Raw genomic sequence first — 119,105 nt, 5'->3', positions numbered from 1 at the left:
ATGTAGAAAATGTGCCACTTTATTCTGAGCTAAAAAAAAAAAATCTATCTTTGACTAGAGTTTTTCCCATATGAATATTTTAGAACCAAGTCTTATCATTTCTAACCACAATCATCTACCAAAGAGGGAAAATTATCTGCGATTTTGAAAGCATCCTTGCTGCTGCTGTGTTGAAGAAAAATGCATCTTATTAAAGCATCTTCAGCTGGCATTTTTCATGAATTGATGGACATCTGTTCAGCCTGGGTATTGTGCAGCTCAAAACACATTTATTCTCTCAGCATTCTTAAGGGGCTCTGTGCACTCTCTGAATGCCAAAGATAACATCTAGATCAGCAATTTCTCATAAATCATTGGAACATGGAACATAAAACAAGAAGAAACCAGGAATTCAATAATAAATATGGCAAGGTGCACAAACAAGAGAATTGAAACCAGATGAAAAGAAGCCTTTCAGAACAGAAGGTCAAGAAACATGTTTCCCCTGCTCCCTCAGAATAATCCCTCTGATTGTGCTTTCTATCCAGCCATCAGCTTACTGCTCTGAGTTGGTTTTGGGATATTTATGTGGTGAATTTAAGGCTTTAACATACAACTGAAAAATTAGTGTAGTTTACTTTAGTTTGCTCTAGGCTCCAGGCCATTATGCAATGAGGGGGTAAATAGTGTTTATTGTACTTTAAGGAGTACTGTGCCCATATGCCTTAATATAAATTCTGGATATGAGTACATAAATGTAGCTCAATGTATGACATATATATATACATACACACACACATACATACACACACACACACACGAAGTTACATAAAGCAATGTTCTTACCAAAAAGGGGTCCTGATCTAGACCCCAGAGGGTTCTTGGATTTCATGCAGGAAAGAATTTGGAGTGATTCCACAGAGTAAAGTAAAAGCAAGTTTATTAGGAAAGTAAAGGAATAAAAGAATGGCTATTCCGTAGGAAGAGCAGCTCTGGGGGCTGCTGGTTGCCCATTTTTATGATTATTTCTTCATTATACGCGAAACAAGGGGTGTAGTATTCATGCCTCCCCTTTTTAGACCACATAGGGTAACTTCCTGATGTTGCCATGGCATTTGTAAACTGTCATGGCACTGGTGGGAGTGTAGCAGTGAGGACAACTGGAGGTCACTCTCATTACCATCTTGGTTTTGGTGGGTTTTGGCAGGTTTTGGCCAGCTTCTTTACTGCACTCTGTTTCATCAGAAAGGTCTTTATGACCTGTATCTTGTGCTGACTGTCCATCTCATCCTGTGACTAAGTATGCCTTAACTTACTGGGAATGCAACCCAGCAGGTGTTAGCCTTATTTCACTCAGCCCCTATTCAAGATGGAGTGGCTCTGATTCAAATACCTCTGACAATGTAACTAACTTTGTTTTTAAACAAAAATGTCAGAATTTGTTGGGAGCCATGTTAGAAAGATATACATATTCCAACAATGTTGACATAACTAAATGTATTATGGAAATATTGCTTTGAATCTTGAAAACTGAAGTCCATTTATTAAAATATCCTCTGTGGTGAGAAATTATCATCATTTTCAGTGAGGTTGAACTTCTGGAAACATAATCATTTGGTGACAAGTATGGTAAATAGTGTAGGTGAAATAATCTTGTTAAAAACAACATGGAATACTTAATAATGAAAGTGATTTTGAAAGCACTTCCAAGGACAAGTTACGAAAGACGGCCAATGTCTTCCCACATAGTTATTCATTATGTAAGCTGAATAATGGGATGTTTTTGGACTTTGTTTTGTCTGTAACAGCCTCGTTTTACTCTTTTATTTTTAATATTTTAAAGTGCATGAGGAGAGCACATTTATAAAATGAATCCTAAGCAATCATTATAAACTAAAGAAATTATCATATGAATAAACAGTCGATCACTGCAAATTCAGATTTATTAACACTTGCATGTTGTTTGTCGTTTTAAAAAATCTGAATGCTTTCATGGCATATTTTGTGATTATATCATCTTTAAGATACTAAGTTGATTCATTTTGGTTCTTTCCAGGTCTCCTTAAATTTAGTTTTTTACCCTTGATTTTAGTTCTCCATATTAAGCTTACCAGAAATAAACCATTGCAACACAGGCAAAATCCCCTCACACCCACCTACTCAGTCCCATACCGAGGAAAACTTCTTCCCATGCAGAGATACATTATCCCCGCCATGGTCACTATTCAAAACTGAATTCTATTTTGTTACCTAGGTTTTTCACTACACAGGTAGGCATTATCACATGTGGACCTGGCTCTATAGCCAGAAAAGCAGGGTTGAAGGTGCAGCCCTTCCACGTGCCAACTATTACTCAAGTTGCTCAACTGCTCTGTGCATCAGTTTTCTTGTGGGCAAATTGGAAATTATCGTACCTTCCAATTTATGGATTGTAAGTTTTAATGAGTTTAAAACACCGCAAAGAGCTTCTGGTAAATGGTGAATCTCAATAAACATTTGCTATTATTAATATACTAAAATAAATATATAGACAGTGCATGGTGGCTCGTGCCTATAATCCCAGGAGGATTGCTTGAGGCTAAGAGTTCAAGATCAGCCTGGGCAACATAGAAAGACCCCCACCACTACAAAAAAAAAAAAATTAGCTGGGTACGGGCATGGTGGTGCACTCCTGTAGTCCTAGCTACTTGGGAGGCTGAGGTGGAAGGATCACTTGAGCCCAGGAGTTCCAGGTTACAGTGAGTGATAATCATGCCACTACACTCCAGCCTGGGCAACACAGTGAGACCCTGTTTGTAAAAATAAAAAAAAAAGAAATCAATAAAATAGATATACAGAGTGAGCCTTTTAGCTGTATAATTATTCTTTTAATTTAGAAATGTATGGAGAACATTCTCCCACACCTGTAAACACATAGTTTATAGCTGATAGTATTTCAGTTTATGGATACACAATAATTGTATCCATATATGTATGTATTGATACTACATTAATCTACTACATTAGATATTTAGACTGTTTCTAAATTTTTGCTGTTGTAAATGATGTGACAACTTTGTTCATTATTGTTTCCTTAAAATAATTGGAGTTTATGGGCAATTTTATACTGTGGGTATTTTTTGTGGGTTTTTTTTTTTTTTTTTTGGTAGAGATGAGGTCTCGCTATGTAGCCCAGGCTGGTCTTGAACTCCTGGCCTCAACGATCCTCCCACTTCAGCCTCCCAAAATGCTGGGATTGCAGGTGTAAGCCACTGTCTCTGGCCTCAGGGTACATTTATAATCATTTTGATTTTATTTTCCAAATCAGCCATTAGAACTGCATCAACTTACAGTCACATCTATAGAGACTATATTAATTTCTAGAGCTAACCATGTACATTTCAGTCTGCACATCAGCATAATTCCTCTCTACTGCTTTAATATATTAGCTGCCTCTATACATTTAACACAAACTTCTCACACAGAAAAACAGGTTTTGCTAGTTCAGTCACCCAAATCATCTATATTGTTGCAAATGCCTGGTTCTTTCCCATTGCCTTTGTCTTTCTTCTTGATTCCATTTTCTGTCTCGTCCCTACTCCTTTCTCCTTACATCCTGTTGCATGTCTGTTTCTTCAGAAAGGTGCAAGCTCCCAACCTCAGGAATTTTCTTCTGACCTGCTATCACTAGAGTTCTTCAAAGCTTAGGGTCCCTACTGCACAAAGATCTGGTCTTCTTCCTTTAAGCTGGATGAAATAAAGTATGAATACTAAAGAAGGATTACAATGAAAGCAGAGGCAGAAAGCAATAAAAGAAGAGAAATTGGCCGGGCGCGGTGGCTCACGCCTGTAATCCCAGCACTTTGGGAGGCCGAGGCGGGCCGATCACGAGGTCAGGAGATCGAGACCATCCTGGCTGACATGGTGAAACCCCATCTCTACTAAAAATACAAAAAAATTAGCCAGGCGTGGTAGCGGGTGCCTGTAGCCCCAGCTACTTGGGAGGCTGAGGCAGGAGAATGGTGTGAACCTGGGAGGTGGAGCTTGCAGTGAGCCGAGATCGCGCCACTGCACTCCAGCCTGGGTGAGAGCGAGACTCCGTCTCAAAAAAAAAAAAAAAAAAAAAAAAAATGAAGAGAAACCTCTACTATGGGGGATGATTCTAAGGTAGGGCTCATGTACATGAAAGTTCTTTATACATTGAAACAAAAACATTTAAGAGACATCCTCAGGTGTAGAAACAAGGCATAGAACAGAGTATAGTGAATGTTGCCATTTGCATTAAAAAACAGAGTATAAGAATATGTGTGTGTTGCTGGTTTATCCATAGTACACATCTGACAGCATAACAAACACTCTGGTAGCTCTGATGGCCTCAGGAAAACTGGGGATGGAGAACAAGGATGTGAAAGGATTCTTTTCATTCCCTATCCTTTCATACGGTTTGATTTTTTTTTTTTTTTTTTAAGTCAGAGTCTCCCTCTGTCGCCAGGCTGGAGTGCAGTGGTGCGATCTCGGCTCACTGCAACCTCCACCTCCCAGGTTCAAGTGATTCTCCTGCCCCAGCCTCCCGAGTATCTGGGATGACAGGTGTGTACCACCATGCCTGGCTATTTTTTTTTTTTCTTAAGTAGAGATGGGGTTTCATCATGTTGACCAGGTTGGTCTCAAACCCCTGACCTCAGGTGATCCACCTGCCTTGGCCTCCTAAACTGCTGGGATTACAGGCGTGAGCCAATGCACCTAGCCTGAGTTTTGAACTATATGAATGTATTGTCCATTCAAATGTAGATAAGTAAAATACGTTAAAGCTTTTCTTATTAGTGAATACGTTGTATTACTCCTTACCTTACATAATGAAGCTTTTCTTTTTAGAACCCACTCCCTGTCTTTATCCTAAATTGTCCTATTAGCATACATAATGAAGGACCCCGGGGACTGAAAGGCATTCTTCTGACAAAATTGTTAATCGTAAATTTCAATTATCCACAGCCTGAATATGACACATCTCTGTCATATAAAATCCTTCCAGGTTATCTTCATTTTCATTTTACGCTGGGTAAAAACTAAGGGTTTGGGAGGGAGGGGCAGCAATTACTTCTAGGTTTCAAACTCAGAGGCAGGGTTGGAGGGAAAAAAAACCTAGGCTTTCCTTTTTTCTTTTCTGTTTTTTTTTTTTTTTTTCAGAAGGAGGAAGTTCATTATGTTTGGATCACCCACAGCTATAGATTCTAAAAACATTTTGGCTTTTTTTGAGGTGCTTTAGTAAAATATAACCCCAAATGATTCACTTGGACAAGTGGTCTTAACAGCAAGGAAAACAAACACTTTAGGAAAACAGCTATAAGCTTTCTGTCTTTTATCTTTACTATTTTCTCTGAGTCTGGCATGAAACAGATACACAGCAGCCTCCACAGGGGGTTAAGTAGAGAGCCATCCAAACATCAGAGTGTCATCCAGAATTCTGATGACTTCCATTTGTTGACTCTGATGCACAATATGCCTGGCTTGGGATGCAGAGACCATCATGCCCCTCCCAGAACAGACACTTGCAGAGTGTTCCAGGAACAGCAGCTCCCTCCAGCCCCCAGCACAAGATGCACACATCTCAGAACAAGCCTCCATCCTTTTCCTAGAGAACTGAGCATAAATAGCTTGTTCTATATCTGGCTCCAAGTCCATTTCTGTTCTGTCTTGGAGTAGAGTCTTAGCTCCCAGTTTGTTTTAAGTCAACTTTCAGCATCTACTTCAGTTCACTTGTTTGAATTACTAAGCTCTTGCTTCTGTATATTATCAAATGTAGGGATGTAAGGAGAATCAAACGATCCAGATACCTGCTTTTAGGAGAGATTAGAACGAAGCTGAAGGTGGAGGCATTAGTTCCTAGGTCTTCAGATTTCAGAGCAAAGGACCCACTCTGGAGCCTAAATTCTGTGAGAGACCACAGAGCAGCCTGAAATCCAAAGGAGTTTTACACAGGAAAAAGAAAAATACTGTGAGGACTTACACTAAATAATAATGTTGTTTTGAATGGGGTTGTGGGTAATTCCTATATTCTTCTTTATAACTTTTGTACTTTTCAGATTCCCTAATGTGAACTCACTACTTAGTAGGTCTGTAAGCTTAAACATTACAATGGCTTGGAATCTCATTTCAAAAAATCTTTAAAATGGGGACAAGAGTAAAAAATTCTTAGCTTCTATGGAAGAATAAAATGAAATCATAATCATACAGTGCCTGGCATACTGTGGTCGCTCAATAAACACTGCTTTCCTCCCCATCGTCCTCCTCTTTATTCTCTTCTTTCATTACAAGGTCAGCAGATTGAATCAGGACCAGCTGGGAGGGCTACTTCTATGAGAGAAGATCTGTCCGCAATCATGGTTTTCAATGTTTAGTGCACCAGAATCACCCTGAGGGCTTGTTAAAACAGACTGCTGAACACAACACATCTATGAGAATGGCCAAAATCCAGAACACCAAATGCTGGTGAGGATGTGGAGCAACACAAACTGTCATTTATTGCTGATGGCAATGCAAAATGGTACAGCCATTTTGGAAGACAATTTGCCAAATTTTTACAAAATTAAGTGTACTCTTACCATACAATCCAGCAATCATGCTCCCTGGTATTTACCTAAAGGAGTTAAAAACTTACGTCTAGACAGAAACCTGCATATGAATGTTTATAGCAGTTTTATTCATAATTGCTAAAATTTGGAAGTAACCAAGATGCCCTTCAGCAGGTGAATGGACAAATAAACTGCAGTACATGCAGACAGTGGAATATGATTCCATTCAAATGAGCTATCAGGTTGGTGCAAAAGTAATCGCGATGTTTGACATTATTTATATGGTTAATGGAAAACCCACAATTACTTTTGCATCAACCTAATGTTAAGCCATAAAAAGACTTGGAGAAAACTTAAGTGCATATTACTAAGTGAAAGAAGCCAATCTGAAAAGGCTACAGTCTGTATACTTACAACTATAGGAAATTTTGGAAAAGACAAACTATGGAGACAGTAAAAGGATCAGTGGTTGCTAAGGGTTAAGGGGAGAGAGGGATAAGTAGGCAGAGCACAGAAGAATTTCAGAGTAGTGAAACTATTCTATATAACACTACAATGGTGGATACACGTCATTATACATTTGTCCAAACCAATAGAATGTACAATAGCAAGAGTGAACCCTTAATGTAATGTATGGACTTTGGGTGATAATGACGTGTTCATGTAGGTTCATCCATTATAACAAATGTACCACTCTGGTGGGGGATATTGATAATGGGAGAGGCTATGCATTTGTAGGGGCAATGGGTATATGGGAAATCTCTGTACCTTCCTCTGAATTTTGCTATGAACCTAAAACTACTCTAAAAACATAAAGTCTTTAGGAAATAAAATTATTTAGGAAAAGAAAAAAATGAAACCAGACTGCTAGGTCTCACTCCCAGAGTTTCTGATACAAAAGTCCTGGGGTGGAGCCCGAGAATCTGCATTTTAGTAAGTTCCCAGGAGATATTGATGCTGCTGGTCCAGCGAGCACACTTTATTGGTCCAGAGAGCACATGTGGATCTACAAGATCTATAATAAAAGTCCATTTCAAATTAGTCTAAATGTAAATATCTGGTTGCTTCTTTCTTATTTCTCTTTCCTCCCTCCCTTTCTTCCTTCCTCCTACCTCCCACATTTTTTATCTTCATATTTGGGGGTTATAGAAACCAACCATATTTCTCACCTCTGCATTTTTTGTCAACAGCTCAAGTCTCTTCTTATGTTAAGAAACCAGGAGGGAGCAACAATGTTGTTTTGTGTTAAGTATCTTGTTTCATTCAGATACTAAGAAAGAGAAACAAGTATTCTCTGGGTTTTTTGCTAATCTGAACTGATATTGCCTATTCAGAATAGAAAGTCTTTTTGATGACTGATGGTTTAAAAAAAATCAGAAACTCTATAGGCTCCCTGTTGCCAAAGAATATTTTTGATATTTTAGGGTTTGTTTAATCTTTTATCAATATAAATATTTGAAAAATATAATAGTCAGGAAAATGGCTAAGGAAAACATTTCAGATCAGTGCTTGACAAGACAGATCAAGTTCAGCCTGAAGCCCATTAAAGCCCTACTCGTCTTCCACTCAGCAGCACCGTGTCCTTTCTTGGGGCCCATGAGCCCACTGAAGTTGAATACAAAGTGCTGTGTTTGCTTATGTGCATTTTTCTGGGAAGGTTTATGACCTTCAGTGGATTTTCAGAGGGATTGTGACACACACAAAAAAAGATTAAGAAATACTGCCATGGGGATGTGCTTGGTCAAAAACCACATCTTAATTTCTTGATAAAGAAGGTAAATTTCTAGCATGGGAGCATGGGGTGGTGAGAGGCCTGTTGAAAGAGGAGCAAGGCATAAACTCTACCAGTGAGCTAGCAAGATACCACCGTCTCAGCATTTCTCATTGTTAGAATAGAGAAAAATGTTTTCCTAAATGAGTCGTTGTCATGTTTAATGAGAGGTTCGTAAGGCCCTTTGCATAGTATCTGGTGTATGATAGATGCTAAATAAATGGCAGCCAGTAAGAGTGAAGTCCTGCTTGCTGTGCTATTTGTCTTATGGTGATTGCTACACAAGCACTAGAAGCAAAAATCTTTGGCATATCTTTGATTCGAATGAAGGATCAGTGGTCTCTCTCTGTGAGATAGAGGTTATTACCTTCATCTTACCAATAATGAAACTCAGGTTCATTTCCAAAAGGACTTAGGGGTAGGTGTTATTTTATGTTACATTCACTTATTCGAGCCATATTTTCTGCCAGTGAAGTATCATATCATTACATGCATATACCAGCATTTTACCCATTGTGTCTTGTGGGGAGTATCGTGATTTCCAAGCACTCAGCCTCTGAAACAAGTCTGAGAAGGACTGGTCAAGATGAGATCTTGGAAAACAGCTTGGCAGAGACTGGGAAGCATTGATGGGTAAAGATTCCTCCATGCCTTTCCACGGCCTTGTCTGGTTCTCAACTCTGTGCTCTGCCTCTGAACCACTGCCATGGTGAGGAGTAATGCTTATCCCCCCCACCCAGTCATGCTCCCTAGGAAGTAGTTTTGTACTTAAGCAAAAACTTGGCTAAGAAAGTGAAAATATAACATATGCTCACGCACAAAACAATAACACACGCATACCACTTAAAATATTTTGTTTTCTGAAAAAAGTGAGAACAAACAGACTCCAAATTAAGATAATATTTTAACTTAACTTACACTGTTGAGGTTGGTGATAACACTCAGCAGAAATGCTTACTGTTACTCCCAGCTAATTAGTCTCTTGTGTTATTACAGTTCCTCCTCTTAGCCAAGGACCTCACAAATGGAGTAGTTAGGTCCTTGCTACTCAGCATGTGGTCTGTGCATCAGCAGGATCAGCATAACCTGGTCACTTGTTAGAAATGCAGAATCTCAGGCCCACCACAGACCCGCTGAGTCTAAAATGTACATTTTAATAAAAGCTTCAGGTAATTCATATGCACATTAACGTTCAAGAAGCATTGGTTTAGGTAACCAAATACTTTCTGCTGAGCACATTTCCAGGGCATGGAGATAGCTTTCTGCTTCTTGCCTTTCTTCCTTCCAGTACACGGGAGGGTCAGTACCAGAGCACCTCTCTGCTCTCTAGAATCCTCCTCCTCCTCCTCCTCCTCCTTCTTCTTCTTCTTCTCCTTCCTTTCTCTTTCTCCTTCTTTTTTCTTCTTCCTCTTTATTAGAGACAGCGTCTCACTATGTTGCCCAGGCTGGTCTTGAACTCCTGGGCTCAAGTGATCCTCCCTCCTCAGCCTCCCAAAGTGCTAGGATTAGGCTGGGTGCAGTGGCTCATGCCTGTAATCCCAGCGTTTTGGGAGGCCGAGATGGGGCAGATCACTTGAGATCAGGAGTTCGAGACCAGCCTGGCCCACATGGCAAAACCTCGTCTCTACTAAAAATACAAAAAAATTAGCAGGGTGTGGTGGTGCACACCTGTAGTCCTAGCTACTCAGGAGGCTGAGGCAGGAGAATTGCTTGAACCTAAAAGGTAGATGTTGCAGTGAGCCGAGATCGTGCCCCTGCATTCCAAGCTGGGTGACAGAGTGAGACTCTATCCCAAAAATAAATACATAAATAATGTTTTTTAAGAAGGTAGCGAGATTACAGGTGTGAGCCACCACACTCGGCAAACCACCTCCTTCTTCTCCTTTTGTGGCTTCTGGCTCATTGAAGCATCTAGGGATGTGTCCCATGTTGATCAAGATTGATTGCCACCCTCTGCTGAAAAGCCCAGAGCCGGCAAAATCAGAAGCCAGGCAGAAGCAATTCTCCACTCCACCAAAATTCTTCTGTGTGGGCACTAACGGGTAAAGTGTAAAGGCTCTACTTCCCAATCACAGCACTCCTAGAGCAAGTTTTTAATGACTTAAAATGAAAGAACTTGCTGCTCAGGATTCTAACACATAATTAATAAGAGCATGCTGGAAAAAAAAAAAAAGAGAGGTTAGGAAGTGACGTGAGTAGAGGGAGATGTATTTAAAATAGAAACATTGTGGGCCTTGCTGGGGCACTGTTCTATTTATAGGTAAGCCACTTACCTAACAATTTCTGTGTAGGGAAGTGCTTTACCTAGTTCCACAGTGATGATTTTCAGCGAGTGCGCTTGCATACCAGTAGTGAATTTGAACCCACTATTGGCCAAGAGCAAGCTGACTATGTGGATCCTGGGACTGTCAATTCAATGTGTGTGCCTGTTTCAAGGGTAGCAAGGATTTGTTGTTAACCAGGTATAGTAGGAAACGCAGACACGGACATGACTGTCCTGAAGGAAGAAGTTTTTATGCTCACAGATCCCTAGAAACAGGAGGCGCTGCAGGTTGCACAAGGCCACATAGGGAAGCATTCAGGAGGCAGAGGAAGCAGGAAAACACAGGCAAGAGCCTTGATTGTGGTTTTCACAGGAAGGACCAGGCGAGGCCGAGTAGGCAGGTTCATGGCAAATTTGAGCACTTTCAGTGAGCTCTGGGGTATGGGAGCTGTGTCAAGCTGTCTTGTAGTTGGCCCTGGGGTGATTAAGGCAGGTCCCAGAGTGTAAGAATCCTTTTTTTTTTTTTGCAACTTAACATATGCTATTTTATTTAATTTTACAGAATATAAATTTTAAAAATAGGCATTATTAAAAGAGAAAAGACATTTTTAGTTACTCAAATCAAAATAAATACACATACAAACAAAACCAAAAATCTTATTCTAAATGAAATAAAAAAAAAAACTATTGGCAGTGTATATTGCAGGTGGGAAAACTAGATTAGGGAAATAGGTGGGAATTTAGAGAAGCTAAGCTCCAAGAATTTCTACTGCAGTTACATCACAGAATCAGTCCACATGAGACATCACAGCTACTGGACACTGGATGTCACCATGATGCCATTGCCATTGTACACTGGAAGTCACCACAAATACCAAAAGTATTTGTGCCTCTTGACCCTAGACTCTTCCGATATTCAAATTCTCAAGCAAAGAGTAAATTGGCTAACTTTATGACATGTGTCCTGAGCCCTCATGTGAGAGTTCAGAAAGCATAAGCACTTGTCTTCTGGCTCCCTTTCTCCTCTGCTTTCCTTTAGGAAAAAAAAAAAAAAGTAAAATTCAAGGGTTACATTCCTATTTTAAATTATATTAGAATTACATTTGTTCAAACTCTGCTGTCGATCAACATATGGAAAGGTACAAAATACCTTCACCCCTAAAAACACTAGATAAAATTAAAACCATGTATTTTGTGATACTATCAAAGAGCAGAGGATACAAGGTGAATTCCATTGAGAAACTAGTACTTTAAAAGTGAGCTGAGAGCTATGGCAACTTCCAAACTTGGGTCATCACATAGTCGGAGTACAGATGGATGAAGGGGCAGTCCTTCCATTGGAAGAGAGAGAATTTTCAGGGACAGAAAAAAATCAGCTGACCTTTATGCAAGAGTATGAACTGATAAAATATACTAGAAGGAGAAAGAGCTCCAAATACAATAAATTTCTCAGTCCAACACTTCTTGTTCTACCCTTATGCTACTTTTGTTGGGGGGCGGGGGGTAGGGAAAGGTTTGACGAAAGAACTAGAAAACTGAGAAAATTACATACCCCTGCATACTGTTGCAGTACTTGGGTTCTGGAGCCCTGCCAGAATGGAATTCAAAAGTAAACCAAAATAATCTGAAACAGTGTGTCCAACCTATTCCCAGCTCAAACAGACAAAGTCAATTGGCCCAAGTATGGGAATTGCAGGTTGGACAAATCACAGATAAATTCAATCTAATTTAAATTTTGGCCCAGTTTTTTTTTTTATTATAAAATCTCTTTAAGAAAAATTTTTCTTTCTTAGTTCTTTTTTTTTATTATTATACTTTAAGTTTTAGGGTACATGTGCACAACGTGCAGGTTTGTTACATATGTATGCATGTGCCATGTTGGTGTGCTACACCCATTAACTCGTCATTTAACATTAGGTATATCTCCTAATGCTATCCCTCCCCCTTCCCCCCACCCCACAACAGGCCCCAGTGTGTGATGTTCCCCTTCCTGTGTCCATGTATTCTCATTGTTCAATTCCCACCTTTGAGTGAGAACATGTGGTGTTTGGTTTTTTGTCCTTGCGACAGTTTGCTGAGAATGATGGTTTCCAGCTTCATCCATGTTCCTACAAAGGACACGAACTCATCATTTTTTATGGCTGCATAGTATTCCATGGTGTATATGTGCCACATTTTCTTAATCCAGTCTATCATTGTTGGACATTTGGGTTGGTGCCAAGTCTTTGCTATTGTGAATAGTGCCGCAATAAACATACGTGTGCATGTGTCTTTATAGCAGCATGATTTATAATCCTTTGGGTATATACCCAGTAATGGGATGGCTGGGTCGCACGGTATTTCTAGTTCTAGATCCCTGAGGAATCGCCATACTATCTTCCACAATAGTTGAACTAGTTTACAGTCCCACCAACAGTGTAAAAGTGTTCCTATTTCTCCACATGCTCTCCAGCACCTGTTGTTTCCTGACTTTTTAATGATCGCCATTCTAACTGGTGTGAGATGGTAGGTATCTCATTGTGATTTTGATTTGTATTTCTATGATGAAAAAAAAAAGAATCCTGAGAGAGTTCAATAAAGGAGGTGTTTGTGGATTTGGGCTCTGGATTGGTTGGTTTGTATGTAAAAGGCGCATTCACAAGCTAATTGTCTGCTTTCTCTAGCTAACCTTGGGAGGGGTAGTCCCTCCAGGGTCAGCAAGGCCTGAAAATGTCAACACATCAGAAATATAAAAATAAAAAGGCACGATTAATACCGGCCCAATGAAATGGAATGAGCCTTTGAAGCCAAAGTCTGGAGAAGTTCAAGCTGTCTGTTCAAGCTGTATCTACACACGCACACAATCATTTTGACCATTTGGAGGGAAGAACTAAAATTAATTCTGTAAGCTGTTCATCTAATATACATTTATTAGTGGACAAACTGAGTAATTCATTCGGGGGGTGACTAGGGAAGGTGGCATTAGTGAGCCCTAACGTCAGGAATATAAACCATGCTCTTAGGGGTATCCAGTAACTATCACCAAGAGAGATGGGAACTGTTGTTGCTGTTGTTATTATTATTATTATTAAAATGGTGTCCAGACATGGGGACAGAGCAAATGATGGCAGCTTCCCAAAGACACAGGGAGAGAAAAAGCAGGTTGAGTCGCTGAGGGTAGACATCAAAAAAGAGAACCTTGTCAGGGGCTAGCCTTTGACATGAGGAGCTCTGGGATTCTGCAGTGGAAAGTCCAATGAGATCTCCTCTCAGACTAGGGAGGTTAAGTGATGTGACAGAGGTCACAGAGGAAGAAAAAGGCAGATCCCAAGCCCAAATCCAGCTCAATGGGCTTCTTAGCCTGGAGAAGTCCAGGGTAGTGTTTCTCAAACTTTAGCTGCTTCCAAATCATCCAGAGGGTTTGTTAAAACAGAGTGCTGGGCTCCAGCTCCAGTATCTGGCTCAGTAGGTCTGGAAAGGGATCTGACAGTTTGCATTTCTAAGTTCCTAGGCAATGCTGATGCTGCTGGTCCAGGGACCACACTTTGGGAACTCCTGCTCTATAAACTTCCACCACTAGATAGAGACAGCTTGGATATTACTTTCCTAACAGGCCATTACCATGCTCCTAACTCCCAAGGAGGGCTTGTCTACTGGAATATAGCAGAAAAGTACATTAATTCATAATAGGGCCAGGAATGATCAGTGTTCAAATGTCTCCTTCCTTCCTCTGTTTCTTCTCCTCTTCCCCTACCCTTACTCACTGGGGAAAGATTTTGGCTTAACAGTCAGCTCCCAGGTTATTTTCTAATATGTTGAAACCTCCAACTAGGCGAAACAGAAAATACAGGAAGCCTGAGAGGCTAAATTGCTGTAAAATAATGTTAAAAGAAAAGGAAATAGATTAAAAATCCGCTTTGGTTAGGGACTGCAAAGAGCCTTGGGGGAGAATTGAGAGTAGAGTAGAGAGTAAGAGGATCTGGAATCACTGCAGGAGGTTAGGAGGAGAAGAGAGAAGAAAGGTTCAGTGAACTATGGACTAAATGTCTTTTATAGCCTTCAACAGATACAATTAGAGATTGAAGTGATTTTTACTCCTGAACTGTCTCTTTGATTGTGGTACCATGTGAGTCTGGGTCACATGGGCTCTAGGATTGATAAGGAACACAAAATTGGTCTTAGAGTGGTGGTGATGGCTTTATTTAGACTCATTCTCTCCATTCCATTTCAACAGATGGCAAGAAAGCCAGCCAGGAAGGCATTATCAAGACACCCGAGGAAATTCAATAACACTGATGTTGCGTATTTAATTTTGAGTTATTTTAAAATTTGTAGTATGATTCTTCTTTGTTGCCTCCAAACATTCAGTAAAAGTTTATTATACGAAACAGAAATGTCCCGGAGAATGAGAAAGAAAGTAGTGTGTCTGTATTGGGCACAAAGTGGTAGTGAAGAGGATAGCAGCTGAAAAGAGCAGTGATGCAAAAAGTAGAGGGGATGGAAATGAGACCAGGAGTGGTGATTTGGAGTAAGAGGTGACAAGTGAGTGTGAAAATAATATAAAAATTGTAGAAAGCACTGGGTTCCTTACAGGGTATAATAGTTCTTTAACCATTAAACACAAAGTTGGTTCCAAAAGCTGGAGAATAGTGGTACCTCTTAATGCTGGAGAAGAGAGTTGGATCATTTAAGCAATTTTTATAAACTCTTATAACTTATTTAAATGTACATATGATCTGTCTTGAAACAAGAGAGCTATTATGCTAAGAGTCAAGTCACCAGGAGGTGACTTCAGGATATGAAGAAAAAAGATATTCAATACCAATGTCATAAGAAAGGCTGCATTTTGTAATGTCCCTAGGTGGATTCACCTTGATCAAAGAGATTTGAACAAGGAGTTAAACATCTGGATTACAGGAAATATTTAAACAGTGTTGGTATTCTCAAAGAACCACAAAGTCTGATTTAACTTAACCAGTTGGTTTTTAGACTAAAAATCACCTGCCTGCCTCTGAAATACTTAGAGAGCAATTTTAGCATTCAAATGCACAGCAACCTGACACAGGATCAATAATTTCTTTATTTTTTGAGGTTCAGTTTTAGGTATGCTGCCCTCATTGAATCCTACTTTCCAGACTATAGAATTAAAGTATGTCTCCTATTTTTATGATATATCATACTTGTCATAGTATTATTCTCTATTATATCACTATCATATATATTATTACTATATGGCATATCATGTATATATCATAAAAATAGCCTGAATCAACAGCCTGATAAGCCTGCAATGAGCAGGCCCAGAGGATAGACACCCATGTCTGGGGTGTGAATTGAAAAATATTTCTGCTAAGGTGCCCAACTTCTTCCTTAGGACAAAGGCTATTTTACTCAGGAAGGTAATACACTAGACAATTTAAGTGGGTTGCATTGTAAGAGGTCTCTGATGTCACAAAATCCCAGTTCTACCATTTACTAGGTTAATATCTGCAGCCTCACTGTTCTCATCTGTAAAATGGAGGTAAGTGTAACTATTTCACAGCACAGCGCCTGGAGTTCGGTGCAGGTTCAGTAAATGTTAATGTCCTTCTCCCTTTGGTGTCTTTTTGGGTTACTCATAAGCTCACAAAGAGGGGCAGGATAGGAACACAAGGGCTGATCTCATTTCCAGCCTGTGAGAAAGTAGGCTAGATAGAGATGAAGGTGCTACACAGGTAGAGAACTGACCTGTCTTTGAAACCTTTTAAATGCCAAGCATTGTCTATAGGCTACATGAACAAAATGCCTCACCTATTTCATTTTTCAAAAGTCTGTGGATGCTGTTATATTCCTAAAATGTAATTTTAAAAATATCCATTTTGAATATATGGTAGCTTTGGTCATTCTGTATGTTCTCAATCACTGGATGATAAAAGTATGACTATGCTAGTAGATGGCATCCTCCCTCTCCACCTCTCCCCTCTTTTTAAACTTTTCCTTTTTTAAACAAAAAAGCCACCTCTGATTGGAATAGGCTTGGACTGTCTGACCTGGAACTGGAGTCTTGTCCTAAGCTAAGGAGGCAGGCAGGATCTAGGTGGCCAGAAGACTGGGTAACCCTTGGCTTTGGGATTGGGGATGAGAAAAAGAAAGTGACGACAGGAGAATGTGCCCCCATCTCCCCTCACCCCCAATACAAATGTGTGGGGTTAGTTTGGCCTAGGCTTTCCATAGGACTGTGAAGCAAAGTGACAGCAAATGAGCAACAACCTCAAAGCACAGCTGGCTGTGTGAGGAAAAACCAGATTCTGCCATAGACTGGGAGATTTGGAATCCTTCCACAGGCAGAATTGTAATTCTATTTGCTTTACCCCCTCCCACATTCTCTACTTCCTTTTGGTTTCCCCTCTGCTCATCTTTCCTTCTTTCTCAGTTCTTCATCTTTTCACACTCGTGGAGAAACCTGATTCCATTAGTGAGAAAAACTTGTGAAACAAATATTTTGGTTGTATTACAAGTCAGTTGTCATTTGTTTTCCATTTCCGCTGACTATTTACATCTGCCTCCCTGCCTGGCTTTATTTGGAGGTGGGGGAACATGTAGTCAAGCCTTAGTGCATGAACTAAAACAGGGATGACTCCAGAGCAGTAAAACATGATCAATTAAGATGATTGCTATTTTAAAAACTTTCATTTTAGCTATATACTTTTTTTTTTTAAATTTTGAGACAGTCTTGCACTGTCGCCCAGGCTGGAGTGCTATGGTGCAATCTCAGCTCACTGCAACCTCCAATTCCTGGGTTCAAGCAATTCTCCTGCCTCAGCCTTCCAAGTAGCTGGGACTACAGGTGCACATCACCACGCCCGGCTAATTTTTTTGTATTTTTAGTAGAGATGGACTTTTGCCAAGTTGGCCAGGCTGGTCCCAAACTCCTGACCTCAGGTCATCCACCCGCCTTGGCCTCCCACAGTGCTGGGATTACAGGCGTGAGCCACCGCACCTGGCTGGCAATATACTTTTTAACCATTTGAAGGGTGTTTTCTGAAGACCATATGGATACAAATGGAGTCTTGCCAGCTGCAACCAACTTTGTAATGTAACAAGTTTTACAGATATATGCCATTCTTGGAACTTTGAATCGCACCGTAGATACTACTTTATGTCTTGCTTTATTTTACGTCATATTTTGTTATATAAATTTTCCTTGTCATAAAATGTATTCATAGAGGAAAACATCTTTCATGGTAACATTCTATACTCCAGTGTATAAGGTAATAACACGTATGTAATCACCCTTCATTTGTTGGATATTTAGATTAGTCCTGGTTCCTACTAATATAATCCATGCTGCGATGGCCGTCTTTGTGAACAAAAGCACCACCTGCATTTGTGGCCCTTTCCATAGGACAGTCACTTGAAGTGACAACTCCTTGGCCAAAGAATATGAACATTTTGTGGGCTCTTGACCCATCTTGCCAAATTGTTTTCCAGAAAAGTTGCACTGTCTCACTACTCCATACCTACTACCCCTACCCTGTCTCCAGTCTCCACGTGAGTATTGCAAGAATAAAATGTGAAATCCTTGGTATACAGTACTTGGCAACTACTAGTGACTCCGTAAATGGTAGTTGATGGTGACGTTGCTGATGAACGAGTTTATCATCACTGTTACCTCTTCCTCTTCTCACTGACTTGGTGTAGGGCCACAGTGCTTCTATAGTGCTCTAGGGTTTTCTCTGTTGTACATCATCTGCATGTCCAGAATCACCCGTTTATGTCCCCATGGTGCACTGCCAAGGAACTGACTGGCTAAACTGACAAATTTCTTGAAACAAGGGCCATTTTAAGAAAAATTACTTACAGGTTTACCTGCCGTGGATTTTCAATTAGTGTCTTAAGACCAAACTCAGTGGTTCTGAGCTCAGGCCATATAATAGGGTCACCTGGGAGATGTTTACACAATACTAAAGCATGACCTTTGTTGAAGGGAAGGCCTGGGCATTGGCATTTTAAAAATTCTTCCCAGGCAATTCTTTTGAGATAGAGTTTCTCTGTCACCCAGGTGAGTGCAGTGAAAAGTGGTCACGGCTCACTGCACCTGCAACTCCCTCTCCTCAGCCTCTCGAGTAGCCCAGACAATTCTTATGTAAGTGAGGGATGAGAACCACCCCCCTTAACCCAAAAGGCAAGTAATTTAGGAATTCCAGTTGCCATGTGGGACCTAGTGGGAGACTTATTTAGAAGCTAGGTGTCCTTCATGGGGTTTCCCAAAGATTAAACCATGAATACTGGATGAAAACTTAAGGGTCCATGATACCTCAACAGGTTGGCAAGTATTAACTAACATTCTGCCTGCTTGAGAGGCCAGATACATCAATGAACTCTTTCTAGAAAAGCTCTGATTCTCTCTGTTTATAATAACTTTCATAATACCCCGCCAGAAGAAGAAACTGAAGCTCAAAGTGGTGAATTAACTTGCTCTGAGTCTCTAGCTGCAAGAGACCAATTTGAGAATCACATCCAGGACTCCAAATTCCATGCTCTTTCTGCCACATCATGTTGCCCTTAAAAAATTACATCCATCTTTTTGTACTCATGTAACTGATTTTGATTTTATTTTTTTGCTATGCGGGGCTGACTTGGCTCCTCATTTTCAAAGAAGCTTGCCAATAAAAGTGCTCCCCGAACCAACAAACAATAGTTGTATTTTCATCAGATATTATAGGTGTGTCTGAGACATAGCCCAGGAGGCATGTGGCTGTATCTATTCATCTCTTTATAAATATTGATGAAGAATGGTAAAAATGTTTTAAAGGAAACTTTATCTGAAGGAGTGTCTTGGAACGCAGCTGTTTCTTTCCATGTCTTTCATATTTCTTACCCCTGGCACTGAAATCCAAACACCCAAGGGTGGGCCACATCCTAGGGTTTATTTATGACTGTGGCATCAGCAATTCTGTATTGGGTTGGCTTTGGGGGAGGGTGGCCCCAGGAATTACCATTGGCATACCTGGTCATTGTCCCTGAGCTATGACAAAAAATAACACAGTAGCTCCACAGAGGGAGTTCTGAGTTGCAGATAATTTTATGAACTCCCTTTATTTCAAGGATATGAGAAAAGAAAAAAGCCTATTTTGTAGCAAAGAAGACTGAGGTGAAGAAACATTGCTTAGCTTGCCTGAGGACATAGTAACACTGGCACGTGTTGGAAGGGAAGTCAGGCCTTCAGGGGTGTGTTACACTGGGGCCTGCTCCACTACTCATCATTTTCCTTTATTAGTTTATCATTTAAAAGTTGAGGACAAAGAAGTATATACAAAGAGGTTTCTCCTTCCTTAGTTACAAGAGCAAGATTGAAAACAATTTAAATGGCCAACATTAGGAAATGTTTAAGAGAAAAAATACGGTCTATTTATTCTATAAAATATCTAAATATTAAAAGTAATAGTTAAAAAATAGTTTGTAATGACTTGGAAAATGCTTTAGTAGAAATTATCTTTCTGCTGCTTTTTCATCTTCTGGACCTCTAAGCCCATGGTACTCAAAATGCGGTCCTCCCACTGGCCAGCAACATCAACTTCAAGCTTGTGAGAAATGTGGAATCTCAGACCCTAGCCCTGCTGAATCAGCATTGGCATTTTAGCACCATCCCCAGGTGATTCACATCACATTAATATTTGTACCTATCTGAGTAAAGAGTCTCAAAGATTCAGTCCTCAGACAACTTCTCAACTCTGAATACATCTGTGCCTTAAGTTAGTGATTCTGGTGGCATATTAAGTTTCTTATTCTATTGCTCTGGGATGTGGCCATGGGGCATAGCACTTGTGTAAGTAACTCAGATGTTTCAAAAATACAGATGAGGTCAAGATCTACCATCTATGTCAGTGGTGCCCAAACTTTTTGGCACCAGGGACTGGTTTCATGGAAGATAATTTTTCCACGGATGGAGAGGCAGATGGGGGATTGTTTCAGGATGAAACTGTCCCACCTCAGATCATGAGGCATTAGATTCTCATAAGGAGCACACAACAGATCCCTCCCATGCACAGTTCACAGTAGAGTTCCGGCTCTATGAAAATCTAATGCTTCTGATCTGACAGGAGGCAGAGCTCAGGTGGTAATATGAGCCATGGGAGTGGCTGGAAACACAGATGAAGCTTTCCTGCCGCTCACCTCATGCTGTGCGGTGCGGTTCCTAACAGGCCACAGAGTGGTAAAAGTCCTCGGCCTGGGGGTTGGTGACCCCTGGTCTGCATGATTTCCCCTGTGATACAGTTTTAAGCAGAAAATTCATGATACCAAGTTGTAGGTTCTATGTGTTATTAATTATGGAAAAATGCATACAGAAAAAGACTGGAAGAGAATATACCAAAATATTAATCATTATAAAAATTGAGCTGGGCCCAATGGCTCAGGCCTGTAATCCCAGCACTTTGGAAGGCAAAGCAGGTAGATGGCTTGAGTCCACGAATTCAAGACCAGGGCAACATGGCAAAACCCCATCTCTACAAAAAAAGTTAGCCAGATGTGGTGCTATGTCTGTAGTCCCAGCTACTTGGGAGGCTGGGAGTTGGGAGGATTGCTTGAACCCAGGAGGTTGAAGCTGCAGTGAGCTGTGATCACGCCACTGCACTCCAGCCTGGGCAAGAGAGTGAGGCCATCCAGAGAGAGAGAGAGAGAGAGAGATGCATTCTTTTGAGAAGGAGTCGGTTTCTTCATATTTTTCTTTCTAGTGGTCATAAATCTCAGGCCACAGACTCAGATGTGCAAGAGACATTAACTTTATTCTTTCATACCCCAACTTAATTTCTACTTAGTTCCTCAATCTGCTTGTGGTGAAAACTTTTCGGTCAGTTCAGAGGGACCTCTGTCAAATCAAGTTTTGCTCAGTCAAGCTGCCACTAACCTATGGCATCATTGTGCAAATTAGAAAAAGATCCCCTTCAGGAGGGTGCAGCCCCACGCCAACAGAAACTAGATTTCTGCCTACACCTGCTTCTTAACCTGGGGGTCCCTGCGCAGTGAATAGTATGCATTTCTGTGTATAGTGGTTCTGGAGACAGCTAAGGTAAGACCCCACGTCTTTATCCAGTGTTTCAGGCAAATTCCAGGAAGCTTTCAGGTGGCACTGGACTGAATGGAGAGAGGCCACGGAGGGTGTAAAGTCCCTGTAGCCTTCATCACTGACATTGTCCTTGCTAGTGTGCTCTGATTCCCATTAAGTCACCAAGGGAATTGACTGAACAGACTAAGCTTTTTGGGGCTGGCCTCTCTCTCTAGACATCTAAGCCCCTCTGGGAAATAACTGGCTGCTCCATGAGCCTCCCAGGGAACTCCATGAGATCATCTCAGCCCTGTCTGCCCGGATAGCCTTTGCAGCCATTCCTTAAGTTACATTTGGGGAAGCTGCCTAATGGCTGCTGCCCTCCTGAACTTTAGTTACGTGCCCCAGAGCTTCTGTTCTTAGATAGCTCAAACTTTCTTATGAGTTTTTTTTGCCACCTCTCCCTTCTCTAAGAATGGCTGGGGGCTAGAGCAGGAACGGGCAGGACATAAAGCCCTTCCTCAGTGCTATTCTTTTCTACGCGGGAGATCTTCTGTTCCTCTGCGGCAGGCAAACTGCCTCTTGTATCATTTTGTGCTCTTCCAGTCTATTGCTTATCCACGGGCTTCATGTCCTGGTCTAAGATTTACAAATCAAAACTTTGACTTAAGGCATTTCCTCTACTTTTCTCTAGTTTCACTCTTACCTGGCTTAGTGAGGCATAATGTTTTTGCAGGTGGTCTGATGTCTGTTATTACAGGGAAATGCAAGGTTCACAGTGAGAACCCGACACTGGTTTTAGCTCATTCCTTGCAGGAAGCCTGATTTTTCTCATTCAATTTTGTTGGTAAAAATATAATGAAGGCTGTAAAATTCAATGCAGGATGAGAAACACAACATTCATTCCTGGGTACTCGTAGACATTCATGGAGACATTTAGGAGCAGCACTTGGGGAGACAAGAGCACGTTCTTCTGCCTGACTCCATCTTCCCTACTGAAATGCTGGTTTCGAGTTCACATACCCAGAGATCACTGAAAGCCAGCCACTGGGGAAGGGCTAGTGGGGGGAATAATACAGGGGAAAACACTTCACCCGTGGGTATTCACGAGCTTCCCCAGGAGTGCTTTTAGATCAGAAGACAACTGGTGAATTTCCAGGAACAGCTGCTTCAGTGCCGCCACATCCGTCAGCTCTCAACACTTGTTAGTGTCTGTCCTCCCTCCTTTGGAATTTAGAACTGTGGTCATGGTCTGGTTGCAAGAATCTCGTTAAAGAGCTTCCCTTTCTGTATTAGTTTGCTAGGGCTGCCATTAACAAAATACCAGAGACTGGATGGCTTAAACAACAGAAATGTGTTTTCTCACAGTTCTGGAGGTTGGAAGTCCAAGTTCATGGTGTGATCAGGTTGGTTTCTGGTAAGGCCTCTCTTCCTGCCTTTGTAGACAGCCACTTTATTCCTGTGTCCTCACATAAACCCTTCTCTGTGAGCACACAAGGAAAGAAATTTCTGGTGTCTCTTCTCCTTCCTAAAAGGACCCCAGTCTTTCAGATTAGAGCCTAACCCTCAGGACCTCACTTAATCTTAATTACCTCCCTAAAGGCTTGAACTCCAAAAACAGTCACATTGGGAATTAGGAGTTAACATCAGAATGGGCGTGGGGACTGGGAGCACAGTTCAGTCCTTTAACACTTTCCCTGACAAAAAATTTTGTGATCACCCACTATGTGCTGGGCCCTGTGCCACATGCTGGGGATAATAATTTATAAAAATGTTTCAGCCCCTGTCTCAAGGAGCTCCTCCTCTAGGGACTGAGTCTGCAGCCATCGGAGGAGTGGGGTGCACGATGAGATGTCTGGAAATGGACCTCCGTGGTAAGTGGGGATTCCTGTGTAGCTTTTGCTGTGATCGTATCTCAAGAAAGCAAATTCTACAAATATTCTGAGTGGGTGGTAGTAGAGCTATTTTCTTGATATGGCAGAGTCGCATACAAAAGCCCTTAAAGGGATCAATGAGATGAATTTCTGAGCTAGTCTGAAACAAGAACTGGGGATGAACTTTGGCAATTGGGCCAGAACTTAAACACAGGATTTTGCTGGGGTCCCGAGGTTCTGCCCATTTGGGACCGTCTCTCTCACATGCGCCACACCATTCCCCTTACCACGCCAGCAGGCTCGAAGAGGCAGCTTGTTAGGTTTTGGTAGGTTTTGAGAGTGAGAAGGCCTGGGGTGGGGGTTGCGGCAAGAGAAGACCAGCAACCCCTCTCACATTATCAGCTGTGTAGAACCAAGGGAAACCTAAGAAGATCCGCCAAACAGAAAAAGCTGAGATTATGCTTCACAGACCCAAAGACTTTTAAGCCCTTTATTAGCTGCCACAGAATCACCACATGGCAGTACAAAAATGTTCTTGAACTTGACACTTGAACTTGGCTGCAACCCTGCTGGTAAAACTTAGTAATTAGGCAAACAAAAAGCTGGGGAGTGCAATTATGGCCATTGAACCACTAGGGGGCACTCATGGTTTCTCATTCCGAAGAGGAGAGGGGAGGAGGAGGTTGTGGGGCTGTGGCATAGGGTGGGGCATTCAATGTGGTATTGGAGAGGGATGAAAGTTAAAGTTGTTTTGTGTGTTTGTTTTTTGGAGGGAGAGGTGTTAAAGATTTAGTTATTTCGCTAATAATATAGTATGCATTAACCTGGCCTTGACTTCTGTGAAGCTAGCGGGCCCAATAGACTAGCTGGTGGAGAGTTCTGGAGTGTGATATCCCAAACAAATAATTGCTCACTTTAAGATAACTTTCTTTCATGGGCATTAGAAAAAGGGCATGTTTTGCATCGTAAGGGAGAGCGTTTTATGTGCATGCACACACATACTAAACAGACACACCTACTGACTTAAATACATCATCAACACACTGTCTGAATATTGCTTCAGGCTGGAAAACAAGGTTGCATCCAAATTGTGTCATCTTTTCAAAATACAGCTGGAGAGAAAATGCTGTCTATATTTCAGGGAGCTTTTAAATTTCAGTGACATACCAGTCTAGGCTGCCAAAAGCTAGAAGAACATGAGTCATCAAGCTAGGCACACTGATCATAGGAAACACCAGGTCTCAGGCTCCAGCCTTCCCCTATCCTCTTCCCTACCCCTAAACAAATTTGTGGCTTGTGGCCAATACCAGGATTTGCTGTTAGTCCCCATGTTCCTGGGGCCTCCTTTCCTCTAAGGTCTTCCAGCCATTATAACTGGCTTTCTTCCCTTTTATACCTAATAGAGAACTGCTGAGGGCCTTCTTCTTTGTATTTGGGATTATCAGATCAAAAGATTGAAAGTATGATTGAGAACCTGGCAAGCATCCTGTACCCAGATTTGCCACCCTCATCTCATCTGCAGGAGGTGACAGTCAGAAGCAGAAGTTAGACCAAGGGCAAGGGCCCTAAAACATTCATTAGGCAAAAGCAAGAAAGCTTGCCTGCCACTGGGGCAGGTGTTGGGCTTGAAACGTTCAGTGTCATTATCTTATTTAATTTTTACAACAATCTGCCAGTTGCTATTACCACCTCCATTTTACAGATAAGGAAACCGAGGACCAGAGAAGCTAAGTACTTTCATACAGATCTGGGATTTAAATTCAGGCATTCTGAGTTAAAGTCGAATGTATTTTTTAGTCCTAGCTACAAAGCCACTGTCTACCAGAACTACTTGAAATCTCCTTCCCTTTTCTCTGGCTTCTCCTTGTAATTGAGGATCTTACATTGGCAATGGTTATATGAATGATGATGATGATGATTACAATACCAGCTAACTTTTATTGATTACTTACTATAGGCCAAGCAATGTGCTCAACACCAAACCTTTATATCTCCAATTCTCACAGAAAATTTACCATGAAGTTAGTATTTTTACTGCCATTTCATAGATGAGGCACCTGAAGCTTAGGAATGTTAAGAAATTTTCGCAAGATTACACATCCAGGTAGAGCCTGGATTGGAACCTAGGTCTAACTGCCCCTAAGCCCAAGTATTTAAACCACTATGCTATACTGTGCATAGGGAGATAATTGAATCTATGGAGAAATACTCAGGGCTGTGGTACTACTAATCAGATCTTTAAAAACTGAAAGAATAATGAAAAGGGGTATAGTCCTGTCTTTATGTGGCATGGTATAATGATGAAGCTGGAAAAGGGTGCTTACATTCTAAAACAGGAAGCTTTCTAACCTTCCGTGCTTAGAAAAATAATCAACTCTGATTATTTCCATGTATTCTGTTCTTGAATTGGAAATTCCAGGAGTCTGGTTTTAATTGCATAGGAAGTCAACCTGGACTGTTATTGTTTGTCAGGAGTCCGTTTTATCATTTTTATGGCCAACCAATGGACTTAATCACTAGGGATTTAGTTCATGGGTGTTTCTGTTTCAATGGATGCTATCAAGTAATTAAGGTTGAGGGAATGAATGGCTACTTTATCGTTAAACGCTAGCATCTGGCTATAAAATGAGGAAAGAGTGAGCGGTCAGGGGAAAGTGGAAGTATGACTAACACTGAACTTCAATTAATAGATCTGGACACATAGAACCCGAGTAAATAGGTCTGATATTCTCCTACTTGCAATGCTGGGGATGAAGTAGATGAGCTCCTTCTCACCAGCACCTTGAAAATAATCAGATATTAAACTAGAACTCAGCAACTAGTCAGTACTGTTGGAGTAACATTTTTAAACCCAAAGCTTTTGAGTAGTTCCCTAACAATATTTCAAAGAACAAACAAAAAGATGTGTTCATCAGCAAAGGTCAGATGTGTATCATCTGAATGCCTGCACTGTGAATAGCTCTGCTAATTGGTGAGCTGAGCATGAAGTGACTTGGATGATTAATTAAGGAGATAGGCCTTGAATAGGATGGAGGTGCATGACCATTGTTAAGCACCTAAGGCAACAGCCTAAGGAGGAAAACTCACTTAAATTCCCTAGGTGGCAGCAGCGAACGAGGCGTTAGAAGGCCCCGAGGATGTGACAGCTCAGAGAAGGAGTATCTTCTAGGGGTCCAGGAGAAGCTGGATTTGCCATCTGGTTTAAGATTCTGAGGTGGGAAGTGATGGGTGTGGGAATGGGAGACAGTGTAGCACAGCGAAGAGTTAGAATCAGTAAGTCTTCTTAGTCCAGCTCTGCTGATCACTGGCTGTGTGGTCTCGGGACAACTGTTCTGTCAGCAACCTCCACCCACCCCCATTTCCTCCCCCACAAATAGGGCTATGTGAGGTCACCCCTGATTACCTTTTGGCATTATATGATTCACAATTTGATGATGCCTCTGCCGTTTTCATTGCACTCTTTACAATGAAAGAACTTGATTACCTTTGTTGGGATGTGGAGGAGAGGGTTGTATGTGTGTATTCCAGAGAGATGCATTATGCTACTGTCTTTTTAACAGTGTTCTCTGTCCAGGAATATGCTGACCTTTACAAACTAGAACAATATTGTTGTCCTACCATTAGCGAAGGTAGGTTTTATATGGTTGACATAATTGGCTCACCTATCGCGCACTCTCAACCGTATGCCCTTGCAGTCCCGCAGCTGTGCTCATAAGGGACAGAGCTTTTTAGCACTCTCTTCCAGCCAGCTGAGTTTTTGGCTGTCATGGTAGTTATAATATCTTTGTTCTTTTTACTCGGTGCCAGGCACTTTGTTAAGCCCATAATATCTCACAAACATATAGCTCTTTTATTCTACCTTCAAGTAGCTTTTAATTATCTTTGTTTAAACAAACCAATCTCTGAAACCCAATTCACCCTAATGATAACTAATATGTACAAGTGTTTATTATGTGCCAGGCATATATGTGTGTCCTGAATATGTTATTCTATTTAACCCTTAAAATAAGCCTGTGGATTAATACTAGTGCTTTACATTATTTGTAGATGGAAATTGAGGCCTAGAGAGGTTAAATAACTTGCCCAAGGCCACAAGACTGACACATAGCAGAACCAGGGTTTGAACACAGGAAGTCTGTCTCTAGGATCCTCCAAGATACTGCACTTGAAAAAGGGCTGGTGATTTATGCACATGGCTTCTTTTCTTCCCCACTAGATTAAATATAGGTTTTTTTGTTTTTGTTTTTTACTTTTTCAATTTGTTAATTTGCTACAGAGACACTGTATTAGTTTGTTCTCACGCTGCTATGAAGAAATACCCAAGACTGGGTAATTTATAAAGACATGAGATTTAATTGATTCACAGTTCCATATGGCAGGGGAGGCCTCAGGAAACTTATAATCATGGTGGAGGCACCTCTTCACAGGGCAGCAAGAGAGACAATGAGTGCCAGCAGGGGAAATACCTGCCATTTGTAAAATCATCAGATCTCATGAGAACTCCCTCACTATCGTGAGAACAGCATGGAGGAAATCACCCCCATGATTCAGCTGCCTCCCACCGGGTCACTCCAGGTCACTCCCACAACATGTGGGGATTATGGGAATTACAACTCAAGATGAGAACTGGGTGGGGCCACAGCCAAACTGTATCAGACACTCTGATTTAATTTTGTTCTCTCCCTAGGATCTATAGTTTGGGAATGTCAACACAATAACAAATCCCACCACCACCTCACTAAGATAATGTGTCTCCCCACTAACATTTATTTTTAAAGTTGTTTTTTTTTTATGTTGTTGTTGAGACAGAGTCTCACTCTGTCACCCAGGCTGGAGTGCAGTGGCACGATCTCAGCTCACTGCAAGCTCCACCTCCCAGGTTCTCCCCATTCTCCTGCCTCAGCCTCCCAAGTAGCTGGGACTACAGGTGCCTGCCACCACGCTTGGCTAATTTTTTTGTATTTTTAGTAGAGATGGGGTTTCACCATGTTAGCCAGGATGGTCTCGATCTCCTGACCTCGTAATTCACCCGCCTCAGCCTCCCAAAGTTCTGGGATTACAGGCGTGAGCCACTGCGCCCAGCCAAAAGTTTTTTTTTAAACCCATAGTAGAGGTTGGAGACAGTTATTTTTTGTGTGAGTTTGTGTGTATGTGTGTGTGCATGTGATTGGAAAGGAAATAGTCACTGAAAAATGGAGAAATACCTTGATGAAAAAAAGGCAGATGCCTTTGGCAACATGTTGCAGGGTATCTGCCAGGGGAGTTATATGGATACAAGAAAAGAGATCCATGGCTTGAATGAGTCATTTGCAACAGGGCACAGAGATGAGAAACAGTAAAGAAGACACTGAAAGGCAGGAAAGTCAACTGTGGAGTCAAAGGTACCCTCTTGAAAGAATACAGGTGGAGTCCAAGGTCACACTGCAGGAGCTCCAGTGAATTTTTCATGGCTAACTAGAGGACACTGACTGTACTTCTAAAGTTTTTTTGATCTTGACTATAGGATAATTGGTCTACTTTATAGATGTCTCTTATTTAATATTCTTTGGAGAACTTCTCTGTGGAGTTAGACTGGTATCACAAATTAGTGCCTCCATTTTTGAAATGGAGTAAATGAGGTTTGAAATGATTAAGCTACTGGTCTGCAGCTTACCACAGCCTGATGTAACCAGGAAAATAGCTCTTCATTCTGGTAGAGTTTCCTCTCCTCTCTATTCTATCTTCTTCCCTGAGTTTTAGAGAAGACTCAAGTGTTTATGTGATGTCTGTCTGGGGCCAAGGTGAGCGTGGAATGTGGTTTCTGCAGATTTTGTTCATAAATATGCATCTCAGAGGTGTTCCAAATTCAGTCTCAGAGCCCAATTTGCCACTGGCCATTGGCTTTAGTTTCTCCAGAGGAGGAACTCATTGAATAGCCAAAGGTTTTTATTCCTCAGGAATTTAAATAACAATCTATCTTTGTTCATCATGGAAGAAAGAAGCAAAAACTAATCTCTCAGCTGTGGGAGTTTATTACTAATATGTCACCGTGTGGAACACACTGTCTTGAGCTCAGTGATACTTGGCAAGTCAACAAAGTTTTTCTCCAGCATTGAACTGTTTAGGTTGCACCTACTTTGACTGAAGGCTCATGCTATGTGCTTCCTCCATAGAGCCTCTCCCAGAGTTGTTCCTTGAAGGACATTGGTAAAAAATATATATTAATCACAGGAACTACTGCAGTGCCAGAAAGGACTATAATTGGGAATAAGTGCCATTTGAGGTCTGTCCTTTCCTTCCCCAGTGTCTTATCAATACCCTAAGCCTTTGCTTGGGAGAGAGAGATTGCAAGTTTTCTGTTGATTTACTCTCATCTAAGTGTTTGAAGGAAAACTCTTCAGTTCTAGGGGCAGTTGACCCAGCTAGGAGACATCACTTGACCTTCACCCTATATAAGATATCTTGATTTATTCAGGGTACTTTGAAATACTTGGCAATAGGCCGGGCACGGTGGCTCATGCCTGTAATCCCAGCACTTTGGGAGGCCCAGGTGGGTGGATCACAAGGTGAAGGGATCAAGACCATCCTGGCCAACATGGTGAAACCTTGTCTCTACTAAAAATACAAAAAGCAGTGGGCGTGGCGGCATGTGCCTGTAACCCCAGCTACTCGAGAGGCTGAGGCAGGAGAATTGCTTGAACCTAGGAGGTGGAGGCTGAGCCGAGATTGCACCACTGCACTCCAGCCTGGATGACAGAGCAAGATTCTGTTTCAAAAAAAAAAAAAAAGAAAGAAAGAAAATAAAAAGAAATACTTGGCAATAAATCTCATTATTTTACCATTCATTATTCTGAAGTCATTGGGCTATGTCTTTCAGAAATGCACATTTCCCTGGTACTATTTACACAGGTAACAGTAGGAAACACTGCTGATGTTTCTCCAGTATTTCACAGTACTGCAAAGCTCTTTTTATTTTTATTTTATTTTTCTATAAGCTCTTGGGGTAGAGGTGGTATTTGGTTACATGAGTAAGTTCTTTAGTGGTGATTTGTGAGATTTTGGTGCACCCATCACCCGAGCAGTATACACTTCATCATATTTGTAGTCTTCCTTCCCTCACCCCCTCCCACTCTTCCCCCTAAGTCCCCAAAGTTCATTGCATCACTCTTATGCCTTTGCATCCTCATAGCTTAGCTCCCACATATCAGTGAGAACCTATGATGTTTGATTTTCCATTCCTGAGTTACTCCACTTAAAATAATAGTCTCCAATCTCATCCTGGTTACTGCAAATGTTGTTAATTCATTCCTTTTTATGGCTGCATAATATTCCATCATATATATATATCACAGTTTCTTTATCCACTTGTTGATTGATGGGCATTTGGGCTGCTTCATATTTTTGCAATTGTGAATTGTGCTGCTATAAACATGCGTGTGTAAGTATCTTTTTCTTTTTTTTTTTTTTTTGAGACGGAGTCTTGCTCTGTCCCCCAGGCTGGAGTGCAGTGGCGCGATCTCGGCTCACTGCAAGCTCCGCCTCCCAGGTTCACGCCATTCTCCTGCCTCAGCCTCCCTAGTAGCTGGGACTACAGACGCCCGCCAACATGCCCGGCTAATTTTTTGTATTTTTAGTAGAGACGGGATTTCACCATGTTAGCCAAGATGGTCTCGATCTCCTGACCTCGTGATCCACCCGCCTCGGCCTCCCAAAGTGCTGGGATTACAGGCTTGAGCCACCGCGCCCGGCCGCAAGTATCTTTTTCAAATAATGACTTCTGTTCCTCTGGGTAGATACACAATAGTGGAATTGCTGGATCAAATGGTAGTTCTACTTTTAGTTCTTTAAGGAATCTCCACACTGTTTTCCATAGCAGCTCTACTAGTTTACATTCCCACCAGCGTGTAGAAGTGTTCCCTGTTCACTGCATCCACGCCAACATCTACTGCTTTTTTATTTTTTGATTTTGATCATTTTTGCAGGAGGAAGGTAGTATCGCATTGTGGTTTTGATTTGCATTTCCCTGATCATTAGTGATGTTGAACATTTTTTCATACGTTTGTTGGCCATTTGTGTATCTTCTTTTGAGAATTGTCTATTCATGTCCTCAGCCCACTTTTTGATGAGTTTTTTTTTTTCTTACTGATTTATTTGAGTTTCTCACTGATTTGTTGTAAATTCTGGATATTAGTCCTTTGTCAAAGGTATAGATTGTAAAGATTTTCTCCTACTCTGTGGGTTGTCTGTTTACTCTGCTGACTGTTCCTTTTGCCGTGTAAAAGCTCTTTAGTTTAATTAGGTCCCAGCTATTTACCTTTGTTTTTATTGCATTTGCTTTTAGATTCTTGGTCATGAAATCCTTGCCTAAGCCAATGTCTAGAAGGATTTTTTCCAATGTTATCTTTTAGAATTTTTAATAGTTTCAGGTCTTAGGTTTAAGTCCTTAATCCATCTTGAGTTGATTTTTGCATAAGGTGAGAAATGAGAATCCAGTTTCATTCTCCTACACGTAGTGAAATGATCTTGTTCTACATGCATCTCATTCTGCTTTTACTTCTTGCTTGCAGAGCAAGAGGGAGGAAAACTGCTGCTTCTACGATAGAAGCACTGCAGACTGAGCCTTCATGGAACTTTCTGTAGATTTCCTCCAGGATGAAGGGCTTAGCATATGGAATTATAGATCTTCTGGGCTGAAGGTCACCTTAGACAAGTCTGGCTCCCTCTCATGCTGAGGAGGAGGCTGGAACCCAGAGGGTCACATGGCTGATTGATGTCTGAGCTGTCTCCTGACTCCTAATCTAGTGCTCTGGCTTTGATCTGCAGACCATAAACATGGCACCCTTTTTCAGCTCAAAGGACCAAACAGCTTTCTTGTTCCTCGGTAAATCATCACATTTGCACTGCAAAGCTTGTTTAAAATAGAGTGGGTGATTGTCATAACAACATGTGGTTAAAAAAACAAAGCAGAAAGAAAAAGATGATGACTTTTGGGGAAGCTAGTTAGATTTTTGATAAAGAGGCCATTTTAGTTACTTTTAAAAGAAGTAGGGAAAATATTCTGTGCATTAAGCCTTTAAAGCAGAAAAGGAAAATTTAAATGTGATTTATTTATTTATTTATGTACCTACCTTCAAGATGATCAAAGGTTGAACTAATTTACATTTAGCTAAAGCTAAATGTAAAGAAAAAAAGTCATCTGAGATTGAATTGGAATTGAAATGGACTTTTCTGGTCACTGGGCAAGATCTTCAAGGAAGGAAGAAAATTGTTCCCCATTCCCATTCTCTAACAGAAATGTTAGCAAGCTTTGGGTTATTCATTTGAGAAATTCTTCTTAGCACCATTAAAACACCAAAATCAGTGAGTAGACTTTAAATCTCTACTGTAATGTAAGGGAGATGAAAGGAATCATGTTTGGCATACAGCTTTTTATCAAAAATAGGGAACACGTAGTTCGTTTGTGAACAAAAGACTTTAGTTTTCACAAATTGGGATGGGAGATTTAAAGGGCAGAGGCATAGCTGACTCCCAAGAAGACCTTGCAAACCTGCAAACCTTCAAAAAATGACAGGTCCCTCGGTATAAATGTGAGGGCATTTGTCCATATAATGTAGAAAAGAGTTTTCCTTTAGGGAACAGAATTTAAACTACAGATAGGCCATAGAGAGTGAGGGCAGTGATTATTTCCCTGAGTCTTGTGATCTGCCTTTTTCTTTAAGTTGCACTCAGACTAGCAAACTGGTGGGTGAGCAGTCCCACCTTTTTTTTTTTTGAGACGGAGTCTTGCTCTGTCGCCCAGGATGGAGTGCAGTGGTGCGATCTCAGCTCACTGCAACATCCACCTCCCGGATTCAAGCAATTCGTTACCTCAGCCTCCCGAGTAGCTGGGATTATAGGCGCCTATCATCATTCCCAGCAAATTTTTGTATTTTTAGTAGAGATGAGGTTTCACCATCTTGGCCAGGCTGGTCTTGAACTCCTGACCTCATGATCCACCTGCCTCGACCTCCCAAAGTGCTGGGATTACAGGCGTGAGCCACCACGCTGGGCCTCCCCAATATTTCCTGATAGGAATAGCTCATGGTGCCTAAACTATTTATGCAAACAATGTGGTTTACACTGAAAACCTGCTTTCCTTCTGGGAGTCTGGAATTTTGGTATGTGAAAACCCTGGGTGCTAAGTCTCAATAAACTTTTCTGGAAGACAACATTTTATGCATGGTGTCACAAGTCATTGCTGGAGGAATTAAGCATGTGCTGTGCAATTCCACTGGGAGAAGCTTGTGCCTGGCTTCCCCCAACATCACCCCATGTGTCTTTTATCTTTGCTGATTTTACTGTGTATCTTTTCGCTGTAATCAATTTTAGCCATGAGTACAACAATATGTTAAGTCATATGAGTCCTCTTAGCCAATCATCTAAGCTGGGGGTGATCTTTGGGACACCACCCCCATAAACAGCAGGATTAAGGGAAATAATAAAGGATGGTAAGGCCTCCGGTGATTAGCAAGAGAAGAATGCCAGGCAGGGGCAGGAGAAGGAAGCTATTGCTAGACCTTTGTGAGAGCTGGAGCTGCAGAAAGCGGGGGACAGTTTACAAGAACTGAAGCCCTATGGAGAAACATAGCCACTGACCAAACACGTCCCTCCCTGTCTCTTCTGGACCTCCAATATCCTGCTGGTGCCTCCCAGTAGCCACTCTACTGGAAGGCAGAGGCCAAGGGATCCTGGGTGAAGTAAGCCTCCTATGGCACAGAGTAGGAGAGAGAAGGTGAAGAATGGATCTGAGGGGGAAAATGGAGAATAACTAGGACAAGTCTGGAAACAAATTACTTAAAAATATTGCTAAGCCAAGTTGATAAGTCAGCTTATTAATAAAAGGCAATATTTCATAACATTGCATTATTCAACAACCCTGGATAGATCCTCATTGCACATACAGAATAAAGTCCAAATTATGTTGCATGGCATTCCAAAGCCCTTCTTAATCTGGCCCAAGATGCCAGCTTTAGCTTCCTCTCCACTGTCTCCTCACCCCACAGTCATGTGCATTTTACACTCCTCGTCAACCAACACCAGCATTTCTTTAATACAGCAGCATCCTCCCACCTTCATATTTTGTTACCTCCTCTTTGTACTTTGTATGTTACCTCTAGTAACCTCAGATTAATGAAGTCTCACCAGTCCTTAGAACCCAGCTCAACTGCCATACTGCTTACAAAGCGTTTTTAAACTCCACCCTCTCCCCCAGAAAATAAACCTGCCCCATTGTACCGATCAGCCTACCTCAGGTCAGGTTTTGGTTAATGTCCGCCTTTACGAGCCCTCTTCAGCGTCCAGGGCAGAGACCATAGGCACCACCTAGGAATGCCCAACTGAGCCCCAACCTATGAATTCTCTCACACATTGTCTTCCTTCATGTGGTAACCACTTCCGGTGCTAATTTTGTACCCTACTGGATGCTGCATATTGTTCACACCCAACCAATGCAGGCTCTAGACCTGTGTTTCTGCAGACCCCAGAGTAAGTGCTGGAACTCTACCCACTGGGCCTGGAGTAACTTAGTTCCCTGCTCCGTGGGAGACTGGTAATGGGTATTGTCCCCTTCCTCAGTAGGTTAGGACCATCTTGAAGACAGTGACTGTCACACATTCATCTTAACACTCTCAACATTGATTAGTACAGTGAATTGTGCATAGAGGGTGTTTAACACACATTACTGAATTAAATTAATTGGAATAAAAATAAGCAGAATAATATCAACTTTTTTTACACTCTAATCTCTGTAACTTTTAGAAGTCAGGAAAATAGACTGTTCCAGTTTCTAGTTTTAAACTTGACAGCCCTGAGAAATAAGGGCAATGAAGATGAATCCTCTCTGAAGGAAGACCTTTTCTGTACCCTGGAGGCTTTGTCTTTGACAGGCAAAATGAATCAGCCATTTTAGAAGGAAGGAAAGGTTTCTGTGATATGACCTCCCCTTCCACTTAGACAAATGAATACACAAAGTGAAAATTTGCAATTGTAATTATAAAGTCAGCTTTTTCAATTCCTAAATTAAAAAAAGAAGACTTTAGAATTACTACCAAAGATTCGAAGTCATTCTGGAAACTGTTTTATGTGTGCATGGACCTTGCTTTTTTTCTTTTCCTAAGGCCATGTAGAATAAAAACTTGATTAAAAATAAATTTTTAATATTCCAGTAAGTGGTATCCTAGCAACAAGAAGTGAGAGAGTGGAGTGAATAGATTCAAACTGTGGATAGACATTCCATCTGAAATTGTTTTTAAAGGCAGTTGATAAAGAATGACCATAATCAAAACTGCTGGTGGGAATGTAAACCAGTACAACCACTATGGAAAACAATGTGGAGATTCCTTAAAGAACTAAAAGTAGAACTACCATTTGATCCGGCAATCCCACTACTGGGTAACTACCCAGAGGAAAACAAGTCATTATACAAAAAACATACTTGCACATTCATGTTTATAGCAGCACAATTCACAATTGCAAAAATATGGAACCAGCCCAAAGCCCGTCAATCAACGAGTGAATAAAGAAATTGTGGTATATCATGGAATACTACTCAGCCATAAAAAGGAATGAAATAACGGCATTTGCAGCAACCTTGATGGAAATGGAGACCCTTATTCTAAGTAAAGTAACTCAGGAATGGAAAACTAAACATCATACGTTCTCATTCATAAGTGGGAGCTAAGCTGTGAGGATGCAAAAGCATAGGAATGATACAATGGACTTTGGGGACTCTGGGGAAAAGGTAGGAAGGGGCTGATGAGTAAAAGACTACACATTGGGTACAGTGTGCACTGCTCAGGTAATGGGTGCACCAAAATCTCAGAAATCACCACTAAAGAACTTAGTGATGTAACCAAACACCACCTGTTATCCAAAAACCTATTGAATAAAATAAATAAAAATAAAGGCAGTTGATAATGTGATCAGATCATAAATATGGCTTATCAGGCAATAAATTATGTTCCTGAATAAAAAATACAGTAGAGAGGAAATTTTCACCTAATTTGCCTGTGTTTTATGGCTTTATGCTCAGTACAGATTAAGAAGTTTTTGAATTAGCTATTCTGCAAGCTGGTCATTTAAATTTCCCATAGAATTTTAGGAAATAAACCAGAATTTAATTCTTCTGCACATTTAGCTCTAGAGTGTCTATCTAAAGAATCTCTTCTATAAGGAAAATGTATGTAAGCTTTGCCAGACAACAGACCTAATAATCTTTGTGAAGTTGTTGGGGAACAGGGCTGTTGACTCTCAATTTGTTCGCCTCAAAACACAAATCAAGCATTTATCTGATTTACTTATCTTCAATATACATATTCCTAGAAATGGAAAGTGAGTTTATAATCCTGTTGAACCCCTGGAATAGTTTACTAAGCTATCATCACACTCTAGCTATTGAATTTTTGTGAACCCAATGATATCATTTTCATAATGACCTTATTGACACAAAATTCATGTATCACAAGATTCACCCTTTTATGATGTAAAAGTCAGAGGTTTTTAGTATGCATACAGAGTTGTGCAACCTTCAACATTATCTAATTTCAGAACGCTTTGATCTCCCTTCAAAGAAACTGCACATTAGCTGTCATTCCCTATTCTCCCCTCCATCTAACTCCTCACAACCACTAATCTGTTTTCTGTTTCTTTGGATTTTCCTATTCTGGACATTTCATATCAATGGAATTAAACAATGTGTGGTCTTTGTGTCTGACATCTTTCAATCAGCATAACGTTTTCAAGGTTTATCCATATTGTAGCATGTGTCAGTATTTTGTCTCTTTTTATTGCTGAATAATGTTTTATTGTATGGATATACCATGCTTTTTAAATTTTTATTATTATTATACTTTAAGTTTTAGGGTACATGTGCACAATGTGCAGGTTTGTTACATATGTATACATGTGCCATGTTGGTGTACTGCACCCATTAACTCATCATTTAGCATTAGGTATATCTCCTAATGCTGTCCCTCCCTCCCCTCCTCCCACCCCACAACAGTCCCCGGAGTGTGATATTCCCCTTCCTGTGTCCATGTGTTTTCATTGTTCAATTCCCACCTATGAGTGAGAACATGCGGTGTTTGGTTTTTTGTCCTTGTGATAGTTTGCTGAGAATGATGGTTTCCATCTTCATCCATGTCCCTACAAAGGACATGAACTCATCATTTTTTATGGCTGCATAGTATTCCATGGTGTATATGTGCCACATTTTCTTAATCCAGTCTATCGTTGTTGGACATTTGGGTTGGTTCCAAGTCTTTGCTATTGTAAAAAGTGCCGCAATAAACATACGTGTGCATGTGTCTATAGTAGCATGATTTATAATCCTTTGGGTATATATCCAGTAATTGGATGGCTGGGTCAAACGGTATTTCTAGTTCTAGATCCCTGAGGAATCGCCACACTGACTTCTACAATGGTTGAACTAGTTTACAGTCCCACCAACAGTGTAAAAGTGTTCCTATTTCTCCACATCCTCTACAGCACCTGTTGTTTCCTGACTTTTGAATGATTGCCATTCTAACTGGTGTGAGATGATATCTCATTGTGGTTTTGATTTGCATTTCTCTGATGGCCAGTGATGATGAGCATTTCTTCATGTGTTTTTTGGCTGCATAAATGTCTTCTTTTGAGAAGTGTCTGTTCATATCCTTCGCCCACTTTTTGATGGGGTTGTTTTTTTCTTGTAAATTTGTTTGACCTCATTGTAGATTCTGGATATTAGCTCTTTGTCAGATGAGTAGGTTGCAAAAATTTTCTCCCATTCTGTAGGTTGCCTGTTCACTTTGATGGTAGTTTCTTTTGCTGTGCAGAGGCTCTTTAGTTTAATTAGATCCCATTTGTCAATTTTGGTTTTTGTTGCCATTGCTTTTGGTGTTTTAGACATGAAGTCCTTGCCCATGCCTATGTCCTGAATGGTATTGCCTAGGTTTTCTTCTAGGGTTTTTATGGTTTTAGGTCTCACATTTAAGTCTTTAATCCATCTTGAATTAATTTTTGTATAAGGTGTAAGGAAGAGATCCAGTTTCAGCTTTCTACATATGGCTAGCCAGTTTTCCCAGCACCATTTATTAAATAGGGAATCCTTTCCCCATTGCTTGTTTTCGTCAGGTTTGTCAAAGATCAGATGGTTGTAGATATGTGGCATCATTTCTGAGGGCTATGTTCTGTTCCATCGATCTATATCTCTGTTTTTGTACCAGTACCATGCTCTTTTGGTTACTGTAGCCTTGTAGTATAGTTTGAAGTCAGGTAGCGTGATACCTCCGGCTTTGTTCTTTTGGCTTAGGATTGACTTGGCGATGTGGGCTCTTTTTTGGTTCCATATGAACTTTTAAGTAGTTTTTTCCAATTCTGTGAAGAAAGTCATCTGTAGCTTGATGGGGATGGCATTGAATCTATAAATTACCTTGGGCAGTATGGCCATTTTCGCAATATTGATTCTTCCTACCCATGAGCATGGAATGTTCTTCCATTTGTTTGTATCCTCTTTTATTTCATTGAGCAGTGGTTTGTAGTTCTCCTTGAGGAGGTCCTTCACATCCCTTGTAAATTGGATTCCTAGGTATTTTATTCTCTTTGAAGCAATTGTGAATGGGAGTTCACTCATGATTTGGCTCTCTGTTTGTCTGTTATTGGTGTAAGAATGCTTGTGATTTTTGTACATTGATTTTATATCCTGAGACTTTGCTGAAGTTGCTTATCAGCTTAAGGAGATTTTGGGCTGAGACGATGGGGTTTTCTAGATATACAATCATGTCATCTGCAAACAGGGACAATTTGACTTCCTCTTTTCCTAATTGAATACCCTTTATTTCCTTCTCCTGCCTAATTGCCCTGGCCAGAACTTCCAACACTATGTTGAATAGCAGTGGTGAGAGAGAGCATCCCTGTCTTGTGCCAGTTTTCAAGGGAATGCTTCCAGTTTTTGCCCATTCAGTATGATGTTGGCTGTGGGTTTGTCATAGATAGCTCTTATCATTTTGAGATACGTCCCATCAATACCTAATTTATTGAGAGTTTTTTAGCATGAAGCGTTGTTGAATTTTGTCAAAGGCCTTTTCTGCATCTATTGAGATAATCATGTGGTTTTTGTCTTTGGTTCTGTTTATATGCTGGATTACATTTATTGATTTGCGTATGTTGAACCAGCCTTGCATCCCAGGGATGAAGCCCACATGATCATGGTGGATAAGCTTTTTGATGTGCTGCTGGATTCGGTTTGCCAGTATTTTATTGAGGATTTTTGCATCGATGTTCATCAAGGACATTGGTCTAAAATTATCTTTTTTGGTTGCATCTCTGCCAGTCTTTGGTATCAGGATGATGCTGGCCTCTTAAAATGAGTTACGGAGGATTCCCTCTTTTTGTATTGATTGGAATAGTTTCAGAAGGAATGATACCAGTTCCTCCTTGTACCTCTGATAGAATTCGGCTGTGAATCCATCTGGTCCTGGACTTTCTTTGGTTGGTAAGCTATTGATTATTGCCACAATTTCAGAGCCTGTTATTGGTCTATTCAGAGATTCAACTTCTTCCTGGTTTAGTCTTGGGAGGGTGTATGTGTTGAGGAATTTATCCATTTCTTCTAGATTTTCTAGTTTATTTGCATAGAGGTGTTTGTAGTATTCTCTGATGGTAGTTTGCATTTCCATGGGATTGGTGGTAATATCCTCTTTATCATTTTTTATTGCATCTATTTGATTCTTCTCTGTTTTCTTCTTTATTGGTCTTGCTAGCGGTCTATCAATTTTGTTGATCTTTTCAAAAAACCAGCTCCTGGATTCATTAATTTTTTGAAGGGTTTTTTGTGTCTCTATTTCCTTCAGTTCTGCTCTGATTTTAGTTATTTCTTGCCTTCTGCTGGCTTTTGAATGTGTTTGCTCTTGCTTCTCTAGTTCTTTTAATAGTGATGTTAGGGTGTCAATTTTGGATCTTTTCTGCTTTCTCTTGTGAGCATTTAGTGCTATAAATTTCCTTCTACACACTGCTTTGAATGTGTCCCAGAGATTCTGGTATGTTGTGTCTTTGTTCTCATTGGTTTCAAAGAACATCTTTATTTCTGCCTTCATTTCCTTATGTACCCAGTAGTCGCTCAGGAGCAGGTTGTTCAGTTTCCATGTAGTTGAGTGGTTTTGAGTGAGTTTCTTAATCCTGAGTTCTAGTTTGATTGCACTGTGGTCTGAGAGACAGTTTGTTATAATTTCTGTTCTTTTACCTTTGCTAAGGAGAGCTTTACTTCCAACTATGTGGTCAATTTTGGAATAGGTGTGGTGTGGTGCTGAAAAAATGTATATTCTCTTGATTTGGGGTGGAGAGTTCTGTAGATGTCTATTAGGTCCACTTGGTGCAGAACTGAGTTCAATTCCTGGGTATCCTTGTTAACTTTCTGTCTCGTTGATCTGTCTGATGTTGACAGTGGGGTGTTAAAATCTCCTATTATTATTGTGTAGGAGTCTAAATCTCTTTGTAGGTCACTAAGGACTTGCTTTATGAATCTGGGTCCTCCTGTATTGGGTGCATATATATTTAGAATAATTAGCTCTTCTTGTTGAATTGATCCCTTTACCATTATATAATGGCCTTCTTTGTCTCTTTTGATCTTTGTTAGTTTAAAGTCTGTTTTATCAGAGACTAGGACTGCAACCCCTGCCTTTTTTTGTTTTCCATTTGCTTGGTAGATCTTCCTCCATCCTTTTATTTTGAGCCTATGTGTGTCTCTGCATGTGAGATGGGTTTCCTTAATACAGCACACTGATGGGTCTTGACTCTTTATCCAATTTGCCAGTCTGTGTCTTTTAATTGGAGCATTTAGCCCATTTGCATTTAAAGTTAGTATTGTTATATGTGAATTTGGTCCTGTCATTATGATGTTAGCTGGTTATTTTGCACGTTACTTGATGCAGTTTCTTCCTAGCCTCGATGGTCTTTACATTTTGGCATGTTTTTGCAGTGGCTGGTACCAGATGTTCCTTTCCATGTTTACTGCTTCCTTCAGGAGCTCTTTTAGGGCAGGCCTGGTGGTGACAAAATCTCTCAGCATTTGCTTGTCTGTAAAGTATTTTATTTCTCCTTCACTTATGAAGCTTAGTTTGGCTGGATATGATATTCTGGGTTGAAAAGTCTTTTCTTTAAGAATGTTGAATATTGGCCCCCACTCTCTTCTGGCTTGTAGAGTTTCTGCTGAGAGGTCCACTGTTAGTCTGATGGGCTTCCCTTTGTTGGTAACCCGACCTTTCTCTCTGGCTGCCTTAACATTTTTTCCTTCATTTCAACTTTGGTGAGTCTGACAATTTTGTGTCTTGGTGTTGCTCTTCTCGAAGAGTATCTTTGTAGCATTCTCTGTATTTCCTGAATGTGAATGTTGGCCTGCCTTGCTATATTGGGGAAGTTGTCCTGGATAATATCCTGAAGAGTGTTTTCCAACTTGGTTCCATTCTCCCCATCACTTTCAGGTACATCAATCACACGTAGATTTGGTCTTTTCACATAGTCCCATATTTCTTGGAGGCTTTGTTCGTTTCTTCTTATTCTTTTTTCTCTAAACTTCCCTTCTCGCTTCATTTCATTCATTTCGTCTTCCATCACTGATACCCTTTCTTCCAGTTGATCGCATCGGCTCCTGAGGCTTCTGCAATCTTCATGTAGTTCTCGAGCCTTGGCTTTCAGCTCCATCAGCTCCTTTAAGGACTTCTCTGCATTGGTTATTCTAGCTATCCATTCATCTAATTTTTTTTCACAGTTTTTAACTTCTTTGCCATTGGTTTGAATTTCCTCCTGTAGCTCGGAGTAGTTCGATCATCTGAATCTTTCTTCTCTCAACTCGTCAAAGTCATTCTCTGTCCAGCTTTGTTCCGTTGCTGGTGAGGAGCTGCATTCCTTTGGAGGAGGACAGGCGCTCTGCTTTTTAGAGTTTCCAGTTTTTCTGCTCTGCTTTTTCCCCATCTTTGTGGTTTTATCTACTTTTGGTCTTTGATGATGGTGACGTACAGATGGATTTTTGGTGTGGATGTCCTTTCTGTTTGTTAGTTTTCCTTCTACCAGACAGGACTCTCAGCTGCAGGTCTGTTGGAGTTTGCTAGAGGTCCACTCCAGACCCTGTTTGCCTGGGTATCAGCAGCACTGGCTGCAGAAGAGCGGTGGCTGTAGAACAGCAGATATTGGTGAACCGCAAATGCTGCTGCCTGATCGTTCCTCTGGAAGTTTTGTCTCAGAGGAGTACCTGGCCATGTGAGGTGTCAGTCTGCCCCTACTAGGGGGTGCCTCCCAGTTAGGCTGCTCAGGGGTCAGGGACCCACTTGAGGAGGCAGTCTGACCGTTCTCAGATCTCCAGCTGCGTGCTGGGAGAACCACTACTCTCTTCAAAGCTGTCAGACAGGGACATTTAAGTCTGCAGAGGTTACTGCTGTCTTTTTGTTTGTCTGTGCCCTGCCCCCAGAGGTGGAGCCTACAGAGGCAGGCAGGCCTCCTTGAGCTGTGGTGGGCTCCACCCAGTTGGAGATTTCAGGCTGCTTTGTTTACCTAATCAAGCCTGGGCAATGGCAGGCGCCCCTCCCCCAGCCTCACTGCCACCTTGCAGTTTGATCTCAGATTGCTGTGCTAGCAATCAGCGAGACTCCATGGGCGTAGGACCCTCCGAGCCAGGTGCGGGATATAATCTCCTGGTGTGCCGTTTGTTAAGCCCATTGGAAAAGCGCAGTATTAGGGTGGGAGTGACCCGATTTTCCAGGTGCCATCTGTCACCCCTTTCTTTGACTAGGAAAGGGAACTCCCTGACCCTTGCACTTTCTGAGTGAGGCAATGCCTCACCCTGCTTTGGCTCACGCATGGTGTGCTGCACCCACTGTCTGGCACTCCCTAGTGAGATGAACCTGGTACCTCAGATGGAAATGAAGAAATAACCCATCTTCTGTGTCTCTCACACTGGGAGCTGTACACCGGAGCTGGTCCTATTTGGCCATCTTGGCTCCACCCCCCCATGTTTTGTTTTAACATTCATCAGTTGATGGACACTTGGGTTGTTTTTACCTTTTGCTGTTGTGAATAGTGTTTCTGTGAACATTAGTGCATACTTTTTTGTTTGAACACCTATTTTTAATTATATTGGGTATATACCCAGGTGTGGAATTTCTAGGTCATATGATAATTTTCTGTTTAACATTTGAGGAATTGCCAAACTATTGTCCAAAACTGCTGTACCAATTTACAGCAAGGTATGAGGGTTTCAGTTTTTCCACATTCTCATCAACACTTGTTATTGTCTGTCCTTTTTAGTGTAGCCATATTAGTGGATGTGAAGTGGTGTCTTATTGTGGTTTAGATTTGTATTTACCTAATGACTAATGATGATAAGCATCTTTGCATATACATAGTGGCCACTTGTGGGTCTTCTTTGGAAAGATATCTATTCAAATTACTTGTCTACTTTTAAATAGGCCATTTGTCTCCATTATTTAGTTGTAAGAGTTCTTTATATATTTTAGAAATAAGTTTCTTATCAGATATATGATTTTCAAATATTTCCTCCCATTCTTGGGTTGATCTTCATTAAAAAATAGACTACTGCTTATAGCTTTCTTAGGTTCAGAGGAAAATTGTGCAGAAATTAGGGATGTCCCATATAACCCCTGTGCCCACACATCCACAGCTTTCCTTACTATCAACATCCCATACCAAGTGGTACATTTGTTGCAATTTATAAATCTACATAGACACATCATTATCACCCAAAGTCTATAGTTTACATTAGGGTTCACTCTTGGTGTTGTGCATTTGATGGGTTTGGACAAATGTATAATGACATGTACCCCCCAATATAGAATATTTTCACTGACTTGAAAATCCTCTGAGCTTCACTTATTCATCCCTTCTCCCTCTCAACCCCTAGCAACCACTGATTTTTTTTTACTGCCATCATAGTTTTCCTTTTTCAGAATGCAATACAGCTGGAATCATACAGTCTGTAGCCTTTTAAGTTTTGTTTCTTTTGCCTAATGACATACATTTAAGTTTCCCCTATGTCTTTTAACGGCTAATAGCTCATTTCTTTTTAGCACTGAGTAATATTTCATTGTCTGTACCAGTTTATTTGTCCATTTACATACTGAAAATCATCTTGGTTTCTTCCAAGTTTTGACGATTATGAATAAAGATGCTATAAACATCCATGTGGGTTTGTCTTTTGGTGTGTGTGTATGGACATACATTTTCAATCCTGATGTAGTCTGGCTGTGTCCCTACCCAAATCTTATCTTGAATTGTAGTTCCTATAATCCCCACGTGTTGAGGGAGGGACCCAGGGGGAGGTAATTTAATCATTGTGGGAGTTACCCTCACACTGTTCTCATGATAGAGAGTGAGTTCTCATGAGATATGACAGTTTTATAAGGAGCTTTCCCCTATTTTGCTCAGCACTTCTTCCTGCCACCATGCAAAGAAGGACACGTTTGCTTCCCCTTCAGCCATGATTGTAAGTTTCTTGAGGCATCCCCAGCCATGCTGAACTATAAGTCAATTAAACCTCCTTCCTTTATAAAATTCTCAGTCTTGGGTATTTCTTCTTAGCAGCATGAGAATGGACCAATACAATCCCTTTCGGATAAACACCAAGAGCACAATTGCTGGTAAAATTATGTCTCATTATGTAAAAAACTAGAAAACTGTCTTTCAAGCTGACTGTACTATTTTGCATTCCAATAAGCAATGAATGAGAATTCCTGTTGCTTCACATCCTTGCCAACATTTAATGTTGTCCCTGTTTGCCTGAATTGACTTTTCACTTTCTTGACATTGTCCATTGAAACACAAACATTTTTAACTTTGATGAAGTACAATGTAACTATTTTGCTGTTACTTGTGCTTTTCGTCTCATATTTAATAAACCATTGCCTAACCTAAGATCAGAAAACATAAATTTACTTCTACATTTTCCTCTAAGGCTTTTTTTGTTTTAGTGGTTACATTTATGTCTATTATCCATTTTGAGTTATTTTGTATATGTTGTGAGGTAGGGGACTGACATTACTGTTTTGTGTGTAGATATCCAGTTTTCCCAGTATCATTTATTGAAAAGACTAGTTTTTTTATTGAATGGTCTTGGCATCCTTATTTAAAATCAATTGATCATAAATGCAAAGATTATTTCCGAACTCTCAATTTCATCCTTATTCCAACACTGTCTTCATTATTGTAACTTTGTATTAAGTTTTACAATGATGAAGTGTGAATACTTCAACTTTGTTCTTCTTTTTCAAGATTGTTTTGGATATCTTAGGTTCTTGACATTTCCATATAAATTTTAGACTAAGGTGGTCACTTTCAACACAAAAGTACACTGGTATTTTGATTAGGTATGCATTGAATCTTTACATCAATTTAGAAAAATTTGACATAATAACAATAATTGTGTTATCTAATCCATGAACATGTTATATGTCTCTACCGATTTAGGTCTTGTCCAGAATATTCAGGCAGGTGTAGGGTGCGGGGTGTTGAGGTTTAAGTAAGCAAAGTACAAGTAATTTATTAGGGTGGCAAAATTATTCTGTATGATATTGCAATGGTGAATACAAATTGTCAAAACTCATAGAACTTTATAACACAAAATGTAAAGGTTGTGGACATATTTTGCTACATTTATTTTGCTTTTTTGGCACAGTATTAGCAAAAGAATAGACCCATGGATCAGTCAAACAGACTACAGGGCCCAGAAATAGACCCACATAAATATAGTCAACTGATTTTTGACAAAGAAGCAAAGGCAATACAATGGAAAAAGAACAGTCTTTCCAACAAATGGTGCTGGGACAATTGAGTGTCCATATGCAAGCAAGGAACTCAGACACAATTTTCACAAACATTAACTCAAAATTCATCATAAACATAAATGCAAAATGCATAGGTATAAAACTCCTTGAAAAAAATAGGAGACAATTTATGAAGCCTTGGGTTTGGTGGTGAATTTTTAGATACAACACCAATAGTAATGTAAAAAAAGAAGATGAACTTTCTTAAAAACAAAAATTTCTGCTCTGCAAAATACCCATTAAGAAAATAAAAAGACAAGTCTCAGACTCATCTGATATGTAAAGCACATATCAGATAAAAGATCTGCATCCAAAATACATAATAAGAAAATAGCAATCCAAGTTAAAGACAGACAAAAGCCTCATCAGACACCTCACCAGAGAAGATACATAGGTGGCAAATATGTATGTATAAAGATGCTTTACATTGTTTGTTATTAAGGAATTTCAAATTAAACAACGAGAAGTCACTGCATACCAATCAGAATAGCTAAAACAAAACAAAACAAACCAAAACAAAAAAACTACTAACTACTGGTGATGGTGCAGAGTAACAGGAGCTCTCACTCATTGCTGGTTGGAATGCAAATTGATACAGCAGCCTTAGAAGGCAGGGTGGCTGTTGCCTACAAACTGAAAATTGTCCTACCATATGATCCAGTAACCATGCTATTAGGTATTTACTCAATGATTTGAAAACGTATGTCCATACAAAAACCTTCATGAGAATGTTTATAACAGTTTACTTATAATTCCCCCCAAACTGGAAGCAATAATGATGTATTTCAGTAGGTGAATGAACAAACTGTAGTACATCTATTCAATGGAATATCATTTAGTGATAAAAAGGAACAAGCTAACAAGCTATGAAAAACCATAGATAATTCTTCGATGAATATTGCTAAGTGAAAAAAGCCAGTCTGAAAAGGCTGTATATTATTTCAATTTTATGACATTATGGAAAAGGGAAAAGCTATAGCAATGATAAAAGGTCAGTGGTTTCCAGGTGTTCAGCAGACAGTGGGTGGGTAGGGCCAAGAGGTTTGAACAGGTAAAGTATAGGTAAATTTTGGGGAAGGCAAAACTATTCTATATAATGGTGAATGAAGGTTATAAAGCATTTATCATTCCAATTTTAGTATGTGTGCTGCCAAGGCGAGCATGAGCATTTATCAAAACTCATAGAAATTTATAACACAAAAAGTAAACCTTGATGTATGCAAGTTTTTAAAAACTTTAGAAAGTTAGAGGATCCCAGAATGGAATATAGAGTATATATTTATATACTAACTATATATAAATATATATATATATATACATTAACTATAGAGTATATATATATATATACTAACTATAGAGTAAATCTAACTCTATTTAAGTGTAGGAAGCCACTTCATTTAAGGAGGTTACTTAGCGTGCTGATCTAAGTAACTCTGGAAATGAGTAGAGTCTGTAAAACTAAGGGTAAAATTAACTATACATAAGGACAGTATGCTAGTTGATAACCTTCTTCCCCCTACAGAGTTAGAGGTTAACAATTATGAAACCAGTATACATGTATACTGAAATTGAATAATTAAGCAAATGAATGGAAGATGATGGGATCCAGGTTTCTCATTGCTGCAATGAGAGGTTAAAAGGGAAGGAAGTGATAATAGATTAAGTTGGAGATATCAGTATGAACTTATGTTTAGCTTAACATAGATACCCATGGTTACATGTAGGAATATGTGTAGATGTGTACATATACACAAGGAAGTATATACACAAGAAAATATATACACACATATATGTCTTTGCTCTGGCAGCTGAGAAGGCCTAAAAGCAATGACACCCCAATAGCAATGAACATACCTTGCACCCAGATATTGGTTTCCAATAGCATTCTCCCATAAAAGGAACTAGTTCTCCTTGGAGAAAAGGCTGCTTCTAGGACTAGAGCCAGAAATACACAATATGTGCCTGGAGCATCTTGAAATGCCAGAAAGTCAAAAAATGCTCAAATATAAAAACCCACAGTGATGACAATATGTTAAAGGGACACAGAAGTCAACTAAAAGAGCTCCCAGTGGCCAAAGTTGGAAAAATCTGAGCAACATAAATAAAGTAGTATTGAATTATAACCCAAAGTATAAATAAATATCCATGAGTGCATACTGACATAAATAAATGATTGAACAAATAGTCTGGGAGCAGTGGCTCACACCTGTAATCCCAGCATTTTGGGAGGCCGAGGTGGGCAGATCACTTGGGGTCAGGAGTTCGAGACCAGCCTGGCCAATATGATGAAACCCCATCTCTATTAAAAATACAAAAATTAGCTGGGCATGGTGGCGCACGCCTGTAGTTCCAGCTACTTATGAGACTGAGGCAGGAGAATCACTTGAACCCGGGAGGTGGAGGTTGCAGTGAGCCGAGGTTGTGCCACTGCACTCCAGCCTGGGTGACAGAGCAAGACTCAATCTCCAAAAAATAAAAAAATAAAATAAATGATTGAACAAATAATTAATTAGGGGAAAATAGATAAATCACATCTGCGGAAGAATTCCAAATAATTCATGTACATTTTTAGTACCTAAGGAGATACAGTAAAACTCCTTACTCCTTAAGTGCAGGTTATGTATACACACGATCTTCCAAAGGGTACAGTATGGACAGGAGCTGCGGCAGTGTGGCAAGTAACTTTACAGTGGTGAAACCAGACTAATACTGCTGCAAGCCAAGTGATCAAAGTTAACATCAACAGCAATAAGTTTTATTGATATTATGTACTCTGGATATGATATAGTGAAAATGGCACTTCATCTCCATGGTCTTCCCCCACTCATAATCCCAGCTTAATCATAAGAAAAACATTAGGCAAATTCTAATTGAGGGACATCTACAAAATGCCTGACCAGTATTCCTCAGAGCTATAAAAGTCATCAAAAACAAGAAGTGTTTGAGAAACCGTCATAATTGAGGTGTCTATGGAGACATGACTACTAAATGCAATGTATCCTGGATAGGATCCTGGAAGAGGAAAGAGGATATTAGAGAAAAATTGGGAAAATCTGAATAAAGCACGGGCGTTAGTAATGTATCAATACTGGGGCATTAATTGTGATACATGTCCCATACTAACGGAAGTTGTCTATAACAGGAGAAATTGGATTTGGTGTATGTGGAGAATCTCTACTATCCTTGCAATAATTCTGTAACTCCACAACTGTTCTAAAATGAAAAGTTTATGTCAAAATACTCCAGAGATTAGTATATATAGGTACTGAAGAAATAATATTAAGATAAAATTGCTAGATTGATTATAAAGCTGGTTAATATTCTACAAAGAAATAAAATGAATTCTAGGGTTATCTTTTTTACTAGACAGAAATCATCTGCAACATATTAATCTTCTGCATATTAACACATAGCTTCACAGAATCTGCCCTCTAATCAACAGCAAATACTAAGTCAAGCAAAAGTGCATTCCCCTAGAGCAGAGGTTGGCAAGTTTTTCTTAAGGAGCAGGACAGTAAATATCTTAGGACTGCAGGCCATTCAGTCTGTGTTGCATCTACTCAACTCTCTTGTAATAGCCCCAAAGCAGCTATAGATAATATACAAAGAAATGAATGTGGCTGTGTTCCAATAAAGCTTTACTTACAAAAACATGTGGCCAGAGTTTCCTGACCTCTGCCTTAGAGTATTAAATAAGCCTCAATGAGGCTGTTAGACAATACTCCAATATGACATTGAAAAGACTTGGAGTCGCCCGTTTGCCTTTCCTTTAGGCTTGGATCCATTTTCCTACCAGTCCCCAGTTGATGGTCTTCTGTAGCTTGCTACTGCTGAAACAACCTACTTTGCTCCAGGATGTTTTATAAACATTGGTCAGACCTTTATAAGTGATGTTTTATAAATTTAGTGAGACTCTATTTCTGGCCACTGTCATCCGTTCGAGACTATGTCTGCGGCCAATGCTGTGTGCCTTTCCTGGGCTTCAGAGAATCCGCCCCATACAGACAGTGATTGGGCTGTCCTTGCTTGGCCTCCCCTGCTTGGGCCTCCCCTTTACTGTATTGTCCTGTTACTAAGGTCAACTGGGACTTCACTTTTGTTCCCATCTGTCTTCCACCAGGGATGTATTAGAAATCTGTCAACAATGGTTCTGATTTTTCACCTTTGGGAAGAGCATACTCCTGCACACATTCTTCAGCCTGTCCTTCTGGAGGGAGAAGTGGCTGCACTAAGTCTTTAAAATTTAATAGGAGTTAGACTTTTAGTTATGTGACATTCTTTATCCCTAACCCACCCTAACCTCTCCTTCTCAAGACAGACTGTCCAAAGTTCTCAATATATGTCTTTATAAGGTTTTAAGTAGTTCTTGGTCCTAGAGGTAAAAATACAAGCATTGTTTCCCTAGTCCGTATTGGTTTTAAGAAACAGTTTTTGACTCCTGAACCCTCACTCAGCATCATTATTAGAAGACAAATCCCCCTCTTGTCTTTCAGTACCCAAGAGTTTCCTGGTCTTGGTTCCTGGCAATTCTTTGAGGTAGTTATCCTCTCTCTCCAAGACTTGAACTTTCCCCCTTTCTGTTCTCTGATCCACAGGGTGGTGCTGCATTCTAATTCTGCCCGGTCTTTGCCACCACCCCTTCTTGCTAATGTTTCTATTTGCTTATTCTGTATCGTGCTACTTTCAGAGTATAACAAAATAGCTGAACAACTTAGGTTGAGTAATGATTTGTCAAGTCTTCAAACTGATAGTCTTTAAACATTTTTCCAATATTTGAAAGAGGGACCAAGTGTTTGATGGAAGAAAGGAAAGTAGAGATGGACAGCCTGAGAGATAGACAGCACATGGTTGAGAATCTATTGTCTGGAGCAATTCATCTCTGGCCCCGAGCTTGCAAACTCCATTCAGCAAAATAAAATCTCCACAATTAGACAGAACCACCATCTTTAAAAGGCAATCAGAAACACATCCTGCCTATCCAGATCCTTTTCCCCTAAATAAGTTCTGTATATTCTTTAAGACTTGATTCAGATGTTGTATGCCCCAGCTTGGCCTGACACCTGTACACCTCTAGAACCCTGCGTATATATACCTGACTCTTAAAATGAACTATTTATGTGTCTGTTCTCCTACACCGTAAATTCCTCAAGGACTAGGCCCAGTCTTCATTATTATTGTATCTCCTGCACTTATAGTATTGTGCCTGACATGTAGTTGAAGTTCAATAAGTTTTGGTTGAACTCAGTTGAACACTCATTACATTATTGAGAACTTACACATAACATTATAGTGGATCAAAACAGTTATTTCTAACTTAATTGGTGTCTTTAAGACTCACTTATGCTATTATTAAATATGAATGATGACAGTAACTATGAATTCACATACTTTATGGACTGAATTAATCTCTAGCTGCAGTGTTTACAGCTAAACTTTTTTTTATTATACTTTAAGTTTTAGGGTACATGTGTACAACATGCAGGTTAGTTACATATGTATACATGTGCCATGTTAGTGTGCTGTACCCAGTAACTCGTCATTTATTTTATTGAGGAGCTAGCTTACTTTGGCTATGCCTTAAAAAAATGACAAAGGAAGGACATCTGTTTATAGTTTTACTGATTCTTCTAAGTTTCCATTTACTGTCCTGATGCAGAAAATTACTAAATGCTACCCTGGGATTTTGAAGGCGTAAATAGAGCTTACAAAGAGCCCTGTGAATTTCCCTGGAAGAAACTCATTGTTTTAGGAAAATGTGCTTCATTAACTTTGATAATAGGTCAAAGAGAGATGCATATGGAAGCATTTTCATAGCAAGAGCCCTGAATTTGTGCAAATGATGCATGGATTAGGTGTGGGTATAAAACTGTTGGTGGAGGGGAAAAGGCGAGATGTTGGAAAACCTGTGAGACTAAGGTAGATCTTCTCAAATAGTTTTGACTTGATCCTCAGTAAAAAAAATTTTATGTCATGATCCAGTACATACATACATGCATATGTATTATGTATAATTAAAATTTAACTTTCATTCCACAACACTTTTATTTTATGTGTTCTGTTTTAATCTATTCTATCCCATTTTTTTAAAAAAATGCCTATTTACTCCCTAAATTTATTTTACCTCCCATTAGGTTGTCAAGGTTTACAATTATTTCCCCAATATTTTATTATGAAAATATTCAAATATATAGAAAAGCTAAAAGAATTACATATTAAACACTCATATACCCACCATTTAGTTTCAACAATTCAAACTAAGTTTCAGACACTTAACTACTAAATGCTTCACATACATATTTAAACTAGAGCTCAATTTTTATGGTTCTTTTCTTTTTAGATAAAATGTGTAGGTAGTGAAATGCACAAGTTTAAGTGTGTATTATAATAATTTCCTAGGACTGCCAAAACTAATTACCACAAACTCGGTGGCTTTAAACAACAGAAATTTGGCCTGGCATGGTGGCTCACACCTGTAATACTAGCACTTTGGGAGGCTGAGGCAGGTGCATCACCTGAGGTCAGGAGTTTGAGACCAGCCTGGCCAACATGGTGAAACCCTGTCTCTACTAAAAGTACAAAAATTAGCTGGGTGTGGTGGTGTGCACCTGTAATCCCAGCTACTCGGGAGGCTGAGCCAGGAGAATTGCTTGAACCTGGGAGGTGGAGGTTGCGGTGAGCCGAGATCGCGCCATTGCACTCCAGCCTGGGTGACAAGAACGAAACTCTGTCTCAAAAAAACCAAACCAAAAACAAACAAAAAAAGAAATTTATTCTCTCCCAGTTGTGCAGGCCAGAAGTCTGAAACCAAGGTGTTGGCAAGGCTGGTTTCTCCTGGAGGCTCTGAGGGATAATCTGTTCTATGCCTGTTCTCTCTCCTGGCTTCTGGTGGTTGCCCATAATTCTCAGTGTTCCTTGGCTTGCAGCTGAATCACTCCAATATCTGTCTCTGTCATCACATGGTATTCCCATGTGTCTCTGTATCCCTGAGGCTTTACGTGGCCTCCTTGTAATGTCACCAGTCATTGGAGCTAGGGCTCACCCTAGTCCAGTATGTCCTTATCTGAATTTGATTACATCTGCAAAGACTGTATTTCTAAATAAGATCATAGTTACAGGTACCAGAAGTTAGGACTTTAAATAACTTTTGGGAGAACATAATTCAATCCACAACAAAGTGCAAAACTCATTCCACGAGATTTCACAAGTACATACACCTATGTACCTGAAGTTTTAATTAAGATATAGAATATTACCTTCATCCCAGAAAGTTCCCTAGGCTACTTTCCAGTTAATGCCCTCATTCACTCCCTCCCAGAGACAACCGCTATCTTTATTTTTTTCACCCTAGAGTGGCTTTGCCTGTTCTAGAACTCCATATAAAAAGAATCATACAATATGTATTCAGCGTTTTTATTCAGAATGTTTGTGAGTTCATCCATGTTGTTGCATGTATAGTTTATTCCTTCTTATTGGGGAGCAATGTTTCATTATACGAACATACCATAGTTTGTTTATCCATTATCCTAATAATGGGGATCTAGACTATTTCCAGGTTTGGGCTGTAAGAATAAAACTGCTAAGAGCACTTTTGAACAATTTTTTGGGAGGATGTGTGTTTCCATTTCTCTTTGGTTTTGGTTTGTTGTTTGTTTTTGTTTGGTTGGTTTTGTTTTGTTTTGAGACACGGTCTGTGTTGCCCAGGCTAGAGTGCACTGATGTGATCTAGGTACACTGCAACCTCTGCCTCCCAGCCTCAAGCTTTCCTCCTGCCTCAGCCTCCTGAATAGCTGGGACTACAGGCGTGCGCCACCATGCCTGGCTAATTTTTATATTTTTTATAGAAAGGGGGTTTTGCCATGTTGGCCAGGCTGGTCTCAAACCCGCCTGTCTCAGCCTCCCAACGTGCTGCAGTTACACGTGTGAGCTACCGTGCCAGGCCTTCTCTTTGTTACTGTGTGAGCTTAGCTTTCTATTGCTGGTGCAACAAATTACCACAAACTTGGCAGTTTAAATCATACAAACGTATTAACTTACAATTCTGCAGGTTAGAAATTCAACAGGGCTCTCACTGGGCTAAGACCAAGGTGTTGGCAGGGCTGTGCTCCTTTCTGGAGGCCCTGGGGGAGAATCCATTCCCTTGTCTTTCCCAGTTTCCAGAGGCTGCCCACATCCTTGGCTAGTGGCCCCCTTTCTCCATATTCAAAGCCAGCAACATTACATCTCTTTGATGTTTCTTCTGTAATTACATTTCCCTCATACCCTAATACTTTTGCCTCCCTCTTCCACTTTTAAGGACCTTGTGATTACACTGGGCCCACCCGGATAATCCAGGATAATCTCCCTAATTTAAGGTCAGCTGATTAGCAACCTTAACTCCCCTTTGCTGTGCAACAGAGGTCTTAGGGATTAGTACACAGACATCTTGGGATGGAGTGGGGGTGAAAGGGGCACATGATGGCATTATGCTGCCCACCACAGGTAAATAGTCAAGAGTGGAATTAATTGCTAATCATAGGGAAGATGTATGTTTAACTTTTTGAAAAATTTCCCAAACTTCCCCCAAAGTGATTGTAAACTTTTATATTCTCATCAACAATATGTGAGAGTTCTGGTTATGTTATGCCACATCCTTGTCAACATTTGCAATTGTCTGTTTTAGACATTCTACTGAATATTAGTGATGTTTTATTATGGCTTTAATCTGCATTTCCATGATGACTGGTGACTTTCGGCCCTATTGATTTGCATATTTTTCTTCTGCAATTTTTTTTTTTCAAATGTTTTGCCCATTGACAAACAACCCAGTAAAAAATTAGGGATTAGTACATAATGGCATCATGTTCCCCCTCCCCCAACCCCCCACTCCATCCCAAAATGCCTATGTACTAATCCCTAATTTTTTACTGGGTTGTCATTTTATTCCTGAATTGTATGACTTCTTTTTATATTCCGGATAATAGTCTTCTTTTTTTATATGTTTTGCTAATGTTCTCTTTCAGTCTATGATTTGTCTATTCATTTTATTAATATCTTTTGATAAGAAGCAGTTTAAACTTTTTGTTTTATGATTTTTGCTTCCTGTGTCATTTTAGAAGTTTTATAGTTTTAACTTTGATGTTTAGGGGAATGATCCACCTTGAATTATTTTTCTATGAATAGTGTGAGCTAGAAGTTGAACTTTCTTTCTTTCCATATTGCATATTCAGTTATTCAATAATCATTTGTTGAAAAGATTTTCCTTTTCCCATTGGATTGCTTTGGTGGCTTTGTTGAAAATCCAATGACTATATACGTGTGGGTTTATTTTTGAATTCTTTACTGTGTTCCATTTATCTAGTTATCTTTCCTTACGTATATGAGTAACAAACTTTTGATTACTGTGGTATATAGTAAGTCCTGAAGTCAAGTAGTGTGAGTCCTCCAACCTCATTCTTCTTATTCCATTTGGCTTTGGTCTTCTTTGCACTTCCATACAAACTTAAATACAGTTTATTCATTTCTACCTAAAATCTGGTGGAATTCTCATTCAATATGCATGAGTCCATAAATCAATTTAGGAATGATTAACATCTCAAAATATTGAGTCTTATAACCCATGAACCTGGCATTTTCCCATTTATTTAAATCTTTAACTTCTCACATCAATGGCTTGAGTTTTTAGTGTAAAGATTATGTCCATGTTTTGTTACATTTATTTCCAAATATTACATGTATGTTTCTGTATTATTGTAAATAGCATTGTTTGGAATTTTATTTTCAAATTGTTTGCCATTGTTTTGTAAAAATATGATTTATTTTTGTATATTGATTTTGTGTCCTGTGATATGGCTAAATTAACTTGTTAGTTCTATTAATGTTTCTGTAGATCCTGAGTATTTTCTACATGGCAGTCATGTTATCGGTGAATAAAGATAACTCTCTTCATTCTGTTATAATTTCTATGCCTTTTAATTCTTTTGCTTATTTTATTGCATTGCCCAGGATTGCCAGGACAGTATGGAACAGAAGTGGATGAATATACATGCTTATTCCTGATTTTAAAGGGAAAAGATACACTATCTCAACATTAGTATATTAGTCGTAGGTTTTTCTTAGATGTTCTTTATTAGATTGAAAGGTGTCTACTCCTTATTTTCTAGGTTTAAAAAAAATTATGAATGAGTGGTGAATTCTGTCAAATGTTTTCTCTGTCTATTTAGATGACAATGTTCTTCTCCTTTCTCCTGTTGATATACTGAATTTTTGATCGACTTTTGAGTGTTTAACCAAACCTGATTTCCTATAAAGCCAACTTTGTCATAATGTGTCATCCTTTTTATATATCACTAGATTCTATTTGCTACATTTTGTTAAGGATTTTTGTGCTGTGAACAAATGATTTTGGCTTGTATTTTTGTGTGTGTGTGATTTCTTTTTCAGGTGTTAATTAACATTATGCTGAACTCATAAAATCAGTTTGAAAGTGTTCTCCTTCCTGAATATCTGAGGTTCTATACAGCATGATTTTCTTTTAATCTAAAGAATATCCTGCTTAAACTACTGGGTGGGAAAACAAAGAATTTCCTTTAGAATTTTTTTGTGGTACAGGTATGCTGACAACTAATTCTCTTTGTACTCATTTATCTTTAACAATTCTACCTTCCTCATTCCTGAAGGATCCTTCCTTCCTTTCTCTCTTTCTTTGTTTCTTTTTCCTTCCTCCCTCCTTCCCTCTCTCTTTTTTCTTTCTTTCTTTTTCTTTCTTTCTTTCTTTCTTTCTTTCTTTCTTTCTTTCTTTCTTTCTTTCTTCTTTTCCTTCTTTATTTCCTTTCTCTCTTTCTTCTTTCTTTTCTTTCTCTGTCTCTTTCTCTCTTCTTTTCTTCTCCTTATTTCTTTTCTCAAGGTCTCACTCTGTCACCCAGCCTGGAATGGTATCTTGATCATGGCTCACTGCGACCTCAACCTTTCAGGCTCAAACGATTTTTCCACTTCAGCCTCCCGAATAGCTAGGGCTACAGCACTCCTGGCTAATTATTTTTTTGTAGAGACAGGGTCTTCCTATGTTGTCCAGGCCGGTCTGGAGCTCTTGGGCTCGAGCAACCCTCCCACCTTGGTCTCCTAAACTGCTGGGATTACAGGTGTGAACCACCATGCCCGGTTCTATTTTTTTAAATATAAAATTCTAGGTTTATAGTTCCATTCTGTCACACTTTTAAAGACATTCTATTGTCTTCTGGCCTCCACTGTTTCCAGTGAGAAGTCAATGGTAATTCATGTCTTTGTTTCTCTGTGCATAATGAGTTGCTTTCTCTGGCTGCTTTCAAGATAATTCTCCTTACCTTCACTTTCTACATTTTGACTTTGATGCGCTTAAATGTAGTATATTTTGCAACAGTCGTGCTTGGATTCATTGAGCTTCTTAAATCTGTAAATTTATGCCTTTTGCCAAATTTAGAAAAAAAAATAGGCCATTGTTTCTACTAATACTTTTTTGTTCCTTTCTTTTGTTTTGGGATTCCACATGCACATACGTCAAATCAGTAATGTCATCAGGGACCTAGCTTCCTTACACTTTTCTGTTCTGCTGTTCTGGCATATTCTTCACACTTACTTTCTTCATGTTTCTAAGATGTCCACCATAGGACCAGACCACATGAAGATGCAACACTCCATAAAATAAGAAGGTGTATTTCTTTTTGTAAGCATGTTTTTAAGAGCTAAAAGAAAAACTTTCCCAGATGCTCTTTAGTAACATTCCACACACAAGCATCTCATTGGCCAAGGCAAGCACAACAGTAAGTTAATCAGTGACAAGGGAAATGGGACCACTCTGATTAGCTTAGTTTAATCAATATCTATCTCTGGGAGGTCATGGAACAGAATATGATTCTCCCAGTATGGGAAAAGGATATTGGGTGGGAGTTGCCAGGAGACAACGAACATTGCCACCTACACTGGAGAACTCCTCAGGTGTTTCTATTACCAAGTCCTAGAGTCATGTCTCAGGAACAGGCTGTCTGTATCTCTTCTCTTTAGTTTTGAAGCTGCCACCCTCCACTCTTCCCTGTGATATTCCTGGCTTTGGGTTTCCCAAACCCTTCAGGATGCTTGGCTTTGTATCCCTTCTGCAAATGCATGTTTGTTTCATTATAACATCCTTGTCTTTAGGAGATTGTAAGAAACAAAGGGGGTTAAAAATGAACTATGAAGAGGCTATGAAACTTTAAAAAAACATTCACAGTGTTTACTCTCATGGTCTCTGAGCCACAGTTCCCAAGTTCCTTCTGAGATAATAGCTAAATATCTGCTAGATTATTGTTTTCAGCTCTCCATCTATTCCAGAATGTCCCCTGGCTGAATCCACAGAACCTTGTTCTTTAGATTCAAAGCAATGTTAAACCCTTTATTCATGAAGGCATTATATTTGGCTAATACTTGCAGAGATCCCTCAGTTGGAAAATAGCATTGGGAAGATCCCTTGACTGATGATAGTGATATGTCCCCCGACAGAGCAGCCACTTTGGGCACCTCTGCCAGTCCATGCTGGGCTTCTCCTGATTCTCTAATGCTGTAAAGAGAAAGGCTGCTGTATTCAGACTGCCATTTAGGAATTTTCTAGAGTCTTTCTTTGCCATTGAACAGTATCTCTGAAACTTTGTGCCATTTCTTGATATTCCATCCCTAAAAAGCCTCATCTCGAAATCTTCAAAGTAGGTTCCTCAAGCTCAGATAGATATTGCATCCCAAACACACACATAACAAGGAGTACATGCTTGTAAGTGCGTGTCATTATTTCTGGGTTCTGTATTCTGTTTCATTTGTCTATGTGTTTGTTTTTGTACCAGTATCATGGTGTTTTGGTTACTGTAGCCTTGTAGTATAGTTTGAAGTTGCGTAATGTGATGCTTCCAGCTCTGTTGCTTTTATTTAGGATTGTCTTGGCTATTTGGGCTCTTTTTCGGTTCCATATGAATTTTAAAATAGTTTTTTTCTAGTTCTTTGAAGATTGTTATTAGGAATTTGATAGGAATAGCACTGAATCTGTAAATTACTTTGGAAAGTATGTCCAAAATATTCATTCTTTCTATCCATGAGCATAGAATAGTTTTCCATTTGTTTGTGTTGCCTCCGATTTCCTTGAACAGTGTTTTGTAATTCTCATTATAGTAAACTTTCACCTTCCTGGTTAGTTGTATTCCTAGGTATTTTATTCTTTTGGTGGCTATTGTAAATGGGATTGCATTCGTGATTTGGTTCTCAGCTTGGATGTTGTTGATATATAGAAATGCTACTGATTTTTATACATCGATTTTGCATCCTGAAACTTTGCTGAAGTTATTTATCAGATCAAGGAGCTTTTGGGCTGAGACTGTGGGAGTTTCTAGATATAGAATCATATTGTCTGAAAACAGGGATAGTTTGACTTCCTCTCTTCCAATTTAGATGCTTTTATTTCTTTCTCTTGCCTGATTTCTTTGTCCAGGACTTCAAATACTATGTGGAATAGGAGTGGTGAGAGAGGGCATCCTTTTCCTGTGCCAGTTTTCAATGGTGTTGCTTCCAACTTTTGCCCATTTAGTATGATGTTGGCTGTGAGTTTGTCATATGTGGGTGGCTCTTATTATTTTGAAGTATGTTCCTTCATTGCGTAGTTTGTTGAGGGTTTTTAACATAAAGGTATGCTGAATTTTATTGAAAGCCCCTATTGAGATAATCATATGGTTTTTGTCTTTAGTTCTGTTTATGTGATGAATCACATTTATTGACTTGTGTATGTTAAACCAATCTTGATCCCAAGGATAAAGCCTACTTAATCATGGAGGATTAGTTTTTTGATATCCCCCTGGATTTGGTTTGCTAGTATTTTGTTGAGGATTTTTGCATCTAAGTTCATCAAGGATATTGGCCTGAAGTTTTTTTGTGTGTGTGTCTCTGCCACATTTTGGTGTCAAGATGATGCTGGACTCATAAAATGAGTTGGGGAGGAGTCCTTCCTCCTCAATTTTTGGGAACAGTTTCAGTAAGAATAGTACCAGCATTTTTTATACATCTGGTAGAATTTGGCTGTGGGCCTGTTCGGTCCTGGGGTTTTTTAGGTTGGCAGCCTATTTATTACGAATTCAATTTTGGAACTCGTTATTGGTCTGTTCAGGACACACAACAGTGTGAACAGGCATAATGGTGGCTGTCTGGCCAATTCTTTCTCTCTACTCTAGAAATAAACAATACAGGGCAGAATAGATAAGAAAAGAATAGATGCAGAGTATGAGCACAATAATGACAAGGACTGAAGTCGTAGGAGTCAGATTCAAGAACCCATGTTATATGGTAGACAGGGGAGTGTTCAGAAATAAGGGAGTAGAAATCATGCCTGAAAATCCTGGTGGTTAAACATTTAATAGGGGTTTGACATTGAGCTGTTGAGGCAAACACTATTGAGTTGTGGTTCTTAGAAGTTAGGATGTGAGAAAGGTTTTGGGAGTTTGGAGTCCAGGCAAGGGAGTAAGAGAAGATAGCAGTAGAGTTCTAGAGATGGATAACCCAGAAAGTTAGGTGAAGAAGCCAAAAGAAGAAGTGGCCATTGGCCAGGAGTGTATCTGGCCCAAAAGTGTGTGTCTTCTGGCCTGAATTATACCTTCTAGTGGGCATGGAAGGTCTTAGGTCTGCAGGTGTGTTCAGAGAGGTATGGCATGTCACAGAAAGGATACTGGATTAGGAAGCACTAGGCATAAACTTTAATCCTAGCTCTGTCCCATGCAAGCTATATAGACTTAGGGAATTCACTTAATCTCTCTTAACCTTAGCTTCTTCATTTGAAAAACTTTGATGAAAGCATTTGTCTTCTGTGAGGATAAGACAATACATGTAAAATTACTTTGAAACTTTAAATTACTGTGCAAGTGTAAGCCATTACTATCTTATTACTGAGAGTACAGTGCCCTCTGATTAAAATAAGCAAAGAAAGGAGATAACAGAGGTATAGGGGATATTCAAGTTCCAGACATTCAATAAAGAAGCTATCCACATGAACCCAAATTATTTTTTTCTCAGCAATATGAAGTTATCTAAGACTTAGAGTAGTAAGACAATGCAAATAGCTATCATTTTGTATAGTTGTTAGGACTTTTGGCTTCAAATGACTGAAATTGGCTTCAAATGACAGAAAAAAAGAAAGTTTGTTGACGCACAGAGCAGGAGAAGGCAGAGAGGCAGCTTCATTTAAGCATGGATCAGTTCAAGGGCTTAAATGGTGTTGTAATCTGTCTCTCTCCCTTCTTAGTTGTTTACCCCTGTGTGGCCTTGTTTGCCCTCACATTGCTGACTCATCATATCATTCCAGCTTAGCAACCTTAGCAGAAGGAAAAATTGACTCTCCCACCTTCCATAGATTAATCCCCAAAAAGGACTTGGATGCCTCCTGCCCCAGCACCACCCTGTTCTCAATCTTTGGGTAACATGCTCACCTCTGTACAAATCGGAGCCTATTTACTTTTTCCAAGTATCAGATGTGTAAAATTGTAAGTAAAGGAATCTATTTTCATTAACATGTGGTCAAACCAGAAGCTCTCTTCTATCAGGAATATATTTGATAATACAATATGTACAATTATAAATGTGCCATATACTTTTTTCTTATGATAGAAATTCCATGAAATTGAATTTATTAGAATTCTTGAGTTTATAGCCTATGCTTGTGATATTTGACAGCTTTCTGAAATTTGTCACTTGTTTCAATTTTTCTTCTCTTCATTTGGCACCTACTGTGTGTCAAATGCTTCACTGGTCTCTGGGGATATGCAAGTGAACACAGCAGGCCCTTATGGCACTTGCCTAGGAAATTGTCAGATCACCACCAGTAAAATGAGAGGGGCTCCAAAGGACTTCTCTGTGAACCTTTGGTCACCCAAAAACTGTAATGCCACTTCACTATACACTTAGGTTGATTTTTAAAAATCTGTAAGTCTCCCTGTAGCCTAGCACTGGAAGATAGACAAAAACAAAAGAGAACTAGTTGACATCTATTAATAAAACAGAACAAAACAAGACAACAAAGGCAAGACTGCAATAGTGGCAGAGACCAACTTTCTGTATTTGAGGTTGGATCTTGACTTTTTTGGAATTTTATTTTAGCTATTTTTATCTTAATGAAAACTATATAATAATGATGGCGAAATGTATAAGCTGTGAAATCCTGTGTTTCTGGATGCAGTAGGGATATTCAATGGGGTGAAACAGGAAATATCATAAAACCCAGGCACTATTATGCTGGAGAGACATTTTAAAGGTGCAGATTAGCCTGGAATTTGTCTATTAGCTCAAAAGCCATAAGTTTATAAAACTCTCCCTACCACCACCGACAGCAACCCAGAACATATCAGAATTAAAAGTTCAAAAAGATAGTGCAGAGAAATGCTCTGCCATTTAAATAGAGACAACACACTTCCAAGTAGTAAGCAACTTCGGCTGGCATTTTGCAGAGTGTATTAAAAAATAAATCTTCTTAAATTGCAGCATGCAATGAAGACTTAAAGAATGAACTTTAAAAATCATTGACGCCAAGAGATTTGTGAATTCTCTAAAATGGTATTGAAATATCTGCTATAAGAAAGAAGCCATTTCAAATACAGATGGTGAAGGTGGTAAATATCTTCAGAAAGGGAAATAATCTATAAATTTACAGTAAAGGAAAAAGAGACATTCCCTTGGCATCCTTAGCTAAGGGTTTCAACAATTCCTAGTTAAGGATTGAAGGGTTGAAAGTTATTATCAGACTGTATGCTCTTTATTATTTTTTAATGTACATACACCTAATAGGTATGCATATGGGTATGGGTATGGGTGTGGATATAGACATAGATATATAGATACATGGATATAAACACACCCATTCTGGAAGGGCTATTATTGCATACTTGATCTTTTATCTTTATGCATCAAACTTCTATACACATCCACACATGGTTAAGTAATATAATAGTAAAGTATATTTAGTTTTCACTCTATTGAGTGAGTTTAGTCAATTTTACCCTCTTTGTTGTCATTACAATGTCTCTGCTTCATTACCCTCTCTGGTGAACTGAAAAGACCTTGGCATCGGATCTTGGTATAAAATTTGATTCTTCCACCTGCCAGACATGAGACCTCAATCAAATTGTGTAGTGTCCAAGTTGGTAAAATAAGAAGAATAAGACTGATGCTCAAGGCTACTTTGCCCAAGATTAAATTATGTAATATATGTAAAGTTTCTGTAACCTACCACCCTAAGGGAAACTTCCTGCCCATATTTTCTGTTCACAGGGACTAGTGTGCCACGTATAGAACAACGTAACCTCCCCTATTAGTTTTGGCCCTGGATGGTGACCCACTCTCTGGTACCAGAGAGGAAATGACCCCAGTCCCTGGGCCTGTGTCCTCTGAGCCTATGGGGGCAGGGGCTGCCCAATTAGCCCTCTGCATCCATGGAAGTTGTTCTTCCTTCGTTTCATTTCATCACTGTCCTTTTCAGTCCAGGCTGGCAGTATTTCTACTGGTATAAAATTCTCAGAAACCTTACTGGCCTTCTGTGCAACTCATGGAAATCCAAGCCATCAGACAAGAGGTCTTCCAGACTTTTAGATAACTATATCTCTATTCCTGGCTTCTGCTGAGATGGCTAATGGGATCCATGAGTTAAAAGCCTACTCTCTTTAGCAAAGGCTTCTCCAGACACACCCTTTGCCCTCTTTCCAGAGAACACTATCTGGTGAGGCTGAGACTCAGCCAAAGCATCAAGTGCTGGTTTCTTTTTACTTAGCAGTTTATTCTTCAATTTATTTCTTTCTTCTCATGTTTTGTTAAAAGCAATGAGGAGAAACCAGGTAGTACCTTCGATACTTTTGTTAGAAATTCCCTCAGCTAAATATCCAAGTTCATTGCTTACAAGTTCTACTTTCTAACACAGCACAATTCAACCAAGTTATCAGCCACTGTATAACAAGGATCACCATTCCTCCAGTTTTCAACATTTCCTCATTTCTGTCTGAGACTTCACCAAGCACCTTTAATGTTCATGTTTCCAGCAACATTCTGTTCATGTGAAAAATGTATTTTCTAAGACAATAGTAGCTTTCTCCAAAGCTCTCCTCTTTTCTTTCTGAGCCCTCACCAGAATCTCCTTTAATGTCTATATTTCTATAAAAAGTCTTTTCAAGGAAATCCATGCCTTTTCTTTCATGCACCACGAAACTCTTACAACCTCTATCCACTACCCAATTTCAAAGCCATTTCTAGCTTTTTAGATATTTATTACAGCAGCTCCCCAATTCCTGATACCAAAATCTGTATTAGTTTTCTAGGGTTTCCATAATAAAGTAATACAAACTGGGTGGCTTAGACAACGGAAATTCATTGTTTACTGTTCTGGAGGATAGAAGTCGGAAGTCAAAGCATTTACAGGGTTGCTTCCTTCTGAGGGCTGTGAGGAAAGGAGCTGTTCCAGGCCTCTCTCCTTGGCTTGTAGAGGGCTGTCCTCACTGTTTGTCTTTACATAGCTTTCTCTTTGTGTGCCTGCCAGTGTCCCGATTTCTTCTTCTTATAAGAACACCAATCATATTGGACTTGGTGCCCACACTACTCTAGTATGGGCTCATCTTAATTATTTATAACTGCAATGCCCCTATTTCCAAATAAGGCCACATTCGGTGGTACTGGGGATTAGGATTTCAATATATGATTTTTTTTGGTTGGGGGGAGGACACATTTTAACCCACAATATCTCCCTTACATGGTACCAGTTGATTAGGCCAGGGTTGGGCAGTTGATCTATATATTACTAATTTATAGTTGGCCTATGACATTATCTAGAATGAACAAGTAACTCTTGGGCATTTAACTTGAAAAGTCTAGCATCATCCAGAAAGTTTGCAGGAAGAGCTAACACTGAGAGAAACACAGAGAAGAGTCCCTGAGGTAAACGAGGGTTCCTGAGCAAGCCAGTTATGTGGGGGCAGCAGCTCTGAGTCTTGAATAAGCTGAGATATGTGATCAGGGTAAGGATATAGGGCAGGGAGAAGTAGCAAAAGGAGACTCAATAAGCTACACATGGAGAAGGGCAGACAGTGAGCAGTGGAGTTAAGTGAAGGCAGAGCATTAGAGGATAAATAGGTTCAGTATCACAGCCGAGGCCCCCGGAAATGACCAGGATATGGTTCCAGGCCCCATGAGGCCAGGTCCTGCTGTGGCCCCTGCTCCTGGAGTCATGATCTCTGTCTCCTTCCTAACTCCTTTCTTACTGTCCCCTCCCCTAAAAAACCCCCAACACCTCCTTGAGCTAAGCCAGGTACAATACCAGGAGCCCAATTAAATTAGCACCTAATTCAAGAATGGAACAAAGTTGGTCCTCAGCAGTGTTAGTTTCCATCCCTCTTCACCAGCTGTTAACTAGATCAAGATTCTGGTGAACAAAGATACCAGACTAAGCAATGGCCCTTCCATGGTGGTTGGCTCATTAACTCCTCTTACTCTTATATGGGTTTTAATGAGTTAAGGCACTGTCAGATGCAGCTTCTTTCAGGAACACATCCTTTAGACTTTACAAACCTTGGTACAAACATTAGGAATTGTTACGCTTAGAAACTCTCATTTTTATGCTTATAAACTGAGAAGAGGAGGTCATCACAGAGCAGTGGCTTTCCTTCTCTTTAGTATGCAATAGCAAAGGTGGGAGAGGAAAAAAGAGAAAACTGATGAGAGAAAAAGAGATGGCTGACTGTTGCTAAGCAACCTTTGTTGGCAAAAACTCTAAAAACAAGAATCATGAGCTTGTAATTGGGCCAATATCTTAGAGGATATTTATAATTCCTGAGAGATTTGTTTTCAGACCATTCCTTTTTGTAATTGAAGCACTTAATCACTTATTTTAGAGATGGTTGTCATAATTACATAAAATTTTATCACTTAAAGCTAATTTTGGAATGTCACTGATTGAGTTCCAAGTATTTGCAGAAGATATCTTAAGTTGTTTTTTTTAATGAAATATGCATCAGAATATATATGGTTTACACATGAGTACCATGGCTCTCCATATCTATAGGCAAGTATGCATCTCTCTGTTGCTGTTACAGCACTGGGAATGGAAGGGCAGCACCAAAGCTTACCGTTTACATAATTACACTCTTGGATAGGGAGATTAATTCATCCTGATTTGCCCAGAACTTTCCCAAGTTTAGTACTGAAAGTCATGCATCCCAGGAACCCCCTCAGTCCTGGGCATACCAGAACAGTTGCACACCTTATCTCTGATCTTATTGTTGTACCTAAGAGGGTTAGATTGGATTTGCAGTGGGCCCTGGGGCTAGAGTGTTCTTGAAAGATCTTTTCTGAACACCACTGTACTTCATATGTTCATATGAACTTTATGTCTGGGGATTCCTCTGGGCAACTAGCTAGTTTGAACTTGATGGGCTTTAATTCATTTGGTGGAGCCTCAAGAAAGAGTAGTTCAGTGGAATCCACTGGAACTCCTTGGGACTGAGAGTGAAACCAACCTGTTTCCTTAATCTGTATTCTGGGCCCATATCTTCAGCTCAAGACTTCCAACCTCTTGTCGAACCCTAGATGCTTTATATATGTAACAAATTCCTGTCTATAACATCAGTCATTATACAAAGCAATTCCAAATGGGTATGGATGTAGTGGGGGTCTGCCATGGCAGATGTGTACTAGTAAATGGATGTGCAATTTGAAAGAGAAAGCCATCCTACAGTTCTTACATGTATCCCCGCTATGGGAGCAGTCACATCCTTTCACACCAATACAAAAGCGTTCTTTCGAACCACTTTGGCAATCAGAGGTTTGGGTTAGGCACAATAAATTGACCAACTACATATCTACTTGCCTCTGAGGTTCTTGGCACATGGTACTGTTGACTATGTGATCAAGTGACCTGCATCCTGTGATCAGTTGACTATGTGATCAACTGACTTGCATCCTGTTATCTAGGGCACATAATCATAAGGTAGGCTATGCATCACAGCAAACTGAATTCAATGTGGAGGGCCCAGGAAGGAGGTATTCAAGGTGAATAAATAGTTAGAAAATAAGGTGGCTAGAACAGTGGTAATTTAACTTAGTAGAGATAAGACTGGGCATCGCGCAGTGGCTCACGCCTGTAATCCCAGCATTTTGGGAAGCCGAGGCAGGCAGATCACCTGAGGTCAGGAGTTCAAGACCAGCCTGGCCAACATGGTGAAACCCTGTCCCTACTAAAAATACAAAAATTAGCCAGGCATGGTGGCTCATGCTTGTAGTCCCAGCTACTCAGGAAGCTGAACCTGGAGAATTGCTTGAACCCGGGAGGTGGAGGTTGCAGTGAGTTGAGATCATGCCAGTGCACTCCAGACTGGGTGACAGGGCGAGACTGTCTCTTAAAAAAAAAAAAAAAGATAAGACTGAAAGGTAATAATCAATGCTCATGTAGATAAGGATTATTTCAGCTAAGGGATAGGTCTTGTACTGAAATAGAGCAAATAAGGGAAATTGTGAGCAATCCAAATATGCCAGAGTTAGGTGGAACATCCTGACATTCAACATGTAATAATTATATCTCATCTGGCAATACAGGGATGCCCTATATCCAGGGTTAACAAAGGATTTCCCAAGGCTTGACCTGATAATTCTCTGTGTTAATCAGTTTATACACTGCAGGAAAGATCCTAGATGAATGTACCACCACAGGTGTCCCTAATAATAATCCATGGTATCTCTCAATGCCTTGAATGAATACCAAAAAATTCTACAGTGATTTTTGTGTGTGTGTGAGCTGATGGCTAAGAGGCTGAGAGGTGAAATAGGACTAGGCAGTTACGTTGTAAAGATGTAGAATAAAACTCAGTTGATGCCCTTAAACTCAGCATGATGCCATTCTTTCAAATGAATAGAATTATGTTTTAGGCTGGCATTAAGGAGGGACAACGATGTTGCATATTTAACTAACAAATGCTAAGGGAGTTATAAGTGGATTTAAATGAAAAACTTTGCAGGTGAAGAAAGATAGAAAAAAGCTGAGAGTAGAAAAATAACAAAAAGCTCTCATCATACTTTATTCTGGGAAAACAAGGGTACCAGTTTCTGGGTTGACTTGCTTATGTAAACTAAAGCATTTTTAAAGTGTGCAACCCATACACTATCTTCCTTAACACTGAATGAAAGGGTGGTACTATAAGTCACAAGAAAGGTTATAGTGGGGTGAGTCAAGCGAATACTCAGAGTTCCAAAATTCTGAATTCAATTCTTTGGGCTCAAGGGATATATTCCTACTTATATATTACTGAAGTCAACAAGGAATTGGTATGGGGCTTGGTGTAAAGTAGGAGAGGGTTGTGGAGGTTCAGAGATGGCTTTTTTATTCCATCTATCTTGTTCTCAGATCCATTCACAGACACAGGAACTTAACCCTAGACTCTTAGGGGCACCCTGTGGCTAAGCCCTCAGTCAGCAGAGCTCATTTTACCTGCACTATCTTCCTTGCTCCAACCTCATTCCTCCACTACATACACACACACACACACACACACACGCACATGCACACACACATACACACAGTCCCTAAGCCCTTTTAGGTCATTTCATGACCAGCTTTCCACTTAGTATAGCACATCAGCCATCTTCTGCTCCACAAGGACTAGAAAGTGGGGACATGCTTCTTCAGATCCTGACCTAGGAGAGAATCTCTACAAACACATTTCCTACTAGAACAGCTACAAATCTTATTGTGATCAATTAATGTCATTTTCTCTCTCGACCTTAAAGCCTTCCTCCTAATTCTTATCCTCAGTAGTCACCAGAAAAGGGAAACTTGTCCTGACACAAAAGCATTTGAGGTTTATCATCTTTAATGCTCGTATCCCAGAGCAAAATGGTTGGAGAGGCTGATTCAGGAAACAAAGATTTGGACCAGGGAGAAAGGAAGGAAGAAATGGGGGAGAGAAGATGTGAAAATAAACAAGGAAAATGAAGGAAGAGAAAAGAAAGAAAAAAGGTAATACCATTTTCTAATTTGCCAGTGGAAGGAGTCTATGTCCCACAGACTGTATAATAGGATGACAGGAGTCACATTCTCTGTTCTCTTAGGACTTTCGTCCTTGCCATTCCTTATCCCCAGAATGCTCTTCCAGCAGACTCTTGCTCCCCTTTTCCTCTGCTCAAGGTCAGCTTCCCAGGGAGGCCTTTCCTGACTACCTCTGACCCCTTCTCTTTATTCTTGCCCTTTATTCTTCTTGTCTAGCTCTTATCACTGCATAATAACTAGTACTACTTATTATGTTGTTACTTGTTTATTGTCTGTTTTCCCCATGCTAAAAGGCAAACTCTGTGTGAACAGGGACTTGCAGGTCCCCAGAACAGCCATCCTCTGCAACATAGCAGAAGGTCCTTAAGTATTTATTGAATGAAAATTAGGGTAGGGCTTCCTCTAGGAGCTTTACTGATGTTTTCAGGATTCACTCTATTGGTTTCAAGCAAACAAGATGGGTGCTGGGGTATTAGGCCTATGATCAGTGTTCTTCAGCTAAAAGAATAAACATCAGAACCAACCTGGGTACTCCTTGATTTGTAGACCACCAGATGCTTCCTGGCAGACTAATTTCTTTCCTCTCGTGCTAAGTGAGGAAGAACTCTTAATACCTGGGTGTGAATGACCAAGGGCAATGGCCTTTCAGACACTGTGAGCCTTTAGAAGGGTAGGAATTCTTGAAGGATACTAGCCAGTTACATACAGGTCAAAGCATCTGGGAGCTCTATTCTATGTGCTACAACCCTCGCCACTCACTCCCAACAGGCAAGTGGATGTTTTAATTTGACTAGCTGCAACTCATTTTATCTCTGCAATAATTTGAGCAGAAAAACATCTGCTTGAAAAGAGCTTTGAGACCCTAAAATAAAAAAAACAGTGACCCAAGATTAAGCAAGGGGGAGTGTGGATGTGGGAGAGTCAATTAACTGAACACTGAAACATCCCACTTGGGCTTTGGGCTCATCTTCAAAATTCTTTTCTTGTTTCATCTATTGTAATTCCCCCAGACTGCTACAGAGAACTTGCATTTTATCCAAAGTAAATATTCCAGTAGATGAAATCTAAGCAGACCACTCTAGCACTATAAAGTGGAATTCTAATGGGTTTCTCCCACGCTGAGATTTGAGACTTTAGTGGAGGTGGGGTTGGGAGAACTATAGTTTTGAAATGAACAGTATTTTCTCTCTCTAAATCAATTTTACTTTAATGGATCTACACCTCCAGACCAATCTGTTGTAGCAGGCTGAAAAACAAAAAGTTTCTTTGGAAATATTCCCCTCTCCACCACCAGATATAGAAAATCTTACCTTATTCTAGATGTCTGCATCATTTTCTGCTTTATTTGCACATTGTGTATGCCTCTTTCACTTCTCATTAGCCTGCAGTATTTTTATGCTGTTCCTTAAACTTGATGGACGTCTGAGGATGACTTGGAAGCTCTCTCTCAGGAATGTCGTGCCTGAGACACACATGGCTTTCCCTCAAATCAAAGATGAGTTGAACAGCTGGCAAAGAAGGTCATTAGCTTTAGAATGGCTACATTTTAAAAACTATTTTTTAAAATTTACCCCTCCGATAGCATCAAGAAGAAAATGTAACATTTCTATGCAAGTCCTGAGCATCCTCTTTGTGCAAAGACAGATGATCACTGGACTGAGACGTTTCTGCCATCGTTTCTGCCTGAGGTCTGAGTCAGAACCCTTCCTCGAGCACCTGCTCTGTGTCCAGGATTCTGCTATACGCTTGGTGTAGGGGCTCACAGGAAGAAAAGATGCGGCACAATCCTTCAGCATTCCTGAATGGCCTCTGTACTGGGGGGCTGCTCATGAATGTCCTAAAATATCTGCTCCCAAGTCAATCTTGCCTCGTTCAATCCATTCTCCACACAGCAGCCTGAGTAGCCTTCCAATACCAAGCAGATGAGAGTCATTATCCCAGCTGAAACCCTTCAGTGTCTTGCTCTGAGTAACTTGGGATAAAGTCCAACTTTTTTTTCTTTTTTTGAGATGGAGTTTCACTCTGTCGCCCAGACTGGAGTGCAGTGGTATGATCTCTGCTCACTGCAACCTCCGCATCCCAGGTTCAAGCAATTCTTCTGCCTCAGCCTCTTGAGTAGCTGGGACTACAGGTGTGCCCCACCATGCCTGGCTAATTTTTTGGATTTTTAGTAGAGATGGGGTTTCGCCATGTTGCCCAGTTTGGTCTCAAACTCCTGATCTCAGGTGATTTGTCCGCCTTGGCCTCTCAAAGTGCTGGGATTACAGCATGAGGCACCACACCCAGCCAAAATCCAACATTTTAAATACGATTTATTCCTTGCCTAACCTTTCCAGCTCCATCTCTTACCTCCTGCTTAGAGCTCCGGCTGTGAGCAACATTTTACCTTCCTTAAACACACCTGTCCCCTTTCGCTGAGGCTCATCCCTGAGCATTTCCATCTGCTGCTTCCGCTGCCTCACATTCCCAACCTCCTTTTCCTGCCCTTCATCGCCTGGAAATCCCCATTCATCCCTAATGTCTCCAGACTAGGTCCTCTTCTATATGGTTCTACACAAGAGTCTTCAACTCAAATATGTTCAGGTGCAAGATTGATAAATCAGACAGGTGAAACTGACTCTATATGAGACAATTCAGAGTAGTGGAGAGTAGCAAATTGTAGAGTGCATCCTTCTCTAAATAGACAGTCATTGTCTCAGCTCCAGGCAAGTGTTGCCATTTGGGACTACAAGCCTACTTTTGCCATCTTTTCTTATTTTTAAAGAGACGTTAGAAATCTAAATGCCTTGATGTTTAACATGTTATGTGGGCCCAGATGTGGCCTGTTGACCAGCCAATGAAATATTGATTTGCTTTAGTTGTCTTCCCTGTGGAGCTATAATTGTTTCTCAAACTGTAGTGAGCACATCCTCAAAATGCAGAGATTTAGGCCTCACTTTCAGAGGGAGGCAGGTTTGGGGGAGGCAGGAAGACAGAGGTGACAGTCTGTGTTGTTCATTGTTTTACGGTACTTATAATGCCTAGCATGGGATCTAGGGCATAGCGGGTGCCCCACAAAATACTGGTTGAATAACAAATCCTAAACTGAAGTATCAAACCTGGCCTAGTTTACAAGCTGCTGCCTCTCAAATCACCAAGACTAGTTGGGAATGAGTTGAGAGGAACTGACGCCGGCTACCACAAGCCCTCCCAAATTCCCTTCTATTTTTAGTTTCTGGAATTGAGGTTTATCCAGATATGGTACTGGATTAGGTAAAACCATGAGCATTTAGGGGATTGTATCTTTTTCCCTGACCAACTTAGATTTTTCTAGAATCAGTTGCTGAGGAAAGAGATGAGTAGTTTCACAGACAGGACAGTGAAAATCAGAAGGTGGTCTGCTTCGCAGCCCAGGGAGGGAATTCTAACCTCCTCCTAAGCTTTTCTCTGATGGGTCTGGATTTCGAGGTGTCTCCATATACATGAGGGCATGTCCACCTGGGTGGTAAAAAAATGTCATCTTGCATGGACAGGCTGGAGTCCGTCTGGGAAGACTCCCTGCAGTGCACTCCTCACCAAAGGTGGGAAAACTATCTCTTGTAAACCACATTATTTAGTTGTAAGCTATTCTGTGCTTATTTACTTTTAATTTTCATTACAAGGCCTTTACCACAGTCTTGTTTAAATGTTCCAGCCTTGTCTGGAAGGGGAGACACCTCAATATAAGCAGCACCCTTTAGGTGCCACCTGGTGGCAGCAGTAGAGACGGAGCAGTATGGTCCTGGAGTGCTTGTTAGAAATGCACACGCCCAGGCCTCCCGCCCTCCCCTAGACCTGTCTCCTTCTGGGAGTGAGGGCTAAATCTCTGCATTTTGAAGACCTGCTCACTACAGTTTAAAAAGCACTGCCTGGACCAGCGCAGTGGCTCACACCTGTAATCCTAACACTTTGGGAGGCTGAGGCGGGTGGATCACTTGAGGTCAGGAGTTCGAGACAAGCCTGGCCAACATGGCAAAACCCCGTCTCTACTAAAAATACAAAAATTAGCAGGGTGTAGTGGCACATACCTGTAATCCCAGCTACTCAGGAGGCTGAGGCAGGAGAATCGCTTGAACTCGGGAGGTGGAGGTCACAGTGAGCCAAGACTGCGCCCCTGCACTCCAGCCTGGGCAACAGAGCGAGACTCCATCACAGGAAATAAGTAAATAAATAAATAGCACTGCCTAAGGAGAAGAGTAAGGGGAGGTGAATTTTTCCCTCCTTCATGTCTACCTTGTAATCTTGAGGTTTCATTTTGTCCAGGAAGACAGCAGGTATTTTTTCTGGGGCAGAGGTAATGCTTATTTCCTGAATGTGTCACGTGGCATGATCTAATAAAGGCACACTTGGCTAAATGGTCCTAATGATTTGGACCTTTGCCCAAGGCCTCCATTTCAGCTCTGTTGCTCACTTATGTTCTCACCTGAGACTTTGGTGGCTTGTCTTGTCGATAAATATGTGGACCAAGACCCTGTAAGTAGGCCATTTCACAGTCATCCTCTTGTCTGTCTTCCTAGTAGTCAACCGCAGGAACAGACTGTTCAAGTGCATAAAAAGAGACATGTAGTGACACTCAGCAGGGAAGCAGGTCTTTTCTAAATAAGCAGCTTCATTGTTTTCCTGCTCTGTGTGGTGTTTACGGCGTGGGAGGCTGACCAGCTCAGTTGACTCAGAAACAGAAAGAAAAATCAGGGAGCTGGGAGCTGGGGAGTTGGCTCAGTCCCTGACTCACTGCGTGGTCTGTGGTGAAGTCCTCCACCACCCCCCGCTCCACCCTGACACCCTGTAACGAGAAGGAAACCACACTACTGTGCTCTGTAAGCCAAGGATGATAGGATCATGCATTCTGGTTACTCAAAAGCAGTTTGCAAATTCCAGCATGAGATGAGTCTGCTATCTGGGTGTAGAGGTGAGGAAGGGGACTCTGGACTGTTGCTGAGCCACATGTGCTGTTGTTGGGAAAATGTTATTCCAGAGTCAGACCAGGTTTTAAGTCTTGGCTTTGACATTAGCCTAACTGTATGATCATGAGCAAGTCAGCTGACGTTACCAACCATAAGTAAGGAAACTTAAAGCAAAATGTGAGATGGGTTAGGTGATGTCTAAGGTCCTCTTGATGACTTAGCCCTGTCTAGTTCCTTCTGAGTTCATTCAGAAGGAAATCACTGTTTCTCGGGAGCACTATTTGTTGCTCTGACTTCCTTCAAGTCCTAGGTAGTTTGGTCTTGGAATAGGTACCAGAAAGCAGAATAGGCTCTATAATACCTCTTGTGTCCCTTCATATGTAGTTTAAAATTAAAGCAGTATGAAGCTATAAGGCAAGTGTTAGGAAGTACAATTCAATTCTCATTTTTTCCTACAATGAAATCTTTTTTGAAATGTTTTCTTGGAAATAGCAACAAAATTCTTTAAAAACAATTGTTTTGGTGCCTCTGATTTGCAGAAGACAAGAATGTGTGTTTATTCAGCCTCCTGGTTAACTCAACACTGGAAAGACCATCTTGCTGTCTCTGCAGGGATTCTGCCGGTAATTGAGCCTCCACCACAAAGAGGAGATAATTCTGCTCAGAGGAGAGGAATTGGGGTATGAGGTGTGAAGGAGAAAGGAATCCAGGAAAGTAAACACTCAGTGATAAACTGAACCCCATGGTCCCAGCTCAGGTTCAGATCTCAAGTCCTTGTTTTGATTCAGATAGCTGGGAAGGGAGTGGTGTTTGTCTCATGGGCTCCCTGATCCCTACTGTAAACCCAAGCTGGCTGTTTAAAAAGATTCTATGCATTATTAAGAGAAAATATCAGATCAGTAATATTCTTGCCCTCATCAGGAGCCCTTTGATCAGGTCCTTCAGGTTATGGGGCTGTCAGGTGGTACAAAGAAGAGAGTGAGAAGGCCCTGTTGATTCACCTGAGGCCTGCACCTCCAGCATGGGGCCTCTGAGTTCCCTTTCTTTTCCCATTGTCTTGCCTTTTTCTTTCCTTGAAAGTTATGTCACCACCTGAACACAGCTCTTCTGCCTTCTGGGCTGAGACTTATCCTTTCCTCTGAAGCAGAAAGCAAACAGGAGGTCAGCCACCTGCCAAGATCTAGCCTGTGGGACATGGCCAAGAACCTCCCTCTTCATTATATTCCTAGTTTCTGCTGTTTAGGACCCAGTGGACAGAGGGTCAGATGATCTCACCCAAGTGGCTGACTTACAAAGATATTGATCTTCTGTAAAGTTTGAGGTGGTGGGCTGGGGCCAGGGAATGTGATAGGAGCCCAGGCATGGAAGGCCTTTCTTGCCGAGGAGCTTGGCGGAGGACATACTAAATAATTTTAAACAGGAAGTGAAAGATCAGATGTGTGCCTTCGCAAATCACTCGGTGTTGAAAGTAGATTATGGCGAAGTAGTCAATGGGAGATACAATGGTGGCTAGAGTGGGGGTAGTGTGAGTGGAAATGGGGAGAAGCATATCGATTCCTGAGATTTTGGAGGGAGCACTGACTAGTCTAGGTGATTTACTGACTATAGGGGATTGGGAGTAAGGGAAAGAGAGAAATCTAGGTTTTTAGTTTGGACAAATGAGATGATACTGAGACCATTCACTAAACTTGGAAACACAGGTGGAGGAACTATAATTTTGTCTGGATGGCGAATATTGAAATGATGAGTTTGATTTGACTATATGATTCTGAGTTATTTTTGACATGTTCAAATACAGATTCTATTAGACAGTATTATACACTTGCCTGGAATTCAGGAAAGATGTCAGAGCTGGAGAAAACCACATGGATAGTTGAGGTTGTCCGGGGAGGAGCTGCAGAGTGAGCACAGCAGAAGTCCTAGACTACCGTCCAAGGAGCATTCATGATAAAGGAAAGGAAACTTGCAAGAGGGGCTGAGAAGGAGATGCCAGAGAGAGAGGAAGAGAGTCAGGAGACTTAAAGGAGGAGTGCTCAATGGTGACAAGTGTGACCAAAGCGGTAAGAAAAGGAAAAGGTGAAGTGCCCACTGAATACAGCAAAAAGGGAGTTGTTTGTGATCTTGTTAAGGTAGTTTTAGAGGTGTGGCGGGGACTGCTAACAAAATGCAGTGGTTGAAGAAAGAGGGGAGGAGAGAGTGAAGGGATGACTATTTCAAAAAGTTTGCCTATGAAGGGGAGACAGGAGTGGCTGGGCTGGAGGGAGGCTGTGTAGAACCAAAGGAAGTTTGTTTGTTGTTTTATTGTATTTTGTATTTAAGATGAGAGATTAGTATAGTGATGTAAAAGAAAAGAAAGAAAAATAGCTGTCAAATATGTCCAAAATGAATGAATCTGAAGAGTGTCATGCTAAATGAAAGAAGCCAGACTCAAAAGACATCATACTGTTTGATTCTATGTGTAAGGGATTCTAGAAAAGGCAAAACTATAGTAACGGAATGCAGATCAGTGTTTGCCAGGGCCTGAGGGTGAGGGAAGGGACTAACTGCAAATGGGCAGCAGGGAGCTATTTGGGGCATTGGAAAAGTTCAATACAGGCAGTTTTTGCTTTGCATGTTTTCTATATGCCCAAATTTCAGTTTATCATAGTTTGGTTGAAAAACACCAGTTCCCCAACAACATAGTTCCAAATTTCAGTTGCCACAGTTCTCTTAACTGTAATTGCATAAAGTACAAATTCTGCTGTTAGCTCTTCAGTCTGCAAATTGTTGTGTAAATAACAGATGTGCACATGATCAGTGACTGGCCACATCCCATCTGTGACTGACCAAAGTCTGTTGGTCACTGCACACCTGTTATCCATGTCACTTGCAGACAACAAAGCATATCTCTCTGTTGACTGCTTGTGTCCCAGTGACAAAATCCATATGACATTTTACAAAAATGAGCTAATCGAAAGAGGGAATTGGCCAACAGCGATGAAATTACAGCAAAGAAATGAAAAGTGATAATGCTGGACACAAACTTAGAATTGAATGTAAATGATGTTCTAGAAGAAATAGCTGGCTGTTTGAGAGACTCTAGATCTGCAGCCAGAGGAATTTAGAAAAGGTGAGCTTATTGACATCCATGAGGAAAGTAGTTGTGATGAAAAAGATGACGATGTCCCGGAAAAAGTGAAGCTGGTATTTGTGAAAAACAAACTTCACATAAAGGGCATTCTCAGAGAGCTATTTCATGACCTTGAAAATACAAAAGAGACAATGTTTGGAAGCAGATCCAGAGCTAGAAAGGAGTCCGGCAATTCACCAAGGCATGGGAAAGATGCTCACTTTGTATAATAGGTTACAGGACAGTCCAGGTGTGGTGGCTCATGCATGTAATCCCAGCACTTTGGAATGCCGAGGCCGATGGATCACCTGAGGTCAGGAGTTCAAGACCAGCCTGACCAACATGGCGAAACCCATGTCTACTAAAAAAATAAAATAAATTAGCTGGGCGTGGTGGCAGGTGCCTGTAATGCCAGCTACTCGGGATCGGGAGGCTGAGGCAGGAGAATTGCTTGAACCCGGGAGGCAGAGGTTGTAGTGGTCTGAGATCATGCCATTGCACGCCAGCCTGGGTGACAGAGTGAGACTCTGTCTCAAAAAAAAAAAAAAAAAATAGGTTACAGGACAAGAAGGAGGCAAGCACTGCTCTTGCTGCTCTTGAAAAGCTTTTCACAAATAAATAAAATTCTTTCTCAGTGTTTCTAATGTTTTAAATTACAGTGTACTAAATAAACATTTGCTTTACTACTTTTCATTTCTCAATTCACTGACATAAGAGTGTTTTGAATATTCTGACAAAAATGTTTGTAAGTCACAGACCAGTTGAAATTTTCCTCATTATGTATTAACTTGGCTTTGCATGGTCTCAGATTGCATGGTCACTTTTACTATCCCGTGCTACCGTGCCAAGCAAGGACTGCCTATATCTCATTTGAGGGGTAATTATAAGACTATGCTTGTCAAAACTCATCAAATTGTATATTTAAAACAGGTGACTTTTTGTATGAAAACTGCATCTCAATAAAACTTTTAAAGTAGCAATTATATATTGAAACTGCTATTTGACTGACATTTTATTTTTATTTTTTTGTTTTGTTTTGTTTTGTTTTTGAGACGGAGTCTTGCTGTGTTGCCCAGGCTGGAGTGCAGTGGCGCGATCTCTGCTCACCGCAAATTCCGCCTCCCGGGTTCACGCCAGTCTCCTACCTCAGCCTCCCGAGTAGCTGGGACTACAGGCGCCCACCACCACGCCCGGCTTATTTTTTGTATTTTTAGTAGAGACGGGGTTTCATAATCTTAGCCAGGATGGTCTTGATCTCCTGACCTCGTGATCCGCCCACCTCCGCCTCCCAAAGTGCTGGGATTACAGGCGTGAGCCACCGCGCCCGGCTTGACTGACATTTTAAAACACGTATTATCTCTAATCTTGCAGCAGTGCCGCAGGGTGGTTATGACATCAATTTATAGATAAAAGAACAAAGGCTCAGAGAGGTGCTATGACTTTCCAAGGCCACACAGCTAACAAACACCAGAGTTATGCTCTGTGCCCTCCCTACATCAGAGGTCTCAAACTGGGCTGCTTATTATTAGCATCATTAGAGGAGAGAGATTTTAAAGTCCCAGTGTCTAGGCTGCATCCCTAACCAGGTTGGATCACCAGGGCCTACACCTGCTGTCTTTCATCTGGCCAGCATGAGATCACATGGGTGACATCCCACGTGAAAATCATTTTAAAATCTGGGTGGGGGAATGGAGTGTCTAATTTCTGTAAATAGGAACCAGTGAAGGTTCATTACAATTATTTTCTATACAGAGGCCCAAACTCCAAAGCAAACTTTACTTTTACAATTTATCATCTTGTCTAGACAAAAAAAAAGAAAAAAACAGGTAGAATTGAGATTTCCTTTACAATCCTTTATAATCCTTTACAATGTATGAGATTTGGGTTCTGAAAGACTTTTTAATCTCAGTTTTAACTCTGACTCTTCAATCCTTAATTTTCAAGAGTTATTGAGTAACTACTATGGCCCAGGCACTTGCTGAGGGCTTTCATACACTATGTCATTAAGTCCTTACCCACGACAACTCCATTATCCTCATTTTTCAGATGAGATTCAGATTATTTAAAGTCTAGATTTAAACCCACATCTGACTCTGAAGCCTGTACTTCTACGTGCATTATGTCATTATAATTACTAATAAATTGTTACTAAATGTTATTGCCTAAACAAAATGTCTAGTAAGGTTCCTGGTGTATGGACAACACTTAGCAAATGTGTGTTCCCTTTTCTAAGGCTCTTGTCATCAGGGTTGGAAGGGACTTCCCAAGGCCCATCAGTGGCAATGAAAAAGCAGAGGAAACCTCTGAGGAGCTTTGCAGCTCCAAGTGGGACTCCGGGCAGGAGGGGAATAAAGCAGGTGGGGTCTGGGCCTTTGATGACTAAGGGGCAAGGGCTGTGCTGGTGGGAAATTATCAAATGATGTGACTCTACATGGTGGGCTTGTGCCGGGCTTCAGGAGGCTGACACCTTGGGAAGGATACAGCAGGATGCCTGCTGAATTGTTGGAATACAAAGGACATCCGCTTGAGTCAGGTTCATTTGCCTTTGGGAAGACCTGTGTGAAGCAAGTTAATGTTATGTTTGCTACTCATGAGACAAGATATTACCAGCCACAAAACACAGGTGTTAAAAGCCTGGTGGTTAAGGGCATGGGCTTTGGAGTCAGGCATACCTGAGGTTAGATCCTGGCCTGACCACTTATTAACTGTGTAACTTTGAGCAAGTGGTTTAGCCTGATTATCTTATTCATAAAAAGGAAATAAAACTGCTTACCATCTAAGTCTATCGTAATTCATAAGTAAGTTAATATATGTAAGGCAGCTGGCACAATGCATAGCATATAATAAGTTCTTAATAAATAGTAGCTATTGTTATTACTGCTGAAACACAAAAGCAATTGAGAGGAGAATACTATCTTATTTCCTGTTTCATTAGAGTACAATGACATGAGAGCTAAATTTTACAATAAATCCAAAGATATAGGATTCTTACCTTTTTCCACATCTTCCTTAAAGCACAACTCATGTGTGAACCTGTCTTTGATGCAATTCTTTCTTCTGTTATGTTCCCTTAGCCTGCTTTTTAATTTTTATTTTACCAGTATTATGATACTTCAGAGGCTGACTGTGTTGTGTAAATGTATTAATCTTGAGATCTGTTTATGCATCAAGGGGCATGTTGAGTGTCCTTTGGAGAAAGTACTGAGTTCTAGTATCTTTTTTTAAAAACCAATAATTTAAATAACTGAATGGAAAGTTTATGTCCTGAGTGTGTCAATGCCAGTATGAATCAACCAGATACCTCACAATTTGGAAGGGGTGACCATAAAACAATTACAAAAAAAGATTGATTGAAACTGGAGTAAATGCCTGGTATTAGATCTAAGACAGCCCTCCAAGACACAATCTATGAAGTAAGAGGATAATAGAAAACAGTTGTGATTTGAACAGGGGTCAACAATGTAAAGCTGTTTTTGAAATTTGCAGGATACAGGGTCGGGCCCAAAATGAATAAAGTCGTAAATATTCTGATCCTTTGGGATATGTGTACATAGGGAAATACCAAAATATTAAGGGTGATTATTCTAAACATTGACAAATATAAAGATGTTAAATGTAGTCAAGAAAAGTAGAAAATGAAAAAGAAAACATGAAAAACAGGAGAAAGGAAAAGGAGAATGAAACAAGGTCAGAAGAGTGAGTTAGCATTTTAGAAGCTATGTAAACAAGAATTTCTCAATTTAAAAGTTACTGAAAGTTTAATAAATGTTATTAAAAGTTTCTCAGTTAAAAGTTTGTGAAATGAATGAAACTATCTCCTCGGTTACCTTGAAAGCCACATTCAAATTTAAGGATGAACACAAAGGACTTCTTTGAGTCCTAGGAGTCCATGACGCTTGGCTTTCTGGCTTGTGCCTCTGGACGCACTATGTGTTTCTAAAAATCAAAATCTTAAACCATAAAGCTTGAGTGGCTAGTGCACTTTTCTGAGGATTCAAATCAGATATTTGGATTTCTCATTCAGTGATCATCATTCAATTACATTTGCCAAACAGCCCACCAGACCCCTTTCAGACTGGAAACAAATGGGCCAAGTGAAATAGCAACAAGGGCCCATCCTACCAATACTACCATGTTTTTTCCCCAGTATGGACTTTATATCAGGTTTCAGAGTCCCCAGAGTACAATCTGTATGCCACTGGAAAAATGTCATTCCTGTTATTCTGTTGTTCCTTCATAGAAGTCCAAGGATGTACGTTTACCTGAAAGTTTTGTAATGCACTGTCTTTCATTCTGTGTCCAGTGAGTAGCCTGGCATGGACACTGTGGCAGCCTCAGTTCCCTGGGGCAGAGCATGAGAACTGGGCAATTAACCATGTGTAAAGAATGGGACCTGATTCAGTTCTGACACATTAAAGGGTCAATATTTCTTGTTAGTAATCGTTCCTGCAGGATACCTTAGAAGGAAGTCTTATAGAAAGGAAGTTATAGGATTGAATTCCAAACCTACTGCTTGCCGAGTTAGGATGGATAGAACCATAATGCGTGCCCAGGTATATGCAGTGCCAATGACCTCATGAAGAAATCTAACTTGTTATTTTCAACAACACTCCTTAGAGTGCAGTAAAACCACCAGAGGGTCTGTGATTCTGAAAGAATGTCTTTCCAGCTGTGGTTGTTGCCACATGAAACCCTACCTGATACTAACTGAATAATACTCTGCAATCCTGTTTCATAAAGTTGTATTTTTAAAAAATTTCTTCTGTTCCTAAGAGCCTTCTGTTCTCCTGCTACCAGTCTCAGGAGTCATCCCTCCCTCTTTGTTCTCTTCATCTGTTCCTCTTGCCCCCCACCACATAGCTCTACAAATATAATTTTCCTTTACCAACAGCTCCATGCTTTCACTGTGCCCCAGTTAATGGTTCTAATTTCATTTGGTGGTCTCACTACCTCCCAAATTAACCTCCTCATTGCAGCAATATTCCAGCTTAAAATAATTTGGAAATTAAGCCTGTTTTTCCACGAGGGCAAGATGCCTGTTGAAGTAACAGTGTGAGGTTGAATCTCTTTGATGAATGCCTTTTATTAACTGATTAGACTGGATTTTACTTCCTGCCTAAAGTCAGAGTCAAAGAATCTCTGAGTGTGTCTAACCACCTCTGCTCTTCTACCTGATCTGAAAATAATGGCCTAACCCTAAAGTGTTTCCCTGTCTCCCTGCTACCTGTCTTGCTTCCCAGCTCCCTGGTAACTGGTTCAGCTTTGTGTGGTGGTGGTGAAAGTTACATTTCTATGGAGAAATGCAGCAGCACATAGCAGAGTGGCAGAGAAGCTCTATTTAGACTTTGTTTATTGACCACATCACTTGATTTTTAGGGAGATCCTATGATTGGTATTCTCAGCATTTTCTGAGTTGCCTCATTGTTGGGTCAATGGCTTTATCTACTAAAAGAAACAGAAAGGGAAATTGGTTCTGTCTCACTGAGCTTACCAGAGTGGAATCTGGCCAAACTGCTAAACACCACTGAGCTTCATTCCTCACCTGTAAAATAGAGATAAATAATAAAACTTACACTGTGTGAAGATGAAATAAAACAATGTATGTAAAGTAAATAGCATGGTGACTGAGAGGTCAGCATAGTGCCGTGAATAAGAGCTGAACTGGAGCAAGACTGTCTTCTCCAACTTCTCCCTCAGTCGTTTGCTGTCTATGTAGTTTAGGGGCAAGCCAAACCACTTGTGCCTCCTCTGCCAATCTGTAGAAAGGGCGATAATAAAATTTACCTTGTAGGGTTGTTGAGAAGATGAAATGAATTAGTGAAAACTGCTGAGAACCATGCCTGGCACACAACCACAACAAACACTAAAAGTGCTTGCCAGAAACAGTGTTTGCCATTATTATCAGAAAATACTGGTATTATTACAGCTATTAAAATAAGCCGTGGCCTTGAAAAGATTGTCCTGAAACCTGATACAATCAAAATGAAGCAATAAAGGTTTAACCTTTGGTCATGCATAGACTAAGATGTTTTACTTACTTTTTCTTTTATTTGCCAAAAGGAAATAGAAAATTCAGAGGCGATGTTGACTTGGGGAGACATTCTGAGGAAGGAAGAAATCCCAGGTGACCTGGTCCTCTTCACATTCCTCAGGAAGCCCGCTGGTTTCTGGAAGACCTGCACAAAGGGGAAACCTGACCTCATAATTGAACAAAGCTGATTTTTAAACATGGGAAGACAGGGCTAATGGGGTGGTTATGAGAAGTATTAGTCCCCTTTAGGGAGAGAATTTAATATAACTGAGGTCACAGGAGACAATCTCCAATATACCCATTAGCAAATTAGTATTTTGTTTATCTTTTAAAAAGGGTGAGCCGGGCGCTGTGGTTCACACCTGTAATCCCAGCACTTTGGGAGGCCGAGGGGGGCGGATCACGAGGTCAAGAGATTGAGACTATTCTGGCCAACATGGTGATACCCTGTCTCTACTAAAAATAAAAAAATTAGCCGGGCGTGGTGGCACACATCTTTAGTCCCAGCTACTCAGGAGGCTGAGGCAGGAGAATCGCTTGAACCCAGGAGGCGGAGCTTGCGGTGAGCTGAGATCGCGCCGCTGCACTCCAGCATGGCGACAGAGCGAGACTCCATCTCAAAAAAAAAAAAAAGGTGGGGGTGGAGTCAGTTCAAAAGCATGGTGGGGAATTCTATGTTGAGGCAGTGCAGTATTTGGAGAAACTGCTGAGAAGATGTGAAATACCACACATAATTATTTTATGCCCCTGTAAGATCCTTGCCAGGCCTTGATGGTGCCCATTAGTTCATTATTCCTTATGTTTTAAACTTTTGGTAGAACCTATAAGTATTATTATGTACAAGATGTATCAACTATGTTATAAACATGAACAGTGAAAAGCTATTTTTTAAACCTATATGAATCTTGTGTAGCTTTTAAGAACATATGTCCAAAAAATAAAGAATAAAAATAAAAATGTGTCCAAAAGAACCACCATATAGAGTGGTCTGGTATAGACAGTGAATTAAAAGTCATCTGGGTTAAGTGCCTTTGGGAAAATCACTTCCCTGAATTTTAGTTTCTACTTCCCCTGCTTATTCCAGAGGGTTATTGTGGACACCAAATCAGGTGATGAATGTGAGAAAACACTTTTTAAATGCAAAACTCATGTTAGGAAAACATGTTGTAAATTTATAAAGGTGAGATTGGGAGAAGCAGGATAAAGAGAGGGAGAAAATCAGAAAGACTTCAGTGAGCAGAAAAGGAGGAGGAAACGTGAGGGAAAAAAATCAATTTTCAAGATATTCAGGCATAAAAGAAGGCAGTTTGGAAGTGAAAAGATACGTGGTAAATGAACAACAATAGAAAGAAGCTAAAAATGTCATATCTGTAAGATGGAATATTATGTGGGTATGAAAATTTATGCTTATGAAGTATTTGAATGGCATCGAAAACACTCATCATATTAACTAAAAACAGATACAATATCATATGTGTGAAGAAAATGCAGCCAATTGTATAAGAAAAGTATTAAAAGAGATTGGAAGGAAATATGGTAAAACTGGTTGCCTCTGAGTAGTAAGCAATTAAAGGAGGTTGTTTCTATTCTTTCTGAAAAATTACCATTTTCTTTAGTGAACATGAATCACTTTTCTATTTAAAAACTAAGCTGAACTAAATTAACAGTAAAAGATAGGAGAAAAGCTAGATTAAGGAGATATATGAACTAGAGTATCAGGAAACATTCTGAAGCTTCTTTAGGCCTAAATGTGGGATTTGTACCTGAAAGATCAAATATAAGTGCTTTGTTACCCCCACTTACGAGCGGTTCGTTGTATACACATTGTATACACATGTACATTGCATACGCAGTTCAATTATACACTGCTCATGTAGTACAAGGAACTGTTTATTTTGTTTTATTACTTTTCACACATTTTATTTTTTTCATGTATTTTTTAAAATTTTAATTTATTTCGATCGTTTTTGGGGAACAGGTGGTTTTTGGTTACATGGATAAGTTCTCTAGTGGTGATTTCTGTCTGAGATTTTGGTGCACTTGTCCCCGAGCAGTGTGCACTGTACCCAATGTGTAGTCTTTTGTCCGTCACCCCCTCCCATCCTTCCACTTGAGTCCCCAAAGTCCGTTCTTAATGCATCATTCTTATGCCTTTGCATCCTCATAGCTTAGCTCCCATTTATAAGTGAGAACAGACGATATTTGCTTGTCCATTCCTGAGTTACTACACTTAGAATAATGGACTCCAACTCCATCCAGGTTGCTGCGAATGCCATTATTTCATCCAGGAACTATTTAAGTGGTTTATATTGTTAAATAAAATATATGGGAGGCTATTGTTTTGGACTAAGCTCCTGTACTAAGTGCCACCAGACCAATACAGAATGGAGTCATTCCTGCTAGATAATCAAACTATACTTAGAGATGGGCCAAATTTCCAAAAGAAAAAAAAAACAGGAGATTTGCAGCAATCGATCCAAACGGCCCCAGTCAACCTGAAGTATCATGAAAGAAGTCCCCTCTACTTTAACTCTATAAGGAAAGTAACCTTTTTTTTTTTTGAGACGAGGTTTCGTTCTTGCTCAGGCTGGGGTGCAGTAGTGCGACTTTGGCTCACTGCAACCTCCACCTTCTGGGTTCAAGCAGTTCTCCCGCTTCAGCCTCCTGAGTAGCTGGGATTACCGGTGCCCGCCACCACTGCTAATTTTTGTATTTTTAGTAGAGACAAGGTTTCACCAGGCTGACCAGGCTTGACTCGAACTCCTGACCTCAGGTGATCTGCCCATCCCGGCCTCCCAAAGTGCTGAGATTACAGGTGTGAGCCACCATGCCTGGCCAGGAAAGTAACTTTGAAATGACCAATCTACTGTTGGTTCCTGATTTTTGTTTTCTTCAATCTTTTCTTCCTGGAAACTCTACCCCGCTGCTCTGATCGTCAGAGAGCCTTTCTATTTTGAAGATGGTATACTACTCGACTTATACAAGTCAATTAGATCTTTAAATTCAATTTGTTGAGGCCAGGTGCCGTGGCTTATGCCTGTAATCCCAGCACTTTGGGAGGCCAAGGGAGGGAGATCACTTGAGGTCAGGAGTTCAAGACTAGCCTGGCCAACATGGTGAAACCTCGTCTCTACTAAAAACTCCATCTCTACTAAAAATACGAAAATCAGCCAGGCATGGTGGCACATGCTTTGCCACTTATTAGCCCTCGGATCTTGGAAAGTTACTTCTCTGGATCTCACTTTCTACCTCTGTAAAATAAGGTGAGGGGATAGAATTTCTTTAAGAGTGTTATGAGTGATCCATTTATTATTTATTTATTTATTTATTTTTGAGACAGAGTCTTGCTCTGTTGCCTAGGCTGGAGTGCAGTGGTACGATATCAGCTCATTGCACGTCTCCTGGGTTCAAGCAATTCTCATGCCTCACCCTCCCAAGTAGCCATTAACCATCCAATAACCAATGTGATTATTACACATTAGATGCCTGTATCAAAATACCTCACATACCCTATAACTACATAAACCTACTATGTCCCCATAAAAATTTTAATTTCAAAAAATAAACTACCTTCTCAACTATTAATAGATAAGGTTGGATTCAATAAGCAAGTTTTGCCCCAGAAGTCTACCTATATGTGTTTCATTTTCACTCCAAGATACTTCTTACTAGACTAGTTTCATGTACTCTGTACAGGGCTAGGGTACAAAGCATATGGGGTTAGAGCTTCTGAAGCTTCAGCAAGTTGAGCCACTGGTAAACGAACGGAAGTTTCACAGGTATGCGATCCCACATCAAGGGCCCGGCATTGCAGCACAGCCAGTGGTGGTGATTTTGAGGCTTTCTCACATTTTCTGCATTTTATAATTATTCACCTGGAACTGCAGTTTGGCCGGAAGATCAGATGGGCCCTACCATTTGGCATCCTGGGCTTGCTACCTCCCTAGGAAAGATCACTGCCCCTGAACTCACACAGACCCTCCTCCAGCAAGTTGAGAAGCTGCTTACTGAGGGCTCTGTATGGTGAAGAAGGGAAAACCATCTACACTGGACAGGGCAGGGTCCCCAGCACCATGGCATCCTGTTGATCCCTCAGGCCCTGGGGCCACATCTGGGCACATGCCCATGGGCCCAAAAGAAAGACCAGAGCTCTGTGTCATGAGAATTTGCACAACCATCCCCGTGGACGTGTCTCACGCTGACTTCAGGGCATCTCTCAGTCCCTAGCAAGTCACCATTCACTATTTGATTGCTTGAATTACAAGTTTTCAATGGAATCTTAGAGTTTTAGGGCTGGGAGACGCCTCTGAGATCATCCAATCTCCAAGAAACAGTACAGGGTAGTGTGTGGCAAAATCAAGGCCAGAGGCCATGTCTCCTGATACCCCATCCAACAGGAAACCGGTGACGGAAAGATGGCTACTCTTGAAGGCTCCTCAGATGGTTTGTTCTATTTGTATGAAAACAAATTTCCCCATTGCACATTTCAGTGTCTTTCTTTTGCTTTCTCTACTTGCTTCCTCATCTGTAAAATGAGACCCTAAAGCCCATAAGTTAATATGTGTAAAGCACTTGGAATTGTTATTAACACATAGAAAACAATAAATGAGATGCTGTTGCTATTATTCATATTACTATTATAATCATTGTTAATTTCCAAGGGCTGCCATAACAAAGTAACGCAAACTAGGTGGCTTAAAACAACAGAGCTTTTTTGTCTCACAGTTCTGGAGGCAGGAATTCTGAAATCAAGCTGATAGAAGAGCTATGTCCCCTTCGAAGCTCTACAGGCAATTCTCCCTTGCCCTTGTCCAGCTTCTGGTAGCCCCAAGAGTTCCTTGGCTTGTGGCAGCATAATTTCAATCTCTGCCTCCATCCTCACATGGTCGTCTTCCCTCTGTGTCTGTGTCTCTTCTCTTCTTACAAAGACATCAGTTTTATTTAATTAAAGATCCACCCTACTCCAGTATGTTAACTAATTATATCTGCATCCACCCTATTTCCAAATACAATCACATTTATAGGAACCAGGGGTTAGGACTTTAACATATCTTTTGGGATAATCCAATTCAACCCATAGTAATCATGACCATTGTCAAATTAGCACTTGTTGGAATGGACATTTCCATGTAGGGTAAAATGTGTTCACTTCCTTCTTGTCATAGCCCTGGATAGAGCTGCCTCAGAGCTTGCCTGTGTTCATTTCAATCAAAAACTGATTTAGATGCCGGGCTTACAGAAGTTTCAGATATGCTGGATAGAAAAAAAAAGGGATTTTAATTTGCGAAGAAACTGCAAAGGCAATACATTAATGCTGCTCTGTTGTTTTTATTAAGGAAGCCATAAAGAAAGTTAAAGTTCAACAGTAGGGAAGTTTCATTAGAGCCATTTTTTTCTGACTAGCAATTTCTCAGTATTCTGTGTTTACACATCTAATTCCTCCAGAAGTTTCCCAGGAGGAGAAAAGACAACAAAACTTGAATAAAATTATGACTGTTGCACTTCATGAATACATTATTCTAGTACTGGGACTCTCCAGGACAATTTTTCCTCACAGTGTATTCAGAAGAGGGTAGGATAAGAAAATGCACACATATGTGTATATGTATATAAATGTTATGTATACATGTATCTATATATAAATAAATACATATACACATAGAAATGCAAAGGATGAGTCCTTATCATAGCTCCCCAGAACTAAATGTATCATTTGTCATTGATAATACAAGCATAGGTAGAAAATGCTTCCAGCAAATTCCAAGGGAAATGAGTAATTAAGAGAAATACTTTGATGGTGATTTGAAATCCCCATTTTTAAATGTATTTCAAGCTCTTGCCAATTGATTCAAGTATAGGTCATTTCCCCCATTTGCTCTCCATGTCACAAACATCTTTAAATATTGATTATTTCTTTGGCTACTACTAAAATCATGTCATACTACCATATTGAAAAAATTATGGAGATTTTTTTTATTACCCTAATTGGTGAGCTTTGGGCTGTTTATAATTTTTCTATGAGTCATTCTGAAATCCAGGATGCTGCTCAGGAACTCAAATAACAGTGATTTTGTATGCTATTATTCAGCTCCTTCCATACAGAGAACAGACCCTAATGTGCATCTAATGGAGTTAATATAATAAGTGCACTTTTCATGTGAGCAATTCCCCAGTGGGTTGCTGCTTTCTCTTTGAACATGAATCACAGATTACAAAATCTATAAATAACAAAGCAAAATTTCTTATGCATCTAAAGGAGGAAAGATACCTTGTCACATCTTATTTTATATTCAAAATGCCTTTTCAGTGAAGGTAAGATATTTGTTTCCTAAATTTTTGACTAGTAGAAGGTGCCTCGGTACTTTCTTGGGGTCAAAAATAAGATAAGTGAACTAAAATGGATGACAAAGTGTCCCAAACTGGTAATGATAATGTGAACCAATTTTGAGTTATCATCCAAACGATGTTTTCAAAAGAACACAGAGGAGTTCTCGTCAGAGTATTTCATGTTGATTTTTTTTTTTCTTTTGCATTAATGGTTTGCTCATCCCTGAATCTCACTTGTTTAAATTGAACAAGCCACAGTGACAGGCAAGAATGACTCTATTCTCTCTGTCTTCTAAAAATGGCCTCAGGCAAAATATCATTTTTTCCTCCTGTTTTCCTGATGAAATCAGATAGTCGGATGGCATCTGTTCAGGAAAGAGGGCAGCAGCATGAGGTCTCTGGTGGAACCTAGCCACTCTGATTTGAATCTACATTCACCAGGTATCTTGCAGGGCTCCAGGCAAATGCTACCAGGCTTTGCCCCACTCTCCTACTCATCACTTGACCACCATGCCACTTTCGCCAAGTTTGAAGTCCCTGGAACACCATTTGTTGATTCATTAACCAACATTTATTACACAACTGCTATGAGTCAGACACTGCTCTAGGTGATGGGGGCCCAAACATATTGTCCCTATCCTCAAGGACAATACTGATTATCTCTTAATCCCCGGGAGCCCCTAGAACACTCAGGCATTAGGCCCCTAACATCCCAGCAAGCCCATTCTGGATCCCATAGAATTAAAGAATCTGAAGATAATGCATATTTACTCAGATTCCTATCTCCCGATTTGGATTTGTGGGTTCAAGGGAAAGATTCCAAAGAGGGGTGGGAGTGGAAACTGACATTCCTCTGTACTTCCTGTACATAGTCTGCAGTTGGCCCTATCTGTGGGTACTATAACTTCTAGGGATGGCTGGTGCCATTTTGAGCCTGAGTTGTTTATTTTGCTCTATAAACTTAAATCTCAGCTGTGTCATCAACAACTAGAGAGAGGAGTAGGGACTCTGACTTCTATTTCTTTAGAATCTGCATATTGTATTATACACCAGTAGGTTCTATAAACATGCTCTTGAGAGGCATATGAATGCATGCTACTGATTTGTCATCAAACTTGTCCTCAGTGTGAATGCACAGATTGGTGTTAGCAGCAACAACTCAGAAGGGAGCTCTCTCTTTTCTTCCTAAATGGCTCTAATAAACACCATCCTATCAAACCCCAGACTTCTCTTTCACACACTCAGCATATCCTGCTCATGTGTGTGGGAGCTGTAATCACTTCTGGGGTAATTCAAAAATCCTGAATCAACCAAACACTAAACACAGTGATAGGTGCACAGTGCAAACTTAAAAGATATTTGGAGTTGAAATCAAATGTTCTGTGAGAAATCTCAGGGGGTCCTTCTGAAATTCAGTCCCTGTGAGCATGACTTGCATGAGGCCCCCTCTAAAACACGTTCCATCTCTGCTTTCCTTCCTCTTCCTCCCCACATTGCCCTGGAGGGTACAGGCATGCTTGGGTTGGTGCCCAATCCTGAATGACTCGGGGAGTTTACTTTCCTGGTAACATTCCCCACCTGCCATTTAGAAATAAAAGAAAACAAATACATGGGGCCAGGAGGCCAGGAGCCAGCCAAGAGGCAGTCCTGCATATTGGTTACAGGCTCAGACTCTAGGGTCAGGTAAATCTGGATTCAGATTCAGGCTCTCTCACTTGCCAGTTTTGCACTTGATGGAAATTATGGAATTTCCTTAATGCTCATTTCCTGATCCATGACTAATGATAGTGCCTCTCTTGTGGTTTACTGTGAGGATTAAATAATGGCATTAATGGGAAGTCTTTAGCAGATAGCCTAAGAGAGAGCGCAAGCTCAAAATAAATGTTGCCCAAAAGCAATTTTCTGAGATGCTCTTTTCATATGCTTCCTGGGATATATCCTGGTCTTTATGCCTCTTTGTGGCTGCTAGAATCCCACTTCTTGAGGATTTCCTCTGCTTGGCTGCCTCTGCCACTTCTCTTTCTCACCTATTGCATCACATCAAAGATGCAGACTCTGATATATACCCTAGCCTAAAGCTCTACCTCCCAGGAGTGGGGGCTCCCAACCACTAGTCTCCCTGACCCCAGATCACTCTCCATCAAGTTCCTCCTAGCTTGTTCAAGGCATCTTGTAGCCTGAAACAGTTAACACAATAAAGAATAATTTTGCTTGGTTACAATTTATAAGTGTGTCTTGATTTTACAGGTATCACATGCTATAACCATAAGCTTTATGTTTGTTCTTATTTGAATAATAGCATGATAAAAATAACTCAAGTGAATGCTGCAATAGTTTCTTTTAAAGGTTCTGTGTGTTTTGTAAGTTGAAAAAGACGGGTTTAAAGGATTAAAGTTATAGCATTTCAAACCTTTTTTATGAAATGTATAACATGCTAATGTTTACTGTGTAGTATATATGTAAATCCCTTACTTGATTGTACATGTTTTGAGCGGAAATTGAATTGTATTTATATATTTCTATAGTGCCTACCACGGAGTTTTCCTGTCACATGTTCTCAGTATATATCCTAATCATGCAACAAATGGTTACTGAGTATCTGCCATGTGGGAAGCAATCTACAAGGCTTTGTAAGGAACACAAAGATGAGAATGACACAGGTCTGTCCTGGAAGGACAAGTGAACAAGTGATAGGTAACCAGCCAGCTACCATAAGGGGAGGGTGATTGGTATGGTCAGAGATAAAAATTAAGTGCTGGAGGTTCAGAAAGGGAGTATGTGCTTCTGGTTAAAAGACCTCCCTTAAACCTCATGGAAGAGGAGGCATTTGAGCTGAGATTTGAAGGAGATGTAAGATCTGGACATGCCAAGATGGAGCAGGAAGGTTTTGTAGACAGATGTGACAACTTGATCAAAGACCAGAATGCACAGAATACAAATAGAATATGGGTAGGAATCTGATTGGTGGTAGGTATGCTAAGTAGGAGAACAAGCCAAGAAAGCAGATTGGACCAAATCCTAAGGAGCTTGGCTGCAGGCTGTGAGGAGTTGTTCATGGAACATTTTTGATTAAGTGAGCAACATAGACGAATTGTTCTGGTACTTCCCATTTTCAAAGAGTAAAGAACAAATATCCTAATGAAATGTAATCCAGAATCACAAAGTTTTGAAGGATAAAATTGAAAGAGTAGAGGATTTTCTGGAATCTACTGCAAAGGCCAGAGTGGGAATTTCTCAGGAGCTTCATGGCACTTAGAGCTGAAACCATATGTTAGACCCTTAGCTACCCTCATCAGTGTGATGTTTGCTGCTTACATCTGTCAAGTCAGGCAACTTATGAGGCACTCAGAGCCTCACGATCCACACTCACTGATGGAACAAGTAGAGATTTCTCAAAGATGAGTAAGATTCTGTTTAGTTCTTTCCTTCAAAGAGACTTCTGGATAATAGGAAGAAGAAGACAATCACTCTGATAACGTCGTTCCTTGAAAGCCTGTTCCCAAGGCAAATGACCCATGAGAATGGAGGCTGCTGAGTGAGGGGGAAGAAATTGGATATAGAGATACCATTTAGGAGGCAAATTCACCCTCTATGAGAGGCATAGCAAGCAACTTAATGTGAGGGCCACAGGGTGGGGAGAGGGGGTGGAAAGAAGGGAAGATGGGAGTTTAAAGTGTAGACTTAGAACAAACAGGGCTTGTCACATCAGTGGATATTAGATGAGTGAGAAAAAGAAGTTCAACATGACCCTCGCATCTTGTGTATTTAAAGAGATGATGATGCCATTGCTCCATCAGTCAGAGCATGTTGGGGAATGGGGGGAGTTGATGATCCTGGAATATTTTGAGTATCACTGTGACTAGATTATAGGTATCTTCATTCAGTGGTTTGCCCAAGGGAAAGGATTGTATGATGTTCACCTGAGTAGTCCCAGCACCCAGCACAAAGCCTGATAATGAGAAATTTCTCAATAGATATAAAAAAACTGAACTGTTGACTTGAACGGCCCAGCACGCAGATACGCCAGTCTGGTGCTAGGGAGAGGAGTAGATCTGCTGAGAGGTGAACGTTGAGGAGAAAGAGCATGGAGCAAAGAGGCAGAGGACAACACCTTATACTGAGGTAGCCACACTGAATATGGGGAAAGGAAGAAAAACCTATGAAGGAAACTGAGATGGACCTTGCAAAGGAGAAAAGAACTGAGAAAAATGCAGGGTCCCTGAAACAATGAGAAGAAAAAACTCCAAGAACAAGAGTGAGAGAACACTTTTTAAACAGGAGACTAAAACCACTAGCTGTTAAGGAAAATATGGAACAATTTAATTAATGTTAAAATTTTCTGTCCTTCAAAAGTAACCATTAAGATAGTGAAAAGGCAAGCCACAGATTGGAGAAGACATTGACAACACAGGTAACTGACACTGAACATAATGGAGACTATATGAACAACTACTACAAATAAATAAGAAAATGAAAGGGAGTACAAAGGATAAACAGTCAAGAGACTTGAAAAGGTGCTTTATAAATAAAGAATATCCAAATGCCCAAAATGTGTGAAAGGATATCAACTAACAATCATTGGAAAGCAAATTTAAAATATTATACATCTACCTTTACGGCTAAAATTAATAAGACTGATTATGCCAAGTTTTGGTGAGGATTTAGAACTATAGAAACTGATATACTGCTGGTGGGAGTGTAAATGAAGACAAACACAACACTCTGGAGAACTGTGTGGCACTGTTTACTAAAGTACCGGATAATGCAATCTATTCCTCAGTAATTCCACTCTTAGGCATATCTCCAGAAGAAATGTGTGCCCACACATCAAAAGACATACACAAGAATGTTCAGAGCAACACTATTCATCCTACCTCCATCTGGAAACAACACAGATGGCCATCAACAGTAGGATGGATAAATAAATTGTGGTATATTGTGTGAAACACTATAAGAGCAATAAAAATAACTAAACTGCATCTAAATGCAGGAAAACAAATAAATCTCACAAATATAATGTTGACTGAAAGAAGCCAGATCCAAAATATTATTATAACCAAACAGAATATACTGTTTGGGGCCAGGCACAGTGGCTCATACCTGTGATCCCAGCACTTTGGGAGGCCGAGGCAGGTGGATCACCTGAGCTCAGGAGTTCGAGACCCTCCTGGCCAACATGGTGAAACCGTGTCTCTACTAAAAATACAAAAAATTAGCCAGGCATGGTGGTGGGCACCTGTAATCCCAGCTACTTGGGAGGCCAAAGCAGGAGAATCACTTGAACTCGGGAGGTGGAGGTTGCAGTGAGCCGAGATCATGCCATTGCACTCCAGCCTGGGCGACAGAGTGAGACTCTGTCTCAAGAAAAAAAAAGAATATACTGTTTGGTTCCAATTGATAGACAAAACTAAGTATTTAGGGGTGCACACTAGTGGCAAAGGAGTAAGAAAAGGCAAGCAAGTAAGTGATGTAGAAACAAGGGTAGTGGTTGCCTTGAGGAGGGCAGGATGGGAACTGGAAGGGTCACAGCTGGGAGACGGGCACTGTTTAATTTCTTGTCCTGGGAAGTGATTACATGGATAACAATCCATCAAGCTGTGTATTCACACAGCTTGCACATTTGTATATATATTTTATTTTAGAGTAAAAAAAATTTTTAAAGAACATGATGGTAAAAAAAAATTACAGCTATTTCAGTGTGGGGTTTAGGTGGATAATAGCGGAGGACAGACTCTTGGCTTTATGGGTTACTTTTAATTTTCCAAAGAAGAGTTTCAGTAAGACAGGACAGAAGCTACATTTTAAGGGGTTAGGGAAGAAATTGGTTTTAAGGAAATGGAGGTCAATAGTAAAGACATGCAAAGGTTCTTTTGATAAATTGAAGGAGAAAGAAGAGGAGGCAACTTGACTGGGTAAAGTTTCCACTTTATTTTTAAGGCTATAAGTGTCTTCAATATAAAGACAATCTGGAGAGGTGAAAAATGCAAATGATAGCAAAGATAATTGATGGATAAGGTAAATGACATGTGGCAGTATTGGCTGTCATTGAGGGGTTACTTCCTAAGTGATAAACATAAAGGAAGAGCTCTCAAGGATGGAAAAAGGGGGATCAAAGAGGAAAACTGGGGTTCAGAGGTCCCCCTTCTGCTCAGTGACACAGAAGGTAAGAGGTGCTAAAGCAGCCTTGGGGACCTGAGAAAGGTATACATGCCCTACATAGACCCCAGGGTCTGTGGGTGGCAACTCAGGTCTAGCTGAAGTTGGTAGGAAGAACTTGGGTGGATTTGATCAGCAAGGATTTTGAGGTTCTCTAGCAAGTACAATAGATTGGAAATAATAACGATGAATGGGACAGTGTCATTTATCATGGTCCATACATTGATGGTAAGGGCAGGCACTGCTGTAGCTGTATTTGTAGGGAAAGTTCAGAAAGCTGAAGAGATCAGAAAAATGATATTCCCTTGTTCTTCTCAATAAAATAACAGAGAAGATTATTTGCTGAGGGTGGAGGGATTGAGAGCTTTAAAGAAACTGATAAAGTTTGAAAGAGTCATTGAAGGCAATGAAAGAAGAGCTGATCAAAGACAAGTTCAAGAATTGACTGACAAGGCAACACGGAGAGCCAGGCTGAGGTTTGGAGCCATGAGTCTGCTGTTGCATGAATCTACAGGCTGTGTTCCCAAAACACCAAAGGTTCAGTCTAGGTCCTGCTGCTCACCTCACAGAAAGCCAATCACTGAGACAAGAGTATTGCCAGAGAAGAAGGCTTTAATTAGGTACTGCAGCTGAGAAGATGGGACATCGGTCTCAAATCCATCTCCCCGACCAACTAAAACCAGGAACTTATATAGCAGGGAAGAAATGTAACATGCAGGAAAACAGGAATTAGGGAGGGGTAAGGAAGAAGAGTTGGTCAACAGAAAGCAAGTGGTCAGATAGGCAATCATGATGGGTGAGGGGTCTGGACTGTTGTCCAGATGGAGTGATCTGGTAAGTTCCAGTTCCTTGATGCTATCTGGGAGGACTGATGTTTGGTTTCCTGGGAAAGAACTCAGATACGACAAATGTATCTTCCTTAAGTTTTAAGACTGGAAGAGTCAATTTTTATGTTTATTCAAAAGAAACCATAGCATCAGTTCTATGGGTCAAGTGAAATCAGTTGAATGGGACAAATGGACTTGTTTCAGTTGTAGGATTTTCTCCTCAGCGTCTTGGAGAAGGAAAAATAAAACTGCAGTACTAATCCCATACCATGTTTTGCTAGATGAATATAGCAAGGGACAGGGTGAAGAGTTGGTGGCAAGAAATTAGAAGATACTGGCAGAAATTGGTTTAGGATCTCACCATGTGGCCCAGAATTTGAAAGAAAAGACAAAAGAAGAATTTCTGGATAAAATGAACCTCCATAGTCAAAGAACAAAGGCAAAAGAAATAGTGTCATGAGAACATTGGAAATGTTGAATATTGCAATCTGGGAGGATATTAAGATAACTGTTCCAACTAGTGACAGTTTCTAGGGTGTAAATAGATGGCTGAAGTAGAGACAAGGTCATTAAAAGAAGTGGTCTAGGAACTGAAAGGCTAGGTGATCGGATGAGCCTAATGGATGAATGTTGAAACCTTCATAGGATGATAAATAGGTTTCAGATTTTATGCCAACTCAGCCTGAACATTCTGGCTGCCTCAATGCAGTATTGAGAGGGATTCTGAGGCCATTTTAAGGGCCAGACAAAAAGAGTGCAGGAGTTGGGATGCAGAAGAAAACAGAGTAAGGTATGACTCAGGAATTCAAAGAATGAGAGGTAGTGACTAGTTCAAGAAGAATTGCAGGCATGCAATAAATATTAATCACCAAGTTGATATTCTTTTCTTTCCAGTCAGGCTATATTTCTTCTCTTATTTCTGTTCAACTAGTTACCACCATGAACCCAAATCCCCATTCATTTTAAAGATGGCTTAAAATCTTCCTTTGCCAGCACTTTTTGAGTTTTGTCCAATCAGAGGTCACTCAGTGGAAAACTGTACAGCAACATCCATACACACTTAAGGAATTCCAAGCCATTCACATAGAATCCAAACGGTCTCTTAGGAGTGCTCCCAGGGTTGTGTAGAAGAAAAAGAAAGCAAACTGGACCCTTTACAGAAAACATACTTTTATTATCTGTGAAACTCAACTGGCCATTTAGAGTATGATTGTTCTGTACTTGGAACAGTGGAAAGATGGACCAAGTTATAACACATTAAGCATGCATATTATTTCAATTGATACTCATGATGGCCCTGTTGATGAGATATTATCACTACTATTTATTTAACAAACTATTTAAAATACTTTGTTATTTTAAATTAAAATGACATCTTTCATGTAACAAAATACAGATGCATGGATAGCATAAATTAAAAGTCTCTTTCTCAACACATCTTATCTTACACCATTGTCCATTTTGTTGATAGAGACAGTCCCTGTGAGATTAAAACACTTGTCAAAAGCCACATAGGGAGTGGAAGAGATAGCAATGAAAGCCAGGTTTGTCTAACTAAAGACACTTTAATCTTTGTTTTTTTACTTAAACACCATTGCCTGGTACTAGTCTATTCAGGAAGGATATTACAATGAGCAGAAAAGATAATAAGCAGAGATCATGAAGACTACTTCTTCTTATTAACTAAACAGAAAGATGAGGCAATGTCAAGTGATATGGTTTTGCTCTGTGTCCCCACCCAAATCTCATCCTGAATTGTAATAATCCCCATGTGTCAAGAGTGGGACCAGGTGGAGATAATTGAATCATGGGGGTGATTCCCCCATGCTGTTCTCATGATAGTGAGTGAGTCCTCACAAGATCTGATGGTTTTGTAAGGGGCTTCCCCCTTCACTCAGCACTCATTCTCTCTCCTGTGGCCCTGTGAAAAGGTGCCTTCCGCCATGATTGTAAGTTTCCTGAGCCTCCCCAGCCATGTAGAACTGTGAGTCAATTAAACCTCTTCTCTTTATAAATTACCCAGACTCAGGTGTTTCTTCATAGCAGCGTGAGAACAGACTAATACATCAAGGAAAATGGAAACTGCTACAAATTTTAAAATTCTGTTGAGACAGACTGACCTAAGCTGGTTCTGTCTATGGTTCTGGACTTGCTTATAAAAGCAAGTGACAATAGCCAAAATATGGAATCAATGTAAGTGCCCAACAATGGATGAATGGATAAAGAAAATGTGGTATATATACAGAATAGAATATTATTCAACCATACAAAAATAATGAAACCCTGTCATTTGTGACAACATGGATGAATCTGGAAGACACTATATTAAGTGAAATAAGCCAGATGCAAAAAGACAAATACTATATGATATCACTCATATGCGGAATCTAAAAAAAATTGAAAGGCTAGGCATGGTGGCTCAAGCCTGTAATCCCAACACTTTGGGAGGCCTAGGAGGGAGGATCACTTGAGATCAGGAGTTCAATACCAGCCTGGCCAACATGATGAAACCCCCGTATCTACTAAAAATACAAAAATTAACTGGGCATGGTGGTGTGCACCTGTAATCCCAGGCACAAGATTCACTTGAACCTGGGAGGAAGAGGTTGCAGTAAGCCAAGATCATGCCACTGCACTCTAGCCTGGGTGACAGAGTGAGACTCTGTCTCAAAAAAATAGATATCATAGAAGCAGAGAGTAGATGGGAGGTTGAGGCAGGAGGATCACTTGACCCCAGGAGTTTGAGGCTGCAGTGAGCTATGATCATGCTGCTGCACTCCAGCCAGGGCAACGGAGTGAGACCTTACCTCTAGAAAAAGAAAGAAAGAAAGAAACAGAGAGTAAACAGTGGTTACCAGAGACTAGAGAGGGCAGTGGGGAAGAATGGAGAGAGATTGGTCCATGGTACAAAGTTATAATTAGATAGGAGGAATAAGTACCACTGTTCTATTGCACAGGAGGGTGACTGTTACAAAATAGCTAGGAGAGAAGCTTTTGAATATTCTCACCACAGAGAAATAGTGAATGCATGAGGTGATGGATATATTAACTACTCTGATTTTATTATTATGCAACATATATATGTATTGAAACACTAAATTGCACACCATAACGATGTACAATTACAATGTGTCAAATGTTTTTTAAAAAGCAATTGAACATATCGTTGACTTTCACTTCAGCCAAAGATGGAGTAATAGGGACAGGACTTACTTTCCTCCTGAAAAAAATCTGGAGAAAATATATGAAACAACCAAGACCATGGACATCAGCAATGCAGGACAGTAATTCCTATGGACAGTTGCCCCAGGTTACTGCCTGGAGAGAATGTCCAAGCTATGGCACAGGGAAGTGTAATGCAGAAGGGCCCAGTGTTCTCTCTGAGTGGAGGAGATGAAGCAGGGAGTCTGGGAAGGCCGAGTCAGCTGGAGTTCTTGGGGCAGAGTTGCAGAGAGGGAAAATCTGCATGCTCAGGGAACTCCAGAGGTCTGTGGAAGGTTCCCTTTGGGTCTTTAGCTCCATACTGATTGGCACATGTAAGATAAGAAACTATCTGAGGTCGGTACACAAACCAACCAAAAGGATTAGAGGGAACATAGCTGAGGCTCACACAGAACCAGGAATAATTTCTGATCCTACTAGCCACAGTAGAAAACCTCTTAATTCACAGGGCATCAGACGGTGTATTGAAAAGGTCTTTGCCTCAAAAGAGGGGCAAAATTAGGTCTAGAATAAATGATGCTCCGGTCTCACCTGAAAAAAACCGTTAAAATCAAGATCCAGAAAGATCAAAGTGTGTCCAGATAACTTAATTGTTAGGACAAATCTCATGCATGTTTATAGGAATATACAAATATTCAGCACTCAATAAGGTTAAGTTGCCAATGTCTAGCATCCAATCAAAAATTATCCAGCATGCCTCTTCCTCAATCCATGTTTTCAGTTCTGATCAATCTGTTCCATATTATTTCCAACTGTACCTTAGGTAGCAAATGTTAAATGTGTCTTTCCTCTCTGCCACTTTCTCTGAATTCTTAGCAGCTTTCACTAGGATTTTGAAACTGCATTCCTGTACCCAAAGACCTCTAGGCCTCACTTGGTTTCCCTCTGCTCTCCTGCTAAAGTAGCCTGAAGCCACCTTTTAGAGAGGATACAAACAAAAACCCAAAAACAAACCAAAAAAGGAATGTTGTAGGCCCCAGCAGTTTCTTGGTATAATTAATTTACTAAGAACTGCTCCTTTGGGGGTGAATAATCCAGCTTGTCTGACAATTTCTATATATTATATGCCACTCAGTACAGAGTGTAGTAGTTTAATGACAGGAAGATTTGTGTTGTGAGTAATCTGAGCAAATGTCCTCAAAGCCACAAGAAGCTTAGGGTTTAAAGGCAAGAAATTTGGGAAGGTTTTAAATGTGACTCATCCAGGTAAATAGGACCACAAACATAAAATTCAAAACACATGCTCTAAAAATATCCACATCTTCACATGAAGCATACTCTCCTTATGTAATAAGGCATGTCTTTTAGATATTTTTCAAAAAGAACCTGATTTCATTCTTGAGAAAAGCTATTAAATTCCAAGATCTGTGCTTTGTGTGATCTCAGTCTCCTGACTAAAGCCTCAGGCAGTAATAATATATCAAAAACAAAATCGGCATTGAAAAGATTTTAAAATAGAGGGAACTGCAAGAATCTCTTCCTTCCTGGAGGCAGGTCTCTCAGGCTAGGGATGGAGTCACAGGATTCACCTAGAAACGCTTGGTATCCTTGGGATGTCCTCTTAGGTAAGAAAACAAACAAACATCCAAGTATTCGTCAGATTCCTACCACGTGCCAGATTCTGTGTTGTGTGCCAAAGGCTTGGAATAAAATGAAGCCAAGCCCCAGCCTCTCAGTTAGTGATGTTCTTATTCAAGTGGTTTTGGTTTGGCTTCCTCTGACACTTTATTCCAAGTTGCCTAATAGTTTAAAAAGCCCCTATTTTATAGTCAGTGCATCTTTCTGTGGGTCCCCAGAGAAGGGAAGACTGTGAAGTAAGGGAAATACAGTTTCTTCCCTCCTCCCTCTCTCTCTTCCTTTCGTGCCCTTCCTGGGCTCTCTGACAAGGGCTGTTGTGGGTGGGGGAGCTCCCAGCGTTTGAGGCCCTAGTTTTAAGTTCTGTTCAGGTTTTCCTCTAAGTACTGCTCTTCACTCTGTCTGCTCATAACTGAGTCTCCCCACTTTCCTGGCTCTGCTTATTCTTAGAGCTCGGAGACCCCTAGGATCACTTCTTCTGCCCCAGCCAAACTCAGCTCTCCCCTCCATTTTAAGGTACCAGAAACAACCTTCGGTCCACAGGAAAAAGCGGGTTTGTTGGCAAGCCCCAGGACACTGGGGTATGGCCTGGCAATCAGACCCTGCTGGGCTGGGCTGTGAGTGGCCTGTGAATGTGAACGCTCCTACCATGAGCGGCATTGGGCTGTGTCCTGCTCCTTCCCCTTCGTATATAGTGATCCCTGTCCCTGGAACTCTTCTCTCATTCCTGCCCACTGCCTCTATTTTCACCTAGCCAACTCCTTTCTTCAAATGTTTCCTCCTATAGAAGGCTTTGGGGGTTAGGTAGTGTTATGGACTGAAATGTTTCCTCTGCTCCCAAATCCATATATTGAAATCCTAAACCCCAGTTTTCAGCATGTGGCTTTATTTAGAGATAGGTTCTTTTCAAAGGTAGTCAAGCTAAAATGAGGTCATTAAGGGGGGCTGAAATCCAACATGACTGGTGTCCTTATAAAAAGAGAAATGTGAACACAGAGCCATGCAGAGGAAAGATGATACAAAGAGACACAGGGAAAAGACAGCCATCAACAAGCCAAGGAGTGAGGCTCTCACAGCCCTCAGGAGGAGCTAGCTCTGCCAACACCTTGATCTTGGACTTCTAGCCTCTAGAACTGTAAGAAAATAAATGTCTGTTGTTTAAATCACCCCACCCATGGTATTTTATTATGGCAGCCCGAGCTGTTGCACTTAGCCTCTCTGAGCTTCAGTTTCTTCATGTATTGACTAGGGGTGATAATTTCTATTTCATGGGTGGATGTGAGGATTGAATGAGATGATATGTGAATATCCCTGGATAGATGGCCATTCTGTGCACAGGGACAGTCAGGGCATGTCTGCACAGCAAGCGGGGACTGAGCTCAATTTGGGACTTACTGATCATCAGGTGCCTGTGGGACACCCAGGAAGACACTCTAGTAGCAAAGGCACATACAGTGCTGGGTGAGTGCCAAATCCATGTCAACTGAATTCCTTTATTTTCCCTGTTCCCCGTTTATCTCTCCCTCATTTTCATATGTATAATCCAACAAAGCTGGTGTTCTCTACACTGCCTTTCCACCTCCACTCTTCTCTCTACTCTTTATAACCTGTCAGCACAAACAATAAAATGTGTATCTATCTATCTATCTATCTGCCTCTGTTACCTGGGAAGGCATTTACTTTATGAAAAAAATAAAGATTGGAAACCCAGGGGCGTGTGGAGGATGTAGAGAATGTTTGAATGGAGCAGGGCTTCCTTTGTGTCACAAAGACGAGACTGGGTAGTATGGATGATTTGTGAGGTTTTTGATGGTACTTACCATGAGGAGACTTGGGGAGGCAAACCAACTTATTTATAAATATGAGCTACTTCCTTCAAACATTTTATACTGAGACATGTAGATAAAAATGCCTCAGGCATGAATTCTTGGCAATTTAGTTGCTTCTGGGTTTTAGAGAAACAGATTTAAGTGCATTAAATGATTATATCTGGGAAAATATACCATATTGCTTTGAAATAAAAAAAGCTCTGTCATAAGCTCAACATGTGTATGTATATGTAAATGCGTGTGTTTATGTTTGTGTATGTGCGCGCACACACATACATGTGTATTTGTGTGTTTGAATAAGAAAATAAACTGAGGGAGAGGAGGATGCTTAATGTTTGTTTATATTCACTAGTCTTTTATCTCAAGCTGAAATCTTTTTTCTTTGGATACCTGTGGTTGTCTGATCACCACAGGTGTTAGTGAGAGCTAACAAAATGACCGGAAAGAAGAAATATAAAATTATACAGAGAAAAGCCCAGACTAGACTTTCAAATCTGACTCATTCCATGATGTACTGCCTTTCACACAATTATGAGCCATAGCATGTCATAACCAGGAAGGACACCACTGTCACCTGGTTCAGCTCCCTCATTCTAAGGCAAGGATGGGAGGAACAGAGAAACAGCGATCTGTCTAAATGACCTGGTGGAAAAGCAGTGGGGCAGCCCCATCCAAGCCTGGGCAGAATTTCATGCTGTGAGGCCACTGTGTAATCCACATGAGGATTTAGGTCAGAGGTGACAGGTTTATGAGAGGGCAACGCTTCAGTGTGGCATTTTAATTTATGAAATTGAAGCCTACTTTGCAGTAAGCGACTCTTCAGCTGCTGAAGCAGGGCTCCAGTAGCATAGAAGACGCCTTCATGACAAATTAGAAAAAGGCACCCCGTCCAGGCATATGACACAGGAGAGAGATATACCTTTCAGTAAAACAGGGAAATCTCCCTTCACTACCTCTGAGTAGACGTCCATGGTGCATGGCTTGGAAAGCAGAGAGCAGCCTGGATTTCAATCCCCACTGCCCCGCCGAGCCGAGTGCTCTATTGCAGGACAGCCTGCCCAACTGTACCTGGCAGATCTTTGCAGAGCTGTACCCTCACTGTGGCTGAGGGAATGGGGAAGTGTTTGCATAGCTACATGATACCTGGGGTTCCTTTTTTTAAAAAAAAATGTGTTATTGATACATTATCTTTGAACATGTTTGTGGGGTACATGTGAAATCTTGTTACATTCATAGAATGTGTAATGATCAAGTCATTGTATTTGGGCTATCCATCACCTCAAGTATTTATCATTCCCATGTGTTGGGAAGATTTCAAGTCCTCTCTTCTAGCTATTTATTTTGAGATATACAATACATTGTTGTTAACTATAGTCACCCTCCTCTGCTATTGAATATTAGAACTTATTCCTCCTCTCTGACTGTATGTTTGTTCCCATCAACCAACCTCTCTTCATCCTCCCCCTGCCCCAACACACCCTTCCCAGTTTCTGATAGCTATCATTCCATTCTCTACCTTCATGTGATCAATTTTTTTAGCTCCCACATATTAATGAGAGCACATGATATTTGTCTTTCTGTGCCTGCCTTATTTCACTTAACATAATGACCTCTGATTTCATCCATATTACTCCAAATGACAGGATTTATTCTTTTTTATGGCTAAATAGTATTCTATTATGTGTATCTATACCACATTTTCTTTATCCACTCATCTGTTGATGGACACTTAGGTTGACACCATATCTTTGCTATTGTGAATAGTGCTGCCATAAATATGGGGGCACAGTTATATTTTAGATATACTGATTTCCACACCTTTGGATAAATACCCAGTAGTGGAATTGCTGGTATTTTAGTTTTTTGAGAAATTTCCATACTGTTTTGCATAGTGGCTGTACTAACTTACATTCCCACCAACAGTGTATGAGTTCCCATTTCTCTGCATCCTCAGTAGCATCTGCTATTTTCTATCTTTTTCACAATGGCTATTCTAATTGGGGTAAGATGATATCTCATTGTGGTTTTGATTTGCATATTCCTGATGATTAGTAATGTTGACCATTTTTTTTTACCTATTGACCATTTGTATATCTCCTTTAGAAAAATGTCTATTCATGTCCTTTGCCCATTTCTTAATGAAATTATTTAATTTTTATTTTTTAACTATTGACTAGTTTGAGTTTCTTATCTGCTGGATATTAGTACTTTGTTGGATGAAAAGTTGGCAAATATTTTCTCCTTCACTCTGTTGATTGTCTCTTTCACTCTGTTGATTGTTTCCCTCACTGTGCAGAAAAGAAGCTTTTTAGTTTAATATAGTCCCATTTGTGTATTTTTTGTTTTTGTTGCCTGTGCTTTCGAGGTCTTAGCCATAAAATCTTTGCCTAGACCAGATCGAGACCATCCTGGCTAACACAGTGAAACCCTGTTACTAAAAATACAAAAAATTAGCCAGGCGTGGTGGCAGTCGCCTGTAGTCCCAGCTACTCAGGAGGCTGAGGCAGGAGAATGGTGTGAACCCAGTAGGCGGAGCTTGCAGTGAGCCGAGATCGCGCCACTGCACTCCAGCCTGGGTGACAGAGCGAGACTCTATCTCAAAAAAAAAAACAAAAAAACAAAAACAAAAACTTTGGCTAGACCAATGTCCTGAAGTGTTTCCCCTGTGTTTTCTTCCAGTAGTTTTATAGTTTCAGGTCTTATGTTTAAGTTTTTAATCCATATTGAGTTAATTTTTGCACAGGTGAGAGATGGGGTCTAGTTTTATTCTTCTGCTTATGGGTATCCAGTTTTCCCAGCACCATTTATTTAAAAGGGTGTCCTTTTCCAAGTGTATGTTCTGGATGCGTTTGTTGAAAATCAGTTGGCTGAAAATAATAGATTTATTTCTGGGTTCTCTATTCTGCTCTGTTGGTCTACATATCTGTTTTTTTTTATACCAATATCATGTTGTTTTGGTTACTATAGCCTTGTAATGTATTTTGAAGACAGGCAGTGTGATGCCTCCAGCTTTGTTCTTTTTGTTCAAAATTCCTTCCGTTATTTGGGCTCTTTTTTGGTTCCATACAAATTTTAAGATTGTTTTCCTATTTCTTTAAAACATTGTTCTTTTGATAGGGATTGCATTGAATCTGTACATCGTTTTCGGTAGTATGATCATTTTAACAATATTAAATCTTCTGATCCATGAGCATAGGGTGTCTTTCCATTTGTTGGTGTCCTCTTCAATTTCTTTCATTATGTTTTGAAGTTTTTCTTGTAAAGGTCTTTTACCTCCTTGGTTAAATTTATTCCTAGACATGTTATTGTTATTGTTATTGTTATTATTTTATAGTCAGTGTAAATATAATTGCTTTCCTGTTCTTTTTATGTATTTCATTATTGGTGTATAAAAACACTACCGGCTTTTGTATGCTGATATTTTATCCTACAGTTTTACTAAATTAGTTTACCAGTTCTAAAAGAATTTTTTTTGGTGGAGTCTTTTGTTTTTCCAGATATAAGATCATATTCTCTACAAAGAAGAACAGTTTTACTTTCTGTTTTCCAATTTGGATGCCTTTTATCTTTTTCTCTTGCCTGATTGCTCTGGCTAGGACTTCCAGTACTATGTTGAAAAGAAGAGGTGAGAATGAACATTTTTTTTCTCATTCCAGTTCTTAGAGAAAAGGCTTTCAACTTTTTCACATTCAGTATGATGTCAGCTGTGGGTTTGTCATACGTGGCATTTATTATGTTAAGGTATGTTTCTTTTATGCTCAGTTTGCTGAGAGTTTTTATCATAAAGGGATGTTAAATTTTATCAAATGCTTTCTCTGCATCTATTAAGATGATCATGTGGTTTAGTTGTTCATTCTATTGATATATCACATTTGTTGATTTGTGTGTGTTGAACCATCCATGTATCCCTGGTATAAATCTCATTTGACCACGTTGTATTATTGTTTTGGTATGCTGTTGGATTCAGTTTGCTGGTATTTTGTTAGAGGATTTTTGTGTCTATGTTCATCAGAGATTTGGGTCTGTAATTTGTTTTTTTGTTGTTGCATCCTTGTCTGGTTTTGGAATAAGGATAATGCTGGCCTCATAGAATGAGTTAGGGAGAATTCCCTTCCCTTTAATTTGTTTAAATAGTTTGAAGAAAATTAGTGTTAGTTCTTTATACATTTGGTAGAATTTGGTAGTGGAACCATCCAGTTTGGGACTTTTCTTTGTTGGGAGACTTTATTACTCATTCAATCTCACTACCTGTTACTGGATACCTGGGCTTCTTAAGCTGCTTCACCATCTCTTCCTGCCTCCTTCCTGTCTCCTCTTTTACTTCTTCTTCTTCTTTTTTTCTCACCACTTGGTAAAGTGGCTGGTACGGCACCAATAGGACACAAAGATGCTATTTTAGGATAACATACTGAGACTTATATACTTTACCTAGCCTTGCAAGATCACTGGCTCAGAAGAAGCCACACCAGGGTTCCCCACTTCTCCCCTGGCAGATTCCACCAGCAATGTCTCTCCTCATTTCTTCGTTAAGTATAAACCATGCCCACACCACACAGTTGTCAATAGCTTTCTTAGGGCTTTGTTTTTTTGCCTTATCATATGTAGCATAGCTTTGGTAAAGCCTAGGATTTGCAAATTAGGGCCACAAATATATGTTTTAGTCAATTTAATTCTTCTGTTTTTCATAGCTCTTCATCCTCTCTCTCTCTTGCTATCTAGCATTTTTGTTTGAAGTTGCCAAATGAAAACGTAGATGAAAAAAAGAGATAAATCATTTCTAGGTTCAACTAGGCAATGAGAGGTAATAGGAAAAGCATGAGCTAAACAGCCAGAAGATCTAATATGAGCCACTGTTCTGTCACTTCCTGGACAAGTGATCTTGGGCAAGTTACTTAATTCAGTTATGCTGTGGTTTTTCCACTTGTAAAATAAAGTCTAACATTTTAAAATAAGACAATGTTGGTAAAAACACCATAACTGCCAAGTGCTATGTAAAGGTTTATTATCATTAATTTTTATTGTTGTTTGTGGCTGATTAGAGATGGCCATGTGTTCTTTGCTATTCTTCCCATCAAGAAGTGATATCTACTTCTTCTTCGACATGAACTCTGGACTGGCCTTGTCACTTACTTTGACCAATAGACTAGAAGTCGGGAAACAAGGAAGACAGCAGTAATATAGGAGAGAGGACGGGACCTCAGTGGGGCAGGGCGATGTGGAGACCTTTCTATCAGTCACCAGGGATAGAGCTAACCTTTGCCTCACACAATCAATCACAAGTTGGGATTTGCAAAGCTGAGACCACAGTGGTAAAATGGCAGAAAGAGACCTAGGGAAGGAAACACAGCAGCTGGGAAGATGTGAGAAAGAAAGAAAGATTTTCACACCAACCCAGGCTCAAGTTGGGCAAAGAAAGGAGAATGGATTATATTCTATCTGCCAAAAATCCTCCCCATTCTGGAGACTGTGGTAAGATTTAAAGAGAAGGAAGATAAGAAGAAGGAAAGATCGTATGGGGAAAGCTACTACAGAAGGTTAGGAAATGTAGGGAAAGCACCTGGATTTTGTCAGACAAGCACAGGCTTGGTGCTGGCTCTATGACTCACCAGCTGCGAGACTCTGCATGTCCAACCCATGGAACAGGTGCTGGTAAAGACACTGGAGGGGAACAAGACTGGAGGCAGGAAGGTCTTGTGGTAGAGACCACCAATGGGTCACCACACTCATTCTCCCTTTCTTTAGGTACAAGCTTGGTCTACATTTCTCAGCCTCCCTTGCAGCTAGATGTGGTCATGTGACTGTGTTTATGCAGATGGGATGCGAGCCACTTGCAGACCTGGCCTATAAAAGATTCCCATACATGCTTTCCATTCTCAGCTCCCTTTCCAACTGACTGGGATCTCAATGCCCATGGAGCCCTTGGAGGCCACATGCTGAACACAGACAAGTCTCCATCAGTCAGAGTCTCTGAAAGACCGTGTCAGGGAGAGCTGCTCCACCAACCTTGTAGCAAAAAATATGTTTTTATTATGTTAAGCCACTAGAATTTTGAGGTCTATTTGTTTCTACAAGTTAATGCAATCCACTTAGCAGATGGCTGCATGGCCCATAAAAGAGATGATGAGGATTTGGTTCAGGGATGTGGCCACAGGGGATAAAAATGCAAAGATAAACTGTGGCTCAAGCCGTACAAGCTTTCCTCACATTGCTCAGAGGAATGGAGAGGAGTTAAAGGAGTCCGTTGGAGTTGAATGAAAGCTCTACTGCCTGGAAGGAACTGGAATGGAATGGAATGGAATGGAATGGAATGGAATGGAATGGAATGGAATGGAATGGAATGGAATGGAATGGAATGGAATGGAATGGAATGGAATGGAATGGAATGCAGTGGATTGGAGTGTAGTGGAGTGGAGTGGAGTGGAATGGAATGGAATGCAATGGAGTGGAATGGAACAGAATGGTATGGAATGGAATGGAATTGGCAAGCAGGTAGCCAAATAGATGATGAAGCTGATGGTGGAGGTGTCAGTCAGGAAAAGTAGTAGCCATGGCAACAGACTTGGTAGAAAGGCCACCAAGAGGCAGTACAGAGCAACTTGGCCGGGACAAAACAGCAGGAAGTCATCAATAACAGAGATGGAAACCGCTGGGACTCGGGAAGGCAGAGGTGGAGGCCCTGGGTTTAGCTCAGGGGGTTTGTGCTGTCTCTCTCCTTGCCTCGCTCTCCCTGCCGTAACACACTATAGGGAGTGTTCAGAAGTCCAGGAGAGAGAGGAGGATGAATAGGTCTGGAAGAAGGAATTTGCTTGAGTTCTTTCCTCTTCCACTTTTCCTGTCCTTTTCTTCAGAACTTATCACAGATCCTCCCTGGTTGTTTCCAAGCAGAATAGAGCCCAGGCTGCCATGCTAAACATCACTAAAACATTCCAGAGATGTCATCAAGCCCCAAACACTTGCTAGCAACCCATTTTAAGAGTGTATGTGGTGTGGGGGCGGAGTAAAAGAATTTATTAGGGGGATAACTAATGATTTGGGCGGGTCTCAAAGATAATTGTTTTGAGCTGTTATTTATCCTATTTTACCTCTGCCCGCCTTCTCCCATCCTACCCCAATTCTCAAATCCTTTACTAAGCATTTAAGAGATGCAAATGCCCTCCCCCACTTCCCTACCCTGCTTTCTTTTGCTGTCAGAGTCTCTATTTTTACTTCTATTTTTTCCTCCAGATTTCAATGCAGCAAACCCTGTGAAAACCTAATCAAACTTTTTATTAAATGTGAATATTCAGAGCAGAATGGAGCTGAATGGATGCTGGGCAGAGGGTCAGTTTTACTTTAGTAGAGCATCTTTTTGATGTGCTGGTAAAGACATGACATTTATCAAAGAATAATTTTCCCAAAAAGGGGCAAAATCATGACTCTTATAGAGATAAAATGAACATGTGCTAAAGATTTTATTCAACTCATTGATTAAGTGACTGAACCAGGTAAATATTATAACTGCTTAAAGAAGAAGTGAAAGAAGCAAAAACATATACTCCAGTTTTATGGCAGTATATATTTTTATATTATTTTATGGAATAAAGGAATATGAAAATGAATGCAAAACTGACTTTTTCTTGGAGTGAGGAAGAGGTTGTCCCTTCCTTGGACTTAATTTATTTACTTATCTATAAATAAGAATTATTTTGTGTTGCTATCAGTTATGTACAACTTATAGTCCGAAATAGTGCCCATGGAATTAGAAGCAGACAATTCCATATAAGTGTGCTTTAAAAAAGGCACAGTTTTTTACTGAAGTATACATTTTTTTCCTTATACATTTAGACTAAATGCTCCTGGTGTGGGAACTCACTCACTAACTTTTCCCATGGATGGCCTGAACTACCTCAGAGAAAGTGGATTACAATGAGCATCTTAAATATATAACAATCCAGGCTGAATTAATAATAATTTAGCTTCAGTAGTATACAAAAACTCTGCTCCTAATCGGCCCCATCCTTCTTATGTTGTTATTATCACATATTACATTTTTATACAATGTGTCAAGAAGGAAACTTGGGTCTAACTGCAATTTGCCTTCCAATTGCCACACAAATAACTCAGATTGGAACTTGATCCTATCTAATTTTCATGAAACGGCATTAAACTGTGTTTCATGATGAGTTTTAAAAAAAAGTCTGGATTTGGCAGTTGTAGAAAGATTTAGGAAGCCCATGACCTAGTTCCAGCTTTCTGGCCAAAGGGGAGTGTAATCTCTGAGCCTCACTTTTCTTATCTCCAAGATGGAGAAAGGGCAGACAGATGGCCTCAAAAGTTCCTTTTCATTCTCAGTTCCTGTGATTCTACTTCTCATATCAATAGGATGTTTTCTGTTTTATATTACTGTGCAGGTTAATTTTATTTGTCAACTTGGCTGGGCCATGGTGCCCAGGTGTTTGGTCAAATATTATTCTGGATGTTTCTGTGAATATAATTTTTGGATGATATTAACATTTAAATCAGTGGATTTTGAATAAATCAGATTACCCTCCATAATGTAAGTGGGCCTCATTCAATTAATTGAAGGCCTTAACAGAACAAAGCCTAACCTCTCCTGAGCAAGGAAGAATTCTGCCAGAAGACACCTTTGAACTTGAACTGTAACTCTCCCGAGTCTCCAGCCCACTGGCTTAGCCAATTAGATTTTGGATTTGCCAACCCTCCACAGTACATAATGTGAGCCCGTTCCTTACAATGGATTACACACACACACACACACACACACACACACACACACACATTCTGTTGGTTCTGTTTCTCTGGAGAACCCTGACGAATACAATTGTTGTTTCAACAACAGAGAGTTGTTGAAAATAGATTTCTCTACGCTCTTCTGAAATCTGACAAAACCCATGATCTTCTGCCCATCTGAAGAGAAGAACAAAATTTTGCATATGATGTCTATTCAAAGGACCTTTCAGACTTCTTTGATAAAATCTAATATATTCGTTGAAGAGGAAAAAGAAAAGAGCATTCTTGAAAGTGATAGCTTGATTCTCTGATCTATGACCTCTCATTTTTTGACACCAAGTGAACGGGACTGACCCAGAGGATCATAAGCCTATAATTTCCTTCCCAACTTCTTAGTGAAGTCTGGCATTCCCAGGAACTAAAAAGGTAGGGTTATTATCCTTGGTTTTCACTACCATGATCCTTGATCTTTCTCTTATCCCATCTGAGACAGGATGGAGATTATTAAGTTTGAAAACATCCATTTGACTTATGGATTTATTAAGGCCCAGGGGTAATGGGATGGGATGAGACTGAGGAAGCAGACTGGGAATCAAGTGGCCCATTCCATATTGGCAACACATCAAGATCATTTAAATAATGATACTAAGTGCATCAATGATTTATTATGGAGCAAGAAATTTCCCAGCCTGCTCTTTTAAGCATAAAGCATGTCATGATGATATTGAGCTCCTGCAATGTGCTAGACTGTATTCACTATCATACAACTTTCTTCTATCCGTTCTTATCTTTTTTTTTTTTTGGTCTCTTTTTCCTGTTTAAACAAACACAATTAAAGGGATAGTAGAATCAAGTGGCTCACTGAAGACCACAAAGCTAGTAAGGAGCAGAGACAAAAATCTAAGCCGGATTTGCTGACTGTAAGGTTCCCTGTCTTTCCACTGCATCACAGCTCTGCTCTTGTGGCCCATCCTCTCTGCTCCCCTCCAATTGTGTGGCCATAAACCAGAGCTTCACAAAGAATGCCAAATGAGAGATGATGCTGCAGGGAAAATGAAGGAAAAGAAACAGCACTTCTTAAAGCAGCTATCATTGGCAAGGGAAGCAGTGTTCCTGTGAAAACACGGTATCCAAAATGCTTTATTGGTGGGAAGGTAGGAATCTCGCACACAGACACACACACACAACGGATAGGGTCTATATTGCAGAACCAAGAGGATAATCTTCACGACTGTTGTGACTGAAGAAGAGTGCTAACAGATTTCTCCACATGGTTTGCTACATATGCTTGCTATAGAAAAGACTTATAATCTCACACTAAGGGTAAGCTTGATGGTGAATATGTATGTTTTTAGTAATTCAATTGAGTTTATAAAACATGTATTATGGTCAAGACTCTGACCCCAGAGAGACTGGAGAGGGGCCCCAGGAAAAGGAATCCCTAGTCTCTGCCCTTCGTAGCTTTTTTTTTTTTTTTGAGATGGAGTCTTGTTCTGTTGCCCAGGCTGGAGTGCAGTGGTGCAATCTCAGCTTGCTGCAACCTCCACCTCCTGGGTTTAAGCAATTCTCCTGTCTCAGCCTCCGGAGTAGCTGGGATTACAGGCCCCCGCCACAATCACCACCCAGCTAATTGTTTTGTATTTTTAGTAGAGATGGGGTTTTCACCATGTTCACCAGGCTGGTTTTGAACTCCTGACCTCAAGTGATCCACCCGCCTTGGCCTCCCAACCTTCAGTAGCTTTTTATCCAGACTTACCAATAAAGAACTTACCAAGAAAGTTACAAGACGTACCGAGTAAGATTGAATTAGAGCTGGATGTACAGCCAGTCTGCCCCATTTGCTCCAAAGGAGGAGTGCTTAATTTCAAATGGAGAGTTGAGAAAGGCTTTATAAAGTAGGTGGAATGTGAGCTGGACCTGGCAGGCAGAGAGCCACTCTGGTTGGCAGAAAATGAAGGGAATTGCATTTCCAGCTTAGGAAACAGACATGAAAGTGTGGGATCATGTGTTTAGGGAGAAAGGAGACCATTCGAAGTGGCCAGAGCACAGACAAGATAAGAAATGGTGGGCGATGAGGCCAGCTGTGTTTTATGCTAGGATAAGGAGTGTGGTGTAGATTTTTATTATGCTTCCCAGCCCTTCACTTTTCCTTCCTGTAAGAGAATTATACATCTCCAGTCATTGCCATTGGACTGTTAGTGCCCACATGGGAGGGGTACACATTTCTGCCCCACTGATATGGGACTCAGTCATGTGACCTGTGAACAGACGCCTTCAGGCCATTCGCTGTTGACAACAGCTCTCTAGCTTTTTTCCTTTGCCACCAGAATGGCTTATTCCATAGAGGGGCTGCTCCTCCAGCTGAGTTCTGGAATGAATGTGATTCATGGAGCAGCCCCACAGTTGACCCCACAATGACCTATAACTAACATGTAATGTGAGTAAAAAGTAAAACTTTATTGTAAGTAACCGAAATTTTAGGGTTTTTTGTTGTCCCCAGCAAAGCTGACTAATAAATGTTTTTTACTTTATTCTCGAAAGCAATGGATTTTGTAAAAAAAAAAAAAAAAAAAAAAAAAAATTCTTCTCTCCTTTCTGGCAGTCTCCTGAATTTCAGTGCTGAACAAAATTTAATTTTAAATTTCCAACTGTGTTCAGATTCAATTGCTTTTTCCATATCAGGCATTCTGGAAGAATAGAATAACAATTAATTTATACTCACTTTTTGTAGCCACTGGATCAGATTCACCTGGAATTCATGTTAATCTAATAAATAGCACTGTGGGCGTCCAGTGCTTTGTAGCTGATGGCAGCAGATACATCACTTCCTTCCAATTGTTGAGGATATATAGTCAATTTGCCAGATAGGAAGAAAGATTTCAATTTGAACACAAAGTTTATTTTTCAGAGATGGAATATTCCATTCAGGTTCAGCAAAGAAATAAGCAGACAGATGTTTCATGCTGAGGGGAACACCAGGGAAATGGCTTGGTCATGCTGGCCGTGATGCTGAAAGCTCATGCTGCCACCAATTTAAGTAAGTTCAAGGAGGCTTAACCTTCATGGGGTTGATGAGAAAAAATTGAGAATACATTTTGTTATTATTTATATTCTTTATGTAGCACTGAGTTGAGCGCTAACAAAGGTCACCATTCATGTAGTATGAGAGGGAGCATGCCAGGTGGAGAGTACAGAGACTTAAACAATATTAGGAATGGTGATGATATGATGACAAGATACAAAAAGAGAAAGAAAATGGGCCTGGAGTCAGCTAAAACTCAGTTACAAGAATGGCTTACAACTTACTAACTATAGGTTTTATGGGAAAGCTGCTTTTAAACATCTCTAAAACATAGTTTCCTCATTTCTCACATGGAAATAATAATACCTCTCTGTTAGAGTCATTATGAGGATAATATGAGATAATGAATGTAAAGTATTTGACATGTAGTAAGTGCTAAATAAATGTTCTTGGAGTTCTTTTTCTTCCACTTTTTAACATCCTCCCTCACATGAATGCTTTTTCCTAACCCTGTTCAAAAGCCCATTTATCCTATGGTGCCTGGACTTACCAGCTCATCAAAGCCTTCTCTGACTCCAGTCTGCGACACTCTACCTTCTCTGAAACAGCAGTAAAGGCCATAGGTGTTCATTTTTTTTTAATTCATTCACTCATTAATTCATTCTTTCACCAAATATTTCCTGAGTACCTACTCTGTACCAGGCACTGTTCAAGGTTCTGGAAATACAGCAGTGAACACAATATCCTTTCTCACCGAGCTTACGGTATAGTGAGGAGAGAGGGTAATAAACAAATAACAAGATGTAGCAAATCAAATAATGATTAAGTACTATGAAGAAAAATAAAATAGGACAAGAAGAAAAGGGAGTGCCAGAGTGGGAGAGATATGATTTCATGTCAAGGCAGAGGGTCAAGAAAGGCCTCGCGGAGGGGACGCTGGAGTAGAAGGAGTGAGCCTTGGGGAACCTGTGTGATAAAATCTCAGGGTAAAGGATCTAACCCATGCAAAGGCCCCGAGGCAAGCCTGACATGTTCTAGGAAGGACACCAGTGTGGCTGAGCAGAGTGAGCCGGAGAGGGAGTGGTGGGAGATGAAGACAGAAAGGTAGGATCTAGCAGGTGGTGAAGAGGATTTTGATTTTTAACCTGAGAGAGTCAGGAAGACATGGGAGGGTTTTGAGGAAAAAAGTCACATTATTTTACTTAGATTTTTTTTTTAAAAAAGGTTCATTCCATCTGCTGTGTTGAAAATAGACTTCAGAGGAATAGAGAAGGAAAAACAAAGTTAAGGGATTTTTGCAATAAGAAGTGAGAGATGATGGCAGCTTGGAAGAGACAGTACCAATGGAGGTGTTGGAAAGTGGTCAGAGTTTGTATATATTTTGAAGAAGGAATTTCAAAAAATTTTCGGATGTGGTGCGAGAAGAAAGAAAGGAGTCAAGGATGACTCCAAGGACTTTTGTCTGAACAACTGAGAAGATTCAGAAGACAGTAGTAGGAGAAGTTTTTGAGTAGGGGAAGAATCTTGTGTTCATTTTGGCATCCGTTGACTTTGAGATGTCTGTTAGCCAAGTGGAGATTGAGTAGGCAGCTGGACATGAGTCTGGTCTTCAAGGGGTGAAATCTAGGCTTGAAATATGAATTCGGGGATGAAATATGTAAATAAAATTTAAAGCTACGATCCTGGAGAAATCAGTGAAAGAGTGATTCCTGGGGCTCTCCAGTGGGCAGGGCTTGGGACGATAAGGAGGACAAGGACAAGATACTGAGATGGGGCAACAAGTGAGGAGAAATGAGAGTGATGCCTCAGAAGCCAAGCAAAGCAAGCATTTGAAGAAGGAAGTAAGCAATGGTGCAAAATGCTGCCAATAAATTGAATAAGATAAAGACTGAGAATTGGCCATTGGATTTGATCATGTGGAGGTCACTGGAGATATTGGTAAAAGCAGTTTTCAGGGAGCAATTTTGAGAATGAAGGATTATGAGGAAAGGAATTGGAAGTAGTGGGCTTAAAAGTCTTGTTCAAGGAGATTTGCTGTAAAGGGAGCAGTAACTACAGGGGAAAGTTGGGTCAAGGAAGGTTTTCTCTGTGAGATGGGTGGTAATTCAGCATGTTTCTATGCTGCTGACAGTGACTCAATAGAAAAAGAAATATTCTTGAGCAGGAAAGAGAATAGATAATTGCTGGAAATAAGTTTGTGGATAGGCAAAAAAGGATGGGGTCAAGTGCACAGTGTAAAAGTTTGGCTTCAGATAGAAACCCAAACAGATCATCCATAACATCAGGAAAGAGGGCAGGACATAGATGGACAGACAGTCAGTTGGGAGAAGTGGGAGTTGGGAGAATAAGGAAGGTCTCTTCTGAGAGCTTCTATCTCCACCAACCCTACCCACACCCTCCTCCACCACCACCACCACAAGCCAGTGAATTAGGAAAAGGTAAAAAGTTGGAGGAGGTGCTGGAGATTTGAAGAGAGACAAGAAAAGGTACAGTGGTTATAGGAAAGTAGAGGATTGAATGGACTGATCAGGACAATGACGAAAGATTGCCAGCAGCTGTATGGGCCCACTGTGTTTATTATTAGTCACGAGTTTAAAATGAGATTTGTCAGTGTGGTTGTGGGGATTTTCTCCAGCCACAAACAGCTGTGGGGGTGCAGGATGTAGAAGAGGAGGGAAACTGGATTTAACCAGGGTTTTATCAAGCGGACATGATGAATGAAAGGAAGGAAAAGGTACTGGAGGGTGAATGAGTGAGCAGTTTTTAATAAGGGACCATAGAATGTAAGCTGAGTCTAGAGGGAACTGAAGATTTTATGGGAGTGAGGGATGGTGAACGGATGGAGCATAGGTCCTAGTGAGGTTGAAGAATTTTTGGAGATGGAGTGTCAAGGAATGGCATGGAAAGAAGAGATCAGTAGGTCTAAGAGTGGATGCATGAAATGACCAAGTCTGGGGTATAACTATGGGGTAAGTGACTGAGGCGAAGCAGAGGTTGAGATCATTAATCATCATTACCTGGGTCTTATGTCCCCAGTAAGTACTTAGAGGAGAGGAACCATATCTTAAAAGTCTGTACCTTTCTCCTCAAGCATCTAGCACAGTGCAATGGGTTTCACAAGGGCTTTGTTATTTTTTATTTATTTATTTATTTATTTATTTGAGACAGAGTCTCCATCTGTCACCCAGGCTGGAGTGCAGTGGTGCAATCTCGGCTCACTGCAAGCTCCGCCTCCTGGGCTCATGCCATTCTCCTGCCTCAGCCTCCCAAGTAGCTGGGACTACAGGCGCCCACCACCACACCTGGCTAATTTTTTTGTATTTTTTTTTTTTTAATAGAGACAGGGTTTCACCGTGTTAACCAGGATGGTCTCGATCTCCTGACCTCGTCATCAGCCTGCCTCAGCCTCCCAAAGTGCTGGGATTACAGGCATGAGCCACCACGCCTGGCCTGGGCTTTGTTCATTTTTATAAGTTGATGTTGAATTAAAAGTTTAACATCAACTTATAAACATTGAGGAATTTTTAAAATTGGGACAATGAGACTCAAATTTTCTACTACAAACTACTATTTTCTGCATCACCCCATCACCCAAATTATTGCCAAGCTTTAGGGATCAACTAAAGGGGATTCCTGGCCTTACAGAGATTAAAGTAATGATTTCAATTATTCAAAGCCAACCACAGAGTTCCATGGCAGGAGGTCATTTGTAACTTGTGAAAGCATGAACCTGAACTTCATGGCTTTAAGCCTTAGCTGGTGAGTAAGACTAGCCACTCAGCTACTTACCCTCTGTATCTCAGTGTGGCCATGTTATTTTACGATTATCAGATCTGCAGACACTCTCTAAAGAGAAGAAAACATTATATGTAAAATTGCCTGAAAATCAAAGTGATACTTTCATTAGGGCATCCATAGAGGCCTCTGCATAGAAACCTCAAAAAAGTAAAAACAACCAAATTTCACATCCGTTTTATTTAAATGGGCTAATTGCTTTAATCTGTATTTCAGCATGTTGCTAAATACTCAGGCCAAAAAGTACCAAGCACTTGGAGGGGGTGGA

The 119,105-nt window shown here is 40.4% G+C and overlaps 1 long non-coding RNA gene across 2 annotated transcripts; it reads right to left on the bottom strand.

Moving 5' to 3' along the window:
- Window positions 1-5,300: 5,300 nt before the first annotated feature.
- Window positions 5,301-83,471, bottom strand: LOC131381053 (uncharacterized). 2 transcript variants are annotated; one of them, XR_009209475.1, is made up of 5 exons: window positions 83,362-83,471; window positions 82,815-82,865; window positions 73,734-73,847; window positions 70,603-70,800; window positions 5,301-5,795 (listed from the first exon to the last, which is right to left on the bottom strand). It is a non-coding gene; the product is annotated as an uncharacterized LOC131381053 (long non-coding RNA). The 2 variants fall into 2 exon arrangements; XR_009209476.1 differs by having other exon boundaries at window positions 5,301-5,792.
- Between the last annotated feature and the right edge of the window lie 35,634 nt (window positions 83,472-119,105).

This window comes from Hylobates moloch, unplaced genomic scaffold, assembly GCF_009828535.3.
Source record: "Hylobates moloch isolate HMO894 unplaced genomic scaffold, HMol_V3 SCAFFOLD_13, whole genome shotgun sequence".
NCBI classification, from domain to species: Eukaryota; Metazoa; Chordata; class Mammalia; order Primates; family Hylobatidae; genus Hylobates; species Hylobates moloch.
The sequence above is the reverse complement of the archived record's forward strand: the minus strand, read 5'-3'. Positions and strand labels throughout refer to the sequence as shown.